Source organism: Corythoichthys intestinalis, chromosome 4 (genome assembly GCF_030265065.1).
Source record: "Corythoichthys intestinalis isolate RoL2023-P3 chromosome 4, ASM3026506v1, whole genome shotgun sequence".
In the NCBI taxonomy this organism is placed as follows: Eukaryota; Metazoa; Chordata; class Actinopteri; order Syngnathiformes; family Syngnathidae; genus Corythoichthys; species Corythoichthys intestinalis.
Genome location: NC_080398.1, coordinates 9,710,281 through 9,854,459, shown reverse-complemented (window position 1 = coordinate 9,854,459; position 144,179 = coordinate 9,710,281). Strand labels below are relative to the sequence as shown.

At 39.6% G+C, this 144,179-nt stretch overlaps 2 protein-coding genes and 2 long non-coding RNA genes across 5 annotated transcripts; 1 reads left to right on the top strand and 3 right to left on the bottom strand.

Moving 5' to 3' along the window:
• Positions 1–68,498: 68,498 nt before the first annotated feature.
• Positions 68,499–106,532, bottom strand: LOC130914788 (ankyrin repeat and IBR domain-containing protein 1-like). The gene is made up of 20 exons (XM_057834295.1): positions 106,315–106,532; positions 102,982–103,247; positions 96,056–96,356; positions 94,943–95,125; positions 94,456–94,573; positions 92,362–92,570; positions 89,779–89,867; positions 89,550–89,694; positions 86,549–86,715; positions 83,477–83,565; positions 82,428–82,558; positions 81,860–81,994; positions 81,643–81,729; positions 81,386–81,452; positions 77,698–77,843; positions 76,728–76,906; positions 76,541–76,592; positions 73,710–73,821; positions 73,230–73,273; positions 68,499–71,558 (listed from the first exon to the last, which is right to left on the bottom strand). The coding sequence occupies exons 2-20, from the start codon at positions 103,167–103,169 to the stop codon at positions 70,653–70,655; spliced, it is 3,348 nt and encodes a 1,115-aa protein (XP_057690278.1). The 5' UTR covers positions 103,170–103,247; positions 106,315–106,532; the 3' UTR covers positions 68,499–70,652.
• Positions 96,700–119,469, top strand: LOC130914790 (uncharacterized). The gene is made up of 3 exons (XR_009062996.1): positions 96,700–96,779; positions 103,497–103,687; positions 119,115–119,469. It is a non-coding gene; the product is annotated as an uncharacterized LOC130914790 (long non-coding RNA).
• Positions 108,776–113,970, bottom strand: eomesb (eomesodermin homolog b). 2 transcript variants are annotated; one of them, XM_057834296.1, is made up of 7 exons: positions 113,859–113,970; positions 112,507–113,090; positions 112,173–112,327; positions 111,968–112,089; positions 111,263–111,421; positions 111,061–111,122; positions 108,776–109,983 (listed from the first exon to the last, which is right to left on the bottom strand). In XM_057834296.1, exons 2-7 carry the CDS (start codon positions 113,013–113,015, stop codon positions 109,209–109,211), a joined length of 1,782 nt encoding a protein of 593 aa, XP_057690279.1. In that variant the 5' UTR covers positions 113,016–113,090; positions 113,859–113,970; the 3' UTR covers positions 108,776–109,208. The 2 variants fall into 2 exon arrangements, with proteins under 2 accessions (XP_057690279.1, XP_057690281.1); XM_057834298.1 differs by having other exon boundaries at positions 112,507–113,131; positions 113,859–113,923.
• Positions 119,470–123,892: 4,423 nt separating the features above from the next.
• On the bottom strand, positions 123,893–139,955 carry LOC130914751 (uncharacterized). Its single transcript, XR_009062986.1, has 4 exons — positions 139,806–139,955; positions 137,544–137,620; positions 124,199–124,440; positions 123,893–124,034 (listed from the first exon to the last, which is right to left on the bottom strand). It is a non-coding gene; the product is annotated as an uncharacterized LOC130914751 (long non-coding RNA).
• Between the last annotated feature and the right edge of the window lie 4,224 nt (positions 139,956–144,179).

The window sequence follows — 144,179 nt, the reverse complement described above, 5'->3', positions numbered from 1 at the left end:
TGTCCTGCTCAGACAGTATTCTGCCTTTTGGTAAGTTTTACAGCAAGGCTTTTTGTGCTGTCTAACAGCGAACTCTTGTGGTCGCTTTGCGACATGGTTTATTGTTTTCTTACCAGTTCAATATGGCTGCACGACGTCTCGGGCTGACGCCTACGTTGTAATGTTGTGCTTATATGATCCTTGGACAAGATTTGTCCGTAAGTATGGTTGTTGTAAAGAATGTACATATTATGTTAGTAAGCGAAATGTTATATTTTTTGTATGAGATGCTTTTTATTTATGTTTAGTGAACCTGTATAGCGTGCTAAGCTAACGTTGTTACTAATGCAATGCTTGTGTACTTTTTTTTGTAGTTTTACGACGGTCTAAAGAGGACAATGGTTTGAGGCCATTTTATTAATAAATCAGATGAAAAAGGAAGAAGTCTGATTATTAAGGCGTCGTTCACTAGCTGTCTAGCTTTGGAAAAAGTAGACGCTTCGGAGTGAGGACAGCATAAACAGATTTAATTGACAGCAGAGTGAAATGCCCACTACAGTCCTTATGTACCGTATGTTGAATGTATATATCCATCTTGTGTCTTATCTTTCCATCCCAACAATTTATTTTACAGAATATATATATAATTTACAGAAAAATATGGCATATTTTATAGATGGTTTGAATTGCGATTAATTGCGATTAATTAATTTTTAAGCTGTAATTAACTCGATTAAAAATTTTAATCATTTGACAGCCCTACTTGTAGTATTTCCTTGTAACAACAAAATCCGTGTCAGGCCCTCTACATTCGGCAAATGTAATGTAATTTGTAATTCCACCTCATTTTGGTCACTCAAGTGGCCGGCGTATCAATCTATACTTTATTTATTTATTTATTTATTTTCCCTTCAGGCATAACAAATCCAAACAAACATACAGCATTTATATGTGTTTACAATAAACTTTTTGAATCCCGCCCCCCGTATACCATAGGACGCAGAAAATATCGAATAACAATTCTTGACATTCAGATTGCGTCGTGATTACAGTTTTGTTTTTTGTTTTTTTCACCATCCCCTTTGATTTATCATTTTCCCAAATAGTCCATTGTCAATCGTGGAAATATACTCGTTTTGTTGATTAAATCCAGTAGATTAGTCCATAATTCAGCGGTTAGTTTATTCAGTTGATTCGATCCAGAAGATAGGGAATAGCTAAGGACCGATGGCAGGCCGTGTCCGCCACCCCCCTTTCGTTGACCTAATCCTCGTCGCTGTTCTCACTCCTTGCTGCCTTCCGACGAACATTCATCTCAAGGTTGCGCAGCTTCGTAGTAAGTTGCATTGCCATTCCGGTTGTGGCAGTTTTGAATGTCGCCAGGTCATTCTTCACCTGTAACATGTCATCATAGGCCTTGTTGAGGCTGACATTCACTCCAGCGATAGCATAGACCGCAGTATTTGCCAATTCCACGGATCCCTTTTGGTTATCCAACACTTTGATGATGTTCCGACGAATCCAGTGTGCTCCAAGCCCCTGCAGAAGAATCGCAGCCAGCAGTGCAACAAAAAGAAAAACATCCTCGATGTCTTCCACTTCGAGTGTGGTCAGACACCGCGGCTGTCACCTCAACATAGGCAGACAGGTTGTTATACTTTTGTCCACGAATGATCAAAAAAGTGATAAGAACAATCATACAATCTCATCTACATCTCATCTACGTCGTGCTGAATCCACCTTTGGAGATTCCGTTCCGATTTTTGGGTTCCTCTGGCTTGATCTTGCAGTTTTAACTTCGTCAACGCACTGCTAACTTCATCCGCAACTCATGAGGTTTTTTCTAAACCGGAAGTTCTAAGCAGAAATTTTCCAAGATGGCACCGCCCATATTTCGCTCAGGAAACTTGTTTATAATTTAGCTTAAGACAACACATACGTCAAGAAGCTTTTTAGATTCTCTGCTTCAAGTCTCAGACACACATGGTGCTTATGTTGACAATGTATCCTGATCAGGATATTTACCCATAAATATTTGGAGAAACATATGGGGAGTAAAAACGGTGCAGTTATGAGCTGGGAATTAATATGTGACATTTAATCTCGTCAGCACAATGTTCAGGTCTGACACACAAGTTCTCAGTTAAGGACCTTCTTATAAATCACACGATGTTGACATTTGGGATTTGTTATCATGCATGCTCTGCGGGAAGTGGAAGTCGTTTCCGCATTAAACAGAAGGGGAGGGGGAAGTGTATAGAATAGATGATGCTATCTAAGCATATGATTGAGCACATTTGTCCTGTGAGGAATACTAACAGGTCCTCTGCTGACGCAAGTGTATAGCACCTTCTTAAGGAGGGCGGTTTAACTTGTCCTCTGTGCTGCACACTGAGAGAACTCCAAGTTCGGCATGGCAGGGATTTGTCAGCTAAGTGGTGCACACAAGCACAGCTTTATTTATATACTGTATGTATTTAGCACTTCTTCTAAGTCCTTTTGGGTGTTTAGCCCAGTGGTTAACCAGCTATGATAAGAACTGTGGGAAGAACTACGAAGAGGTGCAGTGGAGGAAGGACTGAAGGATCATTGCATGTGTGTTTCAAAGATGTTCTTTCTCTGTCAAGGGCACAAGAGGAAACCGCAAAGGCTAATTTTTTTCTTAAAATCCTAATTTGGCATGTCAGATTATTTATTTCCAATATACATACAGTATGTTTGCAACTTTGGGATGAGGGTGAAGTCTGTTGTATAAATCCGAGGCCAATTACAGTGTATCACAAAAGTGAGTACACCCCTCGCATTTCTGCAGATATTTAAGTATATCATTTCATTGGACAACACAGACAAAATGACACTTTGACACAATGAAAAGTAGTCTGTGTCCAGTTTATATGATAGAGTTAATTTATTTTCCCCTCAAAATATAGCCATTAATATCTAAACCCCTGGCCACAAAAGCGAGTACACCCCCTAGAAAATACGTACATCCATAAATGTCCAAATTGAGTACTGCTTGTCATTTTCCCTTCAAAATGTCATGTGACTCGTTACAGGAGTGCTGTCAGTATTGCTGCAGAGATTGAAGAGGTGGGCGGTCAGCCTAATAGTGCTCAGACCATACGCCACAGTCTACATCAAATTGGTGTGCATAGCTGTCACCCAGGAGGAAGCCTCTTCTGAAGACGGTACACAAGAAAGCCCGTTAAACAGTTTGGGGAAGACATCTCAACAAAGCACATGGATTACTGGAACTAGGTCCTAATGTCTGATGAGACGGGCGGGCTTTCTTGCATACCGTCTTCAGAAGAGGCTTCCCCCTGGGGTGACAGCCATGCACACCAATTTGATGTACTGTAGAGTGCGGCGTATGGTCTGAGCACTAACAGGCTGACCTTCCACCTCTTCAATCTCTGCAGCAATGCTGACAGCACTCCTGTAACGAGTCACGTTACATTTTGGAGGGAAAATGACAAGCAGTACTCAATTTGGACATTTAGGTATGTAGATATTTACTAAGGGGTGTACTCACCTTTGTTGCTAGAAGTTTGATATTAATGGCTATATTTTGAGTTATTTTGAGGGGAAAATAAATTAACTCTATTACATAAGCTGCACACAGACAACTTTTCATTGTGTCAAAAAGTGTCATTTTGTCAATGTTGTCCCATGAAAAGATATAGTTAAATATTTGCAGAAATGTGAGGGGTGTACTCACTTTTGTGATACACTGTATATTAAAAAAAATTTTTTTTTAAATATACAGGGACATGTCTAATGTAAAAAACAACATGATCTGTGGCAATGGATAAGTTAGTTTTTTTATACTGTAATTCATAGTTACTAATTTCACTATATGAAATAATGAAAGACTGATTTATTAGTTCTGGGAAAATGTACTCCATCATGACATTATCAACCACGGTACAATGCATCAATTATCAACGGTTTCTCTAATATGACCACTTTTTTCGGTAACGACTTATTAAACACGTTACTATTACCAGAGGAGTAATCAAACCAAAGAAATGAATTGTTACTCTATAGTTATGAAAGTGTGCCATGGACACCAGCTGAAGTGATTTAGTTTAATCACTCGCACACGATACTTATGCAATAGTACAAGTGAGCAACATGAGGCAGGTCATTAAACAAAACACAATAGTCACTTGGGGTATGTGCAACAAAATTAATAGTGAAGGAATAATAAAATTAAGGAGATGTGTGAAACGCACAGTACTATCACAGCAGCCAGTAATAAACAACAATGGAGGATAGCGAGAGATTTGCATTTAAACTGGATATCTTTTGAGTTTGAGTCCAATAAAGATGAAAATATGGTTCATTGAAAAGTCAGTTCTTTCAAGGAAGCATTATCTAGCCTTAAAGTGCGTATGACACCAAATTTCATATTTCACGCAGTGTTTTATGTTCCTGAATGAAATGGAGCACTTGGATGAGTGTGGAAGCAATCGTTTTTATATATTCAATTTTTGAATCCCGCGCCATGAAAATGAGTGACTTCCGGCTCAGCATCTCACAATACAGCATTGCTTTATAGCATGCAGATGGACTGCAGATTCATTGAGATTGATTTTTCACTTCGAAATAAGACTTTGAGACGTTACTCGGTTGGGTTAGCATGTTGGCTAGCTGTCACATCTCTTGGTTTGTTTACATTCTCCGAAGCCGGAGCAGGGAAATGACAAAACCCGGACTAACTATCTGGCATAAAATATCGTTAGGGAGGTGCGACAGTAAAGGTGAAGTCGACAGTTTTGACCATTAGGGAGTAATTTTGCCATGGCCTACTGAATAAATGTATTTTTATTATTTCATATTCCATTCAGCACAAGACTGTTATTCGTCATGACCATACCATTTATTTAGCAATTGGGGAAAAATACTTCGATAGAAAGAATATCCTGTAAAAATATTACAATAGAGAGACTGAAAGAATGACATTTTTTGCGGCTCTCGTCATCGCATTTTCCTCATTGTGAATAATTCCCCCTTAATGGGCTGAATTCTAAATCAGATGAAACCATGACCCTGCCGACGTCAGCCTCCTGTTGGGGACGCGAGAGCCCTATAGACCCTACCCACGTGACGTCACAACTCCGCTCTCCTGAATGGTACCGCCCACTTGTCCGTCAAAACATAGTGTTAACCTGTTACGGCTACGTACATTTCTCCTATTTACGGCGTGTTTTTCTGCTCCTTAACATTAATAATCAAAATGGTGAAGGCGTGTGTGGCTGTTGGTTGCACTAACAGAGAAGATGGAAGGAGAGACTTGGAAGTTTTACCGTATTCTGAGGGATCCAAAGAGAGCGAAATGGACGGCTGCAATTCGACGTGAAAACTGGGCACCAAAAAATCACCACAGACTATGTAGTGGTCATTTTATATCCGGTAAGATGCATTTAAGATATACTTAGAGGGTTTTGGGCTGACAAATAACCACAATTAAGATCATTGCGAGGCTAATCGCCGACAACATACGACGTAGTACGACATAGTTTCAAATTCAAGATGTTTGTGACTTCCCTTTCTTCCACCATCGTTATTTTTTGAATAATATTTAGCTGGTACCAAGTGAAAGAAACTGGCCTCGTCTACGGGGCTGACAAATAACCACAATTAAGATCATTGCTAGGCTAATCGCCGACAACATACACGTATGTATGTAGTGAGAGTGCTATCGCTAAACCATATAAACATTAAAAGCCTTAACTCCATTGACAAACGACATGAAATACACTAGACTTGACAGTGGATGTTAGCAATAACAAAAGATTTTGAATTGAAAATTTCGTAACTCACCTTTCCAAGCACAAGATAGATTCCTGCCGAATTTTCATGGACGAGGACCTGTTTCACCCAACCAGCAACGAAGTATTTATAAGCCTCCAAGCTCTTGAAGTTTTTCAAATTTTCGTGAGAATAGGCTGATTTTGTGTGGACAAGATAATTGTAAAATTCAGCGTAGCAGATGTCAGGCAGACAGGGCGAAGACAGTGGGTCGAAAAACATCGATTTGGGCATCAAATATGGATCTGGCGACTGTATAGAACGAAGCTTTTCCACATAACGCCTTTTATGCAACACATCCAGTGAGTTTACGGCATCAGAAAGCACCGGGTCTTCCATGAAATGCATTTTAAATTCCTCGATCAATTGAAAACAATGCTAATACAGAGACAAAATGACGGACAAGTGGGCGGAACCACACAGCGAGCACGTGGTTTTGTGACGTCGGTGGGTAGGGTATATAATGGCAGGCGTGGCTAAACAGCAGATTAAAAAACTAATTACTCATCATCTGCGCTTTGCCAAATTGTTGTATATAGTCGAATTGTCTACAAATATGATTCAAATTTACATAACAATGCTTTTTAAGACTTTTTTTTTTTCCTGTCGTATGCACTTAAGGTGATCCTCTAATTTTAAGACAAGTCATTCTTAAAAGATACATCTTTGTATGAGTTATAATAATTTGACATTAAATCCCTCTTAATGTTTTCGTTTTAATAAAATTTGTAAAATTATTTTAACTGATTGTTCGCCATGGTTGTTGACGTCGCAGTGCTGTGACGTCACACGTCCCGCTGCAAAATTTGTCAGAACACCGGACTTCAGCGTGTCATTCATTAGCAACATGTCGTCGGTTCGTCCCTTCCAATTTGAACCAGAGCGGAAAAGTGAAGAGCAGGACAGCACTGTCGGTCGTTCACAAGACGAGCAGCAAAGGCGAAATGCAGAGCAAGAAATACCTGATGAGGCAAGAGTTTGGCTAAACTTCTGGTGTACTTGCGGCAAGTGCATCTCGATGACAACGGTGCGAGAGAGCGTATGTTGTCGAGAACTCAGGTTTTTGTCAGCAGATCTTCAAGGTGAGTTATTGCGTCATCAAACTCATTCCAATATAATTGTGTAGATTGTTAGCATCCAGAGCTGTCGTATGCTTTACATACAGTACAGGCCAAAACACCTTGGCATTCGTGCCTTTTTATTTTCTTGACCATTGACATTATAAACTCTCACTGAAGGCAATAAAACTATGAATGTGTGGCGAGCTAGGGAAGGAGGCGGAGTATCAAACCACGGCGCTAATCCGCGTTGTTTTATTGACATTTAGGCAGCAAGAAATAGCAATGTCTGTCTGGCATGCGACCCGCGGAAGGTAACGTTATTTCCAGCTGTTCCCTTCACAAAGTACCCCCCCAACCACACAACGTGCCAACATAATTTCCGCCGGTGAATTCTGTTATAACTTGCTACAAATGCACACGTGTGTATTGTGTACTTAGAAAAAAGGTGAAATAACTAAAAAACGTGTAATATTCTAGTATCTTCAAAGTAGCCACCCTTTTCTCTGATTACTGTTTGGCACTCTTGCCATTCTCGCGATGAGCTTTCAGAGGGAGTCCCCTAAAATGGATTTTGACTTCACATGTATGCCATTCCGGCGATGAGAATTTATTGCTTTATCAATGGGGTTGGGACATTTGTGTTGCATTGAATGAATTGCATTGGACGTGCTTTGATCAGTTTGAGTGGCAGCATCACTCATATTAGCTGAATACTGAACACACACACTTACTGCCTGATGAACTGACAGTAGAGGTGAATTATTAGCTTCCTCTGTGACTAGCGGTACGCCCAAAGGTTCGCCTCCCGCTGTAGCGACAGGAGCGGCTTGGGTGCTTAAGAGGGCGGCCAGAGTGTCTCGTCCGTCTCGCTTCATTGCGCGCATTTCACTTGATATCCGAGCAGGCTGAGGCTTCTTGTGCGGGAAAATAGTTGGAACAGCATTTGGTTTTAGTCTGCGCTTATATCTAGCCGCTCCGGTGAGATCTTTCATTAGTTGTCATCTACTAAAATCCTCAAACGCGGTAGGAGAAAAATGACGACAACAAAGCCTTGGTTGTTTTGGAAGATTTGCTTGCCTACAGGCATTTTCCCAAACCTTTCTCCTCTTCTTGTCAACAGGAAATTTGTGGAGACTCGCATCACTCTCCTTGTTTCCATTTGACTCGAAATTGCATCCATAAGCAGCACATCGTGGCATTTTACTTCGCGAGTTAAGCCAGTAATACACAGTTGTTGTACACACGCTACACGATTGGAAAATATCATCTACGTCATCACTCCGCGCCCGCAGAACATGGCGCCAACTATCGGTCAAAATATGCACTAAATATTATAAAATATTTCCATTGATTTAACATTTTATGTGTTTCTAACGACATATTTTAATACAAGAGAACAATTGTGGTTTATTAGAGCCTACATGTCTTTAAAATCGAGGATCACTTTAAGAACACAGTCAAATTTTGAACAAATACACTACACATTTACAGCACAGTATAGTCAAGCTTAGAGCAAAAATATAGTTTTGTTTTGGGTTTCTTTCTTTTTAAATTGCATACTCAACTTTATTTACTACCACTATACAAACTAGTAATCCAGCCATCATGCAGCCATGTTTCACACTATGCGTCATTTTGAAAGAGGCAGTCACACCACTCCAATCAATGGCTCTGGATATCATTGCTTTTTAAACCATAAGAAGAGCACAGCTGAGGTAGGAGCATGCTATTGGGGTTTTTCCAACCTATTCAATGGCTGTCACTGTGTTCCTTCCAAGCAGCATTGAGGGTCTTAGGGAACTTTCACATTAGACCAAGAGGACCAGGTTCCGGTTGGAGAGCTATCTCGCAACAACACTTTCAAATGACTTGTTCAAAAAGGTTCAGCAGTCACACTGCACCAACCACTTTCTTTGCTGCCGGAAAAAGGGGAGAAAAAAAACGAAAAATTGAGCTTCTGGTGCAGGTGTTCTTTTCCTTAATACTGTAACAACAACAAGGAGCTTTGTCAGGTTTTTAATCCTTTATTGTAGAACTTGTGCCACACAACATGGCTACTGTCCGCCGTAGGTGATGCCAACAACAATAGAACATAGAAAGTGAAAGTATTCCTCCTTACCATTCCACACTCTCAGGAACAGCATGCAAAAAAACTGCCACATTAGAACCCGATTCTGTGTATCAAATGCAACAGCTTAGCGCAGCACAGCAACATTTGGCCATGGTTAATCGTCTAACATCTTGCCATTGTTTATTTTGAATAGCATGCTGTACATCCGCTTCCAAGGATGCACTGCGTGTAGCGTCACAGCCTGGAGCATCACAGCTCCACACTGTGACGCTGCACGTAAAGTAGCAAAAACACACCCTAGTCTGGTTGTGTTCACAGGTGAAGCAGGGGGCGCTTAAAACGGACCGAGATCCACGATTTTTGAGCGGACCAGAGTTCATTTGTTTGGTCCGAACTAGAATTGGGATGCGCGTTCACATTTACAAAACGAAGCAAACTGTCTTTGAAAAAGAGCTCTGGTCAGTTTAAAACAGATCAACCAGTGCTAGTGTGAAAGCGCCCTCAGTCTAGCACTAAAATGACCAAATAAAAAAATGTTGTTATGAGCGACTTATTAATTGGGAATGCTCTCCTTTGTGTCTACATTATATTACTTTGACTATCTTTACGTGCAAGTGGTCAATCACTGTTAGTCTACTACCACAGATGGAAACAACAGAATGCATGACTTTCAGAAATGCAAGTAAATAGTCGTGTGGCTATTAGAATTGATATTGTCATGGTCTGTGTCTTGGTTTTGTTTACATCTAATTTGCTTCCTTATGTGCCTGTTTGCCAGTGTTTTTAATTCATGTCTTCTCTTATTTGGTTTTCATTTCCACTTGCCAGGCCTTCCCTTGTGTTGACCAGTCAGCTTTCTTCCAGTCATTTCATGTACATTCAAAGTGTTCTTCATTGTCTCTTTAATTTGTTTGTGTTCCGTTCCCTCTAAATCTCTGTCGGTTCATTGTTACTGTTATGTTGTGGCCTGTCCCATATCTTGAGTCCTGTTAGTTTCTCTGTAAGTTTTGTCTTCTGATTTTCTTTGTATTTTCATCCTCATAGTTTTTACTTGGTTAATTTTGTATTTTTGTTTTTGATATTTGTTTGTTTTTAAATTCCACCCGCAACACTGCTTTGCCCTCCTGTATTTGTACACTTGGGTCCATTCTGCTTCCCTTTGGCCCAAAATCTTCCCAAATTGACAGATATCCTCCACTATTTTCCTCCAGGTAAGATTAGGTCAGCGATCTTGCTCAACAGCATGTCAACCAACTTGCAGCCATATATTCTTATAATTCTGTATAGCAATCCCTCTTTCTAGATTTGCATCTTTGACCAGAGATTGCACATTCTACCAGCTGCAAATCAGATTTGATTGCACTTTGCCAACATGCTGTTTGTATTGGGCAAGTTTGTGTAAGACAACTTTCACAGGATCTTCCTCTATTTAGTGGAGGTGTGTCTCAGGAAGACCCGCCTATCACCAATCAACATTTATAAAGCCATTAGATTGGCAGATTTTGTAAGGATAAACTACAATGCAGCAGGTAGATGCAGTTTAATGTCATATCTCCCAGTAGATATGTAAAACCAAAATGAAGTAAAATGCTGACACAGTGAAGATAGAAAATGGAGAAAGAACAAAAATTTTGACTAAAATGGAAAAACAACAATTTGGACTGTCCGCTTGTGTTCTATTGCAGATGTGTACAGTGTCCTAGCTATCACTCAGTATGATAAGTGCATTTACATTGGCATCTGCAAGATATAATTAAATTGTTTTCTCATTGTAGATCCTTTCTTGAATCACAGTAAGGGCAAGAAATTCCATTTCAGGTTAACACAAATAACCAGAAAATCAAGTTGCATCTCCTCCATATGAGATTTAATGGTAATATTCTCTTCAACTCTATTGAGGACTGATCTTGTGACAACACTGTAGATTACATTATTCTTTTGTATGCATTTTTATTTTAAAAAATCAAAATGTAAAGTGATCATACATTCTTAACTTATTTGCTCCCAAAAACGTATAAATGCATTCTATTTCTAATTGTTTCAGTGTCTCAAAGACTTATTTATACGTCTTTTACGTTTTATTTTCATATAAGACATCTCTGGTCCTGATTCAACTGAGCTCCAAAGCACAAAGCTGAAAATCCATTTTAAAGCAATACAACTGGCCACTGGAGGGCAGTAGCGTATTTGGTAAGACCCGCAATCCGATTCAAAGGCAACGAACGGCCGGGCCACATGGTCGGAGCGCTGGCGGAATGATACCAGGCGGCAGACGACCGAACAGAACGACCGGGACCAACAGTCCACAGGCATGAAAATCTCTCCCCTATTGGCGAAATCTACCATTTTGAAGTCAAAAAGGGGCAAATTGTGTGGATCTGAAGAGAAAAATTTTAGGCGGGGTTGGGAGTGGGGGGTGATGTTCCTAAGTCCCATGTGTGTCTACAAGAGGTGAGTACACAGACCCTCTTGTACTGTTTAGCCTTTATTGTTGTTGTTTTTGAGATGTTACTAGTTAGCGCCGAGTGCTTTGCTAATTAGCGACTTCCCTAACATGTAATTCCATGTCAAGTTGTGCGTTGTTTGGGGGTGTACAAAAGTTATTCCAGATGCAGAACGTGTAAAACCAGGATTAAGTACAGCTGTAACCAGGGGTGAAAGTGGCTAGAATTTCTTGCCGGAACTCCAAGACGTGAAGGTCGCCACGGAGCCAAAAATTTTATTTATTTATTTATTTGTTTGTTTGTTTGTTTGTTTGTTTATCTTTTGGGGGGGGGATCAAATCGTTTAACTTACTGAAATGCAAAGAAAACTGTTTCAGCACAGTTATTTCTATAACATACAAAAACTGATTTTCATTCAAAATGTATTTTTTTTCAATGATTTGAAAAATAAAAGTTAACAAAAAACAGCAATAACCCCAACCTCCATCTCCTAATTTTTATTTTCCCTCATTTCCTCACATACTAAATGCCAAATCTCAATTTTAACTACTTGAGAACATAGGATGTATATTAAAATGAAAGGTAATGAAAACATTTACTTTTTTTTTTTAATAATAAAAAAGATATAAGTAACATAAATTCAGAAAAATAAGTATAAATGACTTATATTATGCAGAGTTAAATGGAATATATTTTGAAAATCATGCAAACATTTACTTTTTTAAATCATAAGGAAATGAATAAGTAGCCTAACATAAATCATCAAATATACAGTAAGTCCAAAGTGCACATCGAAATCTAAAATTTTCTGAACCTCCCCATCAGAGCAAATAAAACTAAATATGATAAATAAGCCTCCTCAACTCTTTCGTCGCTCTTAAAGATTTGATCTATTTTATGTTGCATTGGGCTTTTTGTCGCATCAACTCAATATCCCTTTTTTTTGCTGTTCCAGAAAACATGCGCATTTGAACCAATCAGAGCTAACTATCTCTGCTGATCAGATGTCAGTATGTCAGCCAGTTGAACGGAAAAATGAGTCCAGGCAAGGTTCAAGGGGGCCGAATACTTTTGCAAGGCACTGTATATTCATATACATATATATATATATATATATATATATATTTTTTTTTTTTTTTTTTTAAGTCATTTTTTTTTTCAAACTGCATTTTTCAGATTGAGGGGCACACTATAAATATATCAAAGTGATATAGGCATCTTTGAGTGAACTTGGAGCAAAATTCCAGTATCCTGAGGCCGGGCTGAGTGTCCTCTTTTTTGGAAATCAAAATATGGTCACCCTACTTTTGCAGTCCAAGCGGGAGCTAACGTGACACTTGCCCAAACTGGAGGATCGTCACGGCAGTAATTGCGATATCAGACGCACCAACATTTAGGCAACTGGAACTCCCGGCAATGGAAACACTGCTGTGAACTGAGCCGCATTTTCTGATTTCGTGGTCAAGCCAGCCGCACTTTCTTTTCAGTTAGATAAAAAAAATCATGACCCAGACATCATGCAGAAGTATAGTCCAGTGGTAAAATCGTTTGTCTGTAACTCGGACTATGCGGGTTCGAACTCCGCTAGAGACCTACACTTATTTACTTGTATTTTTCTAAATAAAAAAATTAATGATGGCTGCCTGACTAATGGCGTACCGCAAGCAACATGTCACTTCCGCTCATTAATATTCATGACATTAGCTACTGTTGCTAAGGAGGGATACGCCACCATTTGTCCCTAATAGGAAATGAATGGAAATCGTGTACGATGGAGATGTTTACAGAGCTAAACCTACCAATTCTCTCCGAAAATGATGTCCCCGGTGCCAAATTCACTGGCAAAGATGTGGAAGAATATAAAAATGTTCACTTAAAGCAGACATGTCCAAAGTCTGGCCCGAGGGCCAAATGCGGCCCTTGGTCAAATTTCATCCGGCCCCCAGCCTCTGTCATAAAATCCATAACGTCTGACCCGCACACAGACTTAATAAATTGGTCAGCAGTACTGCTACCAGCATATGAAGTAGCTTACACACTAAATGCTGCTCCTTATTTACCCACTAAAAGGCAGCAGCACTCTAAGCAACATTACCCCATGTGACTCTTTACTCCCAATTTTCTAAAATGGTGACGATCAACAAAAAAAAGAAAGTTGACTGCGACGGCCGACGCCTCAATGAGATGTGGAAATTGGACTATTACTTTACTAAAATACACAACAACTGTGTCCGCCTCATTTGCAAAGAGACAGTCGCTGTTTTTAAAGAGTTCAATTTGAGGCGATATTATCAAACAAGACACACTGACATGTACGACAAGATTACAGGGAAGATACGTAGCGAGAAATTGAAGCAACTTGAAGCTAGTTTAATTTTACAGCAGCAGTATTTCACTAAAGCCCGAGAGTCGAAAGAGAACGCCACAAAGGCTAGTTGCGAGATTGTTGAAATTATTCATTTAAAAAAATAATAAAGCAAATGTGACAAAAGGAATGGCTTGCTAAAATTTGCTTAAATATATTGTTCTACGTAAAGAACGTTAGCCAAGGTCGGCCCCCGACATTTTTACCAGACCAAATCTGGCCCCATTTTCAAAAAGTTTGGACACCCCTGATTTAAAGAGATGGCTTGAGTGCCGACCTAAGCGAAGCCTCAGCTTTTTTAATCGACACGACTGACAATGACATTCTCCTGTTTCAACAAGCTATCCTTTACCATCAGCCCTGTCTTTCTTATATATCCTCTGGTTGTCCTACGTCTCTGACCGTTCTTGGGGGTACTTTAGTTAGCTTTGTGTAACGATCGCAAATGCTACTCAGTGACAGCCAACTAACACTTTTAATTTTTTCATTGATAACAAATCTTAATTCTATAATTTATTTACAATTCCCCCTTACTAAAGTTGGTTTTTTTTTATTTTATTTTTTTATAACAGAAACGGTAACAGTGGCAGTCAGATACCATTGTAATTCTTTTCAGGTCATTCATTGTCAGACAGAAGCAGTACGGCACAACGTTACGCTAAAAAATAAGTTAAAAATATAAAAATGGCTTATCTCTTTGTCCTCTGGAAGACCATGCCAACCCAACAAAATGTTTACTGCATATGAAATGTGAATGGATTCACCGGCTGGTGTTAAAGTCCGCGCAAGTTGATTTGGTCTTCACATTTTTTCCTCCCGACTTTTTGGTTTCCGGAAACGTATGAAGATAACATCCTTCATATGTCGTAATGTCTTCAGTCGTTTCTAAAAGTTCCAAAAAAGCAATGTGTGATCGGCATGTTCGTTTTTGAAAGATTACCGGAGAAAAGTAGCACAAATTACGTTGTTTCTATGCGAGGGCGTGTCTATAATTTCCCACTTCAGCTTTACTTCCGCTTTACGATGCGACGTCACGGTCTAAAAATAGCATGCGTCCGGTACGCCATTAAGAAACTATTGTAAAATCAAGCACGCACTTTCTATAGTTGTGTCAAGTATTTTGACAGATCATATTTTTATTTGTGCTATGATTTACAGCAACAAATGAAAATGTCTAGCTGTCTTAATGATAAAAAATATGTTCCACAAACAGCAAGAAGAGTTCTATGAATGCGCACTGATAATGATTAAAAAGGTCACAAGACCAACTAGTTATTCAAGTGAAAATATAGTCAAAAAAATAAATGAATGAATAGAGCTAAATTGGAAAACTAAGAGGTGTGCTCCAAACTAAAAGAAGAGTACTTCTACCGTGCACTGATTTTGGGTCAAAAAGTCAAATGGTCTTGGAGCTAATGAAGTTTGAAGTTACTAAATAGATTTTAAAAACCATAAAAACATTATGAATAGATACAGTAAATTGGAAAACTAAGAGGTGTGCCTTGATCTCCAAGTACTTCAACCCTGCACTGGTTTGGGGTCATAAAAGACCTCACAGCTATTAAAGTTTGAAGCTAGTCAATGTGTCATAATTATGTGTGTGTTTGAGAATGAAAATATATGTTGTGAGAGGAGAATATATATATATTCATTCTCTTACACACACATACACTACATACACATATATAAAGTGGCCGTTGAGTGTATATATTCACTCTCTTACACACACATACAGTATGTGTGTAAGAGTGAATATGTATGTACGTATGTATGTACAGTGCCTTGCAAAAGTATTCGGCCCCCTTGAACCTTTCAACCTTTCGCCACATTTCAGGCTTCAAACATAAAGATATAAAATTTTAATTTTTTGTCAAGAATCAACAACAAGTGGGACACAATCGTGAAGTGGAACAAAATTTATTGGATAATTTAAACTTTTTTAACAAATAAAAAACTGAAAAGTGGGGCGTGCAATATTATTCGGCCCCTTGCGTTAATACTTTGTAGCGCCACCTTTTGCTCCAATTCTTGCCCATTCTTCCTTGCAAAACAGCTCGAGCTCAGTGAGGTTGGATGGAGAGTGTTTGTGAACAGCAGTCTTCAGCTCTTTCCACAGATTCTCAATTGGATTCAGGTCTGGACTTTGACTTGGCCATTCTAACACCTGGATACGTTTATTTTTGAACCATTCCATTGTAGATTTGGCTTTATGTTTTGGATCATTGTCCTGTTGGAAGATAAATCTCCGTCCCAGTCTCAGGTCTTGTACAGATACCAACAGGTTTTCTCCAAGAATGTTCCTGTATTTGGCTGCATCCATCTTCCCGTCAATTTTAACCATCTTCCCTGTCCCTGCTGAAGAAAAGCAGGCCCAAACCATGATGCTGCCACCACCATGTTTGACAGTGGGGATGGTGTGTTCAGGGGGATGAGCTGTGTTGCTTTTACGCCAAACATATCGTTTTGCATTGTGGCCAAAAAGTTCAATTTTGGTTTCATCTGACCAGAGCACCTTCTTCCACATGTTTGGTGTGTCTCCCAGGTGGCTTGTGGCAAACTTTAAACAAGACTTTTTATGGATATATTTGAGAAATGGCTTTCTTCTTGCCACTCTTCCATAAAGGCCAGATTTGTGCAGTGTACGACTGATTGTTGTCCTATGGACAGACTCTCCCACCTCAGCTGTAGATCTCTGCAGTTCATCCAGAGTGATCATGGGCCTTTTTGCTGCATCTCTGATCAGTTTTCTCCTTGTTTGAGAAGAACGTTTGGAAGGACGGCCGGGTCTTGGTAGATTTGCAGTGGTCTGATGCTCCTTCCATTTCAATATGATGGCTTGCACAGTGCTCCTTGAGATGTTTAAAGCTTGGGAAATCTTTTTGTATCCAAATCCGGCTTTAAACTTCTCCACAACAGTATCTCGGACCTGCCTGGTGTGTTCCTTGGTTTTCAGAATGCTCTCTGCACTTTAAACAGAAACCTGAGACTATCACAGAGCAGGTGCATTTATACGGAGACTTGATTACACACAGGTGGATTCTATTTATCATCATCGGTCATTTAGGACAATATTGGATCATTCAGATATCCTCACTGAACTTCTGGAGTGAGTTTGCTGCACTGAAAGTAAAGGGGCCGAATAATATTGCACGCCCCACTTTTCAGTTTTTTATTTGTTAAAAAAGTTTAAATTATCCAATAAATGTTGTTCCACTTCACCATTGTGTCCCACTTGTTGTTGATTCTTGACAAAAAAATTAAATTTCATATCTTTATGTTTGAAGCCTGAAATGTGGCGAAAGGTTGCAAGATTCAAGGGGGCCGAATACTTTTGCAAGGCACTGTATATGTAGGAGTATTTATGTGTGTGAGAGGGCCAGAATGAAAAATGTCTTGTACGGCCCCTCATAGAAATGAGTACTGCCTTTAAAATGGATAATGTGTTTCCACTTTCTTGTAAAAATATATATATATATATATATATTAAAGATACACGATAATATCGGTCACCGATAATTATCGGCCGATAATGGCAATTATGACGTCACACAGATAATCCAGATAATAAAAAAATTCAACCGATAATGCAGTCCGATAATTATATACTTGATTTTGCCTCCAAATGTGCGCAACCGAAGAATTCAGCACGCCGCCTCCTCAACCCCTCCCCTCTCTGAAGCCCCTGAGGGAGGAGGGGTTGAGGAGGCGGAGTTACAAGACAAGAAGTAGTTGAATATTATGGCGGCTGTTACTAAAAAAACGACGCTCTCGCCATCTGCAAAACATGTACCGTAGAAGTTCCACGAGGCAGAAAGAACGCGTCCTCATTCAAAACCACTAACCCAGCAGCCATTTAAAACTGCATCACAAAGAATTTTGGAACAAATACGAGGCTGCTGCTAGCAGGAATGCTTAAGCTATTGTAAACACTAAGTTAAACTACAGGGCTTGTGACGATACAGAGTCGGGCTGTTTGGGAATGCAGCCCAAGGCAGGTGGTAAATTCGCATCTAAGGCTAAACAACGGCACTACTGGAGACCGATAGTCGGCAAGTAGCAGTCTTCCGACGGAGCCCGCCGCTCTGGCCAGTCCAGCAGGCCGCCGCCGCCTCGCCATAGGCCGGTTCCCCGGCCTCTGGACCTCCGGCGAACACCCCGGTTTCTCGAGCGTTCCCCCACGGCGTGCGAGCAGAGCCAGGACCCGAATACGCCGCGGCGAACCGGCCGGGGCGGGCGGATTATCCGGTACGAATGTAGCTGCTGCCGCCGCCGAGACGAGACACAGTTTTTTTTTTTTACCTTAATGACCCGAGAACCAAAGCCCTGGATAAAAGAAATAATGCAGTTTATACGACCACCATTCTTCATGAAAAAGTGATGTCCGGTAAGCAAGCTTATCATGACGGCACAGTGGTTATAAGATAATTTAAACATGGAGTAAACGAAGTCAGCCAGTCAATAATGCATTCAGAATGTGAAATGACAAGCGGTCAGATGACTTTGTAACGCTGCCTTTATTTTCGGCTTAATAAAACTCAGGCACAAAACAACACGCACGCGGATGCGAGCTCCAACTCCGTCCAAATAGTACTGCCGTGTAGCAGTTTAGCTGCTGTAACGCAAATGTCGTGAAAGCCGCAAATGTAAACAAAGTGCTGCAGAATGGGTACATGACATCTCGCGCTTTTGAGGTAATCATTTTCACAGTGTGCAACAAAGCATATAACATTAGCAATCACTTTTCAAATTATTTAACTTATTTCTCTGCTCATTTACAGTCACAGTAGATAATCAAATTCTTAAATCAATATTCTGTAGCCACAAATATTATTCAAAATCTTTCCTTCTTCAAGTTTTTTTTTTTTAGGATTAAGTATAATAATGTATTGCTTAAAACAAGGCTGTTAAGATTATTTTCAGGTAGCTATTTTTCTTCCAAGAAATCTGAGAGAAATACACTTGAAGCGATGGCAGATAATTTCACTTATTGCCAATAGATTTACACTTAAAACTGACTAGTTTTAAGGAGGTGTGTTTTGCAGCGGATTAATGTTATATATGTTAGGAATGGCTTACTTTTAAACGCATTTTTGTGCAACTTAGGTATTTACTCTGTAAGTAATTGTTGCCAAAGGTTTACCATTACACAATGTCAGACAATCTGTCATTATTTAGATGTTTGAATTGACGACTTGTTCATACTTTATGTTGAAAAAAAGAGCAATAAATTATATTTTTGCACAGTAATATTTTCTTTTGTGTATACTTTAAAATTTTACATAAATCTTTTAATAGAATTATCAGCTTGACATTATCGGTTATCGGTTGGAATGAGGAGGAAATTATCGGTTATCGGTATCGGTTGAAAAATGCATTATCGTGCATCACTAATATATATATATATATATATATTATTATTAAATATTTTTTAATAAATAATGGACCTAAATTTGTTTGGCTACTTTATTAATTAGTAATGTATGATGCATCAATAATCATGATAATTGTGACGATCGTTCAACATTCAAATCGTAGCACCCTGAATCATAATCGAATCGAATCGTGGGGTGCCTCCTGCAGATCACTGAAACACAGTGTGGGTTGACAGAGCTCAGTATTTTTTTGGTTTTTACAGTATATCGGAACATATTTCCTCCACACCCTTCTCACATTTTTATTCCCTGACCCATTTTCATGCCTGCATCCAGTCATCAGTGAATTGCGTCATTTTATGTCCAATACTGTTTTTCCATTTAACTTTTGTCTAGGGATGTTGCATTTGCTTTGATCGAACACTGTAAATTTTGGTGATATATTTTCTTAATTTTTACAATGTCTCTCATCTGTGTAATCCTGATTTGTAATTTTTCATGAACCAATAAAGTAGCTGCATAAACAATGGATAAGAAGAAAAGCATAATATTCATCTTCATTATGCTCACTTATGCTTTTGAAGAATTGCTACTTTCCTTCTTTAAGTAAACCCACTAATGTTCATCCTATTGCCTTAACACCTTTTATTATAAAGATGATTCAATACTTACCCATTACTAAGGCATACTTTAAATTGTTCACGATAGTGTGAATAAATATTTCTATGAAAACCTCGAGATACTAAATGTCCACAGGACACTTTTTTATTCTCTCTGGAAAATGTCTCGTTTCGGCACATCGCTGATTGGCTATATGATTCACCTACTTGTACATTCTCCTCTTCATATTTTCAGTGTTTTTGAAAAACCTATACACTCCTGGGAGAAGGATGATTTTTAGTATTATTTGTGTGAATTGGAAACAGAGGGAAAACTGCAACTACTCAAAAAAATGACATCTCGAAAGAAGAATGACATGATTGCACCAGCTGACAAGGGATGGTGTACTGTCATCCTCAACACAACAGTCTACAAGGAAAGGCTGACTATGCTACTAGTCGACAAAAAAATATAATGAAAGGCTTGAGTGGGGTCCCACCAGTGGATACAGCGTCATCGGTTTCAGATACTAAAAAAGGAAACAGAAATTGCTGTAGCGTGTACTTACTGTATGTCCTGTACCCTGGGAAGCAATAATTTTATTTATTCATTTGATAGGTACAGTGCACATTAATGAACATTTCTTCAGACGCATCTAACAGACGTAAATATGCGGAATTATAGCAAATATTTTAATTCACATCCGCAGTCCCTAGGCAGGTAATGGAACAGAAAGACACCACAAGAGGTTACAATAAAGCACAGTACAGTAGTGTAGATTACTCACAAGTTAAAAGTTAGAGGTTACAGGACTGGTTTCCTTTCAACCTCTGCTTGAGGTGAGTTTTGAAGGTTTGTAATGTAGGACACTCCTTGATGGCGAGTGGTAGACTGTTCCAGATCTTACTGGCCTTTACAGAGAGAGAATTTTGAAGATCCACTTCAGGAATATCCACTAAGGCCTAATGACACCGCTTCCAATCCACCTCCTACACTTGCACATATAGGCGTACCTTTGCTAATATTTGGCAATATCCCACATCATACATAACCCATAAAGCTGAAACTCGCTAGCGATGAAACCATTACATTGGAGGCCATCTCACAGCTCATATACATCCCCACCAATGCTGCATCATGACATTAGTCTGCAGCACAGAACCAAACTCAACCAGCCGACCTGCAGTTAAGCTTTGCACCATGTACCACAATCAAACCAATGTCTAATGTATGAATGAATGTTATGGAAGAAATCACATGGCCGCGCACACTAGGGCTGAATGATATTGGAAAAAAGTGACATTGCGATTTTTTGGGTGGTTTGCAATAAATGTATATTGCGATATTAAAATTAGATGAATTTTAACCTGAGTTGAATAGCTCTGTTTGGAAAAACGTTGGTTGACTCACTACTATATTCATCAGAAATATCTTGATCCGATCATTTGAACGGAAATCGGGTAAATCGCGTAATTTTTCAGAGGATCGGAATTGGGTGAAAAGGATTGGGGTTTTTTTAAACAAAAAATATAAATTTATGTTTTTCTGCTTCATGCTTACGGCCTCTCACCCTACCTCCTGAAAATTAGTGCGAACAAACTGTTTTTCTTGGTCACCAGTGCACCTGGCGATTGGTGCTTAAAACTAACGATGATTGACAGGTTTGTAGCTTTGGTCTGGCCAGAGATGCCTTGGTAGTTCTATAATCAAAGGCACAAACGCGTTAAACTTGGTACACAGTTTGAAGTCTACTGTGGCAACCAATTCATTGTTGAAGTGAGAGGCTGTTCATGGCAGCGTGAGTGTCAAAAAAAAAAAAAAATTCTGAATCGGATCGGGGACTTGGTATCGGCAGACCCTCAAAATCAGGTGACTTGGACTCTGACTCTGGTTCAAAAATATGATATCAGGGCATCCCTAATATTCATATTCTACTGATTAATCCAGGCTAAGGGGGTTCATCTGTGAAAGATTGGTATATATAAAAGAGATGGAGGACGCCATGTCACTGCACAATTGCTTCTTTTATGAAGAAAAACAAAAGTTTACACATGGACTTCATAATGATTTTGATGGGTCACATTCACCAGACACTGCACCACGCCTTCAAGTCGAGGGCTGTCCTACACTCCGCTTCAGTCGGTCGAAGTCGGTCGCAGTTATTCAACACATGCAGCGATCCAACGCCAGATTTAGGTTGAAAAAGTACGAAAGCTGTACCGCATACAAACAGGAGGGATTGTCTCAGGAGTGATTTGTTCGATGATTCAAGGTAACTATTATATATTTTCGTCCCATGCATGCATTTTGAAACGCTGTGAAAAAAATCAATGGGAGAAATTAATCGCTACGACATTGGCGTCATAATTTGTAATATGTACGTAAAATAAATGCTAACTGCCCGTTTTTTAGCCTTTAACCAACAATCAAGAGTGTTTTACGTCCATATCTATAAAGAATTCAGGGATTTAAGCATTTATTCCTAAAAATGTCAACGTAAAAAGCTATTTGTTGTTATAAGGCGGCGCGACAATGGCTTAAAGACTAGCAGCACCTTCCACATATTTACGTAAAATTAATGTTAACTGCCCGTTTTTTAGCCTTTAACCAAGAATCGAGACTGTTTTACGTCCATATCTATAAAGAATTCAGGGATTTAAGCATTTATTCACAAGAATTTTCAACAGAAAAAGCTCTTTGTCTGTGTTTCCACTCGGTCAGATTTGACGAAGATAGGCCCCCTATTGTGATGGCGATGTTCAAACGATATATTGTGCAGGCTTAGCGCACACACATCACACAGAACACATAGCCACTTTGGACTTGTGGGCAAAATAAATAAAACCCTACTTACATCCACTAGAGCACCACCTAAGGATTATATGAACACTTCAAGACAGAGTAGAGAAGAGTCCCACCATCTATAATGGAAAATAGAGGGAACAGACACATTATGAAGGCTGTTATTGATTATATATTCTAAAGTCAAAATGTGAAAAAGAGAAGAATAAGGGGTTCAGCATAAAAAGAGAATGTGGCTTACGTGACTGGTTCTTCAGGGAAACTCGAAAGGATGTTCTTAAAAATAACACAAATTCAAACCCAGATACACCTTTAGAAAACGATCTCCCGAAGAACAAGATTCTAATTGCCTCGATTATTTTTTGGGTGTATGAATACTACCTAACTCAATGTAATTTTTTTTAATGTAGACCCTAATGTAGACATCAATTTTAACCTACCAGATAAACATTCTTATTTATTAGTCGGCTATTTAGGTTCTAACTAAAAACCTCAAACATTCTAGAGCATCTTAAAAGCTTTACTCTGTAGTTACTGTTAATAGATGAAACATCACTGATATCTGAGGTCTGTAATGATCAAAGTGATGTTTTCCTTGACTGTTTTTCACACAGGTGCATGATGTTTCAAAGTGAATATTACTGACACGCTGTCACATTTTATTTCATGACAAAGCTCCACTCGTGATGGCGTTCTTTAGGGTTTCGTGTTAAAGTTGGGAAAGAAACAGCCTGACATTTGACCGTTGGATGGTGGCAGCAGGGGCCCCTTCATGTCAGACCATACAAGCAGTGAAATGCCACTGTCGTTTATTGTTCTCTATTGTCAGGGCTTATGTGAAATCCATTTTCTCCGTTTGAATACATTCTGTCAGGCAAGGAAAGTCCCCAAATCAAATCTTCTGGGGCTATTTTTTGACATGGCCCATGTGACAGCTCTGGGCAGTCCAAGACTTCCATTTGTCACTTGACTGCAAACTGTCTCCTCGATACCCTTACTTTCTTCACACTAAAATTTACAATGCATTTCACATCTCATATGTTTAAATGTCTTTTCTAGATTCATTCCATTTTTTAAAACTAGTACTACAGAAAAAAAACAACATTAGATGTTACCATGAATACAATAAATTCATTAAATATCGAACATTTTGGAAAACTAGCTTTATTTCTTTACACAACTTTACAATCAATGTATTTGAAATATGACGTTTATACCAATCATGGAACTCTCCTCTCCCATGTAGAAAATATTGAAAAACCATAGAGTAATTTTCCTTCATTTTTGCAGCTAAATTTGACTTCACAAAACTCTGAATACATTGATACTATACTGAAGATATGTCCCTGCTCTTCCATTAAACATCAAAGTAGACCATGCTTTGATGCTATATCAATGACTGTGACAAATTATTTTAAACCACTTGACTCTACAATTTATGCCTCTGTAGTTCATCAGATCTGAGAAATGAAGACATACTATGTTGGTTCACTATGCATGGCATTTACAATAAAACAAGCAATGTTAAAGATCCTCACTTTTATCATTGATGCGAAATTCATGTTTGTGAAATGTGCCAATAGGACAACAAACTAATGTTAGGGATAGATGAGTTTTAGTTAATCCTGCTCAATCTGTCACATTGCTCCATTATTAAATGTCAATGTTCTTAGCAGTGTCTGCTGCAGAAATCCTCAAGGAATTGGGCAAACTTTTCCTTGTGTCCCAGAGGGATTTCAAGGAGGTCGCTCCCATATCCGACCTGGCAGCGTGATTCTAGCCTGTCACACGCGGACGTAGCGTTCAAGCAACGTTCCCTCAATTCTTTGTGACTTCATGAGTTTCCTCTCTGAATCACCACTAACATCACAAAAATGTAGATTAACAAAGAGATCACAAAGTACATTAGGTCTTGGAAAAACCTTAATATACATCTATTTGACATTTTTAGATAACAATAAAATAGGCAGACTTGTTTTACTTATTACTGTCATTTTCACACTATAAGCCGCTACTTTTTTTCCTTCATTTTGAATCCTGCGTTTTGTATTCCAATGCGGCACTATGTAGTAACAGCGGCGTCATAAGATGTCATAAATAAGACATGACACTATCATGGGCATAACTGAATCCTTATGACTGATGTCATTAAATTTCATCCGGCAAATTATGTCACTAACCCCATTTACGTCCAGCTCGGCTCTTTTATATCCAATTTTCAAAAGTGAGATAATTTGCCGTATAACACTAAATGACATCTGTTATAAGCATTCATTAATGCTCATGACAGTGTCATATAAAAATTATGATTGTCTAATAACAGTCTTATGGCGCCAGTGTCAAATAAAGTGTTACCAAATACCAAAATGAGTAATTAAAAAATTAGCACAGAACATGAATTTTGATTGTTATTTACATCTGTAGCACTGCAATGCATGCTGGGAGGCATGTTGGAAGCAACAGTGTTGACAGCAGTTGGCAGCAGAGGTTGACTGTCTCTCCCAAGGGAGCAGTGGTGGTTAATTTGGTTTTATGACAGTCGTATAATGCCACTGTCAAATAAAGTGTTATCAGTTAATATCTTTTGTTGTAAATATCCCATAATACAGTGAAGACAGCTGCGGCTTATTGACAGGTGCGCCTTATAGTGCGAAAATTACGGTAAGTTTAGTGCAGTCAAAGACATTGAATGGCGTACCGCAAGCAACACGTCACTTCCGCTCATTAATATTCATGACATTAGCTACTGTTGCTAAGTAGGGACGCCGTTTGTCCCTAATAGGAAATGAATGGAAATCGTGTACGAAGGAGATGTTTACAGCGCTAAACCTACCAATTCTCTCCAAAAATGATGTGCCTGGTGCCAAATTGACTGGAAAAGATGTGGAAGAACATAAAAATGTTAGTGTCGAAGGCTGAAAAAGACGAAAAAAACGAGACGACCTAAGCATAGCTTTAGCTTTTTTATCGACGCGACTGACAGTGACATTCTCCTGTTTAAACAAGCTATCCTTTACCATCAGCCCTGTCTTTCTTACATATCCTCTGGTTGTCCTACGTCTCTTACCGTTCTTGGGGGTAATTTAGTCAGCTTTGTGTAGCGATCGCAAATGCTACTCAGTGACAGCCAACGAACACTTTTAATTTTTTCATTGATAACACATCCTAATCCTATAATTTATTTACACTTCCCTCTTACTAAAATTGTTTTTTATATATATAACAGAAACAGTAACAGTGGCAGTCAGATACCATTGTAATTCTATTCAGGTCATTCATTGTCAGACAGAAGCAGTACGGCACAACGTTACGCTAAAAAAATAAGTTAAAAATATAAAAATGGCTTACCTCTTTGTCCTCTGAAAGACCATGCCAACCCAACATAATGTTTACTGCTTATGAAACGTGAATTGATTCGCCGAGCTGGTGTTAAAGTCCGCGCAAGTTGATTCGGTCTTCACATTTTTCCTCCCGAATTTTTGGTTCCGGAAACGTATGAAGAAAACATCCTTCATGTGTCGTAATGTCTAGAGTCGTTTCTACAAGTTCCAAAACAGCAATGCGTGATCGGCATGTTCGTTTTTGAAAGATTACCGGAGAAAAGTAGCATTTTTCACATTGTGTCTATGCGAGGGCGGGTCTATAATGTCCCACTTCGGCTTTTCTTCCGCTTTACGATGCGACGTCACGGTCTAAAAATAGCCTGCGTGCGGTACACCATTGGCTGCTTTGGCTTGTCAATTACGTTATGTTATAAATGATGTCAGACAGGAAGCTCACGTTAACACGGGTTAAAGGTTAAAAAAAAAAAAATAAACTTTCATTGTTAAGGTGTGACTGTGTTTACCTTTTTTTCCCCACTGAGATGGTTGTAAAAACATCTTTTGTGAATTCCAAATTTATAGACAAGCTTTAATTACTGGCTACCAATGACACAATGGAGGTTCAAACCATTTGAATTGGGCAGGCTGTCAGGACTTATTTACTGCCAATCCTCCCATTTCAAATGAACTGGATGTTTGCTGAATGAGTTTATAGTGAATCATGCTATAATTGTTACGTAATTACCGGTATTCTCAGAGAAAAGATACTGCAGTCTGTAGACAATCCATCCGTCCATTTTGCACTTTTCTCATACAATGAAAGAGCCTGATCATGCTGAAAATATAAATGTAGACGGTGTTTGTAAACAAAAATAAATTGACCTTTGTCTTTTTTTGTTTGTTTTTCTTAACTTGCTATAATGATAGAAAAATTATGAGAAAATCAGTAGCTTATGGTTGTGGGGATTGGACATCATGTTTCGAATTATCAACAAGTATTTTACTTTGAAATACCTGCTTAAAGGAATTAGTATCAGTAATATTTTTCCACTTATATTGCTGTCATATATGAAATGTCTATTGCAAAAAGAATTAATACAAATACATCTACCCATTATTACAAACATAAATTCACACTTATCAGTGCCAGTGAGGACCATTTAATTTATGCTAACATGATCGTATGAGGTGAAATTAGGACACACACAAAAAAAAAACTTCTCATTAAATATATGCAGCCAGGAGTTTCATGGAGATATTTATAATTCAGTAATTGAGTGCTCATTGTAGACTTTGCTAATGAAGCTTCAACTCTAATAAAGATAAATACATATGCTTGCTGCTGCAGATGCAATGTATTAAATCAGCTTTGGATAACAGTTATTTGTTTATTTGCCCATTGACTTCATTTGACTTCAACTGAGGCAGAATGTAATTAATATATTTTGCCGAAATAATGGTTCTTGTTTAATACAGCTGGACCAGCCGGTTTTATTAAGTGGTACAGCAGAAACAACAAAGTGGTACAACAAAATGTGCGTGATTGTGTTTATTTTTAAGGGGGGACCAGGCCTGCACTGGGGCTCTCTGAGGTAACACTGATCTAATTCAAAGGATAAATTCCCTCACGGTCACAACAGCCAGGCAGCAGACATCATCTGTGTGTGGTGGGATCACACGCAGACGCACACACAAGCAGGTACATCCCCTTCGACAGTGACACTATAACAGAATGTGAGCCCTCCTTTCCGGAGGTCCCAATACATTGTAAGGGGTCTGAAAAAATACATGTCACAATGTGTCTTCAGCAAGATAAGGAACACCCTTTTTCGAGCCGTCTGTCTACATGGTTTTCATTGTCCATTCTTTAATCTACTGCAGTATATAATATTTGTTAATGGGAAAATATGGAAAAAAACCTAGCATGAATTGCCAACATATGCAAAAACAACGGTGACTTTGTGAATACTAATGTCATTTTAGCCAATCAGATCACAACAAGTAAGTAGTAAGAACAAAGTAGTGTCAATTTTATAGTGTTCAATCCCAATATAAATTGGAGATTAAGAAGAAAAATGTAAACAGAACAAAATAAAGAAATCTCAGTTAAACTACAGTTAAGCTATCAAACAAGCAAAATGGCAAAAGCTTTACAGCAACTGATAACTTTCATAGCAAATTATTAAAATGCCTTTTGAACTAAATCATGCAATTTCAGTAATATTTCTGGGTGTACCTTTTGCTCAGGAAAACGAAACTGACTCATTTTCAAAAACATAGCAAGCAGCAGTACTGCTTCATCGTGAGTACATGAATGTGAGCATGTAAAGTACTTTATGCATTGTAATGTGGATATGCGTGAAGAAAGCCCTGTCCATTTATACGCTTATAAATGTTATAGTCTATAAATCAAAGCATAAACTCAGTGGATGCCATTGACAGTTATATGATACATCAGTCCCATGCCTGGCTTTCCCAGTTAACAGGAAAAAGGTCTTAAAGGACAAATGTTATATTAATTTGATAATAAAACCCTTCTTAATGTTTTCGTTTTGATAAAATTTGTAAAAATTTTAAAGCAAAAAATTAACGAGTAGGTCGCCATTGTTGTTGACGTCGCAGGGTGGTGACGTCACATGGACAGACTGCCGGAGGTCCACAGTGTCACTCTTTAACTACATAAACATGTCTTAGGTTCTACCATTGCAATTTAAACCCGAACAGATAAGGACAGCCCTGTCGATATTTCACAAAAACGAGCAGCAAAAGTTAAATGAACACGAAAGATGGGATGAGAGGAGTAGCATACATGCTTCAAGTTCGCCAGTTACAGCTAGCACTCTCCTGCTCTAGTGACAGAGCAGGAAAGTGTTTGATGTCAAAAAAAAAGTGACACGGAAAACAAATGAATAAATGTTTTAAACTTAGTTTGATTGCTGGCTATTCGTTTATCATTTTCTGGCCAACAGATTATAATGATGCCTTATTTTGCACATTGAGATCTTAAGAGGACTGTCGTGTACTATATTTGTACTTAAAGCGCGTGAGACACATTGTGAGCAAACGTAATTCTCTTATTCAACTCCGCACTGGCGCTTCATGAAAGGAGCGTTCAAGACCACTTTTGCAAAAATCAAGAAACACCACAATGACCATGTTATTTTTTTCCTCATCGATAGTATGTGTATTGTTTATCAACCTATTGTTATGAAACAATATGGATCCAGACACAGACTTTGAAATTAGAAGTATTTATTACAAAAACGAGAACAAAGGGAGCGCGCCAAAACACACGAGAGAAAAATGCTACGCAAAAAGGGCACGAACCTAGTTGGCGAGAGAACTAAGAGGAAGGCAACAATGGCCAGAAAAAGCTGATTCAAATAACAGCAAAGTCCAACAAAAAATATACTAACAGCAATGATAACAAAAAGATACAACCGTAACAGGCAAGAGATCTCCAGAAGACGCACACAGCGGTAAGCAAGCAAGTAGAATGTAATAGTCCGACACTCGTACACTGTGACAGCTGTCTTTAAATAACGAGTGCTCCAAATGCACCACAGGTGTGTGGCACAGCCCCGCCCATCCAGCTGAATCATGTGCTGGAAAGGAAAGAAATGAACTGAGAAGGCACATAAACATGACAGAACCCCCCCCTCAACGGACGCCCCCTGGCGGACCACCTGGTTTCAACGGATGGAGGGAGTGGAAATCTCGCAGAAGTGAAGGGTCGAGAATCCAGGAGCGGGGTACCCAGGAACGTTCCTCAGGGCCGTAACCTTCCCAGTCAACCAGGTACTGCACCCCCCTACCCCTCCTCCTAGAATCGAGAATGACACGCACCGTATACACCGGTCCACCATCGACTATGCGAGGAGCAGGAGGGGGCACTGGCGGAGGGTTCAGGCGAGAGGTGGAGACAGGCTTGAGCAGCGAGACGTGGAAAACTGGGTGAATCTTCATGGAGCTGGGAAGCTTCAGCCTGACTGCGACAGGGTTTACCACAGAGTCCACAGCGAAAGGACCCACGAATCTAGGGCCTAGCTTCTTAGAAGTCCCAGCAAGGTGTAAATCCCGCGCCGACAGCCAGACCATCTGGCCCGGACGATAAGCTGGAGCGGGTCTCCTACGGCGATCAGCAATCAGACAGTTGCGGGCTGCCATGCGGACAAGTGCAGCCCTCGTGTCCCTCCAGACCCTATGGGCTCTCCGCAGGTGCACCTGGACAGATGGCACGACGACCTCGGCCTCCTGAGAAGGGAATAGCGGCGGCTGGAACCCATATGCGGTCATGAATGGTGACCTCCCGGTGGCTGAGCAGACGAGGGTGTTGTGAGCATACGCTACCCAAGGGAGGTGTGAAGACCAGGAGGCTGGGTGCAGGTGACAGACACAACGGAGGGCGGCTTCCAGCTCCTGGTTGACCCGTTTCGTCTGCCTGTTGGACTGAGGGTGGTAACCAGAAGACAAACTTGACGTGGCCCCCAAGGCCTTGCAGAACGCTGCCCAAACCCGAGAGACAAACTGGGGTCCCCTGTCGGAGACGAGGTCACACGGGATGCCATGAGTCCGAAATACGTGCGTTACCAGCAGGTCAGCGGTTTCCAGAGCCGAAGGCAACTTTGGGAGAGCGACGAAGTGCACCATCTTGGAGAATCTGTCCACCACTGTCAAGATGACGGAATGACCCCTAGAGCGTGGAAGGCCAGTGATGAAGTCAAGTGCAACATGGGACCAAGGGCGAGATGGAACAGGCAAGGGACGCAGGAGTCCTGCTGAAGCACGGTGGACTGCCTTGCCTCGAGCGCAGACGGAACAAGCAGAAACATAGTCCATGACGTCCTTTCGCATACCTGGCCACTAAAACTTCTGGGAAACGAGGAAAAACGTGCGGGACACACCCGGGTGGCAGGCGAACTTTGAAGTGTGACTCCACTTCAGCACTGCTGCACGCTGAGCAACAGGAACAAATAGCTTGCCAGCAGGACAGCCTCCAGGCACCCTAACGCCTTGCAGGGCTTCTTCCACAAGCCGTTCGACATCCCAACGTAGTGCGCCAACTATCAGGTTGCCAGGGACAACAGGCTCCTCCGAAGGCTCCTCCCCCGCCGGCTCATGAAGCCTTGATAGTGCATCGGGCTTCCCGTTTCTTGAACCTGGACGGTAAGCGATCACGTTGTTGAAACGCGTCAGGAGTAACGCCCAACGGGCCTGGCGTGAATTGAGGTGCTTGGCGGCCCGAAGATATTCCAAGTTCTTGTGGTCGGTAAGTATTTGGAATGGTACCTCTGTGCCCTCCAACCAGTGCCTCCATTCCTGCAAGGCCTGGACTATAGCAAGCAGCTCTCTGTTGGCCACATCGTAATTCGCCTCCGCAGGGGTGAGGCGGCGGGAGTAGAAAGCGCAGGGGTGCAGTTTCTGGTCGACTGAAGACCTCTGGGACAGGATTGCCCCCACTCCGGAACTCGACGCATCAACCTCGACCACAAAAGGAAGATCTGGGTCAGCATGGACAAGGACGGGAGAGCTCGTGAATGACCGTTTAAGACTTACGAATGCGGCTTCTGCCGCTGGAGACCAAACAAACGGGCGTTTATTAGCGGTCAGCCTGGTAAGGGGCTCAGCCCTCATACTATAATTTCGGATAAAACGCCTATAAAAATTGGCAAACCCAAAGAATCTTTGTAATTGCTTACGAGAAGTGGGAGTCGGCCATTCTACTACTGCCTTAATTTTAGCTGGGTCAGGTCGAAGCTGCCCTTTTACCACATTGAAACCAAGAAACTGGATTGACCCTTGGTGGAACTCACACTTTTCGGCCTTGACAAACAATCTATTTTCTAGTAGTCTTTACAGAACCATGCGGACATGTTGGTGATGTTCCTGCAGGCTTCTAGAAAATATCAGAATGTCATCTAAATAAACAAAACAGAACACATTGAGCATGTCACGCAATACATCATTTATGAGGCTCTGAAAAACAGCAGGTGTGTTAGTTAGGCCGAATGGCATGACCAGGTACTCGAAATGCCCAAGCGGGGTTTTGAAAGCAGTTTTTCACTCGTCTCCCTCACGAATCCTGACTAAGTGGTAAGCGCTGCGCAAGTCTAATTTAGTGAATACTGTGGCTGATTTCAACGGAGCAAAAGCCGAATCCAACAACGGCAGCGGATATTTATTTTTGATAGTGATCTCGTTAAGACCCTGATAATCGATGCACGGTCTAAGACCCCCATCTTTTTTGCAGACGAAGAAAAACCCCACGCCCAAAGGAGAGGACGACGGGCAAATAAGGCCAGCAGCCAAGGAAGAGGAGATGTATTCCCTCATAGCCTCTTGCTCTGGTTTAGAGACCTGGTATAATCTAGAGCTAGGTAGCGTGGCATTAGGCAATAATTCAATGGCACAGTCATACGGACGGTGCGGTGGCAGGGTCTTCGCACGCTCTTTGCTAAAAACTTGCTGGAGGTCATGATATTTGGCCGGAACATTCTCCAAATTAACCGGCTCGATGGCCGTCTGCGTTTGACTAGGAAGCAAACATGCAGAACGTAAGCAGTGCGCATAACAAAATGTACTCCACGTCACTACTTGTGTCTTGGCCCAATCAATATTAGGGTTATGCACTTTTAACTGGGAGAGCCCCAGTACAACTGGAGCCGATTTGCACGGCATCACTAAAAAACTACGGATCTCAAAATGATTACCGGACAGCTTTGTTTGGAGCGGAGGCGTAATAAATCTCACGTCCGCCAGGGGTCGCCCATCGAGATCTAAAACCTTTTTAGGCCTAGCGAGTCTTATCAACAGACATTTAAGAGCGTCAGCAACACTCCGGTCTACAAAACAGTCATCCGCCCCCGAATCAACTAAAGCAGTAAACCTAAAATTAACCCCACTATAAGACACTTCTCCCGGCAGTTGCAGTCTCAAATCAGTATTGGTTCATTTAGTTTGTAGCGAGGCAACTTGTTTGATGGACTGCGGTCATGCCCGAATCTCGTTCCCCCTCGGGCGAGGGGAGCCCCAGCAGCCGAAGATCCGAGGCGACGTGAAGGGATCGCGTCACAGGCGGCGACATGGTGCCCCGGCAAGCCACAGTACAGACACAAGCCCGTTGTCATCCGTCTCCGTTGCTCCGCTGCAGAAAGACGACCGCCACCGAGTCGGATAGGTTCCACTCCTGTCGAGCCTGGACCCCGCGTCGGCGTGGAGACAAACGACGACTCGACGAAGCCATCTGCACGGTCCGCAGTCGGGCCGCCCCACAGCGAAGGCCAACGACGTCCCCTAGTCTCCACGGCTCGTTCCCTCTGACACTCCTTCAGGTGATTGTCCAAAAGCACGGACAGAGAAATCAGGTCCTCCAGATTCGATGAATTGTCCCGGGCCGCCATCTCATCTTTAACTGCAGACGACAGGCCCCGCCGAAAAATACCACACAGAGCCGCTTCGCCATAACCGCAATCCGCGGCCAAAATGCGGAACTGGATGGAGTAGTCTGCCACGGACAGATCGCCTTGAAAAAAATCCAGCAGGCGGCTGCCTGCCTCCTTGCCTTTAACCGGATGGTCAAAAACCCTCATAAACTCAGTCTTAAAAGTCTCGTATGACTGACGGATCGTGGGTCTAGAGTTGCTTACCGCCATGGCCCATGTAGCCGCTTTACCGGCGAGGAGACTCATGGCATATGCTACACGGGATCTATCACTCGCAAATGTGTATGGCTGTTGGTCAAAAACAAGGGAGCACTGGTGCAAAAATTGTCGGCAAGCACCGGGCTCTCCCTCATAACGATAACGATGGGGGTGTGGCAACACCGGTTTCCGAAAGGAGCCCAACGGGCTCATCGAAGAGGGAGGGAGTTGATCGGGCGCCACGGCAGCGTCAACTCCGCCACCGGATTGTGCAGGTGACGTCATCTTTTCTACTCGTGTAATTAGCGAGCCGATCGCGTTTACTAGTTCGCTTGTTCGTGCTGGCTAATCATGTGGCCATGACCAGCGATTACATGGCGAATACTTTCAGAATCTGCGGGATCCATGGTCGGACTATTCTGTTATGAAACAATATGGATCCAAACACAGACTTTGAAATTAGAAGTATTTATTACAAAAACGAGAACAAAGGGAGCACGCCAAAACACGCGAGAGAAAAATGCAACGCAAAAAGGGCACGAACCTAGTCGGCGAGCGAACTAAGAGGAAGGCAACAATGGCCAGAAAAAGCTGATTCAAATAACAGCAAAGTCCAACAAAAAATATACTAACAGCAATGATGACAAAAAGATACAACCGTAACAGGCAAGAGATCTCCAGAAGACGCACACAGCGGTAAGCAAGCAAGTAGAATGTAATAGTCCGACACTCGTACACTGTGACAGCTGTCGTTAAATAACGAGTGCTCCAAATGCACCACAGGTGTGTGGCACAGCCCCACCCATCCAGCTGAATCATGTGCTGTAAAGGAAAGAAATGAACTGACAAGGCACATAAACATGACACCTACTGGCTGCAATCAGTAACTCAAATCCTCAGATGAAAAGCAGAATGCGAATGCAGATGCGAGGCTTGACCACAAAGCAGACAACAATTTCAGAGGGGTTGCATACAATGGTTTATTGAACACACACAAAAAAACACACGATCGCGAAAAGGGGAGACAATAGGAAAAAACAGAAGGAAAACCGCGGCAAGAAACCGTAAAAGCAAGGCGGAAAAAAAATAATGAACTCAAATACCTGCACATGTTAGAGGATTCTAAAAACCAGGGCAGCAGGCAAATGAAAAAAAATAGGCAAAGTCGCTTATTCACCGGGAAGCAAGCTGAGACAACTGAGAACACAGGCAGGATGGTCATCGACATGGAGAGCACTTTTAAGTGACAAAAATAAGGTAAGCCGTCATTAGACGTCTCAGTAGAGGCAAACTATCAATGTTTTTGTGTGATGCAAAAAAATATAATCAAACTGCTGTGTTTCACTATTTCCTCTAATCTAGGGTGACCAAACGTCCTCTTTTTCCCGGACAAGTCCTACTTTCACGTAGTATCCTCGTCGTCCGGGCGGGTTTTATAAATGCATAAAAATGTCCGGTTTTTGTGATTTTTCACGGGACCAATTTGAAGAGAATCCCTCCGGCCGCTGGGTGGCAGCAGTTGACATGGCTCCTACTGGAAGGGAGGGAAGGAGTAGTTCTTCTTGTTTTTGTTGGAAATTTACCCCTATCATGAGGCATTACCGCCATCTACTGGGTTGACGATTTGGCCACAACGCCTGCCCAGTTGTTAAGTTTTTTACGATAAATATGTTTATAATGGCAACTGTTGACTTCTGTCGGAGCTTTGACTGTAAAATCCCGTTTGGTGTCGCATCGTTGCGCTGCCGATGATTGTAAACTTTTGTATCAAAGTTTGATTTTTGCCTCAGCTAACTATCAGTAAGCTAAACCACGCTAGGCATTATGGGAAACGTAGTTTTGAACTGCTACTGTACGTTTCGAAACATACTGGTTGAATAGTTTGTCAGTTTTTTTCGGATATTGTCTGAGTGCAATCTAGAACATTGAATGAGAATATCAATTGAATGGGAATAACAATTTGTCAAGGACAATTGTCGCTATAGTCATTTATAAAAATGTTTAGTTGGCACATAGCCTACTGTGTGTATGTGTATTGACTGGACTACATTTCCATGGGTCTGCATTATATATATACAGTATACACTCACCGGCCACTTTATTAGGCTAGTAATGGGTTGCCTTTAGAGAGGCAACGCCTGTGTGTATCATCTTTTCTGTTGTTGTTGTGTGTTTTCCACCTGCGAACGCATGCTAACCGTTTGTGTCATTGCTGTAAGAGCACCGAATTATCATTTATTTACGTTGATGCGAACCTGTTTGGTATCGAGGACGAAATTGATTCCGCAAATTATACATACGTCCAGCATCGTCATTTGGGAGTTTAGCACGCTGTATAGCCAGGACCGAGCCGTAGCGTCCTGGTATATATACAGTATATTCGCATTTCGTTGTTCATGCACTGTACACTGTACACTTATTCAGCATGTTGTTCTGTATTGTATTTTTATATTAAATTGCCTTTCAAAATGACATATCTGTTCTATGTGTTGGATTTTATCAAGTAAATTTCCCCCCAAAATGTGACTTATACTCCGGTGCGACTTATATATGTTTTTTTTCTCTTCGTTGGGCATTTTATGTCTGGTGCGACTTATACTCAGGTGCGACTTGAAGTCCAAAAAATACGGTACATGTCTTTCTATCCGTGGACCCCTTTAAAATGGATTTGAGTCATTTTTCGTTTACTGCCATCAATGGAAGCCAATAAGTAACGATTAAAAGCTTTCTTCCCAACCTAATGACTGACCAAATGATTAATATTACGTAAAAAGCAACAGCTGTAAGATAGTTTTTAAAATACTTTACAAAATAAAAATGGATACTTCTGGATCTGAATCAAATTCGATGGATTTTGTGTGTGTGAAGCAGCCTGCCAACTCACACTCCACAAAATTGGATTGTTTCTAAATCATCAAAAACCTACTACAAAACAAGTCTAACATCAATACTGAGTCATTATGGTTTTTTTTTTCCCACAGACATGTTCTTTTTTAATCCTGCACTATAAATAACTGCCAATACTGGTTGCATCATAGAGGCCCTTTAAGGCGTTGTGTGAATGTGAGTCAAGTTTCAAACATGCATCTCAACTTTTAACACCCTATATCAGGGATCCCCAACCACCGAGCCAGGGAACCGGTACATTTTACTGACAACCGCATTCTGGCCGAATTAACTTTGACCCATGTCTCTTGACATATCAATTTGCCTGTCTTCTCTTTAGATAATGGTGTTAGCATCTATTTTTTATATCTAGGTGCACTTGTCCTCGATGAAGACGAATGACATAGGGGCATCGGATTTGTTCCCAGAAATAATGAGCCCAAACGCTAGTGAAGATGACTGAAAACCAGTCTTTGGGCAGCTTTTTTATGGGGAAAAGGCCACCTTACCAGCCAGAAGACGAGCCTACAATAGGGTGACTAAACGTCCTCTTTTGCCCGGACATGTCCACTTTTCACGTCCTGTCCGTATCGTATGGCTGGGTTTTATATATTCATGAAAATGTCCGGTTTTCATGATTTTTCACAGGACCAATTTGAAGAGAATCCCTCCTGCCGCTGAAAGGCAGCGCCTGCCTGCGTTGACATGGCTCCTAGTAGTAGGGGGAGAAGGAGTACTTTTAAGAGACGTATATGCTACAGCCATCCCCAAGGGGCCGCTGTCCTTTTTCAATATGACTGGCATCACAAATACAGTGGTACCTCTACATACAATCGCTTCGACACACGAACTTTTCGACATCCGACGTAAAATTTGACTCGCCATTTGTTTCTACATCCGACGACATGCTCGAAATACGACGACAATGGCAGCACCGCAGACGAATGCACGGCGGATTTTCTTGTGTGACAAATCAACACTGGTTTCAGAAAAGGTTGGTACAGGTGGTGAAATAAGGAAAAAGTTGACGCTTACCTTCTAAATGAAGATGCAAATGACAGAAAAATATGAGCGTAGGGTGAGCATCCGTGAAATGGCTCAACAATACATCTCCACGGTCCTCCTCCGACCATCGTTCGCCAGTCTTTATAAGTTAAGCTGACAATTCTTATTGTGGTAACATCTCCAGAGAAATCGCCAACTTCGCCACGTTTTTATCATTTATTTCACAACTTATTCAAAACAAAAACACCTTCTGTCTGCTGCAATTGACGCGTTCTCAAGAAAACATTCAAAGTGAAAGTGAAACTCAAGCTCACCGGTCTGTCTCTGGCACGTGAGCCCCGCGGTGCGTTCAGGGTCAGCAAAAAACGTCCGCCACATTAGAACCCGATTCGTTACATTAATACAGGAATTATTATTATTATTATTATTCCGATTTTGATTTATAATTTATTTGTTTTGCTATGTGTAATTGCCATTTGTAATAGTACCAGCAGTATTTCTTAAGGATTTAGTGAAGGTTTTTGGGCTGTGGAACGAATTAATGGAATTATAATGTATTCCTATGGGAAAATCCTGCTCGACATACGACCATTTCGACTTACAAACAAGGTCCTGGAACGGATTAACTTCGTATGTAGAGGTACCACTGTATAGCGCAGAAGAAGAAATTGGGCAGAGCGAAAGAGAGAGAGGTAGGTGTTGAAGTGATGCTGGAGTGCCGTGTTGTGTGGCAGTGTCCCACGCTGCTTCTGTTTTGTTTTAAGGTTCTCACTGAAAAAGCCATCCAACGCAACCATGTTTTATATATACTTCGCGATCCACTCAAAGGAAGAACTGGAGCTGTAAGTTTATCTCCTATTAATGTCAATCATGTGTCCTCTGTTGTATATTGGGTTATATGTGTACACAGACATACAGTATATTGTATTAGTCTTGTAGTAATTGTTATGGGTTCATGTATTTAGAACTTATTTATAAGTACCTGTGTGTCTTATGCCTCAGGGTTCCGTAATCTATGTTAATGAAAGGAAAATACCAAATTGACGAGGAGTGTTTCTTCACAAGTGCCGTGTATTGAAATTGACTGACACTTTGCACAGAATACTACAATACTGTGCTGCCTGTGACGTGTTCCCAGAGAGCCTGCCCAGTTTTTAAGAGTTCTTTACGATCAGTATGTATACTGTATAATCAAATGCTCATGCACCCAAAAGAGTAAGTCGAAAATACCTTTATTCTACTTTGGATACAAATTTGTGCGTGTGTGCACACTCACAGACTGTATACATACATACATTCCCATGGGTCTGCATTATGTTATTTTTTATCATTATTTAATTCTTTTTTTTTTTTTTTTGCATTTTTATTATTTGATTATTCTTTAGGAAGAACAAAGCCTGTTGAGTAATCAGTAACCAGTTGAGGAAAAAATATTGCCATTTAGTATATAATATATACAATACTATGGCAATATATTTTTTCTATAAAACAGAATTTTTCTATCCAGACGGAGGAGGCACACTTTAATGTGCGTATGACAGGACAAAAAAAGTCTTAAATAGCATCATTATGTGAATTAGAATCATATTTTGAGATGATTCGACTATATACAACAATTTGGCAAAGCACTGATGATGACAAAATTAGACTTTTAATCTGCCGTTTAGCCACGCCTACCATTATAGGGCTCTAGCGTCCCTAACAGGAGGATGACATCAGAAGGGTCATTGTTTCATCTGATTTAGAATTCAGCGCATTGAAGGGGAACTGAGGACAAAATTGTCGACTTCACCTCTACTGTTGCACTGCCGAATTATATTTTATGCCACCGTAGGTAGTCTGGCTTTTGTCATTTCCCTGCCCCGACTTCAAAGAATGTAAACAGACCAAGAGAAGTGACAGCTAGCCAACATCCTAACCCGAACCGAGTGACGTCTCAAAGTCTTATTTTCTCTTTTCGAAGTGAAAAATCACACAAAACTATCCCAGATCATGTCACACGGTGGCAGGGTTGTCGATTGTCTTTGATGATCGGAAACCCGCCCAGCAGCGAGCAAGTGACAGCCTGTTCCCCTGCTGCAGGAGAGCTCATGTGCGGGGAGGCAGCTGGACAATGACCGCCGGAAAAACCCGCCGACATCGGAGGAACACGTAGCTGCCCCTTGGTCAACACGAATATGGCGTAAATCAATGCTTAACTACATGGTGAAGATGTAAACAGTGAGAGAGCGGCGTGCAGTTGTTGTGTGCAGCTATCAAGGCAGGATGTGTCTGAGGAGAACTGTTCTACATGTCCGTCCATGATCAAACGTAAGTAAATATTCCTTTAAAGAAAGTTTTTAGTGTTTTACTTCGTAATCGCTGTATTCGCGGCCATTTTAACACAAAGTTGCAATTTCTGATGGGGTAGAAAATTTGACAGAACACCGGGCACACGAAGAGGGCAATAAGCAGAGTATAGCGCTCTCCCAGCGGGGGTGTGTGCGACAAGCCGCCAGTCGTCGGCCGAGTAGACAAGGAGCATTGTCAGCCACAAAATGCAAGCCACCTCTGTATTAAAACATTTGCCATGATCCCAGTATTAGACATAACACGATGTTTACTCACTTCCTCATAAGTCCAATGGTCTCACACTTGTCGCACACTTGTCTTGGCCAATCTCGGGGTGAATGGGAACTTTCTGAAACCCAAAAAGGCTCACACGACTCTCCCTGGTGCAGCTACAAAAGCCTGCAACCTTTTGGCTGGCATGATGCGAAAAATAAACAAATTAATCCGCGAAATCAGCTGAATCTAGCTGATCTTATAAAGTGATGCTGTATTGTGAGATGCTGACCCGGGTGACGTCACTTCGCATTCGTCCTAACCCCATGACTGGAGCCGGAAGATACTCATTTTCATGGTGCGGGATTCAAAAATTTATATATAAAACAATCACTTCCACACACATCCAAGCGGTCCATTTCATTCAGGAGCATAAAACACCGCGTGAAATATGAAATAAACATGCTTTTTGGTGTCATACTTTAACTATATTAAAGGGATATAGGCCCCTTTGAGTGAACTTCGAGTAAAATTTAAGTGTCTTGAGGCCGGGCCGAGTGTCCACTTTTTTGGAAATCAAAATATGGTCACCCTAGCCAATAAACAGAACCGAAAACCTCTTTTAAAAGACAATACCAGAAATCCTACTTAAAATATGGGTTTGTTGCAACAAGTGAGTCTCAGGCACCAAGTCCGCTCTGCATAATATGTGACCAAAAGCTAGCAAATGAGGCAATGAAGCCTTCAAAGCTGCTTCGGCACATAAGAGACTAGGCACCCTGGATTACTTTGGAATTTTTTTTTTTTTTAAAAAGCACTAGCACAAAGGACAGAAACAATTATTGAGGGCTACCACATCAACATAAGTGAATGCACAGAGAGCATCATACCTCGTGGCGAACCGGATTGCTAAAACCAAGAAACCTTTCACAATTGGAGAGGAATTTAGTAATCCCGCAACCAAAGATATTTTGCTGCATTTGCCGATCTCCCATCACACCTAGATGCGACCATCTCCTCTCTATGAAACAAGGTCAGGCCTCCCACTGATTCAGCGTATGGAAAGGTACTTTTTCCCTGCACTTAACATTGATTTTTAACCCCGTTGCGTTATTTTATATTCGCTGTATTTTTCTGCCACACATTGCCGGTCCATGAAAAAAAGGCCTACATCACACCGGTCCGTGGTGCAAAAAAGGTTGGGGACCCCTCCCCTATATAACCTAAAAATATCTTGTTCCTGACAGCTATCACACGTAAAGGTTGGTCAATCTTTGCCTTGCTCCTTTCATGTTTGATGAACTAGAATGAAGTTGTTGCCTATGTGTTGGTGGATTTTTCCACAGAATTTGGTAATCCCTCAGGGGCATTTGACATTATCTCATGTGTAGACAAGACTCACCTATGTAGCTACCCTGATGTTATTCCTTGGGTAGTGTATGGTGGTCCGCACACATCGTGTGACTCGTCACACGCGGCTCCGCCTCATGTGGCGCTTCTACTTGTATTTGAATAGCATTGAAGCGATCAACTCTGTGGTGAATGCAACACCAAACTGGGCTCCACGCTGATTGGTGTGTCAACACAGGCTGGCTTTCAATGGCCTGCTCAAATGTGACTGTGTTTGTTATGCCTGCCGCTTCAAATCCAACTGAGATCTCATGAATAGGTGAGAGCAATCTCATCAGATTTGAGCAGACAGAGCAAATCTAGCCTGTGTTGACAGACACACCAATCAGCAGGGCGCGGAGTGGGAATCTTTTTAACTGTTTGCCCCCTCAGTTGTTGTGTGCACTGTAATTGTGGATCTAATCTAGAAACAATGAAGCCATTCCTCTAGAATGATTAACATTCCTTGAAAAGGACTCATCGTGTGAGACATGCATGTCAAGAACATGTAAATATTTGACCTAAGTTTGGATTCATGTTTGTTGGTACTGCATGCTGTGTCTTTTGATAAACTAAGCAGTTACCATCAAATCACCTCAATTAGCAGAAAAAGCACAGGGGTCTAGTGCCCCCCAATGTTGGCAAGATGTACTGCGTGTGTCTCCACGGTGCTGCTTGAAACAAGGTAAAGAAAAAAACGGGGTAATCATGAGCATACATCAAGTTAACCTATCTTATCGATAAAGATGATTATGATAAGTTTGCTCAGATGTAAAGTCCCAGATTTCACACTCAGCAAAGATGTGAGAAAAAAAATAGAAGTCATCATTAAGCCAGTATATACTTTTTAACATATTTTTGTGTGGTGTGCTGTGAGATTTTTCTGTGTTAAAATATACACCCAGGTAACATCAATGCTGGTGGAAAAACACTGATCATGTGTTTGCAAGTTTTTAATCAACTAAACTGGAGTAATGGGGTTCTGGTTGCCCTTGATCTAACGCTTAAATGTTATGCAGCTTGTCACCTGCCTTAGTCTGACTTAAAATGATTTTAAATAAATCCCCTTCAATGGCAGCCAATTTAATGCATTTCGGATGAGATTTTTAGCGGAAACGTACCATGAAGCTTTACTGTCATTTTTGTCCTCTGCAGAAGAGCCTTGTTAGATTAGGATGCTTGTCATCCGCATTAAATAGTTTAATACTGCACAATATTTCGTGTTATCATACATATTTAAGAAGCAGATACGTACATCTGCATGAATCATCTTTTTGTAAAAAAGGCAGTCTCATGCTGGACTAGATTCTCATTTATGGTTCCCCTTAAGTCACAATTCTCCACGGAGAAGCACTAAGACTGTGTTGACCTACATTGCTTCATGTATTTTCAGCATTCACTGTCTTTGGCGATACTACCTCACTGTAGAAGTAGACGTAATCCCTTTATTAAGGTTTGAGAGTGGCCTGTCATTGGATCTTTCCAAAAACGAAAACCAAAGTGATAAAGGAGGTCATATTAAATGCGCGATTTATGAAAAGCATACAATACTTACTTCTTTCGTACTACATTTGCTATTTCAACGATCATCAAGAATTGATTGAACTTAAGGGTATACTGACCTTCCACACAGATCTATTGAATGTCTTAAGTAAGATATTTTGAAAGCCTGCAGAAAAAGGGCAAAATCCAAAATTAATTTATTGGCATTCTAGGAATGGGAAAAAGCCCTGAATATACTGGTGAGTCTTACCACCTACAGCTAAATAGCTGTCCTAGCTTTACGGAAATGTGCAGGTTGCTGATAGATTTTGTGTGTTTGTGAGTTGACAACACAGAGAGGACAAACGCATTTAAAATTGCCATTTGCCTTCTGGGTCGGCTTGGTGTCGCCATCTCTGGGTGGGGATCCTGCCCTGGGCTTAATGGGCCGTGAGGGTCCCTCGGTGTGCCGTGTCGGTGGGGGTAGCTCGTGGGCCAGGTGGGCGGACAGGGATGAGGGTGGGCATGGGGGGTGGTGGCGCGTCCCCTCATCCCATCCCTGACGGCCGGTTGATGGGGGCACGGTTGGCCCGGGGGACCACCCTGGATCCCAGGGGGATGATGGCGGCCCCCTCTTTCAGATCCCCCCTCCTTCTCTTTCTCCTTGGTCATCAGGCCCCCCAAATGTTGTCAACTGGAAATAGAACTACAGTGGTTCGGAAAAGTATCTGAATATTTTGGAATTTTCTCACATTTCTGCATAAATTCACCATCAAATGTGATCTGATCTTTGTCAAAATCACACAGATGAAAAACAGTGTCTGCTTTAACTGAAACCACTCAAACATTTATAGGTTTTCATATTTTAAGGAGGATAGTATGCATACAATGACAGAAGGGGGAAAGTAAGTAAGTGAACACCATTACACTTAATATTTAGTGCCCCCCCCTTGGCAGCAATAACATCAACCAGATGCTTCCTGTAGCTGCAGAATTTCTTATTATAAGGAGTAGGGACGCCCTTTAATGATAAATGATTTAAAGACTGTCTCATGTAATTACCATACGTAAAATGGGACGCCTGTTTTTAAATATGTAGACTGTCTGTAATCAATTAAAACGGGGAACGATTAAAAAAAAAAAAATTTTGCGTTATTATTATTATTTATTTTTTTGCTCATTGACATGCTGATTGGAGTCAATTTATTTAGCATGTCAAGTATTTTTCTCCACAATTTATCTACTTAAGCTGTCAATAACTTGCACACAATTGTAATTACAGTAGCCTGTCATGTCCTTTGAAAAAAAGATCATCAATTTATTTATCTCCTGTTTCACTTATACTTACAAGGGCCATAATTATACAAATACTACTGAGTAAATTAACATTTAACTCTTGTCTGATTATTCTTACAGGGTTACCCAGGAGGTTTAGGGGGTGGCAGAAATTTTGATGGGCATTCCTTCTTTGTTTCTTCAGCTATAACTCGTTAATTTTGTTCAGAACATCATATTAAAAAATGATAGTCATTGGCCTCTTTAGAGCATGTGCGTGATATGATGACCCTACAGCTCTGTGCATTTCTTGATGCGCAGCATGAAGTTAGTAAAGACTTAAAAATGGACCACGGAATGGTGATTGCTGATTGCTTCCTTCAGTTCAGTGATTGTTCTGGGTCTCTCTGCATACACGTAGTCCTTCGGGTCACCCCAAAAGAAAAAATCTGGGATCTAAGGTCTGGGCTATGAGATGCCTACTCAAAATCAGTCTTGAGACTGATCACATGGCGACCAAAGTTCTCTTTCAGCCAGTCTCAAGAAAGCTTGGAGGTATCAGAGCTTCATCTATCTTACTGGAACCAGAACTGAACTGAAGGAAGCCATCAAGTATGCACTGTTTGGAAATATGTCTCTAAAAACTTTTTTCTGCGCCTCAAGAATGGTGGTCATCTCTACCACATGCTCTCAAATAAAGAGGCCCTTGATTTTATTTTATTTTTTTAACGTGTTAATTTTTTAACGTGAAAAAGAAAAAGTGGATTCTGCACCAACAAAATTTGTTTAAAACAGCTTGACATAACTCAACAAAATTGGGTCCCCTAGTGTTATCTACCTACTGTATGTGGCTAGGAGATAAAGTTCTATGTACATACAAATGTGAGCCTCTATTTCACAACTTAAATGGCTCTCAGAGGTTGCAGTTTTCAAAATGATGTTTGTCTCTACTCGGACATTGCCAAAGAAAAAACTAATTGAAAACTCGGACACAATAAGTTCTTGTTGCACTTGCAACCATAACCTTACATGTTCTCTTGCAATTCTGTTGAAAAATAAATAATTGAATAAATAAATAAAGCTGTAATCAATGCATTCGACACATTGAAATAACTTAATTTCAAATGGAAGTTTAACCCACAGGTGTCTTTTAATAAGGTAATAAATCACTAGTGTTAGTGAAGTCACGCACAAATATCTGCAGGCACAAACAACGTTGCTACATCATCATTATTGGGTTTTTAGACACATGCATAAAGTACTGTTTACTGTTAGAAAAATCAAATGCGCTTAACTGCTAAAATATGTCATGACGTGTTAAAAATTCATTCTAATGACAGTAAGACAGAGCAGACAGATTCAAAGAGGTGAGGAAATAATCACACCAATGTGCTCAGGCGGTGGTGATGCGCTGAAGTGCTCGTGCAGCATGAAACGTGAGGAACGAGGGAGGACCTACTGACAAAACAACAAACATACACAATATATATATATATATGGCGGAAAACACAGACAAGACTGAAAAAGCAGTTTCTGCTCTTGCAATCCTCTTTAAAAGAAACTGCTGTATTTTAAGCCTAAACAACTGTTGTGTTTGATAGAACAATATGTTTATATGCTGCCATAGCAGATTCATTAATTATATTAAAAATGTCTGTCATTTTTAGCTTAGAATCATGAATTGATGTCTAATATTTCATTTTAAAAAAGTATTCACTCGCATATTTTAAACTTTTAAACAAATGTCACAATGTAAAAAATGGTCTCTGTAAAAAAAGTTACTGATATGCAGTATATTTCATAACTATCGCTTAATTGTATTTTTTTTTTTTTTTGTTACTGTTTCATTTTCTCCAATATGTTTGGTGATAAATAATTGATTCAAACAAAGAAAAATTGAGAAAAAAAATGTTTAAAAGTATAAATATATGAAAAAGAAAATCTCGACGTCTCATTAGCAAGTCTTGTTACAAGTTGGCCCACCCCGAAACAATTTGTCTTTTGCCCAAACATTGTTATTTTGAAATTAGGGAGGATTCAGGACACACATGAAAGCATGAGCCTGGAATCCAACACCTAATCTGAACACCAGAGTTTAAAGAGGATGTGTTAACCACAGGTGTACTGTGCTGCCGGCGTTGAAGCACTTTATTCAAGTTGATTTGGAAATTGAAAATGTTCCCAATCGCTTTTGGAACTGAGCTCAGCTCTTTTTTTCTCCCACACACAAATCTTTTGGAATGTAAGAAGAGTTATAATGCATGACAACGGTAAGCAAAGGTTCTATGTTCCTTTTATAAGTAAGCAGCAACCTGCACACATTTCATTTACGTTTCTGCTTACAGCCTTCTTTGTCAACAGGTTTTCAAAAGGAAATCTACCTTACCATGATTCAACTGTAGGTGACTGTCAGGATTAGTTATGTTTTTTTCTGGTGAGACACCATTACACCAACGAACACCTTCCATATGAGATTAATAGGTGTCAGGCAGCTAAATGCCAATTAGAAGGGAAAAAACAAGACTGCAGTGCAATTTGTCACAGAAGCTACACCATGGATGTGTTACCACAAGCTCAAAGCAAGGCAAAAGTAATCAGTTGAGAGTGAAAACTCAACTAATGCTGAAAACCAATACAGTAACCAGGCCCGGATCTAGGTTGACCCACCAGAGTGGGCACTAAGAAAACTTGGGGGGGGGGCACCCACAATGCAGGCTTTTTTTTTTTTTTTACCCTCTGCATTTCTCTGGGTTTGGGACCGGCGCAAGTAGGACACTGGCTTGTGTCCCGTTGAGGCTGCATTAATTATTTATTTATTTTTTTCTTCATCTATCTACTTATTTTCGCAGTCGGCATGATGTTATAATGACGTCATCTCGCATGGCAACGTGTCGCCATTTTGAGATGGGGGCACGCACAGGTAAACAGCCGTAGACAAACGCTGTCTGAAATTCTTAATTTTCAGCTGTGTTTTGCGTCTTTTTTCATAAAAACGTCTTAAACATGACTTATTATTATCACGAGTCACTGCCGACAGACGCGAGGAGGCAATACTACTTAAAATGAGCGTGTATTGGCCTGCAAATCTGCCCATACAAAGTCGCAGCTGATTGCTGGATAAACAATCCAAAGGTATTGTCTGCAGTGGAGTTCGGAAACATCTACAACTACCTAATAAAGAATTGTGGGATTGCCTGTGAAGACAGCAATGAGAGAGGATGTATCCGCGTGTCAGTGGAAATTAAACACGCCAAGTTTTGGCTAAAAGACAACTTATTCTGCGTTGCAACCACCTCAACACAAAATATGCACAATATATGAAATCGCATATGTACTGCACTATCTGTAGCAAACTGCATATTAAAATATGAATAAACAATTAGCAGAGCGCCCGAGACGCCGTTTTGCCGACCCTCTAACTCGTGGGTAATTAGCATATCACAAGTTTCATGCTAAGTGAATCTATCTCACTTTTTTAGCACTGAAGTACACACAGTTCACATATTTACGTTTTTATACACATTTAAACAATAAATACCGGCGATGCAACTTCAAATTCAAGGCAAAGTGGTCACAGAGACGGCGCGAACTGACTGCAGCCGTCGTCTTCTGATTCTCTACTGGAAAACGTCCCTTCCGTGTTGCAGTTTCATTCAAATAAAGTGCGAATGAGATGCAGTAAATTAAGGCGTCCACTAGATGATGCTAATAAGACGTAAAAGAAACGCAGGTATTCAATCACAAAACCCATCAATCTTTTATGCATAACAGAACACCGTCATTTTGATTGGGTGGGCCCGACTCACGTCTGGGTGGGCCCGACTCACGTCTGGGTGGGCCGTGCCCACCCTGGCCCCCCCATACATCCGGCCCCGACAGTAACAAAGGTTTTTTAATAATGTCAGTTAATTTGGAATTGTAGTGGACCACACATACACAAGGACACTGGTGTTTCAACTAAGGTGAAAATTAAATTTAATAAAGCCACAAAACAAACAGTTTAGCAAAATGTTTAGAACCCAACATAACAAGAGGTTTCAAGCAGACTGACCTCCAGACCCATCTCTATGGCCGCTTAAATAAGGACTACTAAACGACCACATGAGGGAGATACAACAAATTCAAACTCTGTCAATTTAAACAACGGTTGGAAAAACATACATTAACTTCAAACAATAATCCACTAATGTGCATTAAAATAAACAATGGAAAAATTACCCCAAACAATCCTACATAAATTAACTTTAATATACCCCCTGCAGATGGTAGGTGCCAGGTCTTAACAGCTGTGGACGTTACCTCAAATTAAGAAAATCCAGTAAACATTCAAATTAGGGCTGTCAAACGATTAAAATTTTTAATCGAGTTAATTACAGCTTAAAAATTAATCGTAATTAATTGCAATTAATCGGAATTCAAACCATCTATAAAATATGCCATATCTTTCTGTAAATTATATATATATATATATATATTCTGTAAAATAATTTGTTGGACTGGAAAGATAAGACACAAGATGGATATATACATTCAACATACGGTACATAAGGACTGTAGTGGGCATTTCACTCTACTGTCATTTAAATCTGTCTATGCTGTCCTCACTCCGAAGCGTCTACTTTTTCCAAAGCTAGACAGCTGGTGAACGACGCCTTAATGATCAGACTTCTTCCTTTTTCATCTGATTTATTAATAAAATGGCTTCAAACCACGGTCCTCTTTAGACCGTAGTGAAACTACAAAAAAAAAGTACACAAGCATTGCATTAGCAACAACGTTAGCTTAGCACGCTATACAGGTTCACTAAACAAACAAAAAGCGTCTCATACAAAAAATGTAACATTTCGCTTACTATCATAATATGTACATTCTTTACAACAACCATACTTACAGACAAATCTTGTCCAAGGATCATATGAGCACAACATTACAACGTAGGCGTCAGCCCGAGACGTCGTGCAGCCATATTAAACTGGCAAGAAAGCAATAAACCATGTCGCAAAGCGACCACAAGAGTTCGCTGTTAGACAGCAATAAAAACCTTGCTGTAAAACTTACCAAAAGGCAGAATACTGTCTGAGTGGGACATGTGCGTTAATTGCGTCAAATATTTTAACGTGATTAATTTAAAAAATTAATTACCGCGTGTTAACGCAATAATTTTGACAGCCCTAATTCAAATATTAATTAAAGTGTGCTCTCATTAGAAAATGCATGTCCAAAAACTATCACATCAATAACTAAATCTTGAAACCACTAAATTGTGGTGGTAGTGGTGTTCATCACACAAATCATGACACACAAAGTATCCCAGAAGATAAAACACAAAAGTTACAAATAAGTCATCTCCTTTTGTTATTGAAAGTTTTTCCACATGTACAATGTGGTTCCAATAATAACAGCCACTGGTTTAATTACAATTCTACCATTACCATTAGTATTATTTTACATTAACTTTTTAATAGCACGTAAATCTTTGAGGGAAATGTCTACTTGGATGCAGCTGACCCCAATAAAATTTTTTTGTGTGTGTGTGTCTACAGGTAAGCTCATGTTGGACTTTCCCACAGCAGTAGCTTAAAGGGTTCCACGGATAGACCGCCTTGTAGTTTTTAAGATAAATGTTATTATGAGTTAAATTATTTGATATGAAAATGCCTCGATGTTTTCATTTTTATCCAATTTGTAAAATTAGTTTAACTAGTAGGTCGCCATTGTTGTCGACGTCGCAGGGCGGTGACGTCACATGGTTATACTGCCGGGCTTCCAGAGTATGACTAGTGACATAAACATGTCATTTGTTTGTGGCAACATGTGGGTTTTCAAAATTTGTTCAAATGCTGCTTGACAATGCCACCCTGGGTTTTACGAGGGAATTATAGTTAAAAGGTTCGTGCTACAGAGAGAGCAAGAGGCAGGGTTCTGAACGGTAACAATTCTTTATTTTGAAAATAACTAAAAAATGATACATAAATAGAAGACTTCAAAAATAAATTGACAAACTCACGTGGCTGGAGCTTACCAGTGGGGGACCGCAACCAATGGGATGGGGGCAAACCCCAAAACACTGCAAACAAAACCCAACACAAACACAAGAATTCACCGCACACCAGGGGTTGCCACCACCCGAACGCCACACCCACTGTAAGTTCTCAGCCCCATACACAGAGAGAAAAAAAAAAAACAGAACAACAGTTGTTAAAATAGACAAAAGTCACATTTAGACAAGTGTCTCAAATTAAACAGTAAGGGAAACAGTATACAATGGCCTCAAGGGCCAGCCAGAGGATACCGTCCGGGTGATACCAGCTCCTACTCGACGGTAGAGTAGTGCTCTCACGCAACAAGTCTACTCCGCACCGCGGTGACGTTCGCCCGACACGGCGATGACGTCCGCTCCGCCCAACACGGGAAGAGTTTGAGGTGAAAAATCATGTAAAACAAAGCAGCAGTGTCACGTCCGTAGCTGCGTCACATGGCCCGCTTGCTTATACTCCACGCTAAAAGAACACAATTAAAACGGATCACATTAATCAAACATGACTTAAAAGGTTTGCATACCCAGAAGGGTCAGTGATCCTACATGAGGGAGGAGGAAGTCGGCGCACAATGATCCCCAAGCTGGTGTAAAGCGCCAGGTGTGACACATTTGTGCCAACGACAGCAGTAGCGTCACTTTAGCGTCACTACACTGAGCGAAGTGATCGGTGTATTTTAGCTGAGGATTACCGCTGACAGCTGTCAGGAGCGTAAGTGAGGCAATTGGAAGTGCAAAACTTCAAAACCAAAGAGCAATTGAGAAGGTCAAGATAGAGCCCTCCTTATATAGGATGGATCTACGTGCCGATTGTTTTCTGGTCTGATTAGTCCAAAGTGCCAGCAGGTGGGCGATATATCCCCTACAGCCACATGTTCAACCCTTCAATTTGAACCCGGGAGAAACATTACAGAGCATGACATCACTGTCGATATTTCACAAAACGAGCAGCAAAAGCAAAATGAACAGGAAAGACGGGATGAGACAAGATGAGAGTATGACAAAACCATTGTTCTGCCAAAATGTGCTACACCGGCGAAACTTCCTACAAGAGGAAAATTTGACACCCAAAGTACTACCGTGCGTTTTCAGCTTGTTTTGCTTAGCTGCATACAGACAGAACATGCTTAAGATGACTTAAGAAAATATTTAAACGTAGTAATATCAAATAAATATGCAACGTGACTATGTGGTCAACAGATCAACAATCTGCTTTAAAACTACCACAAGAAAACACAAAAGTATAAGAGGGAAACACATGCAAAAAGTATTTTGAGGAAGCGAAACGTCCTACATAATGCTCAATGCGTTCGTGCAAGTGTCCGCACGCATGCGCACATTCGTCAAAAGCGGCGAGTACTCACAAGTTTTGTTTTTATGGTAAATGGTGTTATATTTGTATAGCGCTTTTCCACCTTTCAAGGTGATCAAATCACTTTACACTACATTGCTACCTACTACCTACCTACTGGTGACACAGCAGTTCAGTATCTTGCTCAAGGATACTTAGGCAAGTTCATCAGGGCAGAGAACTGAACCCACAACCTCTGGGTTGGGGGACAACTACTCTACCACTGAGCCACGCCATCCCCATTGTTTTTATTGTTTTTTTTTATTACCTTTTTATTGTCTCAAAATACTTTTTGCATGTATTTCCCTCTCATACTTTTAGCCATTGTGTTTTCTTGTGGTAGCTTTAAAGCAGATTGTTGATCTGTTGACCACATTAGTCACGTAGCATATTTAAACCGTCCTTATTTGATATACTGTAACTACATTTAAGTATTTACTTAAAGCATTTTTAGTAAGTTCTGCCTGTATGCATTTAAACAAACAACTTGAAAGGGGACGGCAGTACTTTGGATGTCAAATTTTTCTCTTGTAGACGTGTCGCCGATGTAGAACATTTTAGCAGAACACCAGTAGTGTTTGTCTAGTCTAGTGAGTGAACAACTGTCATCACATTATGTGTTCATTGAACGCATAAAACATGGCGCCCTCTGTAGGTCAAATCATGTACTAAATATAATACATTTTTAAATCAATGGCAATATATTATGTGTTTCTAATTAAATATTTTAGTAAAAGAGAGCAAGTGTGGCTTATTAGAGCCTACAAGTCTTTAGGTCCGAGGTTCCCTTTAACATTTTGTTTGGTAAAGCTAAACAGAGAACCCGAAAGTGCACCTTTTGTTAATGTACCATAATTAATTGATGTCCTTTTTCTCGAACATACCAATGCCACAAGATGGACAAAGCTCCAAGGATAAGCTTAAGAATCTTTTCTGTGGCAAGTTGGTAGAGAGCAAAAGAGAATTCCCCCTCCCAATACGTTTGCTTGGAGTGGTTAGGGAGCTTTATGTGTTGCATAATGGATACGGTCGAACACTGCAATAGTAATTTCTTTTCATAAATTGCATTTAGCTCCCTTGTGCATGATGCTTTGTCCTCTGTTAATATTTAATGTAATGATTCTTGTGCCTCTGTCAAAGAAATAGCAACTCAATTGAACGTGGCCTTCCTTCCCATTTTTTTCCCTCAAAATAACAGGAATTCGCCTCAAGAATGGATACGGTAGGATTGTGTTCATGTCGCATTGTCTCATAATCTAAGCTATCTAAAACATTCATTCACTTTGTGTAAACATGTTAAAAGCCAACAGCTCTAAATTAAACTGCTGCCAATAAAAACCAGAAAAGCAAAATGTAGTCAGAGCATCGATTGCCTGAAGATGAAAATATAGGCTTCATTGTGAATGAAAAATTTCTTTAGAGAATTCGCACTGAATGAAAGTGCTATGTTTTTTCTTTCTGTTTATCCTAGCTTTAATCGCTATTTACAACAGCCTCTATATTATCTGGGAAATGAGTGGCTATTGTTAGCCCTAAAGGGCTTGCTGTGCAGTGAGATCTCCACATCGTCCTAAGCTTGGATGTGAGTGGCACATAGCCAACCATTAAATCAAGGCCTCACCTCACCTGCTCGTTTTCACTGCCTTTGCTGTTTTGTCCCCCCCCCCCCCCCCGCCCCCCCCCCTTTGTCATGTATTTACGTTTCTTTTCCTTACCTCCAAATCTGTGACAGTTGGTGGAAATGGAATGGCATAGTTGTCCACAAACCTCATCCGACTGCATATATAAAAGAATAATAGCATGTTTATTTCATAATACACGGGGTATTTTATGCTTCTGAATGATATGGACCGCTTGGATGTGTGTGGAAGCGATCGCTATATTTATTTAGTTTTTTGAATCCCGTGCCATGAAAATGAGTGACTTCCGGCTTTGGTCATGCATTGAGGAGGAGAGCGCTGTGACGTGTACGGGAGAAGGACTCCTCTTCACTATACAGCCTACTGTTGTGTATGAGGACTAAGGATTCAGCTGATTTTTAGGATTAATACGTTTATTTTTCGCATCACACCAGCCAAACGGCTGCAGAAAAATCTTGCTGTATGAGGGAGAGGAGTGTGCGCCTTTTTGGAGTTTCAAAAGGCTCCCATTCACCGTGGATATTGGCCAAAACAAGCCCTCCTACTATGGGACCATTGGACTTACGAGGAAGTGAGTAAACATCTTGTTTTGTATTATGTCAAGTACGAATACACCGATTACAAAGTAAACACTACAAACTCTCTTTAAATAAAGGACTACTTACGTTTGATCATTGAAAGGCATGTAAAAAGCTCTCCTCATGCACATTAGCTGCACGTTAGCTGCACAACAACTGCAGCCGCCCTCCTCCGGGGAACGAGCTGTAAATTGCTCTCCGCCGGGCGGTTTGCCGATCCGCACAGACAATCGACAACCCAGTCGTCATGTCAAATAATCCGGGCTACCTATGTGTGATTTTCCGCTTCGAAGACTTTGAAAAATCACTCGGTTCGGGTTAGCATGTCGGCTAGCTGTCACGCCTCTTGGTTTGTTAACATTCTCCGAAGCCGGGGAAGGGAAATGACATATGTCCGATTTAGGTGTCATAAAATATCGTTTGGGAGGTGCGATAGTAAAGGTGAAGTCAACAGTTTTGACCATTATGGAGTAATTTTGCCATGTTGTCCTGAATAAGTGCATTTTTATTATTTCATATTCCATTTAGCACAAGACTGTTATTTGTCATGACCATGCCATTTATTTAGCAGTTGGGGAAATACTTGGATTAAAAGAATATCCTGTAAAAATATTGAAGTGAAGAGACAGAAATAATAACATTTTGCAGATCTCTTCGTCGCGTTTTCCTCGTTGTGAATAGTTCCCCCCCGACGGGCTGACTGGTCCTTCTCAAGCCATTTATTTAGCTATTGGGGAAAAATACTTGGATAAAAAGAATATCCTGTAAAAATATTGGAGTAGAAAAACTGAAACAATGACATTTTGCGGCTCTCTTCGTCGCGTTTTCCTCGTTCTGAATAATCCTCCCTCAATGGGCTGTATAGTAAAACCGATGAGCCCAGTCTCCCGCTGACGTCATCCAATTGCTGGGGACGCTTGAGCCCTATAATGGTAGACGTGGCTAACCGGCAGATTAAAAGACTAATTTCCCGTCATCTGTGCTTTGCTAAATTGTTGTATATAGTCGAATCGTCTCAAAATATGATTCTAATTCACATAATAATGCTATTTAAGACTTTTATTCTCCTGTCGTATGCTCTTTAAAGTGACTAAAGGCTTATCCATGTAAAGAAATACATAGTTAAATAATATATGAAAACAACTTCACCCACCTGTTTGTCCATCATTCATTTATCCATACTATCCAATACGTCCATGTAAATTGAAGATATATATACGGAATTACAAATTTGACACACTAAAGACAAGAAATAAGCGAGCATATAAATTGAGGCCACAGGTTCATGAAAAAGGAAGGCCTTTTACCAGCAATTGGTCACTGTAGGCATGACTGCTGAATGTGTTGCAAATGACGTTTGTCCAATTAAGCCCCACTAACCTTTGACCCCGCTATTTTGTTAGCCTGCAAACCTCGAACCTGCATCGTCAAATAAGTTACTACTTTACCCATTTTTGTGTTGTGTGTGTGTGTTCACATAACAGTAGTCTAACAAGATGGTGTGTGGGCTGGTGGCCAGGTCGTCTGGATTGACAGGGTTCAGTACTTTGATAGAGCTCAGACTTGCAGCCTCAATCCTCTAATGGCTACTCATGGATGGAAGGCGCTAACAAGATTTGAATGAATTTGGAAGGTTGCACATTTCGGGGGGCAGTTTTAAGAAAAATATAATTAATTATAAACAGTTGTATTTAATGTTCATTATTTGGCTACCTATTTCCATAACAACGTAGACACATTTCACAGGGATATTCCATTAAGGAAATTTATTTCGATCACACACACAATATTAATTTTGATTCGCTGATCACTTTTCTACACGTACTACAGTAACGGAGGGCAGACTAAAGCCAGAAAGCACAAATGAGTAATGAATAACTTGGTTTTAGCCTTGCCCAAAATATCGGAAAAAGTGAAATGAGAAAAAAGAGCTAAACACTACACCTCCGCAATAACGGAGTAAATTGACCTCAATCTTCTGCACAATTTTCAAGTTACTTTCAAAAATTTCATTTTCTAGAAATAATTCACTGAAAACCTTTTACAGGGTCATCAAGTGCATCCACCTACCTACTCATCAATTACCAAGTCTATTTAATACATTGAGCAAATACAAAAAAATATATATTTTCAGAGGGGGAAAAAAAACAAAAAAAAAACAATGTGATGTACTGTATGTGTGACTTGTCCTGTTTCCTTTCATGTTTTTGTGTGAATATTAGATTGCAGTGATTATACTCATTGAAGTGTCATGCGTGAAACTGGTGTGAAATGAAGATGAGCAATGCGTTATGCAACATGTCTTGTGGGTGTAATCACAACCAGAGACATATAGGAAATAATATCACATTTTTATATGATAAGCATATAACTGAACACTTGCGCTCACGCTTCTCAGTTATGAAACTATGGAGGCCCTTTCAAACTGCATATGCTGACTGTTTGATTTGGCTATCTGCAGGTCCTAAGCCCAAGAAGTTCCGTGTTTCATGGGCTGTTCGTCGTTAGCGTCCTTCAAACAGACTGTCCCTGCCCGTACTGATTAATAAAATAAAACCGTAAGCTCTGTCACACACTTTAGTTTCAGTTGGCAGCAAAAAAAATGTCATAAAACCACAGTGTCTTGGCTCAGAGGTAACTACATATTGTACTGTAATCAAAAGCGTTGTTATGCACTGACAAGCAATATGAGGACCACATGGTACAGAATGAAATACAGTATATAAATACATCTTTAAATAAATACTTAAATGTGTTCTCAATAAATTAAAATGGTAATGAAATAAATACAAGTGTCATTAAATGTCTCATTAATTCATTGAAATACCAGGTCATTTACAGTTTTTCTCAATTGCCTTGGTACGTTTCTCAGATCAGAAGTGAAATTCTCAAAACTACTTGATCAATCTTCGCAACATCGTATCAGAAGTGCACATCAAAAAATCAGTTCATTTCTTTGAGCAAGTTGCAGATATTTTTGTGCATCCATGCAAATGATTTTGTTCAATTCTCTTTTGTTTCCTACATTTTCAGTTGCATCTGTCATGATGGTCAAAATGATGATCATGGGTTCATCATGGGATTCAATAGAGATTGAATAGTCTCACCACCCACAACATTTAGTCATTACTTCATTGCATAAGTTTTTACATGCAAAATGCATGAACATAAGCACAAACATGTTGACATATTTATCTGAACATTTTCGTTACTTATTTTATGTAACCGATTTTAACCTGTCAAAATTTGTGATAGTTTGGGACAATGTGGGTTTCCACCACTCCAACATAATCAGGGAATGGTTTGCAACCCACAACAGAACGGTAATGGAGTTCCTCCCACGATAGTTCTGATTCCTCAATATTATAGAAGAGGTTTTCTCTACATGGAGAGTCTTTAATAAATATATAGGTGTTTAATCGCTAACCCCACAATCAGATGACTCTTCTCACAATGCTATCTTGTAACTGTCAATGATACAGATGATGATGACAAAAAACAATAAACAACAACTCTTCTGGATGCCATGAATGCAGCATGCGGTGACATCACAGCAGATGCATGCACAGGCTGGACAAGGCATTCACATAGATTCTTCCCATGCTGTATAGAAAGAGAAGAAATCGATTGTGACGTGGATGATAATTTGTGGCCCAACAGGGAGGAATGTCAAGATGTGTTGAAAGAATGGGGCGGGGGAAATCCTGACATGTAGCACTCAAAGTGTAGTTGTGCCAGTTGTCTTATGTTCACATTTCCAATTTAGTTTTTTTTGTTGTTGTTTTTTTTTGTGATACTTAGTGCTGTCTTTTGCTTTCCGTATCACAGTCACGTGGTCTGTCAAGAAATTGTAAAAACAATAAAGGTGTAAACTGAATCTTGTCCAGTCTCTTGCAATCAATCTCCCTCACACAAAGGTGAAACTTGCAATTTTCATCAAAACTTACGTACACCACCTTCAGCATCAGAGCCTTCCACCAGAGTAACTGTTCAATTGGGAGCATGAATAAGCAATTTGACACAGAAATTTAATTTTGAGCAATAGACTAAGTATTTTCCACAAAAAATTGCTTTTGCAGGTAATCCATGTTGTTTTGCTACTTGTGCGACATGTTGTGAGGTTTGAACAAGTAGTTTTAAGAATTTCAATTTTGATCTGAGAAACATACCAAAGCAATTGAGAAAAACTGTTATGTCAAAACATAATTAAATTGTGAAATAATTATATATTTCATGGCCAAATTTATTGTTGCAGCACTTCATGAATGTATTTTATTTGTCAAACACACCCATCAAAGTCAGTGGGCGGAACTGACGCTGATCTAAGTCTAATCGATTGCTGTCGTCAGAAGTCTATCAAAACATCTCGGCTACGAAACGTACTCGTGATAAGAGATATTTTAGACCTTGATATGTAAGCGGGACCTGCTGACCTAGAGCACGTCTTGTGCAAAACAGAGTTTATTGAAGGTGTTGGTGTAATTTTGCCTCTTTGTTGCAGCACTAAATGAAATTTATGAACAAAACTTGCTGTCCCTGGTGCTCCACGTGTTTGGCCCAAATAAAGGAAGCGCCACGTAATGTGTCAGAATGTTTACTGGCTCTTCATATATCGTTTATCTAAAATAGACCCGTCTTGGCTGGATGTGCTGGGTAGCCAATCAGGTGTTAGGCCCGCCCATTGACTTTGATGGGTGAGTTTGACAGATGAAATAAATTCATGAAGGACTGCAACACATGTCCATGAAACAATTAAATGGTGATTTTTTTTTTTTTTAAATACATAATGGACTAGTATTTTGATGAATTACACATTTAATTAAACTTGTATTTAATTCCCATTTGAATTCATTATTGACACATTTAAGTCTTTATTTAAAGATGCATTTATATATTTCATTCTGCTCCATTTGGTCCTTCATACACCAAAGCTTTTCAGACTGATATGTTTTAAACTCTGACAAAAGTAAAACTGAAACCAGTACAGTTGTCAATCAGGTTAGTTTCCTGTTCGTAGCATGTAGCTAGTAACCTTTAAACAAATATTCCAAGTCTTGAATCTGATTGACATGCGATTGCATGGCTGTTCATGCTAAAAAAAAATCCTTCAGTTTTGCTGATTTAAAGTCATTTGGCAAGCAAGTTTAAGTCAGCAAAATTTCTTCACAAAGATGTGAGATTCATTGACACTCAACAGGTTATTAGGTGTGGGGGGGCATTACTTTTTCACAAAGGTTTGAATCTTGTTTTACCTTAAAGGTGGAGTGGATTTATTATTTTTTTTATTTTACAAAAAACAAACAAACAAAAAAAAGTCTTTTTCACTACAGGCCGGCATAACACAATACTGATGGAGGCATTCACTTCCTCTAACATCTTGCTGTATATTTGTACGCCAGCTGTATATCCCATAAACACTTATGCTTCAGCTAAATACCTAGATTTATTCTCTTTGAGCAACTCACTATAAATCTGTCAATTGAACAAATGTCATAGACCCCAAATCAAGGTAATTACTGACAAAACAATATAGATGAACTTTCATAGACCTTGTGACTCTTTTGTGCGTTTTGTTTTAGACTAAACATTGATCATGCAGCCACAGGTCAGGTAATAAGTGATAGTGATTCTCCTGTGGTAGCTGCCATCTTTTTCTGTCTCTCTGAAAAGGGCAGACAGGCCAGAAATGCCGCCTCCTTTCCTCTGTGCCAGTGTTGCATCTGGTTGATTAATTATCCAGGATCATTATAACCATAATCGTAATCGTATATTCACAAGTAGAACGGCAATGTGTCTTCATCACTCAGTAATCTGGGAAGCCTCACAGCCCTGCTGTAATGTTAGACGACCTTGAGTGGCCTTTATTGTAATAATGAGCATAAATGAAAAATGTTCTGCAACAATTTTGTGTATTAGTCGAGGCCTTTCACACACTCTCTCGCTCTGTCTGCCCCTCCCTTATGTATCACCAGTTCAAATATCATAAGGTAGCTAAAAGCCTACCCGCGGTGGTTTGTCTGGTAACTCTCGTCCTATGTAATGGTCTTTCGAATTTTAATCATCAGAGGTAAATGAGGCAGGCAGGATTGCATCTATGATAGCTGCACTAATATCGCCCTGACATTCTAAAGTACACACAGCAGTTTACTCTGACAACAGCACGTTTCTTCGCATCAGGCTAGGTATTTACAACGATGCTCATCGATTTTATACATCCATTTTTCCTCAGACAAATGATCTGGAGCCAAAACTGAACACTGCTCTCCTGGTAAATATAATTTTACTGAGACACAGCTGCAGGAGAATTTTATCTTCGACTGACAATTAAAAATTCCACTGATGATTTTATCTTTGAACAGAATACTAGCACTGCTGTCCATCTTGCGTTTATTCCCCGTAAGTACTCTCGCACATGTCAGGAATAAAATAAGCTCTTCAACATTGACCTTTCCAAGTGAACTAAATCACTATCAAGGAGGGCTTAATGTCACCACTATGAATGAGATGCAAGATTTGATCCAAGGGCTAAGCTGCATACCTTTAGCACCAGTTTGAATAGTTAGTGCAAATAGACAGACTCTGATGTCCTTGTGCCCTTTTGATTCAGTTTTGCACTTCTTAGCAACAGGGGTCTTCATTTTCACAGACTATCACCCCATGTTTCCTTGTCTTCAAAGACTGGTACATGCTGCCAGGACAAAGTCCAGCTGTGCAACGTCAACTAAATTATGAGTACTAGAGCTCCTCTCAAAGAAGTACTGCCCTGTTAGTTTCTTTCAAACTGTCTCCCCTTACAGGCACAATGTCTCTTTAATCACGCAAACAAGCCGTCATCACCGCTGTGGTTGAAGCATCTTCTCTCCCTCTATCTCCGCGGCATCTGGTGTTTCAGACCAACCTTATCGCGGACCGCAATCACTCTCCTGAGTAGTATGCTACTACTTCCTACTCTCAGCCCTTCTACCTGTTCATTGTTGTCTTATTCTTTTTAACCTCAACATCAGCAGACTTTCATGAATAAACATTTTAAGGCTCAATATGCATCAACATTTAGGTCAATTAATTCCGAAATTTACGCTACATCTGCATGGAGCTCTGTGGAGTATATCTAGGGTGACCATATTTTGATTACCAAAAAAGAGGACACTCCGCCCGGCCTCGAGATACTTGAATTTTACTCAAAGATGCCTATATCACTTTAACCCTTTAAGGTCTGGGCCTATTTTGTCTGATTTTGCATGCCTTTGAAGTTGCCTTTATATTTCAAAGAAAGAATTGGTTACGATGGCCTGGTTTGGTCCCTTTTTTTGTGACACCTTGAACTTCATGTCCAAATTGTTGTTTCCTTCACTGATCAATTATAAATCATCATTTTGGGCCCAAAAAGACCAAAAATTCCAAAATCGTTTTGTCAAAATTTTTAATATTGATGTCCAATTGACAACCAAACATGCGTAACGAACCGTTTTGAAACTTTGTAATATTTATTCAACGTGTTAGGATGAACATTCAACCCCAAAAATTTAGAATAAATAGTCTTATATTTGACAATTCAACATAAACAACTGGTATAGCCATAGGCGTTTTTTGCCTTTATACATGCTCCAGTCAAAACAGGTTATATACAGCAGATCTAACAGTGAAGAACAGTGAAAAAATATATACCATCTAACACAAAAAGTGTTTAGAGGCCATCTCTTTATGAGTTTAGGTATTGCGGCCCATCGCCTGATGAAAACTATGTACACACAATCAAGCTTCTTGAACACACATTTATATACACAAATTGAGAAGATTGATGTGGGAAACAAATATATATATAACATTGGGGGAAAAAAAGCATTTTCAAAAATATTTACAATAAACAAGTTAAATTTTTTTCAGTCATGCCACTCCGAAAAGCAGTTTCGTGCTGGAATTAGACACGGCTACATCACACAGCTCACACTTCCATGGGGTGTCGGTCCTCTTTCCACCCTTCCATTTTCATTTCACTTTACTTTCATTGTCACTATAAATGTACATGAAAATAAGTCAGTATTTATGAAAATAATAAAGTATAAAATAAAAATATATACAGCAATAAATAATAATGGAAATCTATATGTATGACAATAGAAAGAATACCATAGCTGAATATGTGCTACATCCCTAATCTTCATATAGAAAGAAGAACACCACAAATTATAAATTCCTGCCTGGGATACCCACAGTGCACGTACGACTTTGATCTGATATGCCCATTTTATTATTATATACACAAACACACACTTATATTGCATCAAAATTAACTTTGTCTTGCAATATCAAAAGAAACTTTCAAAAGAAACGTTTTCAGCATGAAAAAAAAGAGTGAGTTGGTTTACCTCTGCTCGTCGATGGCGTCACCCACGTGTTCAAATCCGTCACTATCTTCACTCGAGGACTCTTCCGAAGAAGACGATGATGACGAATTTGGACCATCCTCTTCCCCAAGTTGATCAGAAGCACAATTGCTTGCGCTAAATTTAGTTTTCCGTTCATTGTCAAAGTCACACAAAGTCGCTGCTCGATCCAGCAGTATCCAACTGGCCGTCGCTCGCCACCTCGCTGCTTCAGAACACTCCTCCCTCTGGTTCGGTTGAACCTCGCACCGCAGTTATATTTATTAAAAAAAAACGTATTTTGTGCTTCCACTGTGACTTCGAAAGGGTTCGTTTGATTTGTGTTTTTTTCATGGAGCTTCCGTTTTGAAAAAAGGACTAGAAATGATGGAAATATAGACATAAACAAATGATCCATGCAGCGTTTTAATGTTTTTTTGAGAGGACAATAAAACTATAAAACTTAAATGACAATATCTCACGTTCTAGTTGGTCGATTGACTTCAAATAATAACGAGAGTAAACCGCAACTTCCGCACTTTAAAACGAGACCAACCAACGGCATGTGGGTGACGTAATTAAAACGTGAGGGCGCTTCAAAGACGACGTGCGCTGAGGACGCGCCGGCGCGTCCTTCGACTCTCAAGGGTTAATATATTTAAAGTGTGCCTCCTCGGTCTGGATAGAAAAATTCAGTTTTAAAAAGAATATATACTGTATATATTGCCATATAGTATATATTAGGAGTGGGAACCTCAGGGCACCTCACGATATGATACGATTCACGATACAAGGCTCACGATAACGATTGTCTCACGATATCACGATACAGCAATTATCGAGATATTGGTCAAAAATTGGATACATGATATTCTACGATAGAACTGTTGAAACGAAAAAAAAAAAGACATTTCAAAATAGAAAAAATACTGTTTAAGTCATTTATTAAACAGTGACACCTTTTCTGTGCAACATTGCTGTAAAATATAAATCTATTGCAAATTGTGCACTTGCACATATAGAGGAAACAAACCTGCTGTAAAATATAAATCTATTGCAAATTGTGCACTTGCACATATAGAGGAAACAAACCACAACCACTGATATCTCTTGGAGAGATAATGATGAATGGCTCCCTTAATTTCTTTAAAGTTTTAAATCTTAAAAAAAAAAAACAGTGCTGTAGGTGTCAGTCAGCAGTTGAGCTTGGAGTGGGGCAGTGATGAAATTGGTGGGTCTTTTCTTCGTATATGACTTTGTTGCCAAAAGCATTGGTTTGAGCACTTCCACTACTATGTGTTGCAGGTTGTCACACAAGGAAGAGTTCGGAGCCGCATTTGAAGTTCTTCATTCTTCCATGTGACAAAAAAAGGAGTAACAAATGGCTGAGCGCAATTAATCGAGGAACAGTCAAAGAAGACGGTTCCGTGGACTATTTTTGCCTGTGGGAACCTAAAGCCAAGCACATTTACGTTTGATGCCGACATTTTATTACTGGTGAGTTTAATCGATTATATTTTGCGCCAATTAGCTGCTACGATTCGATAGACTAGGCAGTGGTTATTATTACCTTAACCGGCAACTCGCAAAGCGTTTTTTTTTCTTTTGCCGTGAGCTGCTCTGATTAGTCAATCGGTATATTATTGGCCTGGTGGGAATTGTTTTTTTTTAGCCGTGACGTATTGACAGCTAAATAAAGCTTGGAGGCGAATGACCGATAACGGCAGAAATAACCACTTCGTATATACTACCAATTTTCTCAGTTCCACACAGTACATATTCCACGTAAATGATAAAGGTCAACTTACTGGGTGACTTTATGAGGTAGTTGTAGATGTTTCCAAACTCCACTGCAGGCCATTCCTTTGTTTATCCAGCTATCAGCTGCGACTTTATATCGGCAGCTTTGTATGCCAATAAACGCAAATTTTAAATTGCATCGCCTCCTCGCGTCTGTCGGCAGTGACTCGTGAAAATAGTAAGCCACGTTTAAGACGTTTTTAGGAAAAAAGACGCAAAACACACCTGAAATATATGAATTTCAGACGTCTGTCTATGGAATGTTAAGCTGTGCGTACCCCCTTCACAAAATGGCGACACGTTGCTAAGCGAGGTGACGCCATCGTGACATCATGCCTACTTCCTCCATGGGATGAAAGCGAAGCAGTGAAGAAATCCGGTGTACACTTCGTCACCAGCTCCCAGTCAACCTTATTTTTGTTATACAATTCTTGCATACAGCAAAGTCCTTGTTCACCTTACTTCCTTTCTTGTTGGTTAAAATCTAAAGTGTGTCCCCATGTGTGATTTGTAGCAATATTTTTCTCATTTTTTCCTCCATCGTTCTCAAGAAGCTTTTTTATTTTTTCAACCCACTTGGACCTTCCTCTCTTTTTCTCCAGGCGACTTGTGCGCACTTAACCTTCACCGCCACTCCCGAGCGCCCCTAGTGGAACGCCAAGGAATTGCTCAACAAACATTGAGCAGTTTACAGCATCCATACTCCATTCTATGGCCAATATGTTAAATAAAAGTATCGATACTTGGCGGGAGCATATCAATAACCAATCGGGTTGGAAAATATCGCGATATATCGCTCTATCGAGATATTGTCACACTCTTAGTATATATCATATACTATATGGAAATATTTTTTACTCAACAGGTTACAGGTTACTCAACAGGCTTTATTCTTCCAAAAAAAAAAAAAAAACCCCGAATTAAATAATGATAAAAAAAAATAACATAATGCAGACCCATGGAAATGTAGTCCAGTCAATACACACACTCAGTAGGCTACGTGCAAATTAAACATTTTTATAAAGTACAACAGCATAAACGTCTCTTAGAACTACTGCTTATTGTAGTCTGTAACTGCCTGATCTCTTGCCAAACCGTCAACTCAGTAGATGGCTGTAATGCCCCATGATACAAGGGGTAAACTGCCAACAAAAAACAAGCACTACTCCTTCTCCCCCTATTAGTAGGAGCCACGTCAACGCAGGCAGGAGCTGCCCCCCAGCGGCCGGAGGGCTTCTATTTAATTCAATTCAATTCAATAAACTTTATTTATCCCTTGGGAGAGTTCCCGTGAAAAATCATGAAAATCGGACATTTTCATGAATTTATCAAACCCAGCCGGGCGCTACGGAGAGGACATGAAAAGTGGACTTGTCCAAGCAAAAGAGGACGTTTGGTCACCCTAGTATATCCAATGTATGATGATGATGCAGGCTTTTAAGGTACAGCAGCACTACATGATAACTTTATAATATTTTCTGTAGTTTTGCCAAAATGTATCAAAATTCAAAATCCAAATTGATGCAGGACATATGCTAGTGTTTGGGTTGGAGTTACCATATCATTTAAAAAGGATACATTTAAAATTTCAAGAATACTTGGACACAGACGACACTGAAAAAGGTTATTTTTCTCTCAAATGGTGTTCCAGCGTGTAGCATTGACAGTAGAAACTGCATTGCCATCTGACCTTTCCACTGAAAATACTTAATGCATTGCCATGCACAAGGTACTAGTACAGTGGGGCAAATAAGTATTTAGTCAACCAACAATTGTGCAAGTTCTCCTACTTGAAAAGATTAGAGAGGCCTGTAATTGTCAACATAGGTAAACCTCAACCATGAGAGACAGAATGTGGAAATTAAAAAAATAGAAAATCACATTAATTGATTTTTAAAGAATTTATTTCCAAATTAGAGTGGAAAATAGGTATTTGGTCACCTACAAACAAGCCAGATTTCTGGCTGTCAAAGAGGTCTAACTTCTTCTAATGAGGTCTAACGAGGCTCCACTCGTTACCTGTATTAATGGAACCTGTTTTAACTCATTATCGGTATAAAAGACACCTGTCCACAACTTCAGTCAGTCACACTCCAAACTCCACTATGGCCAAGACCAAAGAGCTGTCGAAGGACACCAGAGAGAAAATTGTAGACCTGCACCGGGCTGGGAAGACTGAATCTGCAATAGGTAAAACACATGGTGTAAAGAAATCCACTGTGGGAGCAATTATTTGAAAATGGAAGACATAGAAGACCACTGATAATCTCCCTCGATCTGGGGCTCCATGCAAGATCTCACCCCGTGGCGTCAAAATGATAACATGAACGGGGAGCAAAAATCCCAGAACCACACGGGGGGACCTAGTGAATGACCTACAGAGAGCTGGGACCACAGTAACAAAGGCTACTATCAGTAACACAATGCGCAGCCAGACACTAAAATCCTCCACTGCCAGATGTGTCCCCCTGCTGAAGCCAGTACACATCCAGGCCCGTCTGCGGTTCGCTAGAGAGCATTTGGATGATCCAGAAGAGGACTGGGAGAATGTGTTATGGTCAGATGAAACCAAAATAGAACTTTTTGGTAGAAACACAGGTTCTCGTGTTTGGAGGAGAAAGAATACTGAATTGCATCCGAAGAACACCATACCCACTGTGAAGCATGGGGGTGGAAACATCATGCTTTGGGGCTGTTTTTCTGCAAAGGGCCCAGGACCACTGATCTGTGTAAAGGAAAAAATAAATGGGGCCATGTATCGAGAGATTTTGAGTGAAAATCTCCTTCCATCAGTAAGGGCATTGAAGATGAGACGTGGCTGGGTCTTTCAGCATGACAATGATCCCAAACACACAGCCAGGGCAACAAAGGAGTGACTTCGTAAGAAGCATTTCAAGGTCCTGGAGTGGCCTAGCCAGTCTCCAGATCTCAACCCCATAGAAAATCTGTGGACGGAGTTGAAAGTCCGTGCTGCCCAACGACAGCCCCAAAACATCACTGCTCTAGAGGAGATCTGCATGGAGGAAAGGGCCAAAATACCAGCAACAGTGTGTGAAAAGCTTGTGAAGAGTTACAGAAAACGTTTGGCCTCCGTTATTGCCAACAAAGGGTACATAACAAAGTATTGAGATGAACTTTTGGTATTGACCAAAAACTTATTTTCCACCATGATTTACAAATAAATTCTTTAAAAATCAAACAATGTGATTTTCAGTTTTTTTCCCACATCCTGTCTCTCATTGTTGACTATTACCCATGTTGACAATTACAGGCCTCTCTAATATTTTAAAGTGGGAGAACTTGCACAATTAGTGGTTGACTAAATACTTATTTGCCCCACTGCACACCTTTTGCATCACCACAGTCCAGGAACAGGGAAGAAAGACTGGCAAACTCTCCTAGTGGCACACTGAAGAATCCATTAAAATTGAGAATTTTCATTTTTACACTTTTAAAAAGGGCACATACCATATTAAACAGGGTTAAACCATTGCCTACTGAAATCGTGGTCCTTAACCCATTGGCTGCCATTGATAACGATTAACTTTAATCCATTTTGACTGGGAGGGCTTGCAGTGTTCACTGCTAGCCTTTCCATTTCAAATGGATTGGAGTTAAACCAGTACAAGATCGCAGTTAATGAAGTGTTCTCTCTCAATCAGGCAATGGCGGTCCACTTGCGTTAACTATCTTTGACCTTTATTCATTTCTTGTTTTTATTTCCTTGTGTCAGTTTGATATTGTGGGTATGACCTTCAAACGCATATAGCAGACCCTTCTGTCTGCTTCTGGATTTTTATGTCATCCTACCCATGTTGTATTATTTCTCTTAGCAATACTAACTAAGGCATGAGAGTGAAAGGTCAACTACAGACGGTGTCAGCCCTGTGACTGACAGGTGACTTTATACGTGACCTCCCTTCCAGTCTCCCATCAGTCTAGAATGGCGGTTTTATTAGGATTTTAGTGTGCTCTTACACTTTAAAGGTTTGACATGTTCCAACTGGTATATGCAGAGAGAAAAAAAATTGAGTTCCAGTCAAGCAACACTGATTGATAGGTGACGTACTGTATGTTATACTCAAGATGTATTGCTTTGAACTACATTTTGGGACACAGTCCTAGTAACAAGGATTTTATACCCAGTCAACTGGTCTTTTTGTACTAATTGAGCTCCAGAAAGCCGTTTCCTTTATTTCTTACATTACATGAGCTTGTTATGGTCTCTTTCACTCCTCGTTCTTGGAATTCATAGAGTTCTTGCTTGGGTTTAGGAATGTCACTATCAGGCCATAAACCTCTCCAAATATGTTGATGCTTCCAAATCGGATTCCCAGTAGCCGAGGTCATTTCACAGATTGTGCACAGTGGCAGATGGTGGAGTTTTCTCCAGGTGGCTTAATTCATACTTTGCAGATGTTGTATTCCTCAAAAATGTAAAAAAGATAAAACTACCACATGTTCGCATGGATGTGAAAGTAAATATAATGATGACTTTATCAAAGTTTATCAATTTTGTCAATCTGTGGAGAATCCAATTGAATTATTCATTAGTGAAACAGGAAAAATCCCTGACTTGCTAAGATTATAGTTTTCACACTGGCTTCATTACATTTATCATATTGGGCATTAGCCAAAATAGCGCTAAAACAATAATTTATAGAACCCCTCCACCCCAAAAAATATCACGCAAAAAAATTCAACACATAGTTTATTGGCATAACAATCCAAACAATTCATATAAAGAGGGAATGTATCAAGTATAGACTATGAAAGTGCAAATAGCATTTCAAGGATTAGTTGCTTTACAATAGAAAATGAGTAACAAAATTGTATTTTAAAATAAATCACCTGGACACTTAGAGGTGTAATGCACAGCATACTGTTACACGACAGAGTATACTATCTCATATCCTGTGTTTAACTACCACAAATTAACCAAGTCTGAAGAAACTTTGCTCCACAGACCAAATGGCACTCACAGTTCAACAACTTCAAGAAACCTGCCAAAGCAATCTTTATATGTTTATACTGCGTTACTAGAAAACAGAAGCTAATTTACTTCAGATCAGTTAGGCATAAAGCTGTCAAAAAGTTCCAAAACATTAAAAAACTGATCATGTGTTTCACTTTGCAATGGTTAAAACACATATTTTCTTCACTGGATATGTTTTTTTTTTTTTTCTTAAAATAAATGTCAATTTTGTATTGCAACTTTCCTCTGTATTAGTGTCTGCAAGAGCTCAATTACAAGTCAATAGTGGCATTATTCTTAAACCATAAGAAAAAGGATGAATGTCTGGGCATGCAAATGTTACAGTATGAATTCATGAAAACTAAATTCTAAGGTTGCAAAAAATATATATATATACTTATATTGTGCATTTGAAATATGTTGCGAAAGAAATAACATCTAAGTAACACAGTATGTGTACACTGTGAATACTGTGCAAAATGAAAAACAAAGAAATTCAGTTATTGTGACTGAAATAAAGGCACTATTTATATTTTTTCCTGTGTAGACGACCGATTCTAAATCTTGGAGTTCCTATTGTTTGAGATGTCACAACACACATTTATGATTTGCTTCAAAATGCATTACCCTGGACATCTGCACAGCGATGTAGATGCTTTTATTATGTGTAAATTTGTCATCAGAGATAATTTACATGGGCCTAATTAAGTCTCATTTAGAAAATTTCAAATGAGACTTTCTACTCATATCCTTTGCTTGTTGTTCGAAGAAGACCACTGGCTGATTAGTCTTTAGTCTGTAATTGCTATTTAAAATACCTCATTAAAGGACTGATATTCTGACGTACTGTTAGCTACTAAATTAAAGAATTTTAACAGAAAACATTGAGTTTTTCGCCTGATTTATATTTTAAAATCTTATCATTATTTATAATTAAAAAAAAAAAAAAAAGGTTTCATGCAAAGTCTCACACTAAAACATCCGACCAATACTTTCTGATTCTATTTTCTCATCTCAAGAACTCGCCGAAAAGGTTTTACTTAAAACTGCTATCTACAGTGTGTCAAACAACATCACTTTAATGTGAAATCTAGCTGCTGGGATTGCATTAGACAGGCACAACTTGCTTTAATTCAAGAATCCACTTGGTGAATGTAAAACTGTGCTTTTAATAATCAGTTTAGTCACTATAAAGCAGGTGGCTGTGGACAGGAATTCGTTATTTCTCTGTAACGTAGACGTTAAAACTCCAACCAAATACTACTACACTGCCTGCAGATGACATTTTGTTATCCCTGCAATGCTGCAGCTAATCAGCAACAAGGAAAAAGAGCTGGTAGAGTGCTGCTTAAAACAGATGGCCTTTGTCAGTTTGGATCAGCACTCATTCAGAATCAATAACTGTTGGAAATGGTTGAAAATAATTGACTATGTAGCTGATCCAATGTAGTCTAGCCAAATTGTACAGTCTCCTTCAAACCTGTCCATAATACGTTCAATTCTAGAGTGAACACAGTGAATATTTATTCAGGAGGAGGTCAATTTCAATTTGCCTCTGATTGCAGGAAAAACAACAAATTGACAGCTCCATCAGCGCATAATCCATTTAGGGAAAATATATTCTCTGGTGCTACTTTACCATTTTTCTCATAAGGGGCATCGCAGTAGACTAAACAATGTTCTGGCATTTTTTCTATTCTGCCCGCCAGCTCAAGTTGAAATACTCTGTATACTTTCCAAACATATACAAAATGAAAAGTTAATTCTTATACATTCCAACTGACTATAGCAACTATGACCAGACTGACTAATTTGACCTGCCCAAAAATATTATGGATTGCAAAAAGGCAATTAGATCATACCAAGTGCACCTGTTCCTCCCACTCTGAAGAGCTGCTGCTGGGCAATTGGTCAGGTGGACATTGAGGTGTGTCAACACGACAGACCTTGGTGTCTACCCTTTCCTCATGGACCCCAGTCATGTCACGAGTGGGCAATAAAGGCAATGGCATGGGCTCCAGCCCCACAAGATGGAGTTGTGTTGGCCTCTCCACGACAGGGCACTCTTTTCTCTCCATGTCACAAACACTACCAACTTCCGCCACTTCTTCATGGGATTTTCTATTCTCACAGAGGATGACGACCCCACTTTTCTCTTCATCCTGCAGGCACTCTTCAACACCTGCATGGAGTAGGTCCACATTTGTGTCTGTAGCAGAAGCGCTTGAGGGGACCAAGGCAATACTTTGAGGGTTCATGTCATGGAACCAAGCCATTATGTTGCCGAGCAGATTAGCATTTGCTGCTAATGCGGAGGAAGCAGATGGGTCATGGCTGCTGAAAGTGTTTGAGTCTGTTGGGTCATCGGAGGACGAGAAGACACCTGTTGATGAGAAACTGCTGCCTGGAGCTACTGGTATTGGCACAGAGGAGCCATTGGCTCGGTTTTGGCTGTCACTGAGCTGAAAAGAGATGGGATTCCCGGTGGCTGTAGGGTAATGGCTGGTGATGTTAATGTGTCGAGCCAAGCTGTCACCCAGCTCAAGCAATTCTGAGCTGCTTAAGGACACTCTGGGGAGAACCTCTATACCTGACGTACTCTGTTCAAGCCTAGAAGGCAAAGACGTGCCGATAGCTCCAAGTGAAGCTTCATTAGCAAGAACTTCCTGATTAGACTGTCCTTCTGTCATTCTTGATTCCTGGAGTGACAGCTGAATGGCCAGTAGAATGTTAGGGTCATCATCATCCATAGAACCAAAACCCTGCAAGAAAATGTACAAACATAGAAGCACACTTAATATCACTTACATTATGTCGACACTGCCCGCACATCGACGTAAACATACAAAATACTTTTTTCATGCCATGATTTTTTTCATTCTGTTAATAATTATATGAAGAGGTTGTAGAAGGGCTCTATTTCCGCAGACAAAGGAGGTCCGCTCTGGCTTAAAATGTGTCGTAACTGGATTTTGCATTGGTTTCACAATTTGGCAGACCACTGTGCACCAAGAAAGGTAAGTGTCTTTGACAACATGATGGGCGCAAGTGACAATTTGCTGAATGACACTCTCGTTTTTCATTCCACTTAAAAGGCGGTCTTCCTTTCAGTGCTGGGTAAATGGCTGTTCTGAGGCGATAAAGGTGAGTCTACCTGAGTGATCTTAAACAGATATGTGAGCTCTGAAGACATGTGGTGTGTTTAATTTATAAATATAAATATGTAAACTGTGCGCGTCTAACCCTCTGAATCCTTGCATTAATCGCTCATTGTCACAAACGGAAACAAGCAATCGGTTTGGAAGGTGGCTTATAAAGTTACTATTTTATGCCGCAGATCTATGATCTCCCCTAGATCCAACTTTACATCATATGACTGTGCTTTCGGGCTGCAACAAACATGCAACAAACAATCTTTATAATCGAATAATCGGACGATTAATTAAACGATTAATCAGATAAATGTCCCTTTTTTCCAATTACCTTCACAATATAACTTGAAGGTTTGAGGCATGTTGTAAGTAATAATGAAGACGAAATGGACGACTATTTCCTTCAAAAATAATATTTTATTTCAGCTTCCCGACTTAACTAAAACTATTATAAGATGCTTCTCCAAAACACAATATAAACAGACACTTAAGACAATGATTAGCATAATCGCCAACTAGCGTAGCGCTTTGTGCGAAGTGTTAATGTCTCATCAGCAAAGAATACAAACAATACAATTGGCTTCATTTACTCACCTCTGACGGAGGCACACTGAATCTAACAACACAAAAGACGATCTACCTCTCACCACTTCATAATCTTATTGATTCGGCAACCCAATCTGAGTGTAGCAGTGAACTCTCTCTCTTGCTCTAATCACTGGCGCGTGCACGCAGCCTTACATTACAAACAGAACAAGGACCCATATGGGACTGCTCATAGCTGCCGGCAAAAATCCATTATCAAATTCGTTGGCAACTAATTAATTAATCGATTAGCTGTCACAGCCTTACTGTGCATATGTTAGTAAAAGCCCATTATAACAAATGAACTAGTAATTGGTGTCAATCCGGAGTCATTTAAATTGCATGTGTGGTTAATTCTAAAGAGTCACACCCCAGTTGATTGATGTGCATATTTGTACAACCACATTATATCAGTCGCTTTTTCCGCCTTCCTCTGTTAAAAAGAGTTTTAATAAGGTCAATAGAGTTGTACAGGCTATAGGTTACAATGAAGGTTAGGAAAAGGTTTGAAAATTACGAATCGGATTTTAAATTTATATCACAAGGAAATGGCATTTGAACCTCACAGAGATGCATCCGTCAAATTGGATTGTAATGGACAGACAGCTGATGAATACAAATATAGAAAAGTGGCAGCTTTTTCTTTCATGTAACAAAAAGCTTGAAACCCTTGAGTTTAAATGAAATGTAACTCACCATCAATCGACCATGTCTAATTCCATCTCCAACGTCCTGGTTGTCTTTACAGAAAACAAAGCATCAACAAGAGTGAGAAAAAAGTAATTTGCTAATTGTCTCATTCAGGGACTAAGCCTATCCTTTTAGCTAATTCAAATCATTTTATGGTAAACCACAAACACACCAAATATAAGCTGTCTCGTTCCAGTAAATGAACAAATTCCGCTTAAAATAATTGCCAGTAATCTCCAAAGCCTTTTTTTTAAATTTTTATTTTTTTACAAAAATGATTAAAATTGCTAATAAAAAAAAATCAAAAAAGGATTGTGTTTGTCCTGAAAAAAATAGACTGATTATTTTATAAATGTGTTGATATAATGGCATCAAAATAGCACATTCTACATAATTTTCAATGCCCAAAAGCACAGAAAACAGCAGGATGAAATGGAGTAGCCTCGTGGAAAAAAAAATATGGAGAATACATTTCTATTGCATTACCTAAAGTGCTATCGCTGGGATCATCAGGGTCAGGCGTGTTGCTACGGAGACTGGCCATGTCACCTCGCCTCCGCTGTCTATGTCTTCGTCTGTACTGGAAATCTGCATACTCCTTTATTTAACAAAAAATAAATAAATAAAAAAGTTGTGATTATTTAAAAAGTTAAGTTAAAAACTTAATTAATGATTATTTCTCTTATGCCATGGGAAAGCATTGCCAAATAAAAAGTACTTATCAGAAACCTGAATACGTATATAATTCACCATTACTGAACCTTTTATAACCAACAATAATTGGTAACAACAAATCACTGGCAAGGAGTACATGTGAAGACAGTTCAATAACATAGAATTTATAAGAAAGTAATAAAACGAAAATGAAAATGGGAACCATTAGGGGGAAAACTGCATTTACATTTAATCTCATACCTAGTAGTTCCATAGTTCCACATTCATTTAATCAAAAGATTCTCAACATGGGTCTATACATTTATGTTTGAGCCGATCTAAAAATACCTTGCTATGAATTGATGTGCAGACACTATAAGACCCCTGAAGTGGACAATCTGTGGGTGTTTGATCAGTGCAATGTCTTGGAGTTTTGATATTAATTGTGTTACTTTTAACTGATGCAGCATTGCAGATTTTGCAGTTTAAGGACCACAAATAATACACACTGTAGTTAGAAGAGTACCGGTAGTTTGCCGTTTCGTATATTGTAATGATATGTACAAGATCATAAACTTAAGAGCACACACACTGGAAGAAATGTGGTGTTTTACTGTTATATGAAAGAGTTCCATACACAATTTAGAGAGTAGGGTGAAAGTATACTACAAGCCCTAGCAAAAAGTATAAAATTACCAGTCTCGGAGGAGCACTCACTCACACATTTCATCATGTAGAACAAACTCAGATAAAAAGCTTGAAAAAACTAATGAATTAGTTTAAAAGTGCAACTCTTTAGGATTCAGAAACACTACAAGAAATGAATAAAAACATTTTGGTGGTCGGCATTTGTTAATTTTATAGCGCAAGTGCAGGGAAATATATATTGAATCACTCCATTCTGAGGAAAAAATATGGAATCATGAGAAACAACCAAAGAAATAACAATCAAAACACATCTCTATGATTTAGTAGCACCACCTCAGGCTTTTATGGCAGCTTGCAGTCTCTGAGGCATGGACTTGAGAGATCTGCATTGGACAAGGTGTCAAGAGTCAAGAATCTGCATTGGACAAGGTGATGATGCTGGAACTTTTGTTTGGTGCTGTTCCAGTGAGATTTACAAAGATGACTGCCTGAAGGAGACATCAAATTTCCCTCAGTCCTTGATGATATGGGGCTGCATGTCAGGCAAAGGCACTGGGGAGATGACTGTGGTTAAATCTTCTATAAATGCACAAGTTTACATTGAAATTTTAGACAGCTTTCTTATCCCTTCAATTGAAAATATGTTTGTCATTTTCCAAGATGACAATGTATCATGCCACAGAGCTAAACTGTTAAAGCATTCCTTGGAGAAAGACTCATCCAGTTAATGTCATGGCCTGCAAATAGCCCAGATCTCAACCCTATTGATAACCTGTGGTGGAAATTGAAAAAAATGGTCCTCAGCAAGGCTTTGATCTGCAAGGATGATCTGGCAACTGCAATCAAAAAGAGTTGGCACCAAATTGATGAAGAATACTCATCAAGTCCATGCCTCAGAGACTGCAAGCTGTCATAAAAGCCAGAGGTGGTGTTACTAAATACTAGAGATGTGTTTTGATTGTTATTTCTTTGTTTCTCATGATTCCATATTTTTTCCTCAGAATGGAGTGATTCCATATATATTCCCTGCACTTGCTCTGTAAACATTTACTGACCACCACAATGTTTTTTATTCATTTGTTTTAGTGTTTCTGAATGCTAAAGAATTGCACTTTTGAACTAATTCGTTATTTTTGCAAGCCTTTCATCCAAGTTTGTTCTACATGATAAAATGTCTGAGTGAGTGCTTGTCTGAGACTGGTAATTCCATACTTTTTGCTAGGAGTTGTAGTCGTCTCACTTGCAGTTATTGTGAATATTTTGGGGTGAGGAATCTTTTCATTTTTGGACATGACTGATGGATGGTGTATGTGCCATGATAAAGTAAATTGCATGGGTAACACGGTGAATGCCTGGTTATCACGACACCTCACATTTCTGATGAGAAGCGTTCAATCCATGGTTTCGGGGTTCCTGCGTGGAATTTGCTTTTTCCCCCTGTGTCTGCATGGTTTTTCCCCAGAAACAGATTTCCTTCCAAATCCCAAAAACCAAAAACATACATGCTAGCTGACTGAACAGTATAAAATCTCCGTAGGCATGATTGTGAGTGTGAAAAGTTGTTTGTCGACACTATAAATGTTTTTTGAAATGCAATGAAAGGGCTTCACGCTCTTCTTGAGCTAGCTGACTTATTTCTTTCCATTTTTTATTGGTGAGTATGGTAAATGGAGTTACATGTATAGCGTCTTTCAACCTAAAGGGCATTCAAAGTGCTTTGACACTATACAGTATCTCCATTTACCTAACCTGATGTACTGTAGCATCATCTGGAGCAACATGGGTTTCAGTATCTTACTCAAGGATACTTATACAAGGTCACCAGGGCGAGGCATCAAGCACACAACCTTCTGGGTTGAGAAACGACTACTCTGCCACTGAGCCATGCTGCCCCACAAATAAAATTCTTACGGTCTGATCAGAGTCAGAGGAAAAGTTTTTTAATATTGTTTATGTCAGCGTATGTTGAAATGTTTAAAGTTGACTACATTTTAGCCATAAGACTCATATATTACCTCAGGTGATGCAAAGCCCAAATATTCCCAGTCCCACGTTCCGCCAGCAAAACTGAAAGCGAGTAAAATAAGGATTGTCATTTGGAGAGTTGCTGAAATACAATTGTTTTAATGAATTCTAGATTATGTGCTATAGCAAAATTACATTCACTTTTACTGTGTGAGCTACACTAGCCACCGTCTGTACCTGCGTCTTGGGGCCTCAGGGGAATCATTAGGGGCCACCCCTCTTGCTACTGAGGCCAGGAACTCCTGTCTTTTCTGCTGTACCAAACATGCTGCACGTATGATCTTGTGACGTGGAGTCCGAAGGTAAGGCCGGTTAACCTTTTGTGCGAGGTCTTCAGTTACCATCTCCAAATCCGTCTGAAGATATAACAAACACAGGTTGGGACATTTCCTGAAAAAAATTATACAATTTTGCAAATATAAATATAGCCCTAAATGCATGTAAAATTCTTACAGTTGTAACTTGATTTAAAACTCCCCTTCCATCAATGTTGGACATCATGTTATGTCTAACATTGGTCAAAATGACTCTGTGACCTGGTTTAAGTTTCTGATTTGTGCAGTTTGTCAATTGATGCAATGACCTTTGAGAATCGAACGCTTAATAAGCACCTTGGAATTTGGTGCCGGTGTGACATAGTTTTGTCATATTCTTCAAGTATCTGCTCAATTGATGATTACTATACGCCCACTAATCTCAGGGAAACTGACTGGCAACTGAGCTGTGTTATGTGAAAAGCTTTGCTTTAACTGTCAAACTCAATTTAACAGATTTAAGCAATGAATGGCAGCAATGTATATTGGGAAAAACTAAGTGTTCGGTACTAAAACTTGTTATATTTAGGCCCATTTTGTGGAGGTTGATGTTACAAATATAGGTTTTTACACTAGCATGTTTTGAGGGGACCGTCACTGGTCAACCGTGCTGTGAAAAAGTATTTGCCCTTTTCTAGAATTATCTTTTTGCATGGTTGTTATATTTAGTTGGTATATAATATATCATACACAATGAAATTAGATCTTTAACTCAAAATTAGATGCATGCGTATTGAGGATGTATCATTAGGATAGAGTGCCCATCTGTTATGACCCATTTAAAACCTGCTGCTTTGAACATTAGTCTTTTTCTTAATAAGTGGCACTGAAACCTGCATTAGCTCATAGATCTCCTTCTTTGTGCTTTTGGGCTCTAAGAAGAAGCCATATGGGTAAGAACACTTGAGAATTCGGCGAGTCTTTAGCAGTTCTAGGACAGCATCTTCAATAAATGTAGTGTCAGGTGGTCCTCCTTCCCCTGAAATAGAAACAGATAACAAATATCAGCTGTGCTTGTAAGCACCATATCCAGGACATTAATGGTCTACTATTTCATGCTGCTCCAGTGGATTCAAAAGTCTTATTAAAAGTGGCGCAAAAAAAAAAAAAAGGTGCCTAAAATTATAAAAATTACATAGCCTAATACTAAGGATGTCCCGATGGCATATTTTTGTGTTCCAGTTCAAGTCACCTGATTTTGAGAATCTCCCAATACAGAGTCCTGAACCGATACCGAAAAAAAAAATATATATATATATATTATATATATATATTTTTTTTTTTCGGCAATGCCATTATATATCTGGATTATTTTGTTACATTTTAGCCCTTAAAAAATAAATAAATAAAATGAAAAACCTCATCCTTTTCACTTGAAGTTTTAGTAAGAGAAACCAAGGGCGTAGGTTTGCATAGACGGTAGGGACATAACACTACCAACTTTTTAGGATGATCAAATTGTCCCTACCAACTTTAAGCAACCTTATTTCATTATATACAGTCATGACTTCACTTATATTAGATTGTCTTCCCATATGCCGTAAGGATAGAATTGACCCTACCATTATTAAGTGAATTATTTTCATTCTTCAGACTTACATTTACTCCTTTTCACTTGCTGAATGTGCCAGTCCATTTTTTTCCCCTTAAATGCATGTTTGATTGGTTGATTACTTATACAACATGTTGACAACATGCCGCCTCCTCTGCCCCCTTCAAAGATATTAGAGGGAAGTTAGAAGTTTTTTTTTAATCCAGCAGCACCAGCAGCCACTGTAAGTAATGTAAAAATGCATCAATGTTGTGGAGGTGGGGAACACATCACAAATTTTGCTACTGAAAATCCGACTGCATCAGACTTAGCTTAACATTAAACGGTGTGGATTTGCTAACCTGAAAAACTCGAGTAGGATGCTGCTTAGAGAGAAGTGTCCTCCTGTATGTGTTTGTCTCCTTAAACTGTGAGAAATGTAGTGAACCGAGGTTTACTCCTTTCTCCCCAATTGTTATTTTTGTTGTATTTACGTGGCCTTAAAGCAGCCCAAATGAGATTTCATTTTCTGTTGAGTTTGGCTGTGCTTGTGGACAAAAGTGGTAGTGTTTAATCTGAAGGAAGGCTCCATTTTTATTTATTTTGGTTGTTTCCTGACTAAGAAGTTTTTTCAGTTATATTTAATTAATTTATTTAGACGGACAATGTCGAGTGGTCTTAAGACAAATGTTTATTTTTTTTGCATTCCTGGATAGTTAACGGATTTAACAAGTTTGTACTTATTTGTATCTTAATGCAAATTAAGTTATGGTCAAATATTGCAATTTAAATTTGCTAATAAAATCCAGACATTTATGTTTTCAAAATGTATTTTTTTTTTTTTTAAACAATGGTTTGAATTGAACGGTTTATCACCTGAACCAATACATATCAAAGTTAGCAAAAGTCAATACAGATTTATTTTGCATTGATCATTTAGCCTATCAATTAATTAGGTTGACATTTGGAATATTCAAACAATATCAACCAAAGAAATATCAACCATTCACCATTCACCCAATCAGTTTGGTCTTATTAATGTCCTGTCCCCAGCAAAACGTTGTTGAGACCAAACCTACGCACTTAGGAGAAACACATTGCGTTTGTTTCACAATCAACTACAGTGGGGAAAATAAGTATTTAGTCAACCACTAATTGTGCAGGTTGTCCAACTTTAAAATATTAGAGAGGCCTGTTATTGTCAACAAGGGTATACCTCAACCATGCGAGACAGAATGTGGAAAAAAAAAACAGAAAATCACATTGTTTGATTTTTAAAGAATTTATTTGCAAATCAGGGTGGAAAATAAGTTTTTTGTCAATACCAAAAGTTCATCTCAATACTTTGTTATGTACCCTTTGTTGGCAATAACGGAGGCCAAACGTTTTCTCTAACTCTTCACAAACTTTTCACACACTGTTGCTGGTATTTTGGCCCATTTCCTCCATGCAGATCTCCTCTAGAGCAGTGATATTTTGGGGCTGTCGTTGGGCAACACTGACTTTCAACTCTCTCCCCAGATTTTCTATGGGGTTGAGATCTGGAGACTGGCTAGGCCACTCCAGGACCTTAAAATGCTTCTTACGAAGCCACTTTTTTGTTGCCCTGGCTGTGTGTTTGGGATCATTGTCATGCTGAAAGACTCAGCCACGTCTCGTCTTCAATGCCCTTGCTGATGGAAGGAGATTTTCATTCAAAATCTCTCGATACATGGGTATCTTTACACAGATCAGTCGTCCTGGTCCCTTTGCAGAAAAATAGCCCCAAAGCATGATGTTTCCATCCCCATGCTTCACAGTGGGTATGGTGTTCTTCGGATGCAATTTGTTCTCCTCCAAACACGAGAAACTGTGTTTCATCTGACCATAATACATTATCCCAGTCCTCTTCTGGATCATCCAAATGCTCTCTAGCGAACCGCAGACTGGCCTGGACGTGTACTGGCTTTAGCAGGGGGACACATCTGGCAGTGCAGGATTTGAGTCCCTGGCGGCGCATTGTGTTACTGATAGTAGGCTTTGTTACTGTGGTCCCAGCTCTCTGTAGGTCATTCACTTGGTCCCCGCCGTGTGGTTCTGGGATTTTTGCTCACCGTTTTTGTTATCATTTTGACGCCACGGGGTGAGATCTTGCACGGAGCCCCAGATCGAGGGAGATTATAAGTGGTCTTGTATGTCTTCTATTTTCGAATAACTGCTCCCACAGTTAATTTCTTTACACCAAGCATTTTACTTATTGCCGATTCAGTCTTCCCAGCCTCGTGCAGGTCTACAATTTTGTCTCTGGTGTCCTTCGACAGCTCTTTGGTCTTGGTCATAGTGAAGTTTGGCGTGTGACTGACTTAGATTGTGGACAGGTGTCTTTTATACTGATAATGAGTTAAAACAGGTTCCATTAATACGGGTAACGAGTGGAGCCTCGTTAGACCTCTTTGACAGCCAGAAATCATTTTCTGCTTTTTTTCCCCCACATTCTGTCTCTCATGGTTGAGGTTTACCCATGTTGACAATTACAGGCCTCTCTAATCTTTTCAAGTAGGACAACTTGCACAATTGGCGGTTGACTAAATACTTATTTGCCCCACTGTATGTGAATGTGTATGTGATCTGTGACAGACTGGCTTTCTGCTCCATTCACAGCAAAGAGAAGATGACCCAACAGAAAGGGCCGAGTATATTAACTGCTGGGAAAATTAAAATTATGCAAGCAGAATATAAACTGTTTGTATCAGAACTAGTATTAAAAAAACAGTGCTCTTATTCATAACAATAGCATTTTAGCTGCCAAATGACTGCCTTGTGGGTCCCACCATTTTGATACGTTTTTATGTTGAAATTGAATTATACTACTGCATCCATTTGACGTAACAAAGCATCAGCTTTAGCTTTTCGTGGAGGCTACACACATTTTATTTTTAATGTGTGAATTATGTCTGTGCATACTGGGCAACTAAATTTAAATCAGTCAAAACTTGAAACTGCAAACTCACTTCCCCTCAGAGCCCGACTGAGTTGCTCCATTTTCTCCTTGGCTGTTTTTATGAGGCGTTGCTCCAGCTATATTGACAAAGACAGAATTTACTTTTCTGGTGCTGGCAAATTAAAATATGACCCAATCAAAATTGAAATAAATGTAATACAAAACACATTATAATTATGGATACACATTTTAATGAACTAGACAAAACCTTAATCCTCATGCCAGTTTGTATAAAGCCCACGTCAATGGAAAACCAACTTTGTTTACCTGAAAGCTGTGTTCATGATTCTTGAAGCGTGTGTAGTAGTGCATAAAACGGTCCAGTTCCTGAAAGCTCTTATGCTTCTTCTCTGCCTGCAAAACCCAATAAAATGCCACATATCGTTGATGACAACTAGGAATATTTTTTCATTTCCATCTGACAAGTTGAAATACATTTTTGGGAAGAATATATTCAACCTAGTGTGTAAGTAAATTCACATACTTCTTCAGTCATCTCCTTTGACTGCTCTTCCACCTGTTGAATAACTTCATATCGGGTGCAGCGATAGTAGCCGCCAGTGGATGAGCTGTGCTTTTTCCACTCCTCCAGACAGATCCAGCAGAAGTCATATTTACACTAGGCGGCAATAACAGAAATGTTAAAATGTTAGTGTGTTATTCAAGGATTTTGTCAAAACAAATTGAGTTCCAAGTGAAAAGACTTTCAATTCTTTTTAGGCATGTCAGCAATGAGAAATATTAAAATATTTGTTCTGCACAAACTTTGATAAAATTTGCAAATATAGTGAGTAGGTAAGCGGGCAAGAAAAAAGCTGACTGGAATTTCAGTTTTCATCGGCATAAAAATCTAATTTAACAGATTTTTTTTTCAAATTGTTCCCACTGCAAGGCCAGAGTGGCATTAAAAAATAGTATAAAAGGGGTATGCCCAAACCTTTTCATGCCTCTGTAAGCCTAAACTTAAGTATCATATTTAGAAGTTGGTTACAGCCACTGGGGCGTTCACTAGCAAAAACGTTCAATGAAGTTGCTTAGTGGATCCAACTTACCTTTGCACACTGCATGTGGTTACACCCCTCATTTTTCTGGATTGGGGATTTGCAATTGGCACATGGTTTCGAGTTTGTAAGCATCCATAAACAGTTGGCTGCATCCTCATAAGCTTCACTCACACCAGCCACTTAAACAAGAGGAGAGAGCATGGTGATAACAACAAATACATTCAATAAGACAATAGCTAAAGATCTTTGACTTGTTGTTTAAAAATCAATATCTTTATAATTAATTATCTATATTGAAATACTCAAAACAAAGTTATAAATTTGATTTTCCTACAAAAAAAGTATTTATGAACTCTGTTTTCGTTAAAAATATTGCGCTTTTTTTTTTTTTTTTTACCTCTCTTGAAAAAAGACTAGAATAATCTAGTCAATAATAAAGTTCCAAGCACTATAATGTTCTGTTCAGTTGGAAAAGTGTTGACAAATCCTTAATTTTTTTCTGTAGGATTATTTGGAGGTTAAATGAAAACAAGAAAAGGTACATTTCAGCTTTTATTTCCATCTGAAGGCGAAGCAAACCTTTATATTTGAGTGAAGGTATTTCAATAATATAGACATCACCAAACACACCTTACTTTCCAGGATTCACATTCACCGTAGGTTATGCGGCATGTTTTTTTTTTGTTGTTGTTTTTTTTTAAATGTCCATTCTTTTTAGTATTTTAATAAGAAAATTATCGGACCTTCTACTCCTTTGCATTGCTAAACTCCTTTATCTGGCTGCATGATAAAGGTTTACCAAATAATTTGGTTACTTATTTCTTCACCTTTGTTAATGAATTCCTCATCCAACAGTATGCATGCTTCCTGGAGTTTGTTACCGATGCTACTAGGAGGATTTAAAAGATAAAAATTGTCAATGCTGTCCACTACAAGATTTACCATTTTCTTTTGGGTTTATAATTTGTATGTTTTTGTATGAAATCCTGATATTTTTCAACCTATAGCACAACTAACATGATTCACTTTTAATATAAGTGAACATAACATATTTAAAGCAACCAAATCTTTGAAAATAAATTATTATCAACACTCACATTCCTCAGGTTTCATTTCATTGACTTTCTGAAGCCACATTTTCCAGATGTCACAGTCACAGGGTTCATGGGCTTCACCTTGACACTCCCTAAAATACATAGTTACATACTTCATATTACAAGTATTAATGATCAATTTATCCAACATTTGTTGGATTCTTGTTTAGCCTTTTAAAATGACTGCCTAGTTATTGTCTTCTACTGCACCAGGAAATGAACCACAAACCAATGACAAAACAACTCTTTTTCTGTGACTGTCATTTGTTTAATTTATATTGCTAGCAGTGCCCGAATGCTTATATGCTGCCGTTTCTTGTTCAAATGCTGTTGAATAATTTCTAAAAATTTAAAAAAGATCACTTAGTGCATCTACTTATTATCAAATTAATATAGTTGAAGAGCAGATCAGTGCTGGTGTTGACCAGTCTAAATTTGGAAAATCTGGAGTCTGGCCCACCAAACAGTCCAAGACCAAGAATTTTGGTAGACAAGACGAAAACCTTCAAAATGTGGTCTTGAGGCTGGTGTCGATACCTAAACCAGTTGTAAGTGTGACAACGCTATCCAGACCAAAGGACTTGTGGAAAACAGTGTACTTTTATTCCAATGTCTAATGTTAAATGTCGGTATATTTCCGGAGCATTGCATTTGCCGTATGTGTGTGTGGATGTGCTGATGTTCCAATGAATTGGGGACATGACAATGCATAGGTACAGAGAAAAAGAAAAATATTTTTGAGTGGTGATTTTGCTAGGACACATATTTTAGATGATAGCTAATTATGCTGGAAAATTATCCAAACTTATATATAAATTAACTGTATAACTTGTATATAAATGAATGTGTGTTGGTGTGTGTGGGGGGGCGTGTGTGTTCGTTCCAGATGGACTCCGAAACGGTTCGCCTGATTTTGTTGAAAATTTACACATTTATACTGTAAGTGGCTGCAAGTATTCTGAGATGGGTTTGATCTCTGTAGGCCTCCATTTAATGTGGAAAATTAATTTGAAACTCCAAAAATAAGCATAGAAGATCCCTGATTGTGGATGTGACAGCGCCATCTTTTGGGCAAAAGCTGCGTCTCTTCCGATTGCAAGCTCGCAGTTGGCTTTCAAACTTTGGTTTCAGTTTCATGTACAAATTTAAATGTGCTGTGATGATACGTTGTGGCTTTGAGTACTCTACAACAAGACGCTGAATTTATTTATTCATTTCGTCTGGATAGTCATACTGTACACAGGGATGGAAAAGTGATTACACATTAACCCCTTAATGGTGTCCTTACTATATTACAGCTGAATTGCAAAGGAAAGTATGTTTTATATGCCATTCGGTTGTATTGCGTTCGCGTTACACAAGCGCCGGGCCATACAGCTAGTGACCTACAGTGGGGCAAATAAGTATTTAGTCAACCACCAATTGTGCAAGTTCTCCTGCTTGAAAAGATTAGTAATTGTCAACATGGGTAAACCTCAACCATGAGAGACAGACACAATCACATTATTTTATTTTTAAAGAATTTATTTCCAAATTAGAGTGGAAAATAAGTATTTGGTCACAAGCAAGATTTCTGGCTGTCAAAGACGTCTGTCTAACTTCTTCTAACGAGGCTCCACTAGTTACCTGTATTAATTGCACCTGTTTTAACACATTATCGGTATAAAAGACACCTGTCCACAAGCTCAGTCAGTCACACTCCAACCTCCACTATGGCCAAGACCAAAGAGACGTCGAAGGACACCAGAGACAAAATTGTAGACCTGCACCAGGCTGGGAAGACTGAATCTGCAATGGGTAAAACGCTTGGTGTAAAGAAATCAACTGTGGGAGCAATTATTAGAAAATGGAAGACATACAAGACCACTGATAATCTCCTTCGATTTGGGGCTCCATGCAAGATCTCAACCCATGGCGTCAAAATGATAACAAGAACGCTGAGCAAAAATCCCAGAACCACATAAGGGGACCTAGTGAATGACCTACAGAGAGCTGGGACCACAGTAACAAAGGCTACTATCAGTAACACAATGCGCCGCCAGGGACTCAAATCCTGCACTGCCAGACGTGTCCCCCTGCTGAAGAAAGTACACGTCCAGGCCTGTCTGCAGTTCGCTAGAGAGCATTTGGATGATCCAGAAGAGGACTGGGAGAATATGTTATGGTGAGATGAAACCAAAATAGAACTTTTTGGTAGAAACACAGGTTCTCGTGTTTGGAGGAGAAAGAATACTGAATTGCATCTGAAGAACAGCAAGCCCACTGTGAAGCATGGGGGTGGAAACATCATACTTTGGGGCTGTTTTTTTTCTGCAAAGGGACCAGGACGACTGATCTGTGTAAAGGAAAGAATGAATGGGGCCATGTATCAAGAGATTTTGAGTGAAAATCTCTTTCCCTCAGCAAGGGCACTGACGATGAGACATGGCCGGGTCTTTCAGCATGACAATGATCCCAAACACACAGCCAGGACAACAAAGGAGTGGCTTCGTAAGAAGCATTTCAAGGTCCTGGAGTAGCCTAGCCAGTCTGCAGATCTCAACCCCATAGAAAATCTGTGACGGGAGTTGAAAGTATATGTTGCCCAATGACAGCCCCAAAACATCACTGCTCTAGAGGAGATCTGCATCGAGGAATGGGCCAAAATACCAGCAACAGTGTGTGAAAAGCTTGTGAAGAGTTACAGAAAACGTTTGGCCTCCGTTATTGCCAACAAAGGTTACATAACAAAGTATTGAGAACCCTTTTGGTATTGACAGGCCTCTCTAATATTTTCAAGTGGGAGAACTTGCACAATTAGTGGTTGACTGAATACTTATTTGCCCCACTGTATATGTGTCGGTCTGAATGGTCTTTTCGTGCTACCACAGTATGTATAGAAAGACTGATTCCCAGCTCCAGATCCTTTGAAAACCCAAGATGAATGATTAATTTGTCATTCATCTGGATTTTATTATACACATACTTAATAATAATACTAACAATAATTCTAATAATAATAATTGTATAGCGGCAATTAACGAAAAGAAAACCCCTTATCTTAACATATGATGCAGAAGAGCAATGATTACAGACCAGCAGAATAGGTGGCCTTTGCCACAGTCTACAGCAGGTGCCCGAAGCAATGGAAAGCTCATAGGGTCTGAGGAGGATGTCCCCGGGCCATTTGTCTTCAGCCGCACTGCCCTTTCACAGCCAGCCTCTGGACACCAGCGTATTGCTGAATTGTTCTCCACAAATGCCTGGAAAGAACAGGACAAAGAACCCTTTAATTGTAGTTATTATCCTACCTACCTATCCTACAAGGGTACTGAAGCCTATCTCATCTAACTATGTCAGGAGGTTGTATACACCTTGAACTGGTTGCCAGACAATCGTGGGGCGCATATGGACAAACAAACTCTCACACTCACATTCACACGGAGGGACAAATTAAGAGTGTTCAACAGACTTACAGCTACCTGATTTTGTAATGTGAGGAGAAACCAGAGTTCGCAGAGAAAACCCACACAGGGACTAGGCGAACATGCAAACTTCACAAAGCAATGTCGGAGTTCCTAGTGTTGTGCTCAAAATGATAGTGTCTGAGATCAACTTTCCAATAAGAAGTCATCAACAGCAAGAGACAACCAAGACATTCGGAAGTTGAGACTGCTACAAGACCATAGGAATCAATTTTACAATGTTTGTTTACATTTCTAAGGTTGCAGTCAATAGCGTACCGCACGAATGCTATTTTTAGACCGCAAGGCTGCCATCGTCACCATCGTAAACCGGAAGGGGGTCAACATAGAAGCGAGCTCACATAATATCCATGCTAGTACTGCTTGTTTTCTGCCGGGAATCTTTCAAAAATGTACATGCCGAGTAAACACTGCTGCTATGGAACTTGTAGAAACGACTCTAGACATTACAACATATGAAGGATTTTTTCTCCATACGTTTCCCGAAGCCAAAAACTGTGAACAATGGATCAACTTCTGGGGACGTCCAAAAGGCCAGCAAGGTGAAGCCATTCACCTTCATATTCAGTAGATCCATTGCCTGACATAGCCTGCCCTGAAGAGGTAAGCAATTTTGATATTGTTACTTATTTTTCAGCATGGAGTTTTGCCATGCTGCTTCTGTCTGACAATGAATGACCTGGGAAAAAAATGAAAATGGTATCTGACTGCCACTGTTGTTAACTTTTCTGTTGTAAAGAAACAACTTTAGTATTGGGGGAAGTGTAAATAAATTAATAGAATTAAGATTTGTTATTAATGGAAAAAAATAAAAGTGTTCGTTGGCTTTCAATCAGTAGCATTTGCGATCGCTACACAAAAATAGCAATATAAATTACCCCCAAGGACGGTCAGAGACGCAAGACAACCAGAGGATATAATATATAAGACAGGGCATATGATGGTAAGGGATAGCTTGTTGAAACAGGAGAATGTATTTTTCAGTTGCGTAAGGCAATGCACACAAGAAAAAGGTGTCGATGAAAAAGCTACATCTGGATCAGGTTGGCTCTATTTCCTGTCGTTTTCACCCCTCGACACTCAAGCCACCTGATTAACTGTACATTTGTATGTTCTTTCACATCTTTACCAGTGAATTTGGCGCCATGGACACCATTTTTGGACAGAATTGATAGGTTTAGCACAGTAAACATGAGGGACAAGCGCAAGTTTGAACCCGCCAAGCAACAGTTGCTAACGTCAGGAATATTAATGAGCAAAAGTGATTAGTTGCGTGCGGCACGTAAGGGTTCTCTCAGTGTTTGAAAAACACAGGGAGAACAGTCTGGCCATGCCAGGCAACTCGAGGACCAGACTTGGGAAACCCCTGACTTAGACCATGTGAAAGAAAAAAAAGTGATGGTTTACAAAATTGCAAAATAAGAAGTTTTATTAATCGGATTGATCAAATTGCACGAATATAAGCCAGATACTAAAGATTCCTAATCAAATTCTTTAATGTTTGTTATGTTCATAAATTAGCATCGGTAACAGAAGAACTGGCCTTTCATCTTTGAATATAATATCACTGCAAACTCCTTTAGTACAGAAAAATAATTTACAGTGTATCACAAAAGTGAGTACACCCCTCGCATTTCTGCAGATATTTATATCTTTTCATGGGACAACACTGACAAAATGACACTTTGACACAATGAAAAGTAGTCTGTGTGCAGCTTATATAATAGAGTTGATTTAGTTCCCCCCCCCCAAAATAACTCAAAATATAGCCATTAATATCAAAACCTCCGACAACAAAAGTGAGTACACCCCTTAGAAACTACGTGCATCCCTAAATGTCCAAATTGAGTACCGTTTGTCATTTTCCCTTCAAAATGTCATGTGACTCGTTACAGGAGTGCCGGCAGCATTGCTGCAGAAATTGAAGAGGTGGGGGTCAGGCTGTTAGTGCTCGGACCATACGCCACACTCTACTTCAAATTGGTGTGCATGGCTGTCACCCCAGGAGGAAGCCTCTTCTGAAGACGGTACACAAGAAAGCTCGCAAACAGTTTGGGGAAGACCTGTCAACAAAGCACATGGATTACTGGAACCATGTCCTACGGTCTGATGAGACGAGCAGGCTTTCTTGTGTACCAGCACTCCTGTAATGAGTCACATGACATTCTGGAAGGAAAATGACAAGCAGTACTCAATTTGAACATTTAGGGATGTGTGTAGTTTCTAAGGGCTGTACTCACTGTTGTTGCCAGGGGTTTAGATATTAATGGCTATATTTTGAGTTATTTTGAGGGGAACATAAATTAACTCTATTATATAAGCTGCACACAGACTACTTTTCATTGTGTCAAAGTGTCCTTTTGTCAGTGTTGTCCCATGAAAAGATATACTTAAATATCTGCAGAAATGCTAGGGGTGTACTCACATTTGTGATACACTGTAGTGTTGACTAGTTCCCAGTGAATGTCATTTTTATCCTCCCTTAAAGCCAAACTGTAGAAAAAACAGGTTTTGACACTGAGAAATACTATATTTATGATTTCTCTTTTCAATATTGTAATGTTTGCTCTTTGGAAAGAACGCTAATTACCCCGTCAGTTTCATTTGTCTACCTTGATGTCAAACTGAAGGTAACGTTTGTCCATCTCTTTGGACACAACACTCTCGATGACTTCCACAGGAACAAGCTGGTAGCAGTCAAAGGCTGGACAGAGGATGTTGTGGGCCTCACCCTCCTGGATTTTTAAATTGAGAAACCTGTTGCACATAATGATTGCAAACTAAATGTGATTGATAAAAAGCAAGGCCGTTTCAAGTTAGTCCAAAGAACAGGCCACATACCCTTCCCAACATGCTCTGCAGAATTCATGGCCACATGCCATGTCAACAGGTTCCTCAAAGACTGAGATTGAAGACATGCATATACCACACTATGAGGGGTAGGGGGAAAAAAACTATTAGTTGTACAGATGCAATGGGTCACAGCCATAGAACAGCTAAAGCAAAAATATGATATTCAAAAATAAATATACAATTATTAATTTAAGATAAATAAGTGTTGAAAAACACTGTTCAATGACAAACCTGGTTTTGGAAAAGTATCAAGTAACTGTACTTACTTCCTACGTTATGTGATGACTGTTATTATATCACAAGAATTTCCTCCCACCCCAAAACAAATGTGACAAATATAGGCCTTGTTAAGAAAAACGAAGAGCCTTACATAAGATATATAAAGCAGAAAATATACTTCAACAATGTATTGATTTATAAGAGCAAAATGTGGTCTAAACAACTGTAACCTTTAAACAGGATGCTTGAGGAGTCACTGGTCAATTGGCACAGTTGGCACACTTCAAAGGCATTTTCTTAGAATTACACCAAATGATACTTCTGGCAAACATAACCTTCAACCTCAGATAAGAACTAGTGAAATGACAACTGTTAGCTGAAATGAACATTTTGTACTATTTTAAATCACATGCTGAAATAAACAACTTTGTGCCTTTCAGACCAAACCAGATGTGCTGATAATGAAAGCAGGCTAATCCAATCAGGTTTTTATCACCATGATTATTATGCATGAACTAAATCTACTCACCATCAAGAATCATTGTAGTTTCAACTTATTTCTACAATACAATATAAAGAACATACACTGCTAGCCAAAATTATTGGCACCCCTACAATTCTGTCAGATAATGCTCGATTTCTCCCAGAAAACGATTGCAATTACAAATGCTTTGGTACTAATATCATCATTTATTTTGCTTGCAATGAAAAAACACAAAAGAGAATGAAGGAAAAAAATTAATCATTACCATTTTACACAAAACTCCAAAAATGGGCCGGAAAAAAGTATTTTCACCCTTTGAAAAATCATGTGATGCTTCTCTAATTTGAGTAATTAACAGCACCTGTTACTTACCTGTGGCACATAACAGGTGGTGGCAATAACTAAATCACAATTGCAGCCAGTTAAAATGGATTAAAGTTGACTCAACCTCTTTCCTGTGTCCTTGTGTGTACCACATTGAGCATGGAGAAAAGAAAGAAGACCAAAGAACTGTCTGAGGACTTGAGAAGCAAAATTGTGAGGAAGCATAGGCAATCTCAAGGCTACAAGTCCATCTCCAAAGACCATAAAGTTCCTGTGTCTGCCGTGCGGAGTGTCATTAATAAGTGTAAAGCCCATGGCACTGTGGCTAACCTCCATAGATGTGGACGGAAAGGAAATTGAGATTTTACGACAGATTGTGCGGATGGTGGATAAAGAACCTCGACTAACATCCAAACAAGTTCAAGCTGTCCTGCAGTCCGAGGGTACAATAGTGTCAACCCGTACTATCTGTCGGCGTCTGAATGAAAAGGGACTCTGTGGTAGGGTACCAGGAAGACCCCACTTCTGACCCAGAGACATACAAAACCCCGTTGGAGTTTGCCAAAGCTTACCTGAGAAAGCCAAAAACATTTTGGAAGAATGTTCTCTGATCAGATGAGACAACAGTGGAGCTTTTTAGGAAAAGGCATCAACAGAGCTCAAAGGAGAAGAAGCAAGGCCTTCAAAGAAAAGAACACGGTCACCACAGTCAAACATGGCAGAGGTACCTTAATGTTTTGGGGTTGCATGGCTACCTCTGGCACTGGACTGCTTGACCGTGTGCATGGCATTATGAAGTCTGAAGACTACCAACAAATCTTGCAGCATAATGTAGGGCCTACTGTGAGAAAGCTGGGTCTCCCTCAGAGGTAAGGGGTCAATGACCCAAAACACACTTCAAAAAGCACTATAAAATGGTTTAGAGAAAGCACTGGAGACTTCTAAAGTGGCCAGGAATGAGTCTAGACTCTAATCCCATAGAACACCTGTGGAGAGATCTGAAAATGGCAGTTTGGAGAAGGCACCCTTCAAATTTCAGAGACCTGGAGCAGTTGGCCAAAGAAGAATGGTCTAAAATTCCAGCACAGCATTGTCCGTGATGGATACTGGAAGCGGTTGTTCGCAGTTATTTTGTCTAAAGGTTGTGCTACCAAGTATTACACTCAGGGTGCCAATACTTTTGTCCGGCCCATTTTTGGAGAGTGTAAAATGATAATGATTTAAAATTTTTTCATTCTCTTTTGTGTTTTTTTCATTGCAAGCAAAATAAATGAAGATATTACTACCAAAGCATTTGTAATTGCAATCATTTTCTGGGAGAAATTGAACATTATCTGACAGAATTGCAGGGGTGCCAATACTTTTGGCCAGCAGTGTACCTCTAACATTGGTTTATAAGTTTATATGATACATTTAAGCAAAAGATTAGCATACCGAATAATAAACATTTTGCTACTAGCCGAAGAGTTTTATTACATTATTAAGGAGGCTATCTGTTCACTATGCTCAAAAATTTTCGAATTTAGTCAGAGAACTTCTCTTACATGGGCAGAATCTTCATCAGCAGTAATGAGGCTTATGTGGTCTGGTGAGGTGATAGAAGAGCGTGTGGTTCGTGGTGTTCGGGGTGAGGGCAAGGTGTCCCAAGCATTGCAGCCACTTGGAGGTGGGTTGGGCATCTGTACCCCTGAGCGATGGCAGCACTCCTCGGCATTGGTCATCCATGCCTCCAAGAGTTTTTCTCTGTCCCAGTCTAATGCCAAAGAGACAGAAATGTTAAAGCATAGTACCTACATCATACCTTTACACGATTTGACTAAAGTAAGGCTAAACATTGTTAAATAAAGGCATGCTTAATGTACGGTCTATACTTTCTGATTTTATTCCTTCATCCAACTGAATAAACGGCAGCCCACAGAGAGCTCACTACTGTGGCAACCACCAAAGCCTCCGAGCTAAGAGTATAAACCTGCTGCCACCTGGTTTCCTCTTTCAGAATAGCTGTCCTTATTCAAACCGGCACACAAAAAAGCTCTTCAGCATGAACATCAACCAAATTGTGAACTATACTTGAATCTAACATTTCTCATGACAATGTATCCCTTAAAAATAAGGAACACAACCCGGTCAACTGTGCAATTAGGACATTATCAGCCGCAAGACACGTTTCACCGCCAATCAACCGCCCCAGACTCTAAATGGCCTCGTTTAGATAATGAATATTACAACAATTTCTTCTATCACCATTCAATTAAAACTCTTCATTGAGGCTCACCCTATCTCAATACTTTCAGACAATAAAATACATGTTGAAATTAAAAGTTTTCACATTTGGGCTTCAATATAAAAACTTGCAAATCCCAAAATGTCATATATCTGAGAAGGATTGACAATGGGCAGCTAGGCAGGCACGAAGGAAGCGCAAATTTTGTATCTCCTTTGAGCATGACGGAGGCAAATAAACAGAGCGCCGTTTTTGGGTCATTTCTCCCATCTGTACCCAAAAAGTATGTCTCAAATGTAGCACACAATATACACAAGACTCTTGGCCCACTTGAAGACAGTAGGTGAGAGAGCCATGAGCCCATCCACTCTAAGCAGTGAGCAGAATTTGAATGGGTATAGTCGTTGAATTATAGTAGCTGTCTGATATATGTTTAGACTGCCCGGAAGAACGTCTTAAAAACTCGCTTTCTTTGTTCTTGTTGTTTTTCTTTTGGGGAGGAATTAAATTTGCTACTCCTCCGTTATTGTTGGACAGATCAGAATGAAATTTAAAAAAAAATTTTTTTGCCTGAGGGCTGATTACTATAATTTTCGGCCTGAAATGTAAAATAATATTTAAATTCTAGAATTTTTGAACATTTTCATACTTTAGCTTCTATTTGTTGTATGATAGATTTAGGCAGGAGGTCATACTTCATTAGTTTTTTTTTTTTAAGTTGTTGGAAGTATGACATCTTAGGGGGGTAGGGAGACAGACATGTATTGTATTTTCAAGACTATTTAACCATTTGCTGCCATTGACGGCACTAGACGTCCACTCCATTTCGACTGGGAGAGGCTGGTAGCAAATGATTGCTGCCAACCCTCCCAGTCCAAATCGTCCCAGTCCAGTTCACCCCCCCCCAAAAAATATCTACTTATACTCCAATGCGACACGTTTTTATTTCTTCCACCTCTTCATTGTACGTTTTTAGAGGACGCGACTCAATCCGAAAACTTAAAGTTACCTTAGGGCGTACTGGCTGTATGAATGTATAGATGTAGCAAAGTATTGTGTAAACAAACTGTGAAATTTCCAACACAATCAATGCAAGTTAAATTCCAAATGGTATCCCTCCTTCTTAAATACACTGAAAAAGAGGCCAATAATGGTGAGAACACAGAATCCTTGTTGGTGCTAACAAAGACCCAGCGGAATGCTTGCAAGCAATCTGTGACTTTTTTTGTTTGTTTTTGCAATGATGGAATTTTCCACAAATGCTCTAAAGGGATATTATTCCACAGTGATCACATTACTAAAGCACAGATTATAATACCTGTCATTAGATTAAAACTTTTGCTTTTGAAGTTTTCTTTACGCGTCAAATCAAAATCCAACATACATTATTTGAAAGTGTGATCTCGTAATTTACCATGGGCACGTAGTAGTGCCTCGGCAGTGAAGAGTGGCGCTTGTAGCATGTCAGCTGTCTCCACTATCAGCATGTCTTTCAGCCTCCGTAGATCTTGAGGACGCAGGCCCTCATACAGCTAAGCAGGTGTCCACCACAGTGGAGGGGATAGGCGAGGAAGAAAGGATGTAAAATACACATTGGACAAGGTGCAACAAAGGAGAAGAAAAAAACGTGGATCAAAAAAATAAGTTGAGCAAGACGAAGAAAGAGAAGAGTGGAAACATACAATAGATAAGATACAAAAATAAAACAAACTGAGCTTCACAGCTATGATGATACGAGTCACATGCCTACCAATATTTATCAATTTTCCAGGAAATCATATTGTGTTATACAACTTCAAACATTTACAAAGAATTTATATTTAATGTACAGTGTGAAATGAGTATCCAGAATTAAAATTTGTGTACCTATACCAACCTACTATTAATATGATATTGTGTACCTCTCTTCGGTCGAGAGCTGCATACTCTGCCTCAATACCCTCTGCATCAGGGGCAAGTGAGAAGACCATCTGTGACTCCAGGCACAAGGCCAACTCCTTGTGGTGCTGTTTCTCAGCACAGTCACATGGAGTCTCGCGGTTTTCATTCTCCGCAAAAAGATCTGCCTCTCTCTGCACTAGAAACTGAACAGGAGGGGTGGGGGCAATTTCAGAGGAAGAGGACGTTAGTGTGTACTTGCTCTGATACAATGTCCAATATTTCACGAGTCCGTTTTTGTTTTAATGTATTACTTTGACCAAATATGGTTCCTAGTAAATCATATAAATGCGTACTTTTTCCTACCTTCCTATTCTTCAACTGACTGCAAAAAAGGTCTAATGATTGGGGTTATAGTGCCATCTGTTGTTTTATTGTTTACAAATTATTTGGATTGTTTTTTTGTTTTTTTTTAACTACCAGTAATGTGCCGGAAATCAAAAATGTAGTTTCTTCACAAAATAAATCTAAATTAATTGAAAGAATGACTGAGCAATTAAGTAAGCTTCCTCAATGTGTCAATTGTTACATACTAGGTTCAGTACAGTTACTACTCTGTCTACATTCTTTTTATACTACTATTCTTTCAGAGCTTATTACATTAGAATACAACATGCTGTATTTAAAGGAGTGTAGTAGATAAAACCAATTAATAAATCATTTCATACCTATTTTATACTTCAAACACGACAACGCAATATACTGTAGCAGTGACGAGCAAGCAAATCATTGTCCCTTTACTTTCTGCGGCACCTGTTCATGGCACAATGAAGCATTCCCACCACTTTTCTAAATTGACTCAATGTTAATAAAATGACACAGCCTGAAAAGGCCATATTAACGTCCGGTTTATTCCTTCATCTTTTATCTCCATTTGCCTTAAACTGAGTGTTTCTTTCATTCTGAATATTTAAATTTATACATGGAGGTCACATAATATATCAGATGAATTTTTCTTTTATCAAAACATTTGTGACAAAAGTAAAATTCAACTAATCCATAAGTGTCGACAAAATGAACTCAATACAATTAATAGTTAAGGTGGGCTAACAAATAAAAGCTCTGTATCATGTTACCTCCACACAGATCTTCATTCCTGAGGCAGCTGCATAGTGCAGACAGGTATTTTTCTTATTGTCTGTGGCATTGACATCAGCCTTTTCATACTCTCCATGGTCCAACTTTGCCCCGGTCCATGCTAAAACAATTTGTAGACACTCTGCACGACGTTGTTCATCTTCATATGGTCGTGAGATCCGAGGTAGCAGAGCCCCTTCTGAGGTCAGGATCTGGGGCCCCATGCAGAGAAGGTGCAAAGAGGTCTCATTTTGCACATTGCGTTTGTTAGGATTTCCATCTTTGCTAAGGAGGAAAGACCTAAAAAGTAAAAGTGAGTGTGTTTCAAATTGCTGGATTAAGACAACACTTCTATGTACTACATGGAAGATGACATGAAAAGTAGGAGTACATTTTAGAACTAACATTTGCTTTTACAGTGCCTATCATAAGTACTCACCCCCTTTGATGCTTTCACCTTTTAGTGCACTCATAAATCAATCAAGAAACATTTTTTTCTGTCCCTGCTGCTGCATACCCTCATTGCTTTCAATTATCCCCACTTGCCCAGCCAATAGCACTTCTTCACTCTACAATTAACCTACCGGTATGTATTTAAAGCCCTATTTTCAGTTCCACTCTGTTAGACTGTCTGCGAAGCCTGCCTGTAACCTGCTTGCATAGCTCTCCAAATCTAACTCCTGATCCTGAACCCACTTGACTTCTGCCTTCTCTCCTGCCCCGGTAACCTGACCTGCATTGTGTTTTTGGAGCCCCAAATTCTGCCTAGCCCTTATATATATACTGCTGCCTGCTTTTTGCCAATCCCGCTTTTGTGTGTTCGCTCCCTCAACCCTCCAAAAAAGGAAAAAAGCTGTCTAAACATGAGATAGACCGATAATTGGCCGGGCCGATATTTGGAAATTTGACATATATGGGTATCATGATGCCTTTTTTTAAAATCCGACTGACCAATATGAAAAAAATCAATTTAAAACTAGTTTATTTCAGCTCAGATGAAGCCGTGCTTCCCTTTTTCTTCTCAATCTCTTTCTCTATCAGTTTTTGCATTATTCATTTTCTTAACGCCAATTTTTACACTTTTACTGCAAATTAATATATGCTCGAAAATTTGGTTATCAGCCCATTTAACTATGATTGATTTCTAGTCTAACCGTGACGCATTTGCGATCCTTCTCTGTCTGCCCTGTGACAAATTTGGCATTTCAAACAAAATTGTTATTGAAAACAGATTTCAAAAAAGTAAATGAAGTAAAGATATATACATGAAAATAATTGTTTACACATTATTCACCCCATTCAAGACAGTATTTCTTAGATAGACTCACGGCTGTGATTGCAGTCAAAAGTTTATGTGCGCAAGTCTCAGTCTGGTACATCTGCCTACTGCAATTTTGTTCCATTCTTTTTAGCAAAACTGCTCAAGCTCTGTCAGGTTGTGCGAGTATTGGGCATGAACAGACCTTTTCAAGTCCAGCCACAAATTCTTTAAAGGATTGAGGTCTGGGCTTTGACTCTGCCACTCCAGAACATTTAGCTGTTTTTTTTTTTTCACCATACCTATGTAGCTTTTGCACTATGCTTTGGATCATTGTGTTGCCGGAAAATAAATCTTCCCTAAAGCCATAGTTTTCTTGCAGACTGAAGAAGATTGTCCCCGAGGATTTCGGTGTATTTTGCAGTATTCATTCTGCCGTCTATTTTTACAAGCCTCGCAGGTCATCCCCACAGCATGATGCTGCCACCACTATGCTTCACAGTGGGAATGGTGTGTTTTTGGTGATGTGCAGTGTTTGGTTTCCGCCAAACCTAACGTCTTGTATATATAAAGTATATACGTGTATAGAATATATGTAACTAGTCTGTTGCCTAAACAATTTTGGGGACCACTATTGTAAAAGGTTTGTGTCAAGATATGTTTTCTTGAGTGGACTTTTCACCATATCTAAGTATTTTTTTAAGCAAAATAGGTTTGAAAATGTGAAATGTGTAAATGTGCCCTTTAGAGTGGCGCGATCCCAAAATTAAGCTAAACACATAATGTAAGCTTGTGGGATGGAAAGTTCTTTCAGTCCTATCCAAATCCATCCCAGCATGCCACATTCCTACAAGCTGATAACAGATGGCTATGCGGAAAGACAGATGGAAGTGAGACATACAGATGAAAAATATGAAAATTGCTTGATACAGTGCAATACTTGTACATAAAAAGCACATCGAAAGCCAAAAAGACTTGAGACTGGAAAAAGATTTAAGCATTATTTTATATATATATATATATATATTTTTTTTTTCTATTAATATGGCTTTGCTGCATAGCTCTGCAACACCTTGAAGGAAATGAGGATAGCTGGATTATCAAGTATTCCCTTCTCAAGCAACCAACAGAATACAATTACTGTAATTCACTGCCAATTAGTTTACAGTAGGGATGTACAATATTTTCAAAAATACCATGAGATAACAACTTTTGCAATATGTGTATCACAAAAATGTGCCATAAATGAAAACCTTAATGTATACATTATGTGTTGTATGCTTTTGGCATTTGACGAGTTTGACAAATGAGATTATCCACCCACCCCTCGGCTGTCTTCTCATATTGGCTAGGCTCTAGCCACTAGATCAACAACACGGTTGTTACTTACATATCGTTATGCATGGTTAAAAGAATTCAGATTAATGCCTTTTTTCTCCTCTCAGCAGACTTATGGTTAATACTTGTTGAAATGTTTTAAATGTTTGTGGCACATAAATTTAGCCTTCTAAACAATTATTTCAGAATGCACATACCTGCTTATTTTGCCACATTTCAAAATGTTATTTTATTGTCCACAAAATTCATACCCCAGATTTCTAGGCATATTACTAAAATTGTTCCAATTACCCCAGAACAATTTAAGCCATGCGTAAATATTAACTAACATAAAATTAGCAGCACTTTATACACTGAAATGCCTCTCCCAAACAACACTTCTCATGGTCAATATTCAAAACGGAGAGCATATTAACATATATGTCAATAATGACTAATAAAATTAATGAAACAAATATAGAACAAAATATTAATTCATTATTGCAGGCTCGAAATACGACAAATTATAACAGCACCGCAGTTTGTTTTGCCGCATGACGGACGCACGGCGGATTTTCTTGGGAGAGAAATCAACACTGTTTCCAAGAAGCTTAGTGCAGGTGGTGAATAAAGAAAAGAGGAAAAAGGTGATGCTTACCATTGAAATGAAGATGGAAATGAAAGAAAAGTATGAGCGCGGTGTGCGTGAACTGGCTCGACAATACGGCCGTAGAATGTCTACGATCTCCGATCGACGGTCCTCCTCCACCTCCGTTGGCCAGTCTTTATAAGTTAAGGTGACAATTATTATTGTAATAAAATCGCCAAAGAACTCGCCAGCTTCATAATCATTTGTTTTAGATTTTGTGCAACACAACACGCCTACTGTCCGGCGCAGTTGACACCAACAACAAAACATTAAAAGAGGAAGTAAAATCTCTACCGCAACTTTCTCTCTTTCACATCAGCCACGCAGTGCGTTCAGGTACAGCAGACAAAACACGTTCGCCACATTAGAATCCGATTCGTTAAATTATTACAATAATTATTATATTATTATTCTGATTTTTATTCATAATTTTTTGTTTTGTGTAATTGCCATTTGTAAGAGTACCAGCAGTATTTATTAAGGATTTAGTGTAGGTTTTCAGGCTGTGCAATGAATTAATGGAATTATGACGTATTCTTATGGGAAAATCCTGCTCGACATATGACTATTTCGACTTACAAACAAGGTCCCGTAACGGATTAACTTTGTATGTAGAGGTACCATTGTACAAGAAAACAAACCAAAAAAATTGACAAGCAGATTAATTCAATTGTAAGAGTGAGCTTTTTCCAATTCAGACATCTTTTCCTGCCACGAGCTGATCTCGAAAACATCTTTATCAGCTTGAGGATCGACTATTGCAATGCTCCCAATGCTGGACTCAACCACTTTCTTCTCCATAAACTTAAATTGGGGCAAAACACACCAAGTTGCCTCCTTACTAACGCCTCCAAACACTCATATACCACCCCAGTCCTCTGCACTCTCCACTGCCTTCCGATGTGTTCTAGGGTGCAGTTTAAAATCCTTCTGTTTTGAACTGTACATCGTCTGTACATCTTCCTACTTGGATTCTGATTTCTTATAGCTATACTACAGTGAACATTACAAAGTCCAGATACGTCGTTCGGCGATTGCTCATTTACCCTTCTCGGTCCCCGGTTGGGGAACTCCCTTCCTGCACACTTTAAGTCCATCACTGAGCTGAATAGTTTAAAGCCTCAGCTCTAAACTTATTTTATTAAAGCTGGCATTTCAAATTTAGCTCTGGTCTGACCGCTTGTTCTTGTTTGTTGTTTTTATTACGGTTCCTGTTTTTACTCAGTGAATCACCTTGGGCACCATTAGGCTGTTGAAAGGTACTATATAAATGTGTTGAAATTTTATTTTGAAAATAACTGCCCCTTAGGGAAACTAAAGACATTTTAGATTTAGTCATTTTTTCCTTCCAATAGCTTCATTGTAAAGATACACGATAATATCAGTTACCGATAATTATCGGCCGATAATGGCAATTATGACGTCACACAGATAATACAGATTTTTTTTAAAATCAACCGATAATGCAATCCGATAATTATATACTTGATTTAGCCTCCAAATGTGCGCAACCGAAGCACTTTTCTCCACTTCTCCACCGCCGCCTGCTCAACCCCTACCCTCTCTGAAGCCCCTGTGGGAGGAGGGGATGAGGAGTACAGCATCATAGAGGAGGCGGTGTTACACATCAGTGTTGAGGCGCTCTCACTAGTGTGCGTTGATTTTCCCGTGTGTGAAATGAAATAAACGACGTTCTCGCCATCTACAAAACATGCACTGCAGTTCCACGTGGCGTAAAGAAAGCATCCTCATTGAACACCACTAACCCATCAGCCATTTAAAGCTGCATCACAAAGATTTTTGGAACTAATACGAGGCTGCTGCTAGCGCGAATGCTAAAGCTATTGTAAACACTAATAAACTATAAAGGAAGCTACGGGGCTTGTAAAGATACAGAGACGCTGCGGTCCTCCCAGAGTCTGGTTTGGGAATGCGGGTGGTAAACTCCCATCTATGGCTAAACACCTCACGAGACCGATAGTTGACAAGTAGCTGTCTTCCGACAGAGCCCGCCGATCCGGCAGGCCGCCGCCTCGCCCTAGGCGGGCAGAGCAGAGCCATGCACCGAATACGCCGCAGCGAGCCGGCCAGAGCGGGCGGATATCAGGTGTAGGCACACTATCCTATTCCCCTCACTATCCACTCGCGGGGGCCTGCGCTTGTCAGTGACGTTCCTTATTCTCGCAATATGATTATACAACTTTAACATTTGTTAATAATACGCTCTGTGTGTAGTATCATCCATCGCTTTTCCTTTTTAAATGGACACTTTTAAGCAAACGCAAGAAGTAACAACGGGAACAATTTAAATGGGCATTTCACGGGAGAGCATTTCGACTCTTCGGCCAATCATATAGCGAGAGCGAGTGGATAGTGAGGGGAAGAGGATAGTGAACCTACACCGTTACGAACTTAGCTGCCGCCGCCACTCCGGTTCAAGACGTAGGCCTGGCGCGGGTACTAATTTGGAGGCCGGACGGACTGAAGGGCACAGGCCTGAAATTCCCGAAATGACGCGATAGCCAAACCCCTGGATGAAAAAATAATGCAGTTTATACGACCACGATTCTTCGTGAAAGACATGCCGATCACATCAGTTTTACCACGGACATTTGGACAAGTGATGTCAAGTAAGCATGTTTATCATCGGCACAGTGGTTAGTTGATAATTGTAACATGCACCAAACCACACAAAGAAGTCATTCAGTCAGTAATGCATTCAGTACGCTTTAAATGTATGACGTCTTAATAAGAACATTCTTCTTAAATCTAGTCAAATAATTTTCCCCATCTTGTTTTGAGTGTTAAAGACTAGTTAACAGATGAATGCGCCAGATTATTCCACTTACTTGAACTAAATATTGCCATTTGTTCTTATTAAGCCCAAACATCTAAAAAAAAATAAGGTCATTTTTCACCTAAATCAAGACAAAATTGCTTTCAAATAATGTTTTGAACCATACATATTCTTGAATAAAGAACATTTGACAAGTTTTTTTTTTTTTTTTTTTAGGATTATGTATAACAATTTATTGCTTAAAATAAGGCTGTTAAGCTTATTTTCAGCTGGCTATTTCCCTTCAAGAAATCTGAGTGAAATATATTTGAAGTGCCGGCAGTTAACATAACTTATTTCCAATAGATTTACACTGAAAACAAGGGAATTTAACTAGTTTTAAGGAGTTGTGTTTTTGCTGTGTAGTAATGTTATACGTTAGGAATAGCTTATTTTTAAAGCCATTTTTGTGCAACTTAGGTATTTACTCTCTAAGTAATTGTTGCCAAAAGTTTACCATTACACAATGTCAGACAATCCGTCTTTATTTAGATGTTGGAATTTACTACTTGTTGACATTTGATGTTGAAAAAAGAGTAATAATATTTTTGCACAGTAATATTTTCTCTTGTGTATACTTTAAAATTTTACATAAATCTTTTAATAGAATTATCGGCTTGACATTATCGGTTATCGGTTGGAGCGAGAAGGAAATTATCGGTTATCGGTATCGGCTGAAAAATGCATTATCGTGCATCACTACTTCATTGTTACTTTGAAATGTGTATCATACTCAAACACAAGTAGTAATTTAAATATGTAACAGTGATCACCAAAATATGCAATCAACAATCATGATCAGTTAATTGCTCTGCCCTAGCTCGAACTGTTTAAATTATGTCGTTTTTTTTCAGCAGTATCTGACCTGAGTAGTCGTATCATGGCATGTCGGGCAGCATAGTGCAGTGGAGTGTTGTGCTGGTAGGACTCTCCATATGTAGAGTTGGGATCCAGAGCTTCTTTGAACTGAAGGTTGCTCTCGTACAAATGGACGGCCAGTAGCTCATCCCCATTGATGAGAGCCTTACGGAATTTGGTCGCTGTGTTCCCCATCTCTTCTCCTGTGGTCAGTTCAGGATCGGACACTGAAGCCTCAGGGAGCTTCTTCAATATAGAAACATACTGAAAGTCCTGAAAAATTCAGGAAAAAAAACTTTAAAAAGTCCCATTTTCACAAATATTCATGCAATTAAATTCCCCCCAATACATTTTAATCACTGATCCAAGAGGGGTAAAATTAGAACGATTTCCTTTCTGACTCACAAGGAACAGCGTTTCATCCCTTAGGTTGCGGAGGCTGCTCTGCCACTTGCCATGTCAGGATCATGAAAGCAGTTGAATCACCTCACAATGTTTCTCTGCATTTTTTTGTTTCAATAGCTCAACACAGTGCCAACATTACTCTCAGTGAGAGTAGAACACGACTTCTGCTGGCTTCATCAGGAGGTTCTGCCTTCCAATGCCAAAACTGTCCATCCCACTGAGTGTGTCAGCATGGGACAATACATCCTCAGATCACGAACACTAAGCACAGTCAGCACTTTGCAATCTCAACCACCGAACACCATATGGTGAGCAAAGGGCTGCTTTTGTATTTTTTTGTACGGTACAGGAAGGATAACCAAAACTGAACAACATTGTTTTGTTTATGTAAAAATATAAAAACATTATATATTTCCACAAAATGTGGCACACTTGTGCTTTAAGCTACAACAGAAACCCTTTGAGATAACGATGTCCAGTTATTCATCATCTATGACAGTGTTAATCAAAACTGAACACGATGGTATTCATATAAGCAGATAGTTATGAAACAGTTATAATATCACATAAGATTTCATTAGAATGCACAAGTGTACCTAATGTTTTCTTTGTAATGTCCGGAAAATATCTCTGCTAATGAACATAACTTAAAACAGTTAACAGTCATTTACCCATAGGATGTGATAGCTTCTCCCCCCAGTTTACGTTCACAAAGTGAATACTTTGAATGAATATGACTTAATGGCCTCATGAGCCAAAATGAACACAAAAGCATCTATTTTGAGCACAACAACCTGTGATTTTGGTAACATATAATTGTATTTCCATTTACAATATTAATGTATAGTGATGTGTTTGCATAGCTTTAACAACTGTTTCAACAAGGTTTAAACATAAACATGATGTCAGCAAAGCGCAAAAGATGACTACCCGTAGATCGAACAAAATGAACACAAAAATATCTACTTTGAGTGCAACTACTGTACTAACAACACAACAACCTGTGATTTTTTTTTTAACATAAAATTGTATTTCTATTGAACCATGTTAATGTCTAGCGCTGTGTTGATATGGTGTTAACAACTGTCTCATCAAGGTTTAAACATAAGCATGATTTCAGTATAGCGAAAGATGACGTTATCAAAAAATAACACTTTAACCAGTCTTTCTGTATGTGTGTTGCACATTGAATATTAGAGGTAGGAATCTTTGGGCACCTAACGATTCGATTACAATTACGATTCAGAGGCTCCGATTCGATTATAAATCGATTATTGATTATTGCCAGGAAGAATCATCATATCTCCAAAATTACCATTTTTCAGTACCCCCGCCCCCCAACACACAGACATGGGCTCAGGCTGTTTTCAACACCTTCAGATTGGTCAGTAATTTGTAAGAATTTCACCAAATTTGGAGAAAGGTGGACTCGTCCTGATATGGTTACTGGGTAAATGGAATTACACTGGTATATTGTATTGTATTTTCCATCTCTAAGGTACAAAAAGTGCTTTGACCCTATTTCCTCATTCACCTACTGATGACGCAGCATCAAGGGCAACGTAGGGTTGATATCTTGCTCAAGGACATTTCAACATGGTCACCATGCCTGAGGAATGAGTACCATTCCATGCTGTCGAACAACTGAAGACAAGAGACATTTACATCATGCATTTTATCATAGCATATAATGGATAAGAGATTCATAACAGGCTCAAAACAAATGCAGCCATTACATACAGTATGCCTTGCCATCTTTCATCTGACTGGGATGAAAGAAGTGGGTTTTATTGTTTGCTAGAGAGTATTGCAGTTATTTGGGGCAGACATTTGAAAAGATGTCAACCAAAATTAATGTGACTTTGGAAATCAAGTTTTTAAACTGCTTGAACCGAGCGTGGGTGGTGGCACGCACTAAATTTGGGGAAAAAATACCCTTTGACGATATATTGCGATACAAAACGTCACGATATGGAGAAAAAAATGGATTATGATATACAGAGTTTGGTACAGTGAAATATGGTGATTATGATTGGTTGGCGAGAAGGATTTTTGTCTTGGTATATTTATAACATATGGTTTGTGTATGTTTGTATTTAGTGTACGGTATAGTTTGCTTCATGTCCAGTTTGTGCACATCACATTGTACACTTTGTAGTTTATTATTATTATTATTTTAACGCCCTTTAGTGTGCCAGAAACATGTCGGCATTCCAAGATAATCTGTTCTGAATTGCCATACGTGAAAAAAATACATTTTAAATAAAAGTAAATCCAATAAACGAAGCTCAAGCATTGATAAATGTCAAGAGTCCCATGAAAGCAGACACAACCAAAACAACAACAATGAACTTGTTTCAACAAGTGATCTTTGCACGGTTATAAAAGCCCATGCTGGTAAACTCACACGATTCGATACGTTTACTCTCGGCAATGTTATGACTGATTAACCAAGCAAACAAACGGCTGACTTTAGCAGCCACAGTTTAAACACCTTAACAATCGGTCTGTCTGGCTTGCCCCCTCACACTTTTTATCGGCCTGCTCATCTATAGTTGTCAACAATTTTGCAACATCATTGAGTACACAGTGTTTTGAATTAAATTTTCACCCCATAGTGACGCTTTTTTAAGTTAACTTGTAAATACATGTCATCGTACAGCAATCATCTATCCTTAGATTGTGTTGGCTAAAATTGTTTAATCTGTTCACGTTTTTTTTCCACAACAACAGCTGCTAGCAGTCTGCTGTTATAAATACGATCCAAAAAAAGAAAGAAAAAAAAATAACACAATGACGCTAGCATCTGCGTTGGCTAAAACGTCAGCGAATACGATGGCGACTCAGCTAGCAAGCTAGTCGCGCTGCTAGAGAACTTAGCTTGCACACTTCATAAACTCAATGGAAACATTGGGTAACAGGTATTTTGACTTACGTGGGTTGCACATGGAGCTGCTTTGCGCTCAGGTCCTGTGAACAGACTGTCACTTGCTGGCACGATAAAATGAAGGGTTCGGGTTGTCGAAACGACGCTCTTCCCCGCACTGAATAACGTGAACACGGGCGGCCAGTGACGTTGTGACCGAAGCCCGAGCCTGTCAACTCTGCTGTCTGGCTGCTAGTGGGTTGCCAGGTTTTTGGGAAACCCCCAAACAAGGCGGAGAAACATGGCGTTTAGCGTGTGACTTAATGCATGACTTTGTTGCAAGCGACGGACAGAAGTTACGGACTAATAATAGGCACATGGTAATGTATGAATTATTACACACATTAGTATTTTTTTAATAGCCGTCATTATTACGGGTAGTCCATTTACGTTGCAACATGGCAACGCTGACTATATCGAACCGACCTGTACTCCAAAAAGCCACATTATTTTGAGGTTAATTCGTTTTAGGACCGCCTGGTAACAATGGATAATTAGTCAATATTGACTCGATACGGAAGGCGCGTCAGCCATGTCCCTAGGCAACACGGGCATCAGTTATATGCGCGTGATAAATGTAATTATAAGAACCGTGCACTAGAGTGCGACAGAGTCTAATACAACACAGGCAGGGGAGTCAAATCTCCACTACGGTCAAACGTTTGGGGTCACTCAAAAATTTTATTTATTTATTTATATATATATATATATATATATATATATATGGCGGAAAACACAGACAAGGCTGAAAAGGCAGTTTCTGCTCTTGCACCCTTCTTTAAAATAAACTGCTGTATTTAAAGCCAAAAGAACTGTTGTGGTTGATAGAACAATACGTCTATGTCTAAGTGCTGCCATAGCAGTTTCACGGCGCATTCAGCCCCCAAACTATTTTTAATTTGTCTGTTTTACCCTGGAGACCCCCGTTTACAGACACTGCGCAACCGCTTTTGTTTCAACCCAGTCATAAAAAGAAGGAAAGTAATTATATCTATTTTTTCGTAATGTCTATCATTTTTAGCTAAAAATCATTCATTAATGTCTAATATTTAGTTTAAAAAAAGACTTTATTAAATTATTCACTCGCATATTTTAAACTTTTTTTTTAAATTACGTCACAATGAAAAAATAGTGTCTGTAAATAGGTCACGAATACCTACTCATAACTATCGCTTAGTTCTATTTATTTATTTATTTATTTATTTATTTATTTATTTTTGTTACTGTCACATTTTCCCCGATTTTAGATGATAAATAATCGGTCCAAACAAAGAGAAATTGGAGGAAAAAAATGTTTAAAAGGGTAAATATTAAAAAAAAAAAAAAGTCATTTAATCATGCTCTTTCATGCTCACACCTCGAGTTAGGGTTTAGGGGTTATTTTTATTTATTTTATTTTATTTATTTATTTATTTTTTTAAATGCTCTCCTGTTCAAATTTTTTCTTCCCCCAGAAAATAGGTGAATTCATTCATGTAATACTTTCACACATTCATTATTTTTCCACACCAGTTTTCCTGTTCAGGGTCACTAATTGCTGGTCCCTATCCCAGCTGATTTTTGGCAAACGGTGACTGTATACCCTGAACTGATCATTGTCATTCAGCCACACTCCATATACTGTGTAGTCATAGACAACCCTTCACACTCACATCTTCACTGTCATTGAATAGGAACTGAACCCATTAATGTACCTCGACACTATTTGTGACTGTAGATCACATGCATGTTTACATCATAAATATTGTTATATGTACAGCTACTGGTACAGCCTGGGGGGGAAATAAATAAATGAATGAATTAATTAATCAATCAATAACTTGGTTGGTGCATTAGGAAGAGTATCAGCCATAAAAACTGTCAAACAAATCATACAAGTGATTAAACCCTTTAATGCCAGCAATATGAAGCAATTATCAGAGAATCCCAAATTTTGAAAAATAAGGTCCTAATGAAACCTTTTTTTTCAAATTTGTGAAAAGGAAAGTCAAAATGAATATGTGTAATAAGCGCTCAGATATCTATAACCATTGCTAAATCCTGTTTTTTTTTTTTTTTTCATGGAACCTGCAGATGCATGTGTTGACTTGCATCCATCATATTTTTTTCAAAAAGAAATGTCAAAATTCTGAATTAGTCTCAAAATCATGAAATTTTAGGTGTATCAAATGTGATACATTTGGCAATATAGGGTTAACGGCGACAATCACAGAAAGGGAAAACTGTAAGGTGTTTCTCCTTTTTTTGTTTCTTAGAGTGAAAGCGGTGCAAAAACAGTACGAGCACCTAGCTGGCTAGGTGCCTTGCTCAAGGGCATCACAATTACACACACACATATTAGTCAGGGAGAAAATGTAATTAGGAAAAAATTGTAGCAAACGTGCAAATGTGTAAAGCTTCAAACTTCAAAAGCTTTTATGACTTACTGTTTATACATGATTGTCAGGAAAATAATCACCCATCTATTACATTAAGGAAAAATGCTTTTTAATAACAATCATTTGTACATTGCAATCACAGTATTGGTGTATGCAACATTTGACAGTGCGTTAGTTTTATACTGGCCTTCAGGAAATAATCTGTAAACAGGAAAGCTCAGTGCAAAGGCAAATTCTGTAATGTATGTAGAATTAAACTTTCTGACAGTTGCTAAATACATTGAGCTAAATTAAAAAAGAAAAAAAATAGCCCAAAAACATCTAGTCAATCAAGTCATGGGATGGTAGAATAACGCAGGAAAAAGTACAGACATCTTTCACTTTGAGTCATAACTCTGTATCTTTACTTTCAATTAGAATGAATAAATAATATGTATTTGACATTGCAATTGCCATCATAAACACAGAAAACATTGATCGCAGTAGACACAAATAGGGTGTGCGGATGTATGTGTGACTAGATTCTTAACAACTTGTGTAAAAGGAATAGTAAGCAGCCATTCCTTTGGATGAAGGTGTTTCTTTGCTATAAGAGCCATTGGCAACAGAGACTATGTCCTCACATTTTATGTCAGCAGGTGAGTCATCTGTACTAGGCCCATTAAGAGACAAACGCCTTCGCTTGCAGGCTGATGTATAGGAATTAGTCTTGTCAAGAGAAAGAGAAGATGGCTGTGTTTCTACCCAGGAAGATATCAGGCCATTACTGTTCCCATCATCATCTAGCTGTACCTTCACCTTTTCAGAGTCTTCAGGGAAAGCAGCAGTGGGACTGGGCCTCGGTGACCAAGGCAGACTTGGACTCACCTTTCTCTGGTAGGCTGCCCTGGAGCTCCACCCAGCTGGCATGTTGTTGAAAGGAGAGTCTGAGTAGTAGCTTAGACCGTGTGATGTTTGCATGGAAAATGATTTGATACCATAAGGTAACAAGTTGTTGGAGTAATCCCCCTCATATGGTGTAAGGTCCAACTTGTGGCTGGTGCTGTTGCCATTCCCATGTTGCACAGAGGTGACAAACCATCGCTGAGAAGCTCCGTCTTCTGACTGAGGTGAGAGAAGGCTGCCAGTTTGAGGCACGGCTCGCTCACTGTTGTAGAAATGGTTTGGGGTAAAGCTGTTGACAAACTGGTCCTGTAAGAGGGGTTGCATGGTGTAGCGGGCACTAGGGACAATCTGAGGGGCACGAGGGGAGTCGGTTGGGGAAGGGGTGAGGCGGTCATTCTCTGGCGCTGTGTACATCCTGGAAAAAAAAAACATGCTCATGAATAGGCTGCAAGGTACAGGCTGACATGAAACTGAAACTAATATAGTCATTGTATTCATTTTAAACCCCATGGACCTGTGTTTACTGCATATTATACATATATTTATATGTAAACAGTACATACTGTACATTCATTCATTCATCGACAGAGCCGCTTATCGTCATAAGTGTCGCGAGGGTGCCGGAGCCCGGCAAATTATGTCTCTTTTGAATATATGTAAAAGATGCTGACTGGACATAAATTGAGTTAGTGGCAAAATTTGCCGAATGACACTTGATGACATCTTTCAAAAGCATTCATTAGTGCTCATGACAGTGTCATGTCATAATTATGACGGTCTTGACAGTCTTATGATGCCACTGTCAAATAAAGTGTTACCAAATATATCTTTTGTGGGAGTGTGTGTTCACTAGTAATTGTTTACAGTTAACTACGTGTAATCCAACATTGAAAATTGTAGTATCTTATTTTTATAGAAAAGTTACCAAGTTTGCCAACTGGCGAGTGCTACCTGAGTTCGTTACCTCAGTCTATCCCTACATTATACATACATACACATAAACTATGAATTAAAGAATGTTAGAACATTAAAAACACAAATTCACAAGTTGAATGTTTTCTTCTATTTATTTTTCACTTTGATGAGAGCTGCTTTTTAGTCTCACTTTAAAGTTTAACTTTCAAATGTTGTGATAGAAAAAAAAGCCTTATTGTTTTTTCATGTTGTACCAAACACATACCAAACCTTGACCCCAGTACCTGTATATATATCCGTGTATATACTGTATAGCTACACAGCATATGGAGTGAATATGGAGTGCTTAATGTCCTCAGTCCTCATTGTATTCAGTTTACAAAAAACGTGAATGTATTGTATTATGAAATTTACTCTCATTAAATTGATTAAAATTCCATCTACTATTTTAATTTGTAGATTATGTCATAGTAACTAAAAATTTAGTTAAAATGACAAATTAAGCACATTTGACCAATTTCTGTGGGGATTTTTTTTCAACAATTAATGGCAGTAAAAAATATGAAACAATACTCACGAATCATAATTATCTCTGAAACCTTTGGCAAAAGGGTTGTGGTCTATTTTCAGCTGTGTAATCTACAGAGAAAAGAGACCAGGACGTTAGGAATTACAGTACAGTATAATGTTCTTATGAAAAACCATACTTGATGCTTCATTACTTGACACATCACCAACAACAACGTTCTCTTTTTAAATGTTAATATTTTCTCCCTTACATCAGTATTCTGATAAGCAGTGACTGCTATGAATTGAGTCTCTGGAAAGATGAAGCTCTGAGTCTTTGCATCAGAGTTGATGTCCTCCACACTCTCTTCAGTCACCTCCACGATGTGTAGCCTCGGCTGATACTTGTGTAAGGACTGCAAGACGATCATCTACAGACATGTACATGCATTGCAGGATAACAATTAGTATTACTATCATTTTAACATTTAATTATAAAAACACTCATATTGGGACAGAACCTTTAGGAACTTCAGAATTTAGAATTTGGCATATTATGACTTTTTTTTTTTTTTTTTTTTTGCAGGGAAAATAGGGAAAATATTTTTGAATTCTGTATTTGCAAATTTCAGATAGCCACAGTAGAGTGAGTATACACAGAACATTAATATCACACAGTGTAATAATTTTTTAACACAATATTTAAATCAGCAATGCTGTGAAAGACCTCCAAGACGTCATTACTTACAGACGACAGAAAAACAACGAGTTGTCTTCCCAATGTAATTGAGGCAATAATTTTTTACATTATTAAATCGTGATGCAAAGCAAGTTTGGAATATTTTATAAGAATAATACATTTCGTGATGCGAAATCGATTTGGTATAATAATAGTTTAAAATATAAATATAAAACTTTATATAAATATATAATTGAATATATCATCACCATTATAAATTGATGAACGATTTATTTACCTGTGATATGCTCTGATTTGTGCCTTTGTTGTTGGTGAGTTTCAGTTTGCTGAAAGTAATTTCTTGTCTCATCCAGTGCGCCCCTGTGTTCGGGGACTCTGGGTGGATGTACACTTTGTTTCCTAAGAAAAAAAAAAAAAAATCCAACATTTTTTTTTAAAAAAGCGCATTGTGTCTGTTAGACTCGCCAGAGAATAGTAGCTACCTTGGCTGCTGTTGTCCGCCTTCCCACAGGTGACCCACTTGCCGCCTTGAAATCTCCAGTGGTTCGGATCTGCTAGAGCCACCTCCACAAACACGTTGTAGTGCGCGGTCAGGTTCAGACCTGCTATGTTAAAACTCAGAAACGGGAACATTCGCCTGCAAAAACAAATTAATTAATGCGTTATTGACGGAAAAAAAAAAAAAACATTTCATTTACTTACTATTTACTGTGTATATAATAAACACACTCAATATTTCAACAAATTAAAAAAAAAAAAAAAAAAACACCACTCATAAATAATCCATATTTTCCACCAGTGTTTTTGTCAGTTTACCTGCCCTGCTTGGTGATGATCATCTCGGTTTGATGTCGGTGGAATTTAAGCCACAGGGGGCGGTTGCAAAGATAGACGTGGGCCCTGGTGGTCGGCCCGCTCGCTGGGATGGCGACGCTGCCGAGACCCGGGCCTGTGCCGCTGTACGGTGGGTACAGGCAGCCGGGGCTCTGTCCGATTTGGTAGGCCGGGCTGAAGTGACCGCGCGAACCCGTGGTTGGGGAGAAGCCCACGGAACCCAAATGAAGAGATGTCGGGTACCTGGCGGTGCTGGACGGGGCGTAGATGCCCCCACGGGGACTGTAAGGGATGAAAGAGCAGGGCGTAGTTGTGTCCATGTTGGGTTTGGGCGCAGTGGGCGGAACGTAGTAACGTTCCGGCCCGAACCCATGCTCCGTGTACCGACTGTCAGAGGCCGGCTCCTTTCCTCCTGGAAGTGGAGATTTGCACCTCTCCTCTCCCGAGCCTTTTGAGGAAAATGAATCCGTCTTCCCCTCAGCACCGTGCATGTTTAGTCGGCTCACTGGATCCAAATAGAGTTATTGTGGGGGGCCTTCTTTCCCTCGGAGACCAGCTGTTTGGACCTAAAAGAGGGGCGGGGGGGACTCTGAACGTGGGGCCTTGACTGATATCAAAAGAAAAGTCAATTGAAAACAAAGCATGTTCTTTTCTGGAAATGTGAAAGTACATTAACAATAAGTGTAGTGTCAAACTTGAAATATTCCACATGGTTAATCATTATTACAGTTTATAGAAATTTGGCTCATGATAGTGAAATGCTGATTTGTCAGCTACAGAAGACAAACTTGGCTCGAATTTAGGAGGAAACCGATGATGAATACTCGCCCACCACGATTTGTGACAAAGATAGAAACCACTAAATTCCATTCAACAAATACCCTCATACTTGAACGCCTATACAGTATTTTTGTCATGTAATCCATGTTTTGTTGCACTGGTATAAATGCAATTGATAAAACAATTCCACTCTTTTCTCCTAATTGTATGCTGCAGTTAATCCCTATCTTTATTATTCATTCAATTAATGATTTTTGATGTATTCAATTTCTGATGCGATTCTGGGTCCCAAGAGGATGCCTGATGTGAAAACTGGAAATAGGCAATTATTTTTCCATTTGAAGAAACCTGTGATGTTACATAGATTAGACAGCCATACCTTTACCACGAGGAAATCTATCTTGTGAAATATGTTTTTAGATAGGTGCACAAGCACACAAAACAAAATTCCATTTCATAGAGGATTTTTAAATTGAATTGTCTTTAAATTTTATTATCAACAATCAATTTGTAAAATGATGCAAAACAATACAATATTAGATAAGTAAACTTACCGACAGATATTTTCCTCTTCTCCTGTTGACAGATCGGCAAACAAAATAGTAGACATTAAATAGAGGATTTCATGCTACATGATATGAAGTTGTGTTGGACGAGATCACCAGCTCTGTCCTTGTGACCACGGCTCCCATTGAAGCAGCCTATTATCAGTGTTTCGCCTGTCTCTGTGGGGAGGGGCAGGGGATCCTCAGCATCACATGCTGAGCAAAACTACTCCTTATCCATTATTGTCAAAGACTAGGAGACATTTAATCTGATTTATTCTTATTTACAATACTTATATAACTAAATGGGAAATGTGAGTTTATATTTGTATTTTTTTAAACTTATATTCAGGCTTTAAAAAACAATAACATGAAACACATGCCTAGTAGAGTGGAACAAAGTCTTGATACAATCAAAAGTAAAGAAAATAAATTATACTTTGTCATAATAATGAATAAGCAAGGCTGAAAGAGAAAAAATACACACAGGATGCCCTCACAGGGAAAGGAAGTCATTTGTACTTAATGAGGATTTGTTTTAATTGTGGGTTAATACAATACGTGATGAAGTCGACTGGAAACCGCATCATTGAAAGACAGTCACGTCATAAAAAATGTCATCATGTTTAAAGTGAAAAGTGTAAATTAGTCTGTCACTTACTCAGAAAACTTGCAGTTTTATTGTGAATACTTTATTATACCATTGAATAGAGTGACAACAGAACTGCTTTTAAACTGTTGTTCATCCTCTCATGTGTGAGTTAAAAGAAAAAAAAAGGTTAAAGATCACTGGCCAGTTTTGGAGGCAAGGGTGTGGCAGGCTAAGAAAATAAACTTCTGTAGATACATCAGCAAATTTTGTGGAACGGTACAAAAAGTTGAAGGATAATCTTGGAAATCGCCAGGTTTTCCACTGTCACCTCCTTAAGTCTCTAGTTCCTTTACTTCCCCAGTTCAAAGGAAACCACATTGAGGGTTCAAATCATACTACATTAGTGTGATAATGGGGACACCATTGAGTCGTGCACTCCACTCAAGAGTTGAGGGCCAGACAAGATACAGCTGATCTTGCTCGTTTTGAGACGTTTGCATGTGAAAGGCAGTGAGAGGATTAGAGAAGCGGGTCGACACCTTAGAAATAAACACATCTCACATCAAACACAGCAAATCAACTCTGGGTAAACCATTATAATGACAACCAGTCTCATATAATTTCTACAAGCTTGTGTACTTATGTACTTGTAGTGATAAAGGACTGTGGTTGTTGAGTATTGCATGTCATGAATAAAGTTACTGTGAACAGCGCAGAGCTTGGCGTTTCACTTTCAGTTCTTCAAAAATATATGTTCAGTTTCTTTTGCCTTAACAACACGCAGGAGATAACTTTCATAATAACCAATGTTTGTAGGCTACTTTGTGTGCAACTTGGATTACACTCACTAACCATGATTAGCAAAAAAAAAAAAAAAGATAATTAAAAAATTCTATTTGTGAAGTTAAACTAATGCAACAAGCTTTCAGTACACTTGCGGTAGTTTTGAGGATGTGATTTTAATTTGTATTCATTCACCAGTGTGTTGCTCAATGATCACTGAACAAGCACATGCTTTAATAAGAATGTATGTGATACAAAAGTGTTATACACGCATAGTATATAGAGCAACATTAACGTGTAATGTGATCCAGAATCTACATGAAATTGTTTGGTTTTTTTTTTAGGTATATTTCAATGTATGTTACTGGATGCTTTCAAACATGACAGAACTTCTTTGGGTGGGATTCTAAAATGCATTGACTTTAAAAAAAAAAAAAAAAGAACCAGATTGAACAATGAAATGTTCACAATAACTGTACCTGCTGAAAATTTTAAACCAAGTGGATCTTTCCGCGCGGAGACGCATGACGTACGAGCTGCCAATAACGGAGGATTAATCAATTCCTGTGTAAAAAGTTGTTGGACAAACTACTAATTGCAGAAGTCCACAAGTACAAACATTTGTATGATTCGGCCGAAAAAGACCACTGGGATGAGAATGCCCTCAAACAACAAAAAAGTTGTTCCTTCTTGATGAGAGCTGTGAGTTTCCTGTCACTGCGCAATTGTGACTGGCTACCGGATCGCGACAAATTGCTACTGCGCAAACCGACGCCATTTTCTCTAAACCGGTGATGGCAGATATATATACGTGTTAGATTAAACGATCCGATTTGTTTTTGGGTGATAAGTAAAAAAAAAAAAAACATCCAATGATTATGCCGTAGATAGAAGTAAACACAATGTCTTCAAATTATGAAACCGTTTTAATGTACATGTACAAATTATACTCACATATGAAAATATTTCTTTCATACAGGTATATCTTATGAAAGACTAACTAAAAGGACTACGTACTTAAGCTATAGGTATCTGAAAAAAAGTCTGTACATTTAAATAAAGTTTTTGGCTCAAATTTTAACAGCGTGAATTGTTTCTGAAGGGTTTAATTGGTGTGAGGGAGATGACGAGAGTTAGGTATGTAAGGAAAACACTTTTCAAATTCTTGAAAGACATTAAATTCATGTATGGATCGTAAGGGTGGATGAATGGGTGCATTAGGTGGCGGTAAGCGCCTGAAAATTGCTTGCAGTCCCCCACTAATCACATGAAGAAGAATTTCAACGTGCACACGCAGTACGGCTGTCCAATACCATACCACACAATGCTATTTTTAGACCGTGACGTCGCCATCGTAACACGGAAGTGAGACATTATACACACGCCCTCGCATACAATCCATTATATTTGTGGTTGTTTTTTCCGGTTATCTTTCAAAACTAAACATGCCAATCAAACACTGCTGATAAGGAACTTGTAGAAACGACTCTAGACATTACGACATATGAAGGCTGTTTTCTTCATAGGTTTCCCGAAACCAATAACTTGGAGGAAAAAAATGTGACGAATGGATCAACTTGTGCGGATGTCCAAAAGACCAGTTTAACACCAGCAAGGTGAAGCCATTCACATTTCATATGCAGTAAACATTTTGTCAGAGCCATGGTCCTTCATAGGACGAAGAAGTAAGCCATTTTTATATTTTTACTTACTTTTTAGCGTGGCATTTTCCCGTGCTGCTTCTGTCTGACAATGAATGACCTGACAAAAAAAAAATAAAAAAAAGGTATCTGACTGCCACTGTTACCTTTTCTGTTGAAAAAAAACCAACTTTAGTAAGGGGGAAGTGTGAACAAATTATACAATTAAGATTTGTTATTAATGAAAAAATGAAAAGTGTTCGTTGGCTGTCACCGAGTAGCATTTGCGATCGCTACAGAAAAATAGCTATGTAAATTGCGGCCGTCAGAGACGTAAGACAACTAGAGGATATATTATATAAAAAAGACAGGGCATATGGTAGTAAATGATAGATTGTTGAAACAAGAGAATGTCATTGCCAGTGGCGTAAGAAAAAGGTGTCAAAAAAAAAAGCTAAGGCTAAGCTTACTTCGGCACGGCTCTTTTTCCCGTCTTTTTCAGCCCTCGACACTCAAGCCATCTCTTTAACTGAACATTTGTATGTTCTTCCACATCTTTACCAGTGAATTTGGCACCAGGGACATCATTTTCAGACAGAATTGGTAGGTTTACAGTAAACATCTCGTTCGTACACTATTTCCATTCATTTACAATTGGAGACAAACAGGAGGTTGACTCGCCTAGCCACAATTGCTAACATCTTGAATATTAATGAGCAAAAGTGACGTGTTGCTTACGGTACGCCATTGCAACCGGCTGTTCATGAGACTGCACTACATCACTTCCTCCATTGGATTTATGTTTGTAAACGCGAGAGATTCGAAGATATAAATTAATTATTCTTCAAATCTTCTGGCATGTGGGTTGAATAATAATGTTTTATATGTCTAAATTTAACATATAAATCACCCTAGGAACATTACGGCAGGAAAAAAATCTTTTGATTAATGGCGGATTGCAAGCAACTTTCAGGTTTATACCGCCATCTAGTGTACAAGAATATGCAGCGCCGATGCACCACCCGTGCCTTCACCTTAACGATCTATACATAAATTTAATGTCTTTTAAGAATTTAAACAGTGCAGTTTAAACAGTCTTCCTCTCCCCTAACCCTAAACCCTTCAGAGACAATCATCACCCCCCCAAAAAGAAAAAAATGTATATTTATTGTTTAATCTATCACATATCTATATCTGCTGTCATCACTCGAGAGAAAATGGCTTCGGTTCTCCCATGCGCAGTAGCAATCTGTCGCAATCAGGTGGTGACACTTCCCCATGTGGGGGGTGTTGGGGGTTCTCTACTTCTGTTAAAGTATGAAATTGCTTGTATGCCGTAGTCATACTTTTTGCTGCCCCCTGTAGTCTGGGAAAATACCGCTTTCTCCACGGGGGCATGCCAAACAGAGCTTAGCGGTGCAGCACAGAGTATACATTCTGAAAAACGCATGTTGTATGAACTCCATGCATCTGGTTTTCACACAAAACATTCAACCCCTCAGGTATAAACCAGGCTGTAGACCAAAGTGCTAAGGCTGGTTTAAACCTGACCCATTTCTGTGGTCTGCATGGCTTCACGCGTAAAAATTGCGTCCTCTCAGCGACCACGCCACGTGTCAGATTTACACACTGCGTACCTGCTGAAATTTTGAAACCACAGGGGCATTTACGCACAGAGACACAACGGTTTAGAGCTGCTATTGGCGGAGGCGAGTTGAGGGGGCAAAGAATCATTAACACCTGATTCAGCCAATAATGACCACTAGGATGATAATAACATCAAACAACAAAGAAGTTGTTCCTCTTCTGTTATATAATGTAATTGCTTGTACTACTATATCGTAGACACACTTTTTGCTGCCCCCTGTAGTCTGAGAGAATATGGGTTTCACCAAGGGAGCAAGCCGCATAGAGCTGCGTGGCGTAACATAGAGTATACATTCCGAAGAACGCATGCCAGATGAAAATTCAACACGTCAGATATAAACCAGCTTTTAAAAAGTTTGTGTAAGAGCACATATAATAGCACTGAAAAGCTGACTCTGATTTCTGAGAGCAGGGGAATTCTTTGTACCAACTATATCAAGTGTACAATTATTTCTTTGGGATGTGAAATGTCAATATTTGCACAAAACAAATGAATACTGTACTTTAGTAATATTCAACAAAATCTGTTGAAATAATGAAAATGATAGTATCATTGCTAATTGACCATATATTTCTAATGGAATCCTTTTTTTTTCTTTTTAGTGTATAATTGTCCGGACCTCTCCCTCCCCATGTTCAGACCCTGGGCGACTTGGCTGATCAAGTTACTGGACCTCTTCCCAATTTACTTGGTGACCCCTGGAACATAGAGTACCCCTTTTCAAATGTATCTACTTTATAACATTTAGTCCTTTAGTAAACTGTTATACATAATGTGACAACCCCACTTCCGACCTCCCCTTACTTCATGTTTTTGTAGAGTTGCACGGTTGTGAAATTGGTCACCAAGACTCTGGAGTTGAGTCCATGCTTTGAAAATAGGCCATTTCTTAAAAAGATTACTTAGCATAAACACACAAATCGTCATGGTAATTTTGCTTCAATACACACCTAATTTGGTGCTTTGTGAGACTTATACATACAGACATGGGCCAAGTGACTTTGTAAGTAGCAGTAATGGTGTAGTCATTTTACAACAACTTCAGAAACATTATAACCTCAGACATACAACATAGTTGTTGTGTTCATCACATATTTGTGAATGCCAACTAAGAAGACATATTGCGGATACCTTCCATTTCCACAAAATATTTCTGTGTTTGTGTGCACACAATAATCTATCAATTTTCTGTAGATGGCATTAAAAAAAAACTGCAGAGGCTTGCAGTAACAAATACATGTTAGGAATTAAACCTCTGCCTTGTTTGATAGGTCAGCTTTTCAGGACTAGATTTTGCTTTTGCTAGTACTTTGTGTTTACAGTTTCAGCAAAACTACTCTGTGTAACTCACAAATACTATATAGTTTACTGCCATAGGCTGTTGGTCATGCACAGAATGAAGTAGTACTGTACATCATCCAATCCTATTTAAATGAACCGGTGTTACTACCTTGGGTGTACAGAGAGGGTTCACAGTGGCCTCAATGAGCATCATGCCCTAGCTGTGCTTGCTTTTTGACACATCTAAAGGCTTCTCTCTGACACTGTGCCATCCTGCCGACCTCCCGCTCCCGCAGCGTTCATGCCAGGCAGGCCGGAGAGGAGGGTGACCTGGCCATCAGTGCGCTGTCCTGAGCCACTGCTACCCAGCTGACAGCAGAAGGTCCGTTGGTCGCAAGCCATGGCAAAAACTCTGCCCAATGCTTTTTATGTCAACACAGAATGGCCAATCAGACGAAGGATTGATTGGCGCTGACAATCCGTCTTTCTCACTTTGAGCGGAAATGCCCTCGCCACAATTTAACAGACATAAAACCTAATTAATTATCGCTTTTGAATTAGGACTGCGTCTCATTTTAAGGCCACCCTGTCCCATCTGTGGTGAGATAATTCACAAAATTAAACATATTGGTTTAAATGTATGCAATAATGTAACATAAAAACGTCACAGCAGAAAAGACACGGAGAAAACATGCATTTGTAAATAAAATTAGACGCAGAAAAAAAGAAGTAGCATCATTAATTTTTAGTTGAATGGTTCTAGTTTAAACATTATACTGTATGTACATTCTTGTCCTACATCAAAATTTAGTTATTAGCCCTTCTACTGTATAGACACATTTTGAAAATATTGCCTATTAAGAAAGGAGGAAGTAAAATCTCTAAGAGGTGTGCAAACACATGTTTGCACACAACAATGTCATAAGTAAGAATTCAAAGGTTTCCTTTCCAAATCTTGTATTTATAGTGGGGTTCCACATCCTGTTAAGGGCAGCAGTAGGAAGAGTACAATCACATTTGGTTCTCAGTGTGGGGGCGCTTTGGTGAGTTGACATGTTCCAGCTATCCCATGGAGATACACTTCTGCCCCTCCGCAAAGATTCAGTGTTTTCTAATTTGCATTTGCTAATGAGATCCTGTTTGCATGATTTTATACTGAAAGGCTATTTCTCAGACTAACCTTATACAAATACAGCAATCAGATTAAGTCTTATCTGGTTAGCTTTGATTAATTAGTGAGGTTAAGTTCAAGAAGCCCATTCAGATAAAGCACAATGTAAGAACTGCATTACATATTTAGAAATAAATGTCACACAAAATCGCGGGCACATCATAGTATGTTGCATTGTCACTCTGTTAAGGGCCAGTCACAACAAACGCACTGTGATGACAGTAATGTTTGATAAAAATATTAATGACTACCCCTCTTTCTCTCCCTCTCTCTCTTTTTTTAAAGAGTTACATATTTCGTCATTGTTTGCAATCTGTATGAAAAACAATTTGCTGCTTATAAACCGTAAATTTATCCTGATTTTAACATACGTCCCACAAAAGATTTTTCATTTTTCCTCAGCCAAGAATAATGACTACCATGGCCACTAATCTGACACCAAAATGTAGAGGGCTCCACAAAATGCCAAATGAGATTGAGTTAACGCATGTCCTCATTATCACCCGGTCTGTACTGTTAAGAACTCCTGCCCACCAATCTGTTTAAACAGTTGCAAGCTGATCTTAGGTCACAGTAACATACAGTTCTTCTATGTTGCCGGTAAAATAAAAGTGAACCCCGAAGTAGGCACACTTTGTGTGTGTACATGTGGTTGCGCGGGTGTGTTCAGGGGTGTGTGGGTGTGTCTTTGTGGCAGGTCCATGGTGAAATCCGAGTCTTTGTATACTTCACATGTCAAGTGCTGCTTTTTCTGTTTCTGACCTTCACGCTAGGGATGACATAACCTTTATTTCGCAATCAAGACATCATCAGCTCTTCCATTTCTTGTCATTGACAAAGGTTTTACTGTAAATTATTATTATTATTTTTTTTGCTCACACCATCAGACTTGCCATTTAATTAGGAGTTTATTCCTGTGGATGTCCTCTCCTGTGGCCTAATCAATTAATGCCTGAACATGTCAATACCAACAAAAGATGAATTACAATACTGTACAGTTTTAGAACTGATCCCAAATGAAGAACTCATTGTGTGTAGGATGGACACAATTATTGTATCGCTATCACATCTTATAAAAGATGGATTTAAAGCTGCTGATTATTCATGATTTTTATTTTTTTATTTTATTTAGCTAGAGGAAAAGGATCTGTTTCATGTCCTTTCTCATCGGCAGACAAGATCATCGGCATATTTTCCCCCCATATGGGGAAAGTTGCTGACTGTGGTATCACATTATGATTAACAATTTAACAATAAACCCCTTCTATTCTATTGTCATTCCACAGACGAGAATAAGAATCAAACTCCAGTGATGGTTTGTAAGCTTCATTAGATTCATTGATAGATTTATTGTTTTCCACAGTTGTAATCACTTCCCCTGAGGTAATTTGCAAGATGTTTATGGTTCAGATGTACTGTATTAGCCTTGAAGTTAATTAATCTTCTTTGTGTAGAAGTTTGCAAGTGTGGGTTGAATTATTAAGTGCTTGAAATTCCTATTGTATTAGAATCTTTTCTTGTCACAACAATATATCAAAATGTCATTGGCTAGAATGGTTACATGAAGACATAACTGCTTGGATATTTTTCTTACACTAAAACCATTTAGATGCATTATTGTCCTTTACAAAACAGTGCCAGTTTCTGCATACATATTTCAATAACTATAAACTATATAAATAACGATAAATACATCTTTGCTCTAATACAATGGGTCCCTTAACACATCATTGATTTCACAAAGGTGACTTTTGTTGTTGTAAGCAGTAGCATGGAATTAATTACACTGTGATCGGATTCTAATCTGTTCTCCTCACTCTATTTAACTATTAGTAATAAAGATGTAAAAATATTACAACCTCTATGTTATGTTATGTTATGTTATGTTATGTTATGTTATGTTATCTTATGTTATCTTATGTTATGTTATCTTATGTTATGTTATATCATTGGTAAATGCGTACTGTAAATGGGAACCCTTGCTGTATTTTCACCTGCCGCCAATCTTGTCTAGACTTTTCAGATGGTTGATGGGCCTCTTGCTTTTATGGCCTTCTGGATATGTGAATGAGAGCTGCTTTTGATGGGTTAAGTGCATCTTAATCAGAGTCATAATCCAGTCATTAACAGAAATGAGGTGTTGAGAGTCGTGTACTATAAAGAGGTTGATAATTGATTAGCGGCTTCCTTGCTCCCTGTACTCTGTATGTGCGTTTGTGTGTGGTGTGTGAGGATGGGGGTGTAGTGAAAATGGAGGGGCGTCATATCAGAAAACAGCTGATACCACAATATGGGACAGATGTAACGAGTTGTACTGTATATTGTATTTTAATAACAAAAACAAATTAATTCATATTTGAAAATAAAATAGATGCCCTCAATCATTCTCCATCCCTCTGAAAATAGTATTTTACTTTATGCATTTCTCCTCCTGATGAAAACCTATATCAATACTGAGTATAAAATTATTATTGTCTACAGAGCACAACTCTGGCATGCCACCCCATTTTTGCTGCTCGGCTGCCATATTGAGTTTTTCTCACTGTATATTTTAGCACCTATCCCCTGCTTTAGGCGCATATTCCTCCAACCCCCCCTCATGTACCTCTTCTTCTCAATGAGTCCGCATTAAATAAACATGTTGTTTCTTTTATTGTGTCATTATTTTGGTAGCATTTCTCTGCAGATTTAGTATAATTTAACAAACAAGCATAGTACTGATCCTTAAAACAAACTGCCAAATACCTCTGTGTTATGAAAAAAGAACCTATTCTGTAACAAGAAAAAAAAAATTTAATCACAAAATTAAAATTCATTTGTAAATTTAAATCACTTCAAGCTATCTTAATTTTCGATTATTTATCATATACATATATTTACAATAAATATTGTGTCAGCAAAATTAAAACAGAATTATATTAATTTTTTTACTATATTGGTGCACGCTTTGCTTGCTATACACAGTTCAGTATAGATGTGAGTGTGAATGTTTGTCTGTGGCAGTCCAGGGTGCCGTCCATATTTTGCCTGTAGCCAGTTTGGAGTGGTTCCAGCTCCCTACCATCCTGAACTAGATAGAAAAAGGATGGATATACAGTTTAGCTCCATTGAACATGTAGACGTACACAAAAACAGTCAAACCTAATTCCATCCATCCATCCATCCATCCATCCATCCATCCATCCATCCATCCATCCATCCATCCATCCATCCATCCATCCTTTTTTCTCCCACTTTTCCGAAGTTGGGACGCGGGGGCAGCAGTTTCAGCAGGGAACCCCAGACTTTCCTCTCCCCAGCCACTTTATTCAGCTATCCTAAAGGATCCCAAGGCGTTCCCACGCCAGCCGGGAGTCCCAGTCTTCCCAGCGTGTCCGGTGTCGACCCCTCGGCCTCCTTCCAGTCGGATGTGCCCGGAACACCTCGCCAGGATGGCGTCCAGGAGTCGTCCAAATCAGATGCCTGAGCCACCTCATCTGGCAACATATGAGCAGTATAAAAAAATCTGCCCTATAGTTCCTTGCAGAGCTGAGCATTATAAGGAGAGAATTGTTTATGGTATACCCACCTGAAGAAAGTAAACCTAAACCTTTTGTATAATTTGAACAGTTACACCAACACTTTTCAAACACTGTCAAAAGGCGATACAGTGCCCTCGAGATGGAATATGTGTATTCCAGCAGAACGTTTTAGGGATATTTTATATATTTGTTGTAAATAAAGTCTTTCCTTTGAAACGTTCACTGTCTCTCAGTGTGCTATTGTAAGTAGGGCCATTGTAAGCAGATGCGCGTCCCATTAGGCAAACCAGGCAATTGCCTAGGGCCCTCAGCCAGCAGGGGCCCCCAGAGGGCCAACAGATTTAGCACACGCAGCTTTACTGCACTGTCGCAGCGAAAAGTGCGACAGTGCCAGTGAAAGCCTTGTGTCTGAGTTCCCTGAAGGGGCCCCTTCACTCGCTCTACACCCCTCTTCCTCCCTCATGTGACTCAGAGTGAGAGTGAGCAGCGATTTTGCTTTTTTTTTTAAATTGGAGTATATCTAAAATGAAGAGAAGTTATCCTTCTACAAGCGACAAAAGAAAGAAAAAAAGCAGAAGAGGAGAAAAGGAAGCAAGACAGCGGGGAGTGTACTATATTACTGTAGTTTTATGTCCTAATGTAATAGAAGCTGGGCACTCTGAGTGTCCTAAAATGCACTCTATGAGACCGAGAAGTTATTATACTTTTATTAAATATGCTATTGCTCCAAGTCCAACTGTCCCCCTTACTTGCACACGCTCGAACGGCCCCATGTTGCTTATTGCCTGGGGCCCCCGGGGACCCTTGCTACGCCTCTGCCGCCATGTCAGCCCCACCTGTACCAGCTCCTGCACCACTCCTTCAGCACTCCACTTCCCCAGAACCGCGGATTGGAAACTGAACGCTTTGATGGTGATCAGACCTACAGTAAGTGCAAGCCTTCCTTACCAGCTTCCGGCCCCAATTCTCCCTTCAACCCAGGACCTTCGCCACTGAAAGGGCCAAAGTGGCATAAGCCATTACACCCCTGATGGGTCGGGCTTGGCTTTGGGGAACTGCGGAGTTCGACCACTAGACCCCAGCTTGCGCATCCTTTGATGTCTTTGCCAGGGATATGTTGAAGGTATTCGATCTGGGCACATCAACATCAGAGGGAGTGGGACCCTGATAAACATTCACCAGGGGAACCGGACGGTGGCGGACTATTTCATTGGCTTCCGTACCCTGGCCAGGCGCAGTTCATGGAATATGGGCATTCAGGTGGATGCCTTCTTTGAAAGCCTGGCATACAATGTAAAGGACTGTCTCATTTTACATGACCAGCCCATGACGCTAGACGAGGTCATCGACCTTGCTGTTCCGGTTGACCGTTGAATCTAGACCCATCAAAAGGAGACGAGACGCTCCACCTAGCCATCTGGCTGCAATCGGAGAGATTTTGCCGCCTGGTCACCCTCATCAGCAACTCCCCACAACTAGCTTGACCTTTCAGAGCACATGGAGATTGGCCGGCCTTCCCTTTTTACCGCAGAGCACCGGTGTCACCTATCGTCCAACCTCTGCCTGTATTGTGGAGGCGATGGTCATCGTGTTGCCACCTGCCCAGCAAAAGCCATAGCTCATTGGATATTGCCTCCACCCATTGTAAATCCTGCTTCCAAATTTGTCTTCACCTCTCCGAAACCACTCACACGTTGGCTGCCCTGGTGAACTCTGGTGCCGAGGCTAACATTAAGGACATCAAGCTGGCCCGCCAGTTGGTTTTGGAGAGCCAACGCCTGCCCAATTCTGTCCCAGCCTAGGCTCTTGAAGGTCATCTCTTTGGCACAGTCATAAACGTCACTGACCCATCTCAACGATATTGTCAGGAAAACACGATGAGACGATTCGTTTTCACTTGCTCCAATCCCCTGGCCAACCCCCTTTCCTGGGCTACCCATGGCTCCGCTTGCTAAACCTTCACCTTGATTGGATGACTGGAACAGTCCAAAAGTGGGGAAAAGACTGCCACCGGATCTGCTTGCACTCTGCCATACTGCCCTCCCGCTCAGTTCCCTCAGATTCTGTCCCTGACCTCTAATGTGCTTGAGTGTAACCATGGACTCCGGGAGTTGTTCAACAAAGCCAAAGCCACTTCTCTGCCCCCACATCGTCCCTACGAATGTGCCATTGACCTCCTTCTAGGGGCTGCACCACCCAAAGGCAGTCTTTATTCCCTGTCCAAAGAAGTGCCATCAATGTCTACATCCAGAACTCTCTGGCAGCTGGAATAATTTGTCCGCGGTCTCCTGCCGGTGCCGGGTTCTTCTTTGTGGGAAGAAAGATGGGTCCCGCCGCCCCTGCATAGACTATCAGGGCTTAAACCACATCACCATCAAAAAACGCTATTCTCTTCCTCTGCTCTACTCCACCTTTGAGTTGCACAGGGGGCCACTATCTTCACCAAACTGGACTTCAGGAAGACTTACCACCTGGTGCGTATAAGGGAGAGAGATGAATGGAAGACTGCCTTTAATACTCCAACTGGCCATTATGAGTACCTGGTCATGTCATTCGGACTGAGCAACATCCCAGCAGTGTTCCAGGCTCTTGTCAGCGATGTCTTTTGGGGCATGTTAAACAAGTTTGTCTTTGTTTTATTGGACGACATCTTGATCTTTTCTCAAACACACTCGCCATGTCCAGCTAGTCCGCAGTCGCCTCCTGGAGAACTACCTGTACGTCAAGGCTGAGAAATGTGAATTCCATGGCTTTCCTGGGGTACATTGTGGCAGAGGGGAGCATCCAAATGGACCCAGCCAAAGTCTCTGCAGTAATCTCATGACTTGTACCAGCTGTTCCTCAGCTTTGCAAATTTCTACGGCAAGTTTATCTGCAATTAAAGAACTGTTGACTCACCTCTCACTGGCCTGACTAGCCCCAAACCTCCATTTGTGTGGACTTCAGCAGCAAAGGAGGCTTTTGGTGTCCTCAAGTCACGCTTCACCTCAGTCCCCATCCTCCACATGCTGTACCGGGATCGGCAGTTCATAGTGGAAGTGGATGCCTCTGATGTGGTAGAGTGCACAGTGCTCTCTTAATGAGCAGCAGAGGAGGGCAAACTCCACCCCTGTGCATTTTTCTCTCGCAGGTTATCCCCATCTGAGGAGAACTATGACATAGGCAACCGTGAGTTGCTGGCTGTGAAGCTTGCTCTGGAGGAGTTAATGGTTCAATTCCTCGTCTGGACCGATCGTAAGAATCTAGAGTACATCTGCTCCGCCAAACGACTGAATTCCAAACAGTCCCGCTGGGCTCTGTTCTCAACCAGTTTTAATTTCACGTTGTTTTACTGTCTTTGATCACGCAACAACAAGCCTTGATGCTCTTTCCTGTCAGTTTCAGGAAGACAATGTACCCACAAAGGAGCCATTTTCCATCCTGCCTGGCCCCTGTGTGTTCGCTGCCCTAACCTGGGATGTCGAACAGCAAGCAGAGGAGGGTCTTCGCAACCAGCCTGGGCCCAGTGCATGTCATGTAGACCGCCCCTTTGTCCAGGAAAATCTGAGATCACAAGTCCTACAAGGGGACACAACTCCCATGTCACTTGCCATCCTGGATCCACTGCATTCTACTCTCCCAGTGTTTCCAGTGGCCGTTTCTGAAGAGGGATGTACGGGAATTTATCCGTGCCTTTCCCACCTGTAACTGAAGCAAGTCATCCAACCAGCCCCTGCCAGCCTACTCCAGCTTCTACTTGTACCCTCTTGGCCTTGGTCCCCATATGTCACTGGATTTTGTTACATGGGTGCCTCCATCTGGCAGCATGGTGGTCATCCTTACCATTGTAGACTAATTCAGCAAGATGGCAAACTTCGTTCCTCTCCCAAAGCTACCATTAGCCAAGGAAACTGCCCATGTGGTCTTAGACCAGTACTTCTCAAATAGTGGGGCGCACCCCCCCAGGGGGGCGCAGAGCAATGCCAGGGGTGGCGCGTGTGACCTCGGGGAACATGCTTTTTTTTTTTTTTTTGCCGTACTAGAATAAAGTGTACTTGCACATCCACTCAGTGGGTGGCAGTGGCGCTCTCATTTTCAAAGTGTTTTTTGAAGTAAGCAAGAGCACACGGAAGAGAGTCATGACGAGCTGGAGAGCTGTGCGCCATTTTCGAAAGCCGTTTTCCGACCGGACTCACGCAGCGACCAACTGTCTTCTCCAGTTCTCACGTGTCCGCCCGAGAAGTGCCATTTTCGGCTTGGGACCGTCACGACGACTGCCCTCACCTACGATTGTCCCTCGGCCTCCGAGAATGCGCTTTTTTCGGGCCGTTTGCCTTCTGGCTTTGACATTTAATACAGTGGTAGATGAGGAAAGACCACTGTTTACTGTGTCTAAAAATGATAATAGCGGACAGCCCGAAGCCAAATAAAATAAGACGCCACTTAAAGACATTAGACCCCAATCTCATTGATAAGCCGCTTGGTTGTTTTTCAGCGAAAACGTGCCGAATATTGCCAACAATCGTCCTGCTTTGTCAGTGTTATATCAATAAACCAGTGAGCACTGTTAGCATGCTCAGTGCAAAATAACCCCACACCATTGCAAACTGGAGGTGATATTGTGAGCAGAGAAAATAAAAACTGTCCTTCTGTCCAAAGGCGCTATTTTTTTCTTCTATTCAGTTTTGTTTTTTCGGTCAAATTTTTTGGCATATTGTCCTCATGAGTTAATGTTTCTAATCAATTTGAATTTGTTACTATTTACTGATTTTATTTTTCAGTATCAAATGGTAAAAAATGTACCTTGAGTGTATTTTTACAGTTTGGATGTGACTTTTTTTTTTTTTTTAATTCAGGCAAAATGATGCTCGTTATGTCTTTTCTGTTACAAACAAGACAATGTTGATAAAGTTATACTTTATAAGTTGATCTCTCTTATTTCTCAAATAGAAAAAAAAGGATACAATGTGAGGCAGAGGCGTACTAATAATAGTAATATTATAGACAAATGATACTATTTACAGTGGCGGCAGAGTTTGGGGGGGGGCGCGAAACATTTACGTCTTCCTTGGGGGGGGGCGTAACAGAAAATAATTGAGAAGCACTGCCTTAGACAATGCTTTCCGGATACATGGACGACATGGGCGAACACTTCCGCCTTCATCAGACAGTCTCTCTAATGAAGGTGGAACGCCGAAACATGTCAGATATTTAAACCACCTATGACTATTGTCTGGGATAAAAGAAAAATTTGACAAATATATAAGTGTGACAAAATGAACACCATACAACTATTAAGTATTGTTTGGCTGTTTTGTCAATGCTTACAAATTTTGGCGGAAGAATCCGGAGCTGGGGCAGGCGGGGGGGCCGGGCTGATGAGCAGCTGCATGACCTGGTTCAACATTTCTTATTGCTGTTACATCTGATATTGCCGCTGGTGACCAAGCTTAATCAGTGATAAGATATCCCCCTCCATCCGAGTCATCTGTCCCTTTGCATGTTCCAAACACTGCATAGCGGTCGAGGTTTTCGGGTTGCTGTTGTCCAAGCAGGGACTGTTGTGCGCAGGGTCCTTGCTGGTCAGACCATACTCTCACGGAGCAAATAAAGGAGGACCACAAATGTGTCACTTTCTGGCAGTTTTTCTTTACTAAAGGAAACAGCAGGGCAGGAGAAAAGAAGGCAGCAGTACTTATATGGGCTAGGCATATTCGAGGTTCCGAAAACAGAATGCAGGTCAGGTTACAGGGGCAGAAGAGAAGGCAGCAGTCAGGCGTGTCCAGATTCAGCAACGAGAGTCAGATTTGGAGAGCTTGGCAGGCAGGTAACAGACAGGCTTCGCAGACGGTCTGACAAAGTGAAACTGAAAAAAGGGCTTTAAATACACAGGTTAACTGTAGAGTGAAGCAATGCTGTTGGCTGGGCCATGAGGAGGTGGATTGCAATCAGGTGGGGATAATTGAAGACGATCAGAGTCTGCAGCAGCAGGGACAATGGCCATGACATTACAGGTGTATGTCATTTATAGCTAAAGAGTGGATTTATAGTATATTGCACAGTGCATGTGCTGTGTGTGTCTTTGTAGCCCAATGTGTGAATGGCTTCATGACAAGACAAATTGGGCCAAGCTTGACATCCTTCCCAATCTTCAGCACTACATGACTCTCATACTGCAAGTGTGAAATGATTCACAGGTCATTTACAAGATAAGATGACACTTCATCAAGAAGCACAACATCTTATATGCGGTGCTTGAGAAGACATAAAAGTGACCCCTCTTGGTTCATACTTCCTGATTAGAGATACGGATTATTTAAATGAACCCCTAAACGTAATTGGTTGAAAGTAATAAACAAGCATGGGAGTATGGGAAGATCTCATCTAAGTCAGTGACTTAAGTCAGCATGTGTACAGAAACAGTATTAGATTGACGTATGCTCACTCATGAATAGAATGGAGACAAAACAGCTCTTTTCATTGATCTTGACCAGAGCTTTTGGACATTATCGTCATAAATGTAATTTTTCACAAGTATACACACACATGCACACACGAATACCTTATTACCTCTACGGTGTTATAGAACCATGTCTTTTATCAAGTAAAAAAATTATACATCCATATATCGATCCTGTGCTTTGCCTTCTCGATGTTTTTTTTAGTCATAATGGAAAGTCTCTATGACCGTTTCTTCAGCCTTTTATTCATTTGTAGTAATTACAGAAAGGGAGGTAAAAAGATGTCTTCCTCCCCATTCTTTTCTTTTCTGCCTCCTACCTTGCTTTTTCTCCGTTGTGTGCATTTAGAAGAGCTTTCACGACTGCATTCTTATTAGAGACATGTCTGAAAGGCTCCCGCAGCATGTGGTGTCCTCTGACCATCCGCTATATGGGTGCTTTTTGTTGCCATTAACAAGCTAAGTAACCGAGGATAGCTTTTCAACAGGTACAAACTTTTTCTTTTCGATAATTAACTGCATTCAGACAGTCAGTGCAGTGCAGGCTATGTGGGCATAGACGCCAAGAAAGGATCATATTTTGTCGGAAAAAAGGAGAGATTCGGGGGAGGGAAACTTCAAAAGACAAGATGTTCTCTTTCTTTAATGTTGCTTAGTGCAAGTGGGTTCTATACCAAACTCCTATTCAAATGCTACTCCCATCATAATCCTCATCTCTATCCTTTTCATCTTTCCATCAGGATGGACCCGGAGAGGCAGGGGGAAAACTCTTGTCATTGTCAGATGATCAGAGGTTAGCTGGCTTGCTTAATGAATAGGAGAAACACAAGAAGAGCAGAAGGCTGCACTTCCTCACCGCAAAAGTCCCAGGATGCGTTGTGAAGAAGGCCTCCTCCATCTAATGCTGCTTCATCTTGCTGAAGGGGGCACACAGCAAAGGCAGAGGGGAAAAGTAATTTTCTTTCCCCCGTCTGTCAATTCTTTTGGTGGGCTCCTGCTACTTTTTCTGGTTTACTTTTATAAAGCTTATAATTACCTGAGCGAGAGCCCTCAAGTGAGAACGAATAGGGTCTTTGTACCCTTCTATCTTCAGCCTTCTTCTCTCGTTAATATTTGCTTTTACAGATGCGACATGAAAGCCAGACGGGCTTCGCGTCATAAAGACCATTACTTACAATATGTTCTCTATCGTAGTATTTATAAAGATAACAAGAATACTGTTTGATAATTAATCTAATAAAAACTATGGTATTGACCAGAGTACAATGAAAGTGTTGAGAAATGTGACGTCACGATCGTCATTATCTGCTTCACTATTCTTTCACATTTCAATACCATCCATCCATCCATCCATCCATCCATCCATCCATCCATCCATCCATCCATCCATCCATCCATCCATCCCCCCATTAGTTTCACCAGTATTTTTTTTTTCCTATTACAGCGTTTTGATAATTTCCCAGCCAAAGTTTACACACACTCATTGTTAGCATGGTTTTTACATTCATTTTGGACAGATTTTATTAAAACAGTAATTATTAGTCTTAATGACCAAATGTTTTTAATATTTTGTTACATACTCTATCAATAGAAACTAATTTTCTACCAGAAACTCGTTTGAAACCTTTGAATATGATAAACCAAAAGCTGTTCTAAATGTTTTCTGACCAAGTTAAGGTCTTCTGAGGTCACCTACTGGAAAAGCTGTAGTAGTCCTTCAGAGATTTCTGCTAGTTAGTTGCGGAACAGCGTAATGGAATTTGGAGTGAGTTGTGCCAGGTTTTATTTAAAATGTCTTTAAATCAAGAGATGTGGTGGCACTTTTGGAACAATAACAATCACATTGGATCTTAAACCAACAGTGTGTAGAATACAGATCCATTAAAAAATGCATAAGAGTAAGTTTTACCATTAATAATTCACCGTAATTTCCGGACTATTGAGCGCCCCTGATTACAAGCCTCACCCTGTACATTTTTAAAGGAAAAACCATTTTGTACATACATAAGCCTCTCCTGTTTTAAGCCGCGTGTGCCCACATAGTAACATGAGATATTTATGAAGAAATACACAGAGCTTTCTGAGTTTTAATAACATACTTTAACAAATAGGCTAATAAATATGAAAATAAAAATTAGAATAAAACCATGCTACAAAATGGCAATCAAGAACAAAAGCACCATTCAGTGAACACTTACCGTAATTTTCGGACTATAAGCCGATTCTTTTCCCCACCATTTTGAATCCTGCGACTTATAGTCCAGTGGGGCTTATTTGTTGATATATTTGGGTTAATAGGTAACACTTTATTTGACAGCGGTGTCATTAGACTGTTATAAGACCGTCATAATTATGACATGACACTGTCATGGGCCTTAATGGATGCTTATGACAGGTGTCATTAAGTGTTATCCGGCAAATTTTGTCATTAACTCCATTTATGTCCAGCTCAGCTCTTTTACATCCATTCAAAAGTGAAATAATTTGCCGAATGCCATAAAATGACATCTGGCATAAGCATTCATTAATGCTCATGCAGTGTCATGTCATAATTATGACGGTTTTATGACAGTCTTATGACGCCGCTGTCAAATAAAGTGTTACCTGTAAATATCCCATAATAAAGTGAGGCCAGCTGCAGCTTACAGTCCGGAGCGGCTATCTATGAACAAATGCCATTTTCGTGTCAAATTTGATGGTTGAAGCTTATAGTCAGGAGTGCTTTGTAGGCCAAATATTACGGTAATTGACTCAATAGCCTGTAGCCTACTATCCCACTCGCCAGTTGGGGAATATAAACTTGTGCTCCCTTGCTTTACAAACAAGTTTATGTGGTGTGGTTATATTTTTAAGCACCTCATATTGTGGCCGAGAAGTGTCAGGTGAACTGCAAATTCGAAATGCTTTGCAACAGAAAAAACACGAATGCAAACTGCCATAACACCAGGGGTGAAAGTGGTTAGAATTTCTTGCCGGAACTCCCCGACGTCGCCACGGAGCCAGAAATTGTATTTATTTATTTACTTTGTGGGGGGTCAAAACTACTGAAATGCAAAGAAAACTGTTTTGGTCAGTTATTTATACAATACATACAAAAACTCGATTTTCATTCAGAATTATATTCATTCAATGATTTGCAAAATAAAAGTTAACAAAAACAGCTATAACCCAAACCTCCATCTCCTAATTTTTATTTTCCCTCATTTCCTCACATACTAAATGCCAAATCTCAATTTTAACTACTTCAGAACATAGGATGTAGGCTATATTAAAATTGAAGATAATGTAAACATTTACTTTTTGTTGTTTTTTAATAATTAAGATATGAGTAACATACATTCAGAAAAATAAGTACAAATGACTTACAGTGCCTTGCAAAAGTATTCGGCCCCCTTGAACCTTGCAACCTTTCGCCACATTTCAGGCTTCAAACATAAAGGTATAAAATTTAAATTTTTTGTCAAGAATCAACAACAAGTGGGACACAATCGTGAAGTGGAACAAAATTTATTGGATAATTTAAACTTTTTTAACAAATAAAAAACTGAAAAGTGGGGCGTGCAATATTATTCGGCCCCCTTGCGTTAATACTTTGTAGCGCCACCTTTTGCTCCAATTACAGCTGCAAGTCGCTTGGGGTATATTTCTATCAGTTTTGCACATCGAGAGACTGACATTCTTGCCCATTCTTCCTTGCAAAACAGCTCGAGCTCAGTGAGGTTGGATGGAGAGTGTTTGTGAACAGCAGTCTTCAGCTCTTTCCACAGATTCTCGATTGGCTTCAGGTCTGGACTTTGACTTGGCCATTCTAACACCTGGATACGTTTATTTTTGAACCATTCCATTGTAGATTTGGCTTTATGTTTTGGATCATTGTCTTGTTGGAAGATAAATCTCCGTCCCAGTCTCAGGTCTTGTGCAGATACCAACAGGTTTTCTTTCAGAATGTTCCTGTATTTGGCTGCATCCATCTTCCCGTCAATTTTAACCATCTTCCCTGTCCCTGCTGAAGAAAAGCAGGCCCAAACCATGATGCTGCCACCACCATGTTTGACAGTGGGGATGGTGTGTTCAGGGTGATGAGCTGTGTTGCTTTTACGCCAAACATATCGTTTTGCATTGTGGCCAAAAAGTTCAATTTTGGTTTCATATGACCAGAGCACCTTATTCCACATGTTTGGTGTGTCTCCCAGGTGGCTTGTGGCAAACTTTAAATGAGACTTTTTATGGATATCTTTGAGAAATGACTTTCTTCTTGCCACTCTTCCATAAAGGCCAGATTTGTGCAGTGTACGACTGATTGTTGTCCTATGGACAGACTCTCCCACCTCAGCTGTAGATCTCTGCAGTTCATCCAGAGTGATCATGGGCCTCTTGGCTGCATCTCTGATCAGTTTTCTCCTTGTTTGAGAAGAAAGTTTGGAAGGACGGCCGGGTCTTGGTAGATTTGCAGTGGTCTGATGCTCCTTCCATTTCAATATGATGGCTTGCACAGTGCTCCTTGAGATGTTTAAAGCTTGGGAAATCTTTTTGTATCCAAATCCGGCTTTAAACTTCTCCACAACAGTATCTCGGACCTGCCTGGTGTGTTCCTTGGTTTTCATAATGCTCTCTGCACTTTAAACAGAACCCTGAGACTATCACAGAGCAGGTGCATTTATACGGAGACTTGATTACACGCAGGTGGATTCTATTTATCATCATCGGTCATTTAGGACAACATTGGATCATTTAGAGATCCTCACTGAACTTCTGGAGTGAGTTTGCTGCACTGAAAGTAAAGGGGCCGAATAATATTGCACGCCCCACTTTTCAGTTTTTATTCGTTAAAAAAGTTTAAATTATCCAATAAATGTTCCACTTCACGATTGTGTCCCACTTGTTGTTGATTCTTGACAAAAAAATTAAATTTCATATCTTTATGTTTGAAGCCTGAAATGTGGCGAAAGGTTGCAAGATTCAAGGGGGCCGAATACTTTTACAAGGCACTGTATATTACGCAGAGTGAAATGAAATATATTTTGAAGATCACGCAAACATTGACTTTTTTAAAATCAGAAGCAAATGAATAAGTTGCCAAATATAAATGAACAAATATAAGTCCAAAGTGCACATTGACAGCTAAGCTGTTATGAACCTCCCCATCAGAGCAAATAAAACTAAATATGATAAATAAGCCACCTTAACTCTTTCCTTGCTCTTAAAGATTTGATCAATTTTCTGTTGCATTGCCCTTTTTATGCTGTTTCAGAAAACCTGCACATTTAAACCAATCAGAGCTAACTACCTCTGGTGAACACATGTCAGTATGTCATAAATAAATGAGTCCAAGCGTTTTGCTTTGCTGCGTGCATTCGCACATTGATGTGACTTAAATATAAATATCGGTGGAAATGGATTACGCTACACAAGCACTTTATTATGATTGTTGTTAACACTTGAGTATGTAAATCTAATGTTAGTAGATTGTTTTCTTCTTGGAGATGAAATGCATGTGTGGCAGCTTTGTTTTTGTTTTTGTTTTTTACATAGCGTTTTGACAGTTGCCATCATATTTTTGGAATCAAAACACCGTATACTGGAACAGCGTTCCGGCCTTGAATCTTATACCCGAACTGCCTTCCGGCCTCGAATCATATACCGGAACTGCGTTCCTGACCGTTCCTGCCCACTTTCACCCCTGCATAACACGAACCCCAAATGCCAAAACGCAAACCCAAATTGCCTGCAACATTACTGCAAATGGCTCGCAACACAACTGGAAATGACTCGCAATACGACTGCAAAAAGCCAGATGCAAAAGGTCAACCCGTGAGTAGACTAAATTTTCACGGAGACAAACATGATTACTACAACTCTCGCCCTGCTGCTGCCACGATGGTCCCAAACTAAAATATACAGTGGGGCAAATAAGTATTTAGTCAACCACCTATTGTGCAAGTTCTCCTACTTGAAAAGATTAGAGAGGCCTGTAATTGTCAACGTGGGTAAACCTCAACCATGAGAGACAGAATGTGGAAAAAAAGAAAAAAAAAAATCACATAGTTTGATTTTTAAATGATTTATTTCCAAATTAGAGTGGAAAATAAGTATTTGGTCATCTACAAACAAGCAAGATTTCTGGCTGTCAAAGAGGTCAACATTTTCTAACGAGGTCTAATGAGGCTCCACTCGTTACCTGTATTAATGGCACCTGTTTTAACTGAATATCGGAATAAAAGACACCTGTCCACAATCTGAGTCAGTCACAGTCCAAACTCCACTATGGCCAAGACCAAAGAGCTGTCGTTGGACACCAGAGACAAAATTGTAGACCTGCACCAGGCTGGGAAGACCGAATCTGCAATAGATAAAACGCTTGGTGTAAAGAAATCAACCGTGGGAGCAATTATTAGAAAATGAAAGCTGTTCTAATAATGATAATAATGAATAATAATGTGATTTTCTGGTTTTTTTTCTCCCACATTCTGTCTCTCATGGTTGAGGTTTACCCATGTTGACAATTACAGGCCTCTCTAATATTTTCAAGTGGGAGAACTTGCACAATTAGTGGTTGACTAAATACTTATTTGCCCCACTGTACCAAAGTGTGAATTTGTGACGAATTTCGGTTACTTACATTTCCAAGCTCTGCTAATGTGGGGATGTGAGATCTGGGATCTGCACCTGTTTGGTGAGACCATCAGAGTCGTATATCTGATGAAAAACAGAAATTACATGTTCAGGCCTTCAAACTTGACAACCCCGGGTGCATCTTTATAGTCTGTAGGCTAAATAAAGAGCCTATGGAACTGATGGCAATTAGCAGCTTTGTCAGCATCCATTTTAAACACATAGCAGTGACTACCAGCATTACAATCCGAACTCCTTCTTTGAATTGTGTAAACATTTAAATTACATGTTGTTAAGATATATTCATTGAGCACTCCATACAGAACCCCCTGATGTCATACATCATTTTTAAGAACACAAAGCAAATCTGGTTTGCTTGTTTTTAATTTAATGCCATATACAGTTGGTGACACTGCAGCAGAATGGCATTTCTTTGGGTATTCCCGCTTGCTTCCACATTCCAGGCACATGTACAAAAAATGTCATGGGTCATGCTTTATATAAAACAAACAAAAAAAATCTCTTTTTTTAACCCAAGTATCTGAAGTCACAGGTTAAGTTGATCTTCAAACGCAGACAGTACTTAAAATCTTTAAATCAAGGTATATTCAGTAAAGTTTCAGACAATTTAATAATATGGTAAATTTGGGCAATTGCCCTGTTCTCTGAGTCTTCTTTTTATCTTAACCCTCTATCCCCCTGATCTCTATCCATTACCCTTACGGCTGATTACTTCTAATGTCATTTTAATTAAAAAATGTGGTGTCAAAGCATTTAGCCTTTCTGAGAAATGGGTACAGATTGTGGCACAGTGGCCGCCCCTTCCACTTGCCTGAGAGGAAATACATACTGACACTGGTCGGGTGGTGCCAGCATGACCAGAAACAGGCAGGGCGAGAACATGTTCTTTCTTACTTAGATGTACAATTACATTATATTCCAGGAAAAGCTGAAATATAAACACCTTCACTGTATTCCTTGGACTATGAGGCACACTTAAAGGGGTCCATGGATTGGAAGACTTTGGTTTGATTGGTACTTCTTAAAAGATAAACGTTGTTATGAGTTAAAATAATTTGATATTCAAACACCTCTAGATGTTTTTGTTTTATACAATTTCTAAAATTAGTTTAACTAGTAGGTCGCCATTGTTGTTGACGTCGCAGGGTGATGACGTCACATGGTTACGGTGCCGGGCTTCCAGAGTATGACTCTAGCTACATAAACATGTCATCTGTTCAACCCTTTCTATTTGAACCTAAGAGGAACATTAATGAGCATGACACCACTGTCGATACTTCACAAAACGAACAGCAAAAGCAAAATGAACAGGAGAGACGGGAATAGACAAGACGAGAGTAGAAAAAAATGCTGTTTTGCCAAAATGTGCTACACCAGCAAAATGTGCTACAAGAGGCAAAATTGACACTCACAGTATTTCCGTCCACTTTCAGCTTGTTTTGTTGTACAGACAAAACATACTAAAGATGCCTTAAGAAAATGCTTAAACGTAGTGGTATCAAATCTGCTTTAAAGCTACCACAAGAAAACACAATGCTTAAAAGCATGAGAGGGAAACACATGCAAAAAGTATTTTGAGGCAATGAAAAGGTAATAAAAGACTCAATAAAAACACAAATAGTAAGTACTCGCCACGTCTCGCTGCGTAGAAGAAATTGCAGTAAACCAGTAATGTTCGTCGTGTGACAGTGACAAACTACGTCATCACCCTGAGCGTCCATTGCGCGCATAAAACATGGCGCCCTTTTTAAGTCAAAACATGTACTAAATATTATAGATTTTTAAATCAATCGCAATATTGTATGTGTTTCTAATAACATATTTTAGTAAAAGAGAAAAATTGTGGCCTATTAGACCCTATAAGTCTTTAAATCCGTGGTTCCCTTGAAAAAATTTTTTCTCCCAAAAATTGACAGTGGACTCTCGTTCGAACTTTGATTGGGCATCGGATTTATGAGCCTACAGCCCCCTCCTGAGCCGAATGTTCCGTTTCCAGTCTATTTCCCTATCTACATCGTAGGCTAGTATTTTTGAGCAATGCTCATAGGTTGCCTGTGCTCGTGAGTGGAAAATCTCAGATGGAAAATAGAAATCTCACATAAAATTTTCAACGAAGTATTGACGGAAAGTTTCCGGATCCAAAAAAAATCCCTCAATTTAAAGCAATTCAGCATGTTTGCATGTGCACCCTGACCGAGGAAAGAGACCTGTTAGCATGTCTACCAACAGGTTATAGGAAATCACTGACCGCTATTCTCTTCGATCGTGTTGAGTCTCATGTTACCCATTTCTCGGTGTCTCCGGTGATGACATTAATAATCGTTAACTAAATCCACAACAACAACTAAAATGGTCACAATTGTGGCATCAATAGATAACAGTGAAGAAACACCTGCACCCAGACTGGATCCAGAACTGTAGCTGGAGGAGGGAGGGGCAGAAAATGAACTGGTCGTGCTATAAAAGTATAGTACTAGACCACAGCAAGTATTTAAATGCATACAGTATGTGTACTAAATGCACACATATGTATTTAAATATGACTCTATTTATCTACTGTTCGTTTGATTAAACTCCAAAATACTCACACATGGACTCAAATGCAATGTACTCACTGCGACGCAGGACATCAAGGGAAGGCAACTTTAGAAGGATGGTATAGCAGCGATGAAGCAAATGTATTTTATTTTCTAAGTTTAATAATTTGTATTTTTAGACAGGGTGCTGTGAAATATTTTGATCTTAATATAGTATTTTCAAGGACTTAAAGCAAAATTCAAGCAATTTTCAAACCTTTAAAAACCACAACAGTAATATTCAAGTATTATGAAGGATTTCAACGACCCGTAAATACGAACCCTGATGATTTGGGATTCCGCTGAATGACCGTGAACCTATTCTATTGGACAATAACTGTTTTATACTTCTCCAGTAACGTGCTCATGACACATATTAATCAAACCCATAAATGAAACAAATAATAAATACATTCATTAATCATACATAATAATTGAAATGTTAAAAGAGAACAAATTGAAAAAATTGATTCACTAATTCGCATTATAATCAAGTGTTACTTATCAAAAATAAAGTCTTTCATTGATGGTGCAGTTTATAATTTGGTGCACTTTATAGACCGAAAAATACAGCAAAGTTTGGAAGCATATAAATAATCTCACAATTTTCAGCATTCTATTCTGCCTTTTAGGCCAAAGAAGTCCAATTCTGTATCATCATCATCATGCGCTATTGTGCTGTGTTGTTTGTCATTTAATTAACCGCCAAATGGAAAAGATTGCAATTTAGTCCCGTCCCTATGATCTGAATTCTGCAAACGATTTCCAGATCTCTCGGTGCTGACCTGTTTAGGTGTCCCACAGCAGGATCCATAAAAGAGTCTGCCTGTAGTTTTGTAATCCCTTTGCCCAAACCAGGGGATTATGTGCCCTCCATCAGACCTGAAGAGGCTCCCCATGACTGGGGCTTTAACACTTGTCGAGGATCTTTCCACCACAAACCATCTGCCAACTGAATGTTGAAGAGGCGAGGACAGGAACCTGGAGAAAATAGGGACTAATTTAGCCACATCAATTGAGTCTAGAGAAATAGTTTTCAATGTTGAATAATAAATCCTTCTATTTTTGATAGTTAGGTTTTTGAGGTATCTGAAACCTGATTTTGGATTACAGAAATTAGTAACAAATGGCTTTATTCCAGAACAAATATCTTGCTTTTTTTCCCCACATTCTCTGACAGGGACTTTATTTTTCTGTCTGTCAATAGACAGCTGGAGAAGTTGGTTGTGGGCCCGAAGTATTGAAGCATGTTGTAAGAGGGTTTAACTTTCCTAACCTCCTTCTGCCAGGTTCAAGGGCCCTGCTGCTTGAGTGTTGGATCAGAAACAGCAGCTCACGGTCCTGCCATATCAGCTTGGATCCCTGGGATGGTGAACATACTGGCTACGTTTACATGTTGCCAATATTCAAAATGTTGCCAATATTAAAGTCAATATTCCGTTTTTTGTTGTTGTTGTTGTTGTTGTTTTTTTTTTTTAGCTTTTCGGAATTACCAACCATTGCATTCCGATAAGGTGCCTACACATACTGTCCATGTCTGTGGCAGTCGATGACAAGGGCATTCATGAACAACCCACCATATAGTCAAATTGTTGATTGAGTAGCCAGTAATCCATATTCTGACTCAATAATGGCATGATTTGTGCCATGGCAAGATTGGTACTCGTAGAAACATTTGTTTTCTGTTTCACACACATTCAACAGACTTGTACTGAGGTTTTGTAAGACCAAACTTTTACTAGAGCAACATTAATGGTCACACTCATGTTGTTTGTGCAAACACATTTGATTTTAATAAGCACAAAATTGCAAACAAAGATTATTTTCATTAATTTATTCATTTTCCATGCCGCTTTATTAAACACAAATATTTTTGCAAACACCAATTACTCTGGCAATCACAAACCCATCAGACACAGAATATTATTGCAAACACGTTATTTTTGCAAGTACAAGTTTTTGGCACGATTTTTAAAAAACTTTATTCACAACAAATACAAATACTGTATACCAACATGGGCTGAAGAATTACATACAATCTGCATATTTACAACAACAGCAAAAATAAAAATACAAGGGTGTAGGTTTGCATAAGGACACGAGGGACATAACACTACCATTTTTTCAGGATGCTCAAATTGTCCCCACCAACTTTTAAGCAACCTTATTTGCATTATATAAAGAATTCAGTTATATAGGTAATTTAGATGGTCTTCCCATATGTTGTAAAAATAGAATAGACCCTTTCAAGTTTTTTCAGTCTTAAATTTATCCCTTTTCACTTGGTGAATGTGCTGGTCCATTTCCCATCCCGTCTCAAATGAACGTTTGGTTGGCTGATGACTTGAAGCACCCCATCCCACCACAAAGACACACGCACATACTTACACAGCCCCGACAGATTCATGTCAACAACTTGCCGCCTCCTCCTTTTTTTCTGGCCAGCAGCAGCCACTGTAAGTCATGTAAAAAGACGTCAATGTTGTGGAAGTGGGGAAAACACTACTAATTTTGCTACTGAAACTCCGACCTGCATCAGAGTTAGCATAACATTAAACTTGCTAACCTGCAAAACTACTGCAGTCAGGCCAGCCTCCACAAGGAACAACGAAATCAAGCCTGCTGTCCCTTATTTGAATCCTTGTTCGCATTATGTGCGTTAAAGTAATATCGTCCCTATCAATGTTGAGATCAAATCCACGCCCCAGTAAAAATAATAATAATAAGTAAAGGGACAGCGTTATTTTCAAAACAAGTTGTATTGTTTGCAAAGTTTCTTGGTCCTTATAGCCTTGGGGGTCAAAGGGAAACTTTTGAAAAACATTTTCCAAAAACAGGAAAATTTGGTCTTTGAGTTACATATTTTAGACAGTGAATGGGGAATTTTGCCAAAAGTAAGATATCTATTTTTTTTTAGATCTATTTCTAGTTCTTCAATGTTAGTTAAGCCAAACAAATTATGTCAAAAAACTATTTTCAATGAGGGCTCAACTTTGGAGTTCATAAAATTGCTCAGGTCAACCTAAAAGATGTAAGTACATTCCCAAAACAAATGGGAAACAGTTTCCTCTGCATTTGCAGAAAAAAACATTAAGTATCAATATTAATTTTAAATGTTACCATTGTTGTCTTTATAGGATACTTTCTGTATAAGCGGATTTTCAGGGGGGGGGCTGAGGCCAAAAAGTGTCATTGCATGTAATTGGTTTTCCTATACAGTAAATGATTTTGAAATTAAGAATTTCCAGGTAAAATATTGTCTATAAAAGTTGTAAAGCAATAAAAAAAAAAAAGAAAAAAAAAGAACCAACTGAACAAAAAAAAAGACATTTTTATAATGGGTCAAATTTTTTTATTTTATTTAATTAATATTTAATTTTTATTTTGTGACTAGCACCTTAGACGGTCATTTGCTTTGCTTAGCCAAAACCACCCGAGGACCGAAGAGGGAAGATGGATATGCAAATTTTTTTCAAACCTAAGCTTTCAAAAGCGACAACAACTACTGAGCAAGAACCATCTATCCATCCATCCATTATGTTCTGCTTAGTCCGGGGTCGGGTCGCGGGGGCAACAGCTTTAGCAGGGAAGCCCAGGCTTCCCTCTCCCCAGCCACTTCAGCCAGCTCCTCCCGCGGGATTCCAAGGCGTTCCCAGGCCAGCCGAGCGACATAGTCTCTCCAGCGTGTCCTGGGCTGACCCCGGGGCCTCCCGCCGGTGGGACATGCCCGGAACACCTCTCCAGGAAGGTGTCCAGGAGGCATCCGAACCAGATGCCCGAGCCACCTCAACTGGCTCCTCTCAACGAGGAGGAGTAGCGGCTCGACACCAAGCCCCTCCCGGATGACCGGGATTCTCACCCTATCTCTAAGGGAGAGCCCGAACACCCTGCGGAGGAAACTCATGTCGGCCGCTTGTATCCGGGCTCTTGTTCATTCGGTCACAACCCACAGCTCGTGTCCATAGGTGAGGGTAGGAACGTAGATAGACTGATCGGCTAAGCAAGAACCAAAGATTGAAAATGTGGACCATGAAACGCAAGAGACC

Bases quoted from the DNA above. Each gene is read 5' to 3' on its own strand.
- LOC130914788 (XM_057834295.1), bottom strand. From the start codon at position 103,169: ATGGGGAACACAGCGACCAAATTCCGTAAGGCTCTCATCAATGGGGAT. The intron at 96,357-102,981 runs GTCAGATACTGC...TTTACTTTTTAG, and splicing joins GCCATGATACGACTACTCAG to GTCTTTCCTCCTTAGCAAAG. The intron at 81,995-82,427 runs GTAAGTTGGATC...ATTGCCGCCTAG, and splicing joins ACCACATGCAGTGTGCAAAG to TGTAAATATGACTTCTGCTG.
- eomesb (XM_057834296.1), bottom strand. From the start codon at position 113,015: ATGCACGGTGCTGAGGGGAAGACGGATTCATTTTCCTCAAAAGGCTCG. The intron at 112,328-112,506 runs GTAAACTGACAA...TTGTTTTTGCAG, and splicing joins ATCATCACCAAGCAGGGCAG to GCGAATGTTCCCGTTTCTGA. The intron at 109,984-111,060 runs GTGAGTATTGTT...TTTTTTTTCCAG, and splicing joins TTCAGAGATAATTATGATTC to GATGTACACAGCGCCAGAGA.